The following is a 126,908-nucleotide window of genomic DNA, read 5'->3' as shown; positions in this document are numbered from 1 at the left end:
GGCACCAGCCCTCTATAGCAGAGAAGGCTCAAGACCTTGAGAAACTCCAACTCCCAGGATTCCACAGCCTTGGGCCATGGCAATTCAGGTGCATTCCTCCTCCAGTGGTCTCTCCCCCTCCCCTCCCGGTGTCGCCTGAGCCGGGCGTCGCCCCCAGCGCGGTTTTTTTTTTCTGGGGGGGGGGGGGGACCAGACCCTGTTTTGTTGGCGGTGTTTATTATTGTTCTGGCCGCGACGCCGCCCGCTTATCACCCGCACAGAGAAAGGGAGGATTCCTCCAATGATAACAACCGCGGGTGGGGTGGCGTCGGAAACGGCGCGGCTTCGGGGGTTGAAAGAAAGATTTTTTTAAAAAGAGAGGATAAAATAAATAAACTAAAAGAGAGAGACCCCCAGCCGGCGAGAGGAGTGGCGTCTCCGAGCAAACAGGTGATCCCGACTCTCTCCGTTGGGGCGCTTGACAGAGTTATGGGCAGAGAAGCAATTTGGAAATACTTTTAATTCCACTCATCTGACAAAACGCCCGAGCAGAGCTCTTGAGTCTGTATCCCTCGAGGGCAAAGCCAGAGCTGTTTACTACGTGAAGAAGGCACATTCCTCCACACCAGGGCCTTATGAAACGGCAGGTTCCCCTCTCCCTCCCCGCCCTTGGCTTCTCTGGGAGGCCTAGTTCGACACACAGGCTGCCTCTTCTGCACTGTGGAATGAATGCAGTTTGACACCGCTTTCACTGCCAAGGCTCAATGCTATGGGCTCGTGCGAGTTGGAGGTGGACTCTGCCAAAACAAAAACAAAAAAAGGGTAAAGGTTGTCCCCTGACATTAAGTCCAATCATGTCTGACTCTGGGGTGTGGTGCTCATCTCCATTTCTAAGTCGAAGAGCCCGCGTTGTCCATAGACACCTCCAAGGTCATGTGGCCGGCATGACTGCATGGACTCTGCCAAAGAGTCACCAAAGGGCTACTGGTTCAGTTCAGGGACAACCCCTTTTAGCAGAAGGTAAAGGTTTTCCCTTGACATTAAGTCTAGTCCTGTCGGACTCTGAGGGCTGGTGCTCATCCCCATTTCTAAGACCCCGGCATTCTCCATAGACGCCTCCAAGGTCTTATGGCCAGCATGCCTGCATGGAGCACTGTAACCTTCCCGCCAAAGCACTACCTATTGATCTACTCACATCTGCATGTTTTTGAACTGCTAGTTTGACAGAAGCTGGGGCTAACAGTGGGAGCTCACCCCACTCCCCAGATTCAAACCACCAATCTTTTGGTCAGCAAGTTCAGCAGTTCAGCGGTTTAATCTGCTGTGTCACCAGGGCCTCCCTTTTAGCAGAACAACACTAAAAAAACAGGAATTCCAGACAAGTAATAATCAAGGCCAGCTAATCACCTCCCAACAAAGGATTCCCCCAGGCAGGAAGCAGCCTGACCTTGAAGCTGAAAGGCTTTTCAATGCTAATCATGGTGATCAATTGCAGCATTCAATCAGATGAGAGTTCTTTCTCCCACCCTGGTAGTTCCACAGATATATAAACCCCACTTGCCTTGTTTCCAACAGACCTCACAACCTCTGAGGATGCCTGCTATAGATGTGAGTGGAACATCAAGAGAGAATGCATCTGGAACATACAGACCTGAAAACTCACAGCACATCAGGTCAAATCACATGGAGCCCTGACAGTTAAAGTGGTGGAAAGGGGAAACAAGTGGGAAAAGTTTTAAGAAGTCTTGCACTACACTATAATTTCAAGCACTCCATAACATGGAGCCATGGCATTTAAAGTGGTGTCAAACTGCATTCAGAAACCTCTCAACCTCTGAGGACGCTTGCCATAGATGTGGGCGAAACATCAGGAGGGAATGCTTCTGGAACATGGCCATACAGACCTGAAAACTCACAGCAACCCTGTTAGCAGAGTTTGCAGCAATATGTGCAGAGCATCTTGTCTGTCTCTCTCTTTCTCTCATTAGCTTAGGAAAAATCACATGAAGCCCTGACAGTTAAAGCGGTGTCAAAGCACATTCATTCTACAGTGTAGATGCTCCCATACAGGGACAGTTATGATTGGGCCATGCTTCTGGGGTGCATCTGTGTGTGTGTGTTGACTTGTTCAACTTTTTTTCAACTTGGAAACAAAACTTCAAAAACTTTTAAATCTTTAAGTAATTCTACGTGAACATGATTCCAGTGTTGGATTATGACCCTGGACACCAGGATTCAAATCCCCTCCCAGCCATGGAAATTGAAGATACATCTACACTGTAGAATGAAGGCAGTTTGACTCCATTTTGACTGACATGGCTCATTGCTATAGAATTATTGGAGTTATGGTTTTCCTGCCAAAGAGAGCTGGCTGCCTCACCAAACCCCAACTCGAAGGATTCCCTAGCATTGAGCCAGGGGCAGTTGAAGTGGTGCTAAACCACAGTGCGAATGCCCTTGTGGGCAAGTCACTCTCTCTCAGCCTCAAAGGAAGGCCAAGGCAAACTCTCTCTGAACCAGTCTTGACAAGGCAACCCTGTCATAAGACAAGCTTACTGTTGCCATAGTTTAGAAATGACTCCAATGCGCACAACAACTATTTACTGATGGAGTGTGTATTTATTTTCTTCATATACATCCCAGAATTACAACCTTATTTCAGTATAGTCAAGACATCACTTTTCGTTGGAATTTGAGAGGCAAAACACTATGCTGCCTATTGTCTTTTTTATCATACCTGGAGCTAAAGACAAGGTAGTCAAAGAAGGACAGAGATTGCCCATCATAATAATAATAAGCGTGATCTGACACCCTGAAGAAATTGGTTTTCTTTGTCAATGCGCCATCTAGTGGAATGAAAGAGCTTTGGCAGCAGGTGGGGATTACAGCCAGCCCTCAGTATCCACGGACGCAACCCTCCAGGGCTTAAAAATATTCCCCAATCCACCAGAAGAAATTATGAAATGCACCCCATTGCTTTTGACATTATATATAAGGGACTCCATTGTACTACACCATTGTATATAATGGGACTGGAGCATCCATGGATTTGGGTATCTATGGGAGTCCTGAGACTCTTGTATTTGTTTTCATGGAAATTGATTTTGAGTAACATACACCAATACAAAAGGTTTTCCATTACTGCTCTATATTACTAAATTTAAATACTTCAAACCTACAAATTTTCCCATTTTTGATAAACGTTGTAAATGCACAATTGTCTATTCTCAGTCATGATGGTTAATAAACCGAAATGTGAACTCCTGGTTGTTGTTGCAGCTTGGAAAAGTTCTCGTATTGAACATTTTTGGACTACAATTCCCAGAACTTTTCCTGGGTAGTAGCCGTATTGTCTGGGGTCGCACTGGATAACCTACTGTTGTACTGGACAATCCAGAGATTTCTAGAGAGACAATATGAATTAAATGTGTGCATAATCAAATTCACACAAGTTAAATCTTATGAACCATCTCAGGCGCTAAGATCTTTTGGGTGGGGGGGGGTGCTGTTCTCGGTACCACTTTCTTCACAGGTGCTGTTGGCAGGAGCAAGGGACAGGGCCTTCTCAATGGTGGCCCCTCAGCTGTGGAACTCCCTTCCCAGTTAAATTAGGCACCCTCTTAGCCAAGTTAAAACCTGGCTATGGAACCAAGTGTTTGGAGGGTAGCACAGGGCCATATATAGCTATGAAGTGAATGGCAATGTGATTGGAACAGCTTTTGGGTTATGATTTTTAGTCTATGTTTAATCTTTTAACAGCTATTTTTGTATTTATATGTTAGTGTTTATGATTTTCATGATTTAATGCACAATGTGTATTGTATTTTGTTTGTCTTATGTTAATGTGGCATTGAATTATTGCCAAATTGGAAGCCGCTCTGAGTCCCCTTCGGGGTTGAGATAGAACAGGGTAAAAGTACAGTAAATAAATAAATAAACCTGGAAATATGGAAAGCCAACTGTACAACCTTCTAGCCATTTGTACCCATTTCAGAGGGGCTTATGTCAAAGACTAGAATCCAAATTATGAGATGTATATGGAATTTGTTAGAAAATACTGCTCCAGTCAAGCATTCTCTTCACACCAACTCTAAGAGAAATTAGATGACCTAGAAATTCCCAAATGTCCCTGGCTGATGCTATATAAAGACTCCTTCCTCTCTTTTCCACCTCATCCTTCATTAAGTTGGTTGATTTTTTTCTCTCTACCTTTCTTTCAGTTTGTTGGGACTCAGGCAACATGTATATATGTGTCCAGCATATATGCTTCAATGTAATAATATTCAGCCCTCTGTATCTATGGATTTGCATCTGCAGATTCAACCATCCACAGCTCAAAAATATCCCCCAAAATTCCAAAAAGCAAAGCTTGGTTTTGCCTTTTTAGATAAAGGACACGATTGTATATAATGGGACTAAAGCATCCACAGATTTTGGTATCTACACAGTATAAAATACTAGTGGATACCAAGAACCCACTGTAGCAATCTTTTAAGCTATACAGGTTGAATTATTCATTTTACCTAAGTGAGAAAGAGAGAGAGAGAGAGAGAGAGAGAGAGATGTTCATTTTGCTGCAAAATGGGTTGTCCCTGAACTGAACCATCTTCATTTCTACCCCAAAGTGGCTAATATCCCAGAAAAGAACCTCATATCTAACATAACTCTTGGGGTCATACATATGCCCAATGTGGAATATATCTCACCATGTTAAAACAGTGGATGTGACTCTTAATGAGACAGGCCACATTATCACAGGATGTCTATGCCCCACACCACTGGAGAAACTATACTGTTTAGCTAGTATTGCAACTCTTGACTTCCATCAGGAAGTGGCAGCCAGTAATGAAAGGACCAAGGCATTGACATCAATGGCCCATCCTCTGTTCAGATATCAGCCAGCTAAGGAAGCTAAATCAAGAAATAGCTTCCTTAGATCTACAGAGACACTCACAGGAACACCTCAGAAAGCGAGAGTCCAAAGCTGGCAAGCTAAAACCCAGCACATCAATCAGTAGCTGATACCGGATGAGAAAATCCCCCCTGAGCACACAGAAAACTGGGTGACTTGGAAGATGCTGAACAGATTATGCTCTAGCACCAAGAGATGCAGAGCCAATCTTAAGAAATGGGGCTACAAAGTGGAGTCCACGACATGTGAGTGTGGAGAAGAACAAACTACAGACCACTTACTCAATGCAGTCTGAGCCCTGCCACGTGCACAATAGAGGACCTTCTCACAGCTACACCAGAGGTACTTGAAATGGCCAGCTGCTGGACAAAGGAAATTTAGAATAATGCCAAGTTCTTACCTTTGTTTGTACATTATAACTGTATTCTCAATTCTCTTCGGACATAATGTAAATAAATAAATCATAAGTTAATAGGCAACATGAAGGCACATACTTTAAAATACTTTGCAGGCCACCTGAATGTCAAAATCCAAAACATTTCCATGCTAAAGACCACCCTTACACCAGTCTTCAGGCTGTTGCAAATCTCTTCCGGCATATTCATATCCAAACCGGACACTTTAAAGAACCATTGATTTCATCAGAGGATCATCCATTAATATAACCACCCATTAATTTAGTAGGAGTTGAAAGAATTTTGTTGCTACTTTATTGTGTCTAATTGTTCCTGAGGGACATTTACTGCGGCAAGATTTCAGCCAGGCCTTTGAACATTACGCATCACTCATTACTTGTTCCCTTTTTAACAAGATACCCCGTTTTTGTCCATTGCTCATTATTAAACATATCAGATATCACACTATAACATATTTTGTGGTTCAAAATTAAGAAAATGGCTCCCAATCTCCTGAAATCATATGGAAATGTCCCATGTAACCCTTTAAACTAAAAAGTAAATACTACTCATTGCAGCAAAAATGGAACAATGTTACAGGTTCTAATGTTACTTTTTAAAAGAATTGTTGCAAGTTATGAAAAAAGAAAAGAAAGGAAAAGTATTATCTGTGTCATGCCTTCAAGTTGCCTGTTGACTTATGGCAACTCCATGAATTTCATAGGGTTTTCTTAGGTAAGTAATACTGAGAGGTGGATTTGCCAGATCCTTCCTGTGAAATCCTACTTATGGCATCTGATATTATTTGACAGTCTCCCATCCAAAGTGGACACTTTAAAAAACCAAGAACAGCCAGCCCTGAGTTACAAACATTTGACTTACAGATGACTCATAGTTACAGATGGAGGTGAGACAACAGGAAGTCAGAGAAATCTACTCCAAAGGGAAATTCACTCCTGGAAGACTTATCATGGGAATGGTTCAAAAGTCATTACAAAATTGGGGGGCACTTGCATTTCATTTCTAAAGTGCTTCTAAAGCATAGTTAGTGAAAATTCATTACTATAACAAGAGTAAAAAAAAATCATTACTATTTAATTACAGTAATTGTACAGAAATTACTATAATTGGGGAAACTTCAGAGGCTCCTTTCTCCCTCATTTTTAAAGCTATTTGAGTGAAACTTGCTACAATGGTAGAAAACATTTACTACTACTACCCCCACCAAATTTCACTAATTTTTGGGGAACTTTCTTTTTTTTCTTTTTTTTACAAGAGCTACAAGAGCAATCTACTTGAATTTTATAGACCATGCATAAGATAACCAGGGCATCAATCCACAGAAGTTTCAGAAAGATTCACACATCTACAGATCTGGGGGATTTTAAAAAGTTTAGACAAAAACTATTTATCTCAAAAAAGCAACAACAGCAATCACTTGTCTATCTTTGTGACACACAATCACATAACTTCAATTTAGCACAGATTTATGCTATTACATTAGTCCTCTTTACAGATTCAATAATTTTAATTATTATTGTTAGACTGACTAAACGACTGGCGCAACCCATTGGGGCTTTCTGATGCTGAGAATTGCATTCTGGGAAATGTAATTTAGGGCAGGGCCTTTTGCATTCTCTGCCACAGGGGGCCTCGCCTTCCCAAACTACATTTTTAAGCTTTCTATGCTCTCAGTCTCCTGCCCATAAACTTTGCTAGTCCCGCTCCCAGCGCCTTTGCATATGGCAATCAGGCCAAAGAAAAAGGGTTGGTTTTTAAGATATTTAATGTTCTCTTGCCTTTGCCAAAGCTGCTTAATGTTTATACTTGAAATTAAACTGACCTTGGGAGGCATCCGAACGTTACAGAATCTCAATGAAAATGATTGGTGAGTGTTTCAATTTCTAAATTCTGCCCCCTCCCCCCCCCCCCCCACCTTTCCTGCATGTTTCTCATATCGATTTGTATGTACAAATTTAATTAATGTGATTAAAAAAAACATTAAAAATGAACATTTGCTGTGCACACCCCATCTATATAAATAAAAATGTAATGTTCGTTTGTGGGATTAACATAACTCAAACCCCAATTGACAAATTGACACCAAATTTGGACACAAGACACCTCTCAGGCCAATAAGTGACCATCACTCATAAAAACTCTGAAAAACACAGCAGAAGAGACTTAAAAAGCCAAAAAAATATTACAGTGCAAAACAATATGTATATACGCCACACATATCTACACATATGCACAAATTTATACACACACAAAACACATATACACAGACTGGGCCACAGCAACGTGTGGCAAGGGACAGCTAGTATACACACACACACACATGTGTGTGGGGGGAGGGGTTATATTTTTTTAAAGTACCTTGTACTCCAACTTACATACAAATTCAACTGAAGAACAAACCTACAGAACCTATCTTGTTCGTAACTTGGAGACTGTCTATACTCTAGTTATATGCATTGAATCAGTATATGCATTGAATCAATTTTCAGTTTTCAATGCATATACTCTAGTTGGTCTACATAGGTAAATTAGTGGTTCTAGCCTAGTTAAGATTATCAATTGGATTTTTCCCATTAATGGTGTATCAACCCTGTAGAAATAATGCAGTTTGATAGAAAAAGAAAGATTTCATAAAACTACAGCTTCTATAATTCCATATAATTGTGCCATGGCAGTTAAAGATGAACCCTGAGTTCCACTTCCAATTTATTACAAAAATCTAGTTCCTAGTGAGGGGCTATTATGTAAAATGTTAGGGGGAAAATGACATTTTCAACCAGCTGTGTTCTTTAAAAACCCTCTTGTTTTGCTTGTCCACCCTGAAAGATATTTATTTTTCAAAAAAAAAAGCAAACATTCTTCAGGGGCAACAGCTTTCATCCTATGCAATCTGTTCCTTCTCATTAGATACTATGCTGAGACTGCCTTTCCATCGCTTTATTTAGCAGCAACAATCTTCTCCCAAACAAAGATAGCAGGGTGAAGCTACACCCAAAACCCATTTATCATGTGTTTCCACATTTGTATCCCTATTGTTAATTGTCTATCGGGGCTGCCTTTGGGGTGAGGCTATGTAACCACCTAATATATTGTTGGGTCAGCATCATGTGCTCCAATAGAAAAGGGGGTGATGCCAGCAGTCACAAAAAGCTTGTTCTAGCTCAGCAATGACCATCTAAAAACAGGGAAAACCAACTAACAAGTTGAAGGCTGTTTTACCTTAGTTGTGCTTTAAGCAGCAAGACTGAAAATCATTGGCCAGAGTAACTAAGGAAACTTGCACAATGACTCCTTACACAATGGCTGGCTCTGGTCAGGGTTATTAATATCTCATTTTTCATACATTGTATATAAAGAGTTAGTCAAGCAGCAGCAATGACAGAAAGAGAGAAAGCTATTGAGGGGATTTAGGAAGGTTGGTTTTTCACAGTTTGAATCCAAGAAAGAATATAGTTAAAAGCCCATTGTAGAATAAGACCCTAGGCATGAATCCTCTCAATAGGCTTCCCTTTTATTGAGCTAAAATCATAGATGCTTGCTTTTGTTGTCAGAACACCTTCTTAGCACTGAAACTCTTTTGAGTGACAGGTTCTGGTAAATGGTCACAGCCATTGCCTTGTGTTGAAATGACCTCTGTTTCTCATTTTCAAAAACCCTAAAGAAATACCAGCAAGTGAACCGGCCTCATTGACATATTAAGTCATACAACATATAAATTCTGATCTTAGAAATGTTACTTTTTTTGGACTTCACACCCCCCCCCCCCCCAAATTCCCCAACAAAGCCAATAACCATGTTGTCTCATGAATTCTGGCAGCTGTAGTTCAGAACCAGACATTTTCTAAGCTTTGGAAAATGCTAAAAAAACATGGAAAACATGCTGTGGACTACTATAACTTAAGCATTAAAACCAGAAATTGGACTTGTGTGACCGTTCAGATATTGTACTCCAACCTCCAGCATTCCTGACCTTTGGCTATACTAGCTAAGACTACTGGGAGTTGAGCAATGTCTATCTTGCCACACAATTCCAACTTTTGATTTAGAAGAGGAATCTCTTTCTAGTTTGCAATCTTGGAAAGGTAAAATGAGAAGAACAAATCTTACCAGTCAGGGTACCCAGGGGCTGAGACTTGACCTCAACCACACTGGGACAATATATATGGATTTTATTTCATTCCTCACAGGATTGGATCATATGGGTCTGTTTGCTCTTTCTGTCTCTGGAAAGGAAGCTCTTTCTCTGGACAGCAGCCTGAAGATTCAGTTGTTTTTCCCAGCTAGGGTTCAGAGCCGTCACAGGTAGGTACTTCCAGCTCCCATCTAATTAATGCTACTGAGTGTACTGATAGACTCTGAGCCTTGGAGGAGTTGGGTTACCCCTCAGGGGAGAGAGAGGCAGGCAGTTCTGCTGGTTGCCCGCCAAGGAGGAAAAAATACTTGCTTTCAGTTTAGAGCCTTGACTGGAAGAAACACTCCCTTCATTTGACAAAGTGTGTCTACTCTAAACTCCAGGTGATCTTTGTAGAGGATTACCACTTAAGTCAACATTCTCTGATTTCATCCTAGAAGATACAGATTGCATTTAATGCTAAATGTCCACCTGTCCTTTTTAGAAAAATTTTACCAGTTTTACTGTTTCAATTCATGTTTTTGCAATTGTAACTCAATTCCATGTTTAGCAAAACTATCCCTTTTCTTCTCCTCCTTCTCCTCATCCTGGCCAAGGCAGCTTACAGTAGTTTGAAAAAAATCACATAGTTAAAATAACACAAAATAGAAATTTGTAAAAAGTAATTAATCTATAAAAATACTGCACTGTATCTCAAAAAAGCATAGTTATAATGGGTTGCTGTAAGTTTTACAGGGTGTATGGCCATGTAACAGAAGCAGTCTCTCCTGATGTTTCACCTACATCTATGGCAGGCATCCTAAGAGATTGTGAGGGATCCTCAAAGGTTATGAGACCTCACAGCCTCTGAGGATGCCTGCCATAGATGCAGGTGAAACATCAGGAGATAATGCTTCTGGAACATGGCCATACAGCCCGAAAAACTTACAGCAATCCAGTGATTCCAGCCATGAAATCCTTCAACAATACATACCATATTTTCCAGCATATAAGATGACTGGGGATATAAGATGACCTTTAACTTTTCCAGTTAAAACATAGAGATTGGGATATACCCCTCTTCCAACGCACACCAAATAAAAATTAAAATCAGATTTGATTTCAATATGATAATTTTCCTATTACCCTACCTCCTTCTCTGCCTCTCTGCCTCTCAGATCTCGCACATGCGTGCCTGTGCCACTTCACTGCAGTCCTCAGGAGCGAGATCTAAGAGGCAGAGAAGTAGGTACGATAATAGGATACAAGGGCAGGCTGGACAGGTGAAAGAGGCATGTTTTTTCTGAGCACAGCACTGCTCTATCTCCTTTGTCCATACCTGAGGCATCCAGGATGCCTGCAGCTTGCTCTACCCTTCACTTACACCTTCACCTCATCATTGGGACCATGTTGTCACTTCTTTCCATGAATCCTGTTGAATGGATTTTCTTCTAATGTACTTGTACAGCACCGCCCTTGCTGCTTTCATATGGTCACCGCATGCGATAGAGATGCAGCTGTTGCCATTTTTTAGCTCTCCCCACCATATGCGGTGATTTCAGATTCTCCAGTCCAGCACAGAAGTTTCAGCACCCACCCTATAAAATGACACCCAGTGTATAAGATGACCCCCCCCCCAACTTTTGAGAAGATTTTCCTGGGTTAAAAAGTAGTCTTATACGCCAGAAAATACAGTAGTTATAAAGGTTATAATATTTGTGGTTTAAATTTCAGCATATCCACTTTTTTTATAAGCACCAGCATTTTTCTTCATGATTTAGACATGTCAAAGCAGGACATAAATCTTGAACTGAAAAAAGTGCAAAAACCAATGCAGCTGCATTCCAATATGTTTGCCCCATAATCTGAATAACTCGTCTTTCATTTAGAGGGAGAGAGAATTGCTCTGCTGCAGTATTCTGAGTCTAGGGTTCCTTGCTAATACAAATACCTTTGGAATTAGAAAGTTGCTGATGTAAAACAAAGAATAAAAACTAAAAAAATATGTTTAAAACAGACCAGCAATGGATAGGAATATGGCTTTGATTCAAGATAAGCCAGCAGGTTAAACTGTCATTAGAATACTTGTTACAGTATTCTTTTGTTTTAAGAACTTTTATCTAATTGTCGCATAGAAGCATGGCTTTTTGCAGTGGTTGCTCATCTTTCTCTAACTCAATCAATAAAGATTCAGCCACTCCTACAGTGTGGACATCATCATGTATCTAAATGCCTGCCTCTTGGCTGTTTATGGATAATGTGGTGCATCTTGCTGTCAATTGTATATGACTTGCTGTCAGTAGAGACAAAAGTACCCTTGGCCCTCTGTGTTTCCCTTGCACTAAAATGAATGATCAAGTCAGTGGGGCAGTGAATTTGCTCAGAGTTTTAATATGTACAGTACTTTATAGGAGATATCCAAAGTGTTGAACCTTTTTTTTTGGGGGGGGGGGGGGAGCTGAGCAATTTAATAGCTTCTTTAAAGACTGAACTCACACCTAGAAGGGGCTTAAATTTCAACTGACAGAGAAGCCAATAGCTCCTATTAATATATACCCACATGAACATTGATTCTTTCTCATTTACTTGGGCTAGATCTACACTGCCATATAATCCAGTTTCAGAATGCAGATTAATGGCATTGAGCTGGATTATATGAGTCTACACTGCCATATAATCCATTTCAATGCAGTTAATCTGCATTTTGGAACTGGATTATATGGCAGTGTAGATCCAGCCCTGATCTTCAAGATTTCTATCTATTCTGTTTCTCCTGTGAAGATGCAAGCCTTCTCCAGAGTTTCTGGATATATTATTCATGATCTATCCAGAAGTCAATTGTTTTGGCATTTTTTTCTGAAAAAGGTTTTTCCTCTTTCTCATAAAATTGCTCTATATTTACAGTGTTCACTTGATATCTGTTGGTGTTTTGTTCTAGGGAGTTGTAGTTTGGTGAGGAACTATCACCCTTTGGCAGAGAAGACTAAAGACCTTGTAAAGCTAGAGCTCCCATGATTCCGAAGCAGAAATTAAAATGGCATTGGACTGCATTAATTCTACAGTGTAGACATACCCACAGTCATTGCAGATTTACACATTTGGATAATTTTCACATAATGCTGAATTATTGGTGTTTTGTGCTGTTTTTTTATCAATGGCATTGAATTGTTGCTAACACTGTGAACTGCCCTGAGTCCCCTTCGAAGTTGAGAAGGGTGGTATACAAATACCACAAATAAATAATTATTTAACACAGATGAAGTAAAAAAATCAACATTTGATCTAATTCCCTTTTCAAAATATTTTGGTACAAATATCTGAAACAATACAGTTCTAGAGGTTTTTAACATCCACCAAATCCTGTCAACATAATTTTGTATAAGTGTGTCTTATATAAAGAGAGCATTTGATATTTTTGTATACTTGAAAGTGTGCGATCTCATGTTGAGTAAATAAGCTGCTTGGTTTAATGGGGGCAGACAAACGTGCTGAGTCATCAAAGCATGTGTTTCGTGGAAAAGCTGAGCCAAACCACGAAGCTAATTTTTGTTTATGCCAAGTGTGACTTAGGTAGACACTGAGTTTGCATATGTTTGCAAGAGCCATATTTCTAGACAATAATTTAGGAGTAAATGAAAGGAAGGCATCACACCTATCATTGTGAATTCTGTCAACCTAATGCCATATTTAGAAGAGGAAAACAGAAGACCAAGTACTGACATGTCCCTTTGTACTTCAGAGAACGCTCAAGTTCAGAGAAAGAAAAGATGATTATGTCAATATTTTCAAATTGAAAACTGCTGGCATATACTGTATCTACTGACATCAGCACTGGAGAGGTTTTATGGATGTCATGTTTTCTTCCACTGCAACAATGTCCAAGAAGACAGGTATATTACATGATAATAGATGGTGTTTCCTTATCTTTTGGAACAAACTCTCAAATAGAAATTCAAAGGAATCACTTCTCAAAATAACTCATGCTGATCATTCCAAGCATCCTTTCTCCCTGTCCTCCACACGTCTGCCTGGGAACCTCCATCTTGTGAGAAAAAGTGAGGATGGCATTGAGAGAAAGAATGAGAAAGGGATGAATGAAGCACAACAAAGGCCAGTGCTGTTGAGAACCGGAAGACATTGGTTTTATAGATTTATATAGTTTTTATTGCTTCTATGGTTTTTATATGTATTTATGATGTAATTTAATTGCTTCTAACTGAGATATGTATGTATATATATACAGCATCTAATTGTGCCGGTTCTGTACGCTGCCCTGAGTTGCCTTCGGGCTGAAATAGGTGGGATAAAAATGTCATAAATAAATAAATAAATAAACCATCCTCATTCTTTTACCAATTTACTGAAAAAAACATAAAAATATGTGCAATAATAGCACACGTCTGTATTACTACTTTGCTCTTGGGTGCTTCATTGTACCCAAGTAGTTGCTGTCACACAAGCTCTTCAAAGAAAGCTTCACGGGACTTCAGTCATGGATGTGAATGCATTATGTGCCTACACGACTGTGTTGGATCTTGCCACTTTATAATATATGTTTCTGGAACATACCCAGATGATTTACCACCAGGGTATCACTGGACCAGTGGAAAAAGGGGTAGCAATGGGTGCAGTATCTTGCTGGGTCTCCTTCACTAGAGTCTGAGGGGGTCCTTTCTCATGGACAATGTTGTTGCATGCTCCATTAACCTGCCTGTTGAGCTAGACAACCTCCAAGTTCCAGTTTTATGAGGACCACATTTCTCTTCCAGCATAGCATTGTGGTTTTGAGCATTGTATTATGACTCTGGAGATCAGGGTTCAATTCCCCTCACCCCCACCATGGAAACCCATTAGCCAAACTTGGGCAAGTCACACACTCTCAGCTCAGAAACCCCCGTGATAGTGTTAGGGTTGACATGGCAGAAATATCTTCAAAGTACACAACATTCCTCTTCAATCATAAATCCCATTTTCAGACTAAAAGTTGCCTAGCCTCAAAGGAATCCGCCCACAGTGTTTCAGCATGAATCAACTCTAGGTATGTCTCCCTCCAGGACAGGTAGGTCTACAGAATCATCTTCACCACAAGGAACTGAGTGATCCAGTCATGTCACACCTGACACAGTCACATCGCAAGATGACTCATCCCAGAGTAGTTGACTGGGAAAAAAAACAAGACCAGAGCAGTGAGTCATCCTAAAGACCAGCCTCGGGTGCAAGCTCCCAAGAGCTACTGTTTATTTAATTTCTCTTGGCACTGTTTGGGCATATAAGCACACACCTTGGAAATAATGACATTAAGGCTAGAAAAATGCCCACAGCCCACTAGTGTTTTGCATTAAAAGGGAGCAGTTGTTGAAGGAACAAACAATGCTTACCTTCCATATAATTCTGCCTTAGCTGCTATGTCGATTCTTTCATCTTAGCAGCTAAAGCAGAAAATGGACTGGGAGAGCCCATTCAAATATATCTATGCCTCTCCTAAAAAAACCCCCAAAGATTTCCAGAAGCACAATGGTCATATTTCAAATCCTCCAATATTTTACAGATGAAAACCAGGACATGTGTGATCCAAAGAATGGTGGTGCCTCACCAAAATTCTTCTGCCTCTTCTCTCTTATTTGCTAAGCACAATTAAGTGCAAACTACTTTTGCATTTGCACTCAGTTTGTTGCAGCTGGAGAATGCTGAGGACAAAAAGGGTAGCATGAGGAGATCAGAGAAACGAGAACATATAAGAGGTAGCTGAAAAAACTGAGATAAAAGATGGCTTGTATTGATTTAGCTAGGACCACAATTAGAGAGTCTATCCCTAGTGAGCATAAGCTAAACCGGATAGGCCAGGACAGAGAAATAAACTCACTAGGTTAAAGACAAGCCACAGAGGTTTACTACAATTTGGCCAAAAAGGATGCAAAGTGAAGCAACTTGCTTCAAAAGGTACAAGTAAAAAACATACAGAGAAATGCAAGACATCTTATACAGTTTTGACAGCTATTCAGACTTTCCACTCCCTCTCCTTATTGGCTGAGAAAGAGACCTTGGCTAGGGATTCCCTTGATATCACAACCTACAGGTAAGGATTCCCATGGCAGGGAGAATGGCAGCCAGGGATTGGTCTATGCAAGAAGCCAATCCACTGCAGTGTCTTTGCATCCACACAATGATTATGATATCTGACTGGGAAATAACGGGAAGGATTTAGCCAATGTTCCAATTCCCAAGAGATTATGCAAACAGGATTACAGGGAGGTGGCTGCCTTCAAGTTACATTTTGATATATGTAAGAGACAGTGTATACACTACATATAAGAAATTGATACAATACACAGAGAGATACAACTTACACAGAAATCATTAAACTGATAAAATGTATTAAAAGGTTAAGACACAATAGAGTTTGAGGGGTACAGCCGCTGCTAGGTCCTGATTCTCCAAATCTTTGGAATTTTGCAACTTTAGACCTCCAGAAAAGGTTTTTAATATAAAGGAAAAACTCCTATATTATTTGTAGTCTCTTACTGAACTATGAATCCTCAAAGGGGGGTGGGGGTGGGGGGGGGGGGTTACCATGGCTAGATAACAGATTCATTAGGAGTATCATGCCAAATTAGGATACTTGAAATAATATTGTTGGTATGCATTGCTTATATTCTGACAATTTACAAGCCTGACTCCTAATTCCTGAAGATTATAGCCTAAAAGAAACTTTTTTTGGCTCTATAACAACAAATTGCAACTCAAGTGCTTAGGGGGCAGGAGAAGAAGGAGAGAGAGGAGTCCTTCTTGGGATTTCACCTTATCTAAGGCCATCATGCACATTTAGGAATTCTCAAGTGCTTTGCTTTGCCAAAAGTTAAATACTTGTAATAGCTTATTTCCTGCCATTCTAACAAGTGCTTTCCTTTTTATTTATTTTCACTTCATGGAGGGTCCTAAAAATAGTTCCAAACATTCTTTTTTAGCTCACTGTATATAGCATTCCAAACTCTAATCACCTCATGATGACTTTATTATAAATTATCATGGTTTGCCTAGCATCACTCTCCCTAATTTATTTTTTTAAGACAAATACTCTCCCTTGAATATCTTAGGTAGCACACTTGCGTTTTTGGCTTGCCAAGAGTTGTGGGGAGTTGACAGATCATGGTGTTACCTTGTAAGGGCACTTATCACCATAAATCCACCCAGAAAGGTTTTTCCTCAGGATAATGGCTGTTTTGGTGATTCATCTTACAGACCCTGCCCTTCCTTATTTGCACAAAATATCCTACACCCTGCAATAATTTCTGGGTCAGGCTCCTGCCCCACATGCGATTTCCTTTTGGACACAAGAGACAAGAAAAGATTAAGTTAAAGGTTAGCCCTCCCTAGGTCAGCCAACCCACTTCAACTTCTAGGTCATTTCAAGGACTACTAATAGGATGCTATCAGACCAGTGAGTATTCCCAAGAGTCTAGGCGATTGTTTGCATGAAGCAGAGTTCGTGAAGTAGAGTTTACTGTTGTCTCACTGAGGGAGGAGAGAGGAAAATAGTACTTCTGTTGTGCTGGAAAATTTCACTGTTTCTGGCTCTAGTGGAAAACAGTTATCACCAACACATCCTGGCATATAATTTCCTTCATTTATTACTGTCTAGCATTGGCTCAGAAATGCACAATAAGCACTAAATTGCTTAGAGAGGGCTGTGGTTCCTGAAGGAAACATTATGCAGAGATGCCAAGAACTGTCAGCTTCCTCCCCAAAACTGAGATGCATCTTCAAATATCAATCAGATTAACCTTAAACTGGGGGACATGAGAGAAGCCTCCCCGCAAGATCGTAACAACATCTTCATAGATGGCTGATTCTATCACACAAGAAGCGACTTGCAACACGTACCCAAACAAACAAACCTTTTCATAAAATGTTGTTTGTGTTTTTAAATGAGTTTTAACTGTACCCTCAACTTGTTTCTGACACAATAAATAAATAAATAAATAACCTTGAACTGAAAAAAGGGGAATGATAAAGGCAATAATAGGGACAATAAAAATTAACAAGTTTGGATTTCTTTGCAGTTATTCTTTGCACAGAAATCTGTACAAATGATGATGATGATGATGATGATGATGATGCAAGTATCTCTGCTTTGAGAATGATGTGTTCAAAAACAATGCAAGCTTCCTAGTCAGTGTATTGGTACTGTAGCTTTTTTCAACAAACAGATACAGTGAATTATATTTTTGATAACTGCTGTTTGGTCCACTGTGAAAACTATGATCCATGTCTAGCAATCTGGCTATGGGAGCAACAATGCAAGCTTCCAGTATGGAACAGGCCCCATTAACAATGAGAAACAGGTTGAGGACACTATTGCATGCAAATGTTTACTTTCTTTAAGAACATAGAAAGTTGTAAGACTTTGTTCTTAACATATAGTTGCCACTTTCATTATTGTTATTGCTGTGCCCCTTCATTTCCAATTTATGTTGACCCTAAAGCCACTCCAAGTCCCTTCAGGGAGATGGGGCAGGATACAAATAAAGATTATTATTATTATTATTATTATTATTATTATTATTAACACAACAAGATGAGTCCACAGCAAATGAGATCACTCTGCTGGCTGTTGTATTGGATCACATGTCGGACACTTCCCAAGTGTTTAGGACTGTGTGATGTATCAGCGAATAATGCGTGCAGATCCCAGTAAGGTGGCCTTTTGCAGCTGGCAGATGATAATTTTGTCAGCACCGATTGTGTTTAAGTACAGGCCAAGGTCTTCAGGCACTGCACTCAGTGTGCCGATCACCACTGGGACCACCTTTGCTGGTTTGTGCCAGAGTCTTTGCAGTTCGATCTTTAAATCTTCATATCGTGTCAGCTTTTCCAGTTGTTTCTCTTTAATCCTGCTGCCACCTGGGATTGCAACATTGATGATCCACACTCTGTTTCTTAACATGATTGTGAGGTCAGAAGTATTGTGTTCTAAACCTCTGTCAGTCTGAATTCGGAAGTCCCAGAGTAGTTTGATGTGTTCATTCTCTGTAACCTTTTCCGGCTTGTGATCCCACCAGTTCTTTGTCACAGGCAGATGGTACTTGTGGCACAAGTTCCAATGAATCACCTGAGCAATGGTGTTATGCCTCTGCTTGTAGTCTGTCTGCACGATCTTCTTGTAGCAGCTGAGGATGTGATCTATTGTTTCATCTGCTTCCTTGCAGAGTCTACACTTGGGATCTCTTGTCGACTTTTCAATTCTGGCTCTGATGGCATTTGTTCTATTATTATTATTATTATTATTATTATTATTGTTGTTGTTCATTCGTTCAGTCGTCTCCGACTCTTCGTGACCTCATGGACCAGCCTACGCCAGAGCTCCCTGTCGGCCGTTACCACCCCCAGCTCCCTCAAGGTCAGTCCAGTCACTTCAAGGATGCTATCCATCCATCTTGCCCTTGGTCGGCCCCTCTTCCTTTTGCCTTCCACTTTCCCCAGCATAATTGTCTTCTCTAGGCTTTCCTGTCTCCTCATGATGTGGCCAAAGTACTTCAACTTTGTCTCTAGTATCTTTCCCTCCAGTGAGCAGTCGGGCTTTATTTCCTGGAGGATGGACTGGTTGGATCTTCTCGCAGTCCAAGGCACTCTCAGCACTTTCCTCCAACACCACAGCTCAAAAGCATCGATCTTCCTTCGCTCAGCCTTCCCTAAGGTCCAGCTCTCACATCCGTAGGTGACTGCAGGGAATACCATGGCTTTGACTAGGCGGATCTTTGTTGCCAGTCTGATGTCTCTACTCTTCGCTATTTTATCGAGACTGGACATTGCTCTCCTCCCAAGAAGTAAGCGTCTTCTGATTTCCTGGCTACAGTCTGCATCTGCAGTAATCTTTGCACCTAGAAATACAAAGTCTGTCACGGCCTCCACGGTTTCTCCCTCTATTTTCCAGTTGTCAATCATTCTTGTTGCCATAATCTTGGTTTTTTTGACGTTTAGCTGCAACCCGGCTTTTGCGCTTTCTTCTTTCACCTTGATTAGAAGGCTCCTCAGCTCCTCCTCGCTTTCGGCCATCAGAGTGGTGTCATCTGCATATCTGAGGTTGTTAATGTTTCTTCCAGCAATTTTCACCCCAGCTTTGCATTCATCCAGCCCCGCACATCGCATGATGTGTTCTGCATACAAGTTAAAAAGGTTGGGTGAGAGGATGCAGCCTTGCCGTACGCCTTTCCCAATCTTGAACCAGTCTGTTGTTCCGTGGTCAGTTCTGACTGTTGCTACTTGGTCCTTGTACAGATTCCTCAGGAGAGAGACAAGGTGGCTTGGGATGCCCATCCCACTAAGGACTTGCCACAATTTATTATGATCCACACAATAAATTATTATTATTATATGTTTATTCCTGGTATATTATTATTATATGTTTATTCCTGGTATATGGAGCCCCCAGTGGCACAGTGGGGTAAACTGCTGAGCTGCTGAACTTGGTGACCAAAAGGTCACTGGGTTGAATCTGGGGAGCAAGGTAATCTCCCGCTGTTAGTCCCAGCTTCTGCCAAACTAATAGTTCAAAAACATGCTAATGTGAGTAGATCAATAGGTACCGCTCTGGCGGGAAGGTAACGGCACTCCATGCAGTCATGTTGGCCATAAGACCTTGGAGGTGTCTATGGACAACGCCAGCTCTTTGGCTTAGAAATGGAGATGAGCACCAACCTCCAGAGTCAGACTACACTTAATGTCAGGGGAAAACTTTTACCTACCTATTCCTGGTATTAAAAGTGTTAGGGTTTTTTAAAGTATTTTGTTGTTTTATTGTTGTTGTCTTAATTTTTGTAGTCTTAAAAGGAAGGAAGGAAGGAAGCTGGAAGCAGCTTTAGTACTTTTAATGTTTTTGGAGAAGAGGGAAGATTAGCAAGTGTGGTTTGTCATGTCACCAGGTAACAAACCATACCTGTTGAAATCCCCTCTTCTCTACAAGAGCACATAATCCCTCTCCATCTTTCAAGCTGGCAAACCTCCCTTAAGTACACAAACAGTGGGACTCTGGGCAGTAGGGTTACTGATAAAACGATCGATGCCCAGCTCTGACAGCGAAGAGGAAAGACTGGTGAATGCCAATGCTAGAGGCGCCCACCCACCCAAACAATATCCAAAGCTCTCAAGCCTTCGAGGTCTCGCTCCAGATTGGTCGATCGCGAGGCAAGAACTACGCTTCCCCGAATGCTTCGCGCCCACGAAGGAGGCCGTGAAAACCCACGGTTCTCCAGGGGAAGGGGTGGGACTTCGAGGAGAATCAGAGAGCCTCGTTGTCAATGTTTACATAGGAGAACTTCCTGTTGCAAAAGGGAGATGCTTCCGTAGGGTGGCTTGGCATGGGTTACATGCATTCAAAGACGAGAGGTTTGAAACGTTAAAGGTTTCGCAACGATTTCCAAACCCTTGCCGTCCAGGCATATTGGATGTCAACTCCCAGAAGCATCAGCTGGCTTGGCCAATAATAATTAAGGGCTCTGGGGGTTGAAGTCCCAACACCTGGAAAACCAGCGTTTGGGACCCCTTCTACACTGCCATAGAATTCATGATCTACATTGATCTGGATTGTATGAGTCTACACTGCCATATAATCCAGCTCAAAGCAGATAATCTGGAATGTATATGGCAGCATAGAAGGGGCCTGGGAGACATTGCCCTTGCATTGTCTGGTGTTTTTTCCCCCATTGAATCATAGAATCAGAGTTGGAAGAGACCTCATGGGCCACCTAGTCCAACCCCCTGCCAAGAAGCAGGAAAACTGCTTTCAAAGAACCCCCGACAGATGGCCATCCAGCCTCTGTTTAAAAGCCTCCAAAGAAGGAGCATCCACCACAATCCAGGGCAGAGAGTTCCACTGCTGAACAGCTCTCACAGTCAGGAAGTTCTTCCTAATGTTCAGATGGAATCTCCTCTCACAGATGTTCTGAATCCAGGTAATATAAAGTCCCATTCTATCTACATTTTTGTTGGTTTCCTAACATCATAACCTATGATTTTTTGAAAGTTATCATCTGGAGATGTTCACACAAATTGATAGTTTCTGTAAAGATATACAAAAAAAAACCCAATAGAGCTAGCAATCTTGCCATCCTATCCAGCTTTAAGCAGGGGGAGATCAATGGAATTGGAGAGTATATCACCATGAAAACCATGATGGCATTAACATATTTTAATGTAACCTTTTGAAAAACCAAAATCTCCATAACCTTTGGGAGAAAATTGGATTTCACAACCATTTGAAGATCATAAACTTCTGTAAAAGTATGATGTTCCAGAGAAGAGCCAAAAACTCATATATCCACATGTACTTATGTCAGGCAATTTGGCTTTCAGTTGTTAGACCTATAATTCGGAAAGCCTCCGGTAGCGCAGGCTAAACCACTAAGCTACTAAACTGGTTGACCAAAAGGTCACAGGTTCGAATCCCGGGAGCAGTGTGAGCTTCCGCTGTTAGCCCCAGCTTCTGCCAACCTAGTAGTTCAGAAACATACAAATGTAAGTAGATCAATAGGTACCTCCTGTGGGAAGGTAATGGCACCCCATGCAGTCATGCTGGCCACATGGCCTTGGAGGTGTCTACAAACAATGCCGGCTCTTCAGCTTAGAAATGGAGATGAGCACTAACCTCCAGATACGACTGGACTTAATGTCAGGGGAAAACCTTTACCTTACCTATTTAGAATTCACAACATGGGAGTTCCAGTTCTTCACCAAACTGGAATGAAACTATGACAACTATAGTGGAATAATAGTGTTATAATGGTGCAATATAAAATGGTCCCCAGACCAAGGGATGTATTAATGCCATTTTATCATTCCAGCCCTCATTCTGAAAATATTATGTGATTTCTGAGCATAACATCTCAAGGAGGAGATCAGTAGTCTGGAACATATTCAGAGAAGGGTGACCAAGGTGCTGAGAGGTCTGGAAACTAGGTCCTATGAAGAATGGGTATAGTATGGTGTAGTTAGCTTTGAGCAGAGGTGACTGAGAGATTATATGAGAGTTGCCTTTAAACATTTTGAAGGGATGTCAAGCGGAAGATGGAGAAGATTGTTTTTTGATGTTCGAGAGACTAGAATATGAAGCAATTGATTCAAATTATAAGACAATAGTTTTGCCAAAATGGGATCCCCCCTCTTTGATAGTGACAGGCGTGTTGGACTAAATAGCCCTTGAGATCCAACTAGGCCTAGGAGAAACCTAATCTTTGAAAACAGAACATCAGCGAAGAAGATTAGCACTTTCATTTTCCAGGGATGATGACACAGGCGGCTTTCGGGATTTGCTGTCGCAAAAAATTGATTTTGGGAGTCCCATCCCAAATCAAAATCTATGGATGATCAAGTTCTATTATATATAATGTTGCAAAAAAAAGTATCCCTTATTTAAAAGGATCACCCTTCAAGGTTTGTTCTTCTGAATTTGGTACTGTTCCATTATCCCAGTGAAGGCCACAAGGGGGCACAAGACAAGGAAGGAAAGTTCATTTTACTGGAGGGGGTGGGGTGGGGTTTGAACCATTTTATGATTTGGATCCTGCCTATCTTTGGCCTATCTTTAAGATCTGCTGGAGAGGCCTTACTCTCGCTCCTGCCATTATAACAAGCCCGGTTTGTGGGGATGAGAGAAAGGGCCTTCTTGGTGGTGGCCCCCCACCTCTGGAACTCCCTCTCCTGGGAAATTAGACTAGCCCCCATTCTGTCCACCTTTTTCAGGGATTTGAAAACCTATATATATCAGTGTGCATCTGAATGATGATTAGTCCCTGTTCATGAATGTCCAGCCCTAATTTACTGATAAGGTTGTATTCAGCAGTTTACCCCCAGCCCCTGCCCTATAGTTTGCTTTTTGTATAAGCCCATGCCCTGCCCTCTCTAATTTGATCATGCCCACCATATTCCTGGTTACTGGTTGTTGAGGTTGGTTTGATACACATTTACAATGTTTTTATACTTTGCCATTCTTAATTGTTTTAATCAGATTATGTTACATTATATGTTATTATGATTTTAACTGTGTACCTTTGGGGAAATGGTGGTGGGGTATTAAGAATAAAGTTGTTGTTGTTGTTGTTGTTGTTGTTGTTATTATTATTATTGGAGCCCACGGTGGCGCAGTGGATTAAACCCTTGTGCCGGCAGGACTGAAAACCAACAGGTTGGAGGTTTGAATCCAGGGAAAGCGTGGATGAGCTCTCTCTGTCAGCTCCAGCACCCCATGCAGGGACATGAAAGAAGCCTTCCACAAAGATGGTAACACATCAAAACATCTGGACGTCCCCTGGGCAACATCCTTGTAGACTGTCAATTCTCCCACACCAGAAGCAACTGCTGACATGAAAAAAATTATTACTGAATGAGTTAACCCACCCCCTCCCCAGTTTTCCTGTTATTCCCCCCACCCATGTCATTGTGGAAACAACCATCCTTTATGACAGAGGTCCTCAAACTAAGACCCAGGGGCCAGATACGGCCCTCCAAGGTCATTTACCTGGCCCTCGCTCAGGGTCAACCTAAGCCTGAAATGACTTGAAAGCACACAACATCAGCACCAATCCTATCTCATCAGCTAAAAGTAGGCCCATGCTTCCAGTTGAAATACTAATAAGATTACATTTGTTAAGATTGTTCTTCATTTTAATTATTGTATTTTTAAAGTGTTTTTGCACTACAAATAAGATACGTGCAGTGTGCATAGGGATTCATTCATGTTTTCTTTTCAAATTATAATCCGGCCCTCCAACAGTTTGAGGTACTGTGACCTGGCCCTCTGTTTAAAAACTTTGAGGATCCCTGCTTTATGATATTGGTAAGGGGGGGGGGGGGGTGACCAGGAAAAATGGGGAAAATGGTTTTCTTCTTCCAAATGCTCCCCCCACCCCATAAAGTGGACTATCCTTCTCTCTTTAGGCTCTCTTTTGGAGTCCGCTGGGATAATGGAGCAGTATTGTGAATTTCTTTTGCGGGAAGGATATTTCCCAAGCCCTAAATCAGAAGTCCTCAGACTTTTTAAACAAAGGGCCAGATCACAGTCCCTCAAACTGTTGGAGGACCAGATTATAATTTGAAAAAAATCATGAATGAATTCCTATGCACACTGCACATATCTTATTTGTAGTGCAACACCCCCCCCCTTTAAAACAATACAATAATTAACACGAAGAACAATTTTAGCAAATATAAGCTTAATAGTATTTCAATGGGAAGTGTGGGCCTGCTTTTGGCTGATGAGATAGGATTGTTGTTGCTGTTGTTGTGGTGTGCTTTCAAGTCATTTCAGACTTAGGTTGACCCTGAGCGAGGGCCAGGTAAATGACTTTGGAGGGCCGTATTCGGCCCCGGGGCCTTAGTTTGAGGACCCCTGCCCTAAATGGTTGAATCCATGTATACAGAATCCGTGGATGGGGAGGGCTGGCTGTACTCAGGATCAGGCATGCAGGCGAGGTCCTGCTTCTACCTGGCAAGTAGCACCTGAGCAGTGGGCACCGACTGAGATGCCCTGGCTGTGCCATTCCTATGCAATGGAATCACGTTAATTAGTTGCAGTTTCCCCAGGTCTTTATGGCCTTCTGCGCCAAAGGGTGTCGGTGCCTCACCAAACTACAACTCCCAGGATGCCGTAGCATTGAGCCATGGCAGTGAAAGTGGTGTCCAAGGGCGTTAATTCCACCCCCTTTTGTCTCCGGGCTCCCAAACGCGAAAGTCCTGGCTGGCGGGCTTGACGTAGTCCCGCCTGCTTCGGCTCCTGACGAGCAGCCGAGAAAGAGGAGGAGGAGGGGGAGGGAAAGGACGGCAGCGCCGCCTCGACAGGGAGGGAAGGAGGGGTGGCAACCAGAGGGACCATCGCGGGGTGTCCTCTCCGCCGAGCCCTGGGCCAAAGGGCCTCTTCCTGGAGCGGAAGATGAGTGCGGACGCTCTGCCGCTGGACTGCCTCCTCCACCTCTTCGCCTGCCTGGAGGTGCCCGACCTGCTCCGGGCCGCCCAAGTCAGCAAGGTACCACTAGCTCCCTCCCCGGAAGCCCCCTCCGCTGCGCCTGGGTGTTGTTTACCCCCAAACAATGGAGCCGCGAGTCGTTGCTGCCGCTTTCTGGTCACTGTCAAGGGCCAGACTCCCTTTCTCTCTGTGTGTGCGGATCACTTCCTCCTCCTCCTCTTCCCTTTGTATTACCATGGTGGCTTTTCTGAGTCAGCTTGGCCTCTGGACACTGGAGAATGAATGCAGTTTGGCTCAATGCTATGGAATCACTGGAGCTGCAGTTTTGCAAAGGCTTGAGCCATCTCTTGAGCCACACTAGGACTCCCCTAATTGGACAGCATTGAGTCAAGGTGGTGTTTTGTGTGTGTGTGTGTCAGGAGCTACTTGAGAAACTGCAAGTCGCTTCTGCTGTGAGAGAATTGGCGTCTGCAAGGACGTTGTCCAGGGGACACCCAGATGTTTGATGTTTTACCATCCTTATGGGAGGCTTCTTTCATGTCCCTGCATGATGAGCTGGAGCTGATAGAGAGAGCTCATCCACACTCTCCCCAGATTTGAACCTAGGACCTGTCAGTCTTCAGTCCTGCCAGCACAGGGGTTTAATCCACTGCGCCACCGGGAGGGCCTAAGTTTGTTCAGGCCTGCTGTAGAATAAATGCCACTTTAAGGTGGCGTTAAAATAGCATTTATTCTATGACAGGCCTGAGCAAACTTGGGCCCTCCAGGTGTTTTGGACGTCAACTCCCACCTTTCCTAACAGCCTCAGGCCCTTTCCTTTTCCCCCTCAGGGAAGGACCCAAGTTTGCACAGGTCTGCCCTACAGTGTATAGCCAGCCTGTGTATGCATGTTTTGGTCTTCAAGCCGCTGGTCCAAGGGTGCATTTACACTGTAGAATCAATGCAGTTTTACACCACTCTAACTTCCATGGCTCGATGCTATGGAATCTGTAGTTTGGTGAGCTTCAGAGATATCTATTAGAGAAGGCTAGACACCTTGAAAAACTACAGTCTCCAAGATTTGATAGCATTGAGTCAGGGCAATTAAAGTGGCTTCAAACTACATTCCTTCTTCTGTATGGATGCACCCTAAGAGCTAGGACAAACATGTATATAGAACATTGTTGTTTTATCCTTGTCTTAAAGGGATCAGCATTTCTGAGACATGCAGTGTTAAAAAGAAAACAGAATTAGTATCGAATTGGTGGCAGAATATGTGGTATGTGCCTTAAAATCTCATCAGTGTATGGCACCCCCATGAATTTGAGAGGATTTTTCTTCTAAATTAGTATTTATCTAGGTTTTTATTTGAGAATAAATATAAAGAAGTTATTATTTGTTGCAACTGTATGCTATGCTGCCTTTCTTCCCAAAGTGGGACCAAAGGCAGTTTCCAGCAGTTACAAATTTTCATAATTGAAACAAAGTTGCCAGATACATTAAACAAAAAAAGAAACATTTCTAATACTTGCAATGTTGATGATCATTGAATGTTTCCATTTTCAAAACTGGTAGTAGTCAAACAATGTCTGTTTGGGAGGAGACAGTCAATAACTGGGAACCTGACAGGTCAACAAAGCTTAAGCTTTAAGAGTCAAAGAAAACACCCTTGGCTCAGTGTGAGATCATATTTGGCATTTGTTTCACCTTAGCCTTGCTTGGATGCTATCAGGTAAGCATTCTTCTAGAGGGAGGCACAGCTTGAACTTCTGCCCCTGCCAGCAATATGAGGGCTTTCTCTTGTGCAGAAGTTGGTGAAATATGAAAGTGAAGCTTCTTGGGCCGTAAGAACAAAACCCTTGAACAGTAGTTCTCAATCTGTGGGTCCCGGGGTGTTTTGGCCTACAACTTCCAGAAATCCCAGCCAGTTTACCGGCTGATAGGATTTCTGGAACTTGAAGGCCATAACATCTGGGGACCCACAGGTTGAGAACCACTGCCATAGAAGATGAGTGGGTGATACCCGGCCCTTATGTATAGTTGGATGATAGCACTTCCTTGCCACAGGCTAGGCTGCTGGGGGGACTACCATTCCACCGACATTTACCTAGAAATGTTTACTTTTTGAACAGAAGCTGGGCTTAGAACCAAATCCTTTGAAGAAACAAGATAGGTCCAAACTATTAATTCTGAATGCATTTCTGGGAGTAATCTCCATTCTCTTGTGGTGCTTACTTCTGTATAGACTTGTATAGGGTTCCACTGCTGAGGCCCGGGGAAGCCCTGAGAATGCTCAGACATTGCATGTTTGCAGTCAGGGCCTGCTTCTCAAACCTGTTGTTGTTTTTCCTTTTAGACATGGAACGAAGCATCAGAGACCACTTCTCTTTGGAGGTGAGTGCCTTATTATCACAGTGTAGATTGCTACATGGGGGCATTTATAAAGAAATTATTCCTGGGTGTCCTTGCTCCTATTCAAACAGTTCACAAGTAAAAGCTTCTCCACTGGATAGCAAACCTAATATTCTCACTGTGTAAGAAGAGGTTGCTGTTATTAAAAAGAAGTGGATCAACAGAGGTGGAAATGTACACACATCAATGTTCTAACCATTTTTATTAATCCTGCCCACCACCAGAAAATACCAGAACTAAAAAGAACACCTTGGTTTCAAGGTCCTTTCACTGGGCAATGTTCAGTGCTAAATATTCATACATGGTCTATGAATGTATTGCATGTTCAGTGACAAACATCTTTACTCAACATACACCTCTTCTTTGGTAAGTAGCATTTACAACTCTGTGCGATGTTTCTTAGTGTTTAATGACTCATCTCTTTGTGTTTCAGTGACTCATCACTAATGGATATTAGTATTTTCATAAATTCTTACAGCGCAAGTTTAGGATTCAAAAATCTCCAAACAAAGGAGAACTAAAAAAACAACAACATTTTACATCCAATACAACTAATCATCTATCTGTTTTTCATCTAATGAAAGCCTCTGAGAATAAAGGGTTGTTGTCAGGAGTTCCCAATGAACAATTCATTGAAGCAGCTATGGAGAAAACACCTTACATTTGAAGATAAGGCTGTGATTGTTTACATTTATAGAAATTTGTGTCTAAGACGATGGGCCTTCTGCAATATCTCTGTGATCCCAGGAATGCAGACCTGGAAAAAGTACTACCTCCACCGATCAAACCTTGAGCATAAGATGGAATCAGGACGGCCTTCAGTTGACTATACATGCAAAGCTATTAGAGGACATAAAGGTATGTGAACTATAACCAAAAACTGTGTCATTTATACAACAGAAAATACCTATACATTCCTACCCCAAATTATACATTCTGGCCTGCAGAACCCATCAGAATAAACCAGAGTAAAATATAAGCTACACAAATCAGATTTTGTTTATTGGGACATCTGGATCTGTAAACAAATCCCCACCACATTTGTGATTCACTGAAATGCTGCATATTTTTCTATCAAAGTTCAAATTAACTAGGTCTTTAGGCCCAAACATATTTTTACTTCAAAGAAAATTCTGTTATTTCATTATAGGAGTAATAAATGCCATGGCTTATCTATCAGAGAATGAACACACCTTTGCAACAGGAAAGGTGAAGTCTATTGTGTGTACTGCATCTTCTGATGGCACTATCAGAGCATGGGATGTCCAAGAGGTAGGACAAAAGTGTATGTAGAAAATGATTGTTATATCCTTGTCTTAGATGGCCCAGCATTTCTGATACACGCAGGATTAAAAAGCAAACAAAATTAATGTCCAATTGCTGGCAAAATGTGCAGTGTGGATGACTGTGCCTTCTAACTGCTTGTCAACTTATGGAACCTGCATTAATATCATGGGGTTTTTAAGGCAAGGAATACTCAGAGGTGCTTTTACCAATTCTTTCCTCTGAATATTCATTGAATACTCAGTATTCCTTTGAAATATAGCCTGCAGCACTTATTAATTGGTGATCTTCCATCCAGAATTAACCTGCTTAGCTTCCAAGATCAGACATGATCCAGTGCCTCTGTACCTATATTACTAGCTGTCCCCTCCCACGTGTTGCTGTGGCCCAGTCTGTGTATGTGTTTTGTGTATGTGTGTATATATGTATATATGTGTTTGCGTTTATATATGTGGTTTTGCACATGGGTTGTAATGTTTTGTTTTGTTTTTTGCTTTTTAAGTCTCTTCCACTGTGTTTTTCAGTGTTTTTTATGAATGTTGGTCACTTTTTGGCCTGATATGTGTATTGTGTCTAAATTTGGTGTCAATTTGTCCAGTGGTTTTTGAGTTATGTTAATCCCACAAACAAACATTACATTTTTATTTATCTAGATTAGTATCATTTTGAATAAGAGACAAGGCAAGAAGGTTGGTCAAGTTCCATAGTGACTTTTCAATAATGTGTGCTACATCTTTTGTCCTTTCTGGCTTTTATAAAAGCCAGTTGTATAGAAACAGTATCTTTATTGCAAAGTGATTCTGTGTGGCTAAAGGTGTGGAGAGACCTTTCATTTGTGCTTTTTTAAAACTTACAAACCCCAATTTATAGCTCGTTTTTGTATAAATATACAAAATATAAATATGTGCGGGGGAGTCATAGGGAAGAGGGAGCAAGCTTCTTTTCTGCTGCCCTGGAGACTAGGACATGGAACAATAGCTTCAAATTACAGGAAAGGAGATTCCACCTGAACATTAGGAAGAACTTCCTGCCCCAGAGTGTGGTGGAGGCTCCTTCTTTGGAGGCTTTTAAGCAGAGGCTTGATGGCCAACTGTCGGGGGTGCTTTGAATGCAATTTTCCTGCTTCTTGGCAGTAGGTTGGACTGGATGGCCCACGAGGTGCCTTCCAACTCTATGATTTTGAAACAATGTGGAGAGACAGTGTCATTTTAGCCAAAGAGATTCCTGAACAAGACTGAATATAAAGATCCTCTTCAGTCTACCTTCATGGCTCTTTATGGATCAGACTACTTTTGATTGGCTTTTATATTCTAACCAATATTTTCCTTTAAGTATGATTTGAGCATTGTTTGCCCCTCATGCATCTCTTCTCATTGAAAAGGCAAGGCATACATTAAATGAAGAAAGTGTCAACAAGGAAATAATTAAGGAAATAATTAGGTGACTTTTCATATACCAAAAAAATTATTTTTCCTTTTACGCAAAGTTGCCTGATAAAAATGGTACCAGAACATGTACTGTCATGGAACTGTTTCAATGTGTAATAAAACAGTACTGACAGGAAATAAATGTCTTTTTAAAAGTACTAATCAGCTAACACAATTATTATTATTATTAATCAGGGCACACAGATCTGGTCAAGTCCACAACAGGAAGCTCCACTACTAAATATTATCACATTTCCTCTGCATAAATTGGCAGCTACCACAGACTCTCGGGGGACAGTGAAACTCTGGCATGGAGACACAGGGGAAGAGCTTGCAGCATTTTCAGTGTCATCTTCCTCGTGCTCTGTGGTTGGCTACACAATAAACAATAAGCCATTCCTAACGGTAAGTGCAGCCCTAATGGAATTTATTAACAACTCTTTCTGCCAGCTTCCTGTTGCCTGGACAAATGCCTACTGAAAATACATTTTGAAACTGTAGAAACAGAAGACTGGATCAAACCAAGGCCTACCTAGTCTAGCCTTATCTCCTAAGAAATGCAGCACCAAATATACAATATACAATGATGGAGTACAGTGGTAAATCCTTTGTCTGCCTCCATAAAGTATGGTAGTTTTTAAAAGCTTTAGCCCTTTGAAAGTGGTGAACCGTTAATCCTATTTTGACTATTTCCCTCTTTGGTTTAGGTAGGCACTGGAGAAGGTGTACTGTACCAATTGGCAGCTGCTGACCTAAGCCAGGTTTTACGCACAAAAGTGTTTCACGCTGGTGGCATAGAGTTGTCACTCTGCTCACCAGATGGGCAATGGATAATTGTTTGTCCTACTGATCCTGCTTATTCGCCAAAGGTACAATCATGCTGCTGTTTAACATATTAATACTTGATTTTTAAGGCAATGACAACTTGGGATGGGGCAAATGAATTTATATGGGGGTATCGGTTGCCTTCCAGTTGTGCTGCTGCGAGCTTGATTTCTGCTCAACCTCATCTGATCCCCACAGTACCCAGGCTGAACAAGACATAGGGTTCAGCCTGTGTTGGATGGGGTTACACTCCCCCTGAAGACGCAGGTTCATAGCGTGGATGTGATCCTGGATTGATCATTGAGCCTGGAACCCCAGGTCTCAGCAGTGACCAGGGGAGCATTTGCAGTTAAAGCTTGTGCACCAGCTGCGCCTGTACCTTGGGAAGTCTGACTTGGCCATGGTAGTCCACTGGTTACATCCTGTATAGACTACTGCAACACGCTCTATGTGGGGTTGCCTTTGAAGACTGTTTGGAAGCTTCAAATGGTCCAGCAGCCAGGCTGCTAATGGGAGCAGCACTCAGGGAGCACACAACTCCTCTGTTGCGCCAGCTCCACTGGCTGCCAGTTTGCTACCGGGCACAATTCAAAGTCCTAGTTTTAGTCTATAAAGCCCTAAACGGTTCCGGCCCAGCCTACCTGTCTGAATGTATCTCTCCTTATGAACCAGTCAGGAATTTAAGATCTTCTGGGGAGGCCCAGCTCTTGATCCTGCCTTTGTCACAGGCGCACCTGGCAGGGACAAGAGACAGGGCCTTCTCAGTGGTGGCTCCTCAGCCATGGAACTCCCTCCCTAGGGATATTACATCAGGCCCCTCCCTACTGACATTCCAAAACAAAAGAAAAAATCTGGCTCTTTGAACAAGCCTCTGGAAAAACAGCGTAATGGATGAATATGGAACCCAGGAAAGAATGAACATGGAACAGCTTAGACAATGTTTTTGGGAAAAGAGCTAATAGGAAGGCACTGGTGATGATGTTTTTAATGATTTTTACATGGTTTTTATAATGTGCGCTAAATGTTTTTAATTGTGTTTTATGACCATTGTGGCATTGAATTGCACCAGTTGTAAGCCGCATTGCGTCGCCTCAGAGTTGAGAAAGGCGGCATAGAAATGCCATAAATAAATACATAAACAAACAACTTCTGAAACTGAGGCAAGTTTTACATAGGGTGGCTTGTTACTCAAACAAGCTTAGGATAGTGCTTTGCATGTACAAAGTTTTAAGTTTCATACTTAATATCTGTGTTATGCTGGTAAAGACCATCTGAAATTCTTCTTGTGTTACTGCCAGTCTCATGTAGCAGGTATGGGTAACTAGACATATAGAAGAGAAAAATCAAAACTGGAAATGACCAGGCATCTACTTCCAGGTTTGATTATCCTGGAGTGGCCTTTGTGGGTGGTGCTTTAAACTGATCTATTTAAATGTAAAGTAGCTGCTCCAGGTCTGTTTTAATATAAAACACAAGCTAAGGCTACATTTTGTGGGGAGAGATTACAATTATATTGGAGATTGTGGAAGGCCATGCAGTTCATGAACAGCACATTGCTCACAATAGATGTTCCAATAGTGTGACTTGGTCCAAATCAGTTTGGTGTGTCCAAAGCTTGATTTAAACTGAAAAGCCTACTTGAGAAGGCATAAGTGTACCCAAAATAGATTTTGGGCCTCAGTCTATTGTGATTCTTGTTTTTGTATACTAGGTATTCTACACACATTGTGTAACTCACCCAGATGATGATGAACTGATGTTGTCTAGCCCCTTACCAGTCACAGACCATCGTCTTGTTACCTGCTGGTTACCAGCAGAACCAGCAAGAATAGCCATAATGCATAATGATGAGATTAATTTTCGCATTGTTTGCTTTGATATAGCCATTGAGAAGAAGTCCAGATACAAAAGAAACATTACAGGTATAATTCTTTAAGTTGTTAACTAGTTATGGAAGCTATTTTACTTGTTATCCTTTTAAATAAATAAGTTTGCAATAGTGTACTTGGTGTCGTTGTTACATTTTCTAGAAAGTCCCCTAACATTGTGTTTTTATTTAGAGATAGCCTAAGTGAAAGACTATTGTTCTGTGCAAGACATGAAAACAGCAACAATTCACTTCACATTTGCATTTTTAACACACAATATTTTAAAAATTTGCTGTGCAATAATGCACGTTTGTCATATACATCAGACTATCTCATGCAAACCTACTTCTTTATATGACAGGATACTTTCACTACCTTTGGGAAACTCACTGTAAAGCCCCCAATGAACCACTAATTCAAATTATAAAACACTTTTCAAAGTGGCTAATACACTGGAAGGTAGTTTGGGGAAACACCATAGAAAAAGCTAGAACAGTATTGGTAGAAGAGTGACCTAATTTTTATATTTTTATTTTTTGCAAAAGCTCAACAAGTTGCAAGCTTCACGTTACCAACACAAGAACCATGGATGACTGAGAAGATCATGAAAGGATTTGGCAAACAAACTATTCTTATAGCAGCTGGATTGGAGCTGAAATTATACTCTCTGATGGGGACTGAATTAATGGCTTTCAAGGATCACTATAAAATTATTACATCAATCTGGGTGGTACAGTCACAACTACTACTGCTACTACTATTTTGTGTTTTGTCCTTTACACATTCTTTCTCTTAAGGCTGTCTTACTCTCCCTTCCACTGTCTGTAGGATCCTTTTCATGTTGTCACGTCGTCCATGGACCTCTCACTCCGCGTGTACTCCTGGAAAAATGACAAGAAATCCTCCTTGTTGATTAGTTGCTATCATTTACTAGGTGGTTCTCACAGATGGTCAAGGTAGGTTTTACCTCTATCACTTTAGTGTCGAAGTTCAGTTCCTTAGGTGGCAAAGATTTCTTGAATATCAGTTGATTAAACTGTTCTTCATACATGAACAATTTTTGAATACCCATGAACACATTTAGTTAGAGTTCGACATTTCTTAAGGAAAGTTCAACTTTGGATCTGCCAGCTTTTTAAGATTTTAAAAGGCATTCTGGTCACACTTCCAAGCTGGAGTGGAAATCTATGACTGGTCTCTGGAAAAAAAATTACAAGTAAAAACAGATAACAATATTGTTTAATGTTTGGTACTTTGGTGTATCAATACAATGGATTGACTGACTACTTGGGACATTTTCTTTTTAATGAAAAATTGAGTCATTTATATTTTTATAAGTGTTGTAAGATTGTAAGACATATGGTGTCTATTAAGTAGAGGCAAATCTCCAAATATAATTGAACATTGTGCTTCCAAATATTAATCTGAATTCTATTTCTTTTCTTGAGAATGTAAGTAACATGTAGGATTCAGGACTTAGTATTAAATCATGCCATATGTCGGTAGCAATAGGTAGCAAGATATTCTCATGCACATATATCTGGAGAGTTTTCCTCCAAGCTGTGGAAGTAAGAACACTGACTCAAAAGTTATAGTACGTTTATACTGTTTCAGTACATGATCATTTACTTGTCAAGCCCTGGTGTCTCTTTTCCTCACAACCAGAAATAAAGGAGTAGAAATGAGGGTCCCACAGAAAGTAGTACCATTTACATCACAACATATCTATCCTGCTCCAAGTAAGACAAAACTAACTACTGAATTGTGGTAAATTTTTCCCCAGAATGCCACAAAAATAAAAATTCTTGAAAGATGTGGAGGAGTTTGTAATTTAGATTTTAGTTAAGGAACAGGATGAATCAATAATTATTTAACCTATTAAATATCTGTGTTTTCTCTCTGCTAGTGGCTTCAGAAATGTGGCTTGTGACGATGTGAGCATTGTTGGCGTTGTGGCTGGAACTGATGGCACCGACATTTTAAGAGCATACTCCTTTAATCTTTGAGATACTTCTTTTATGTTCCCATGTTATCTTTCTTCTTTTGTAAATAAAGCGAATCCCTGGGATCTGCATGTTTCAGTGGTATGCATCTATGTTCATATCTTATAAAACATTTCATATCAGCTAAAAATAAGAGCATGCACAGAAACTCAAGCTTTGTAATCATTTGCACTGATACTGGCAATAAACCTTATATGATGGTCACCTGCCCTTTTCTGGTCTATAAATATAAGTTCCATATCTAAGCCGGAAAGAAACAGAATGGTTTCATTTAGTTGTACATAGTATGCCTACTGAAGTTCCAATAAACTGGAAAATGGCAATTATTGTCCATATCCTCAAAAAAAAAAAAAAAAAGGGGGGGGGGGGGGAGGTCAGAACAAAATTACCACCAAGCCAGGCTGACATCAATATCAGAACAGAAACTAGAGATCATTAGAGTCTGTAAGTACGTAAATGCTGTGATCACCAAAAGTCAACTCGAATTTCTCAAAAACAAGCCATACCATACTAGTATAATTTTTAACAATAAAGTTACAAGTTTGTTAGATGAAGAGAATGCAGTTAATGTAGCTTATCTTCAGTTCAGTATAGTCAATAATGTCTCCCCCTGATATTCTTGCAAACAAGCTAGTAAAATGTGGGCTAGAAAATGCTATTGTTAGATGAATTTGTAGTTAGTTGATTAGCCAAACCCAAAGAGTTCTCACGAATGGCTTCTCCCCATCCTGAGGAAAGGGGTGCCATAGGGTTCTGTCCTGGACCATCTTTATTAACAGCTTGTATGATGGGAAAGAGGACAAACTTATCAAATTTGTGAATGATACCAAATTAGGAGATATAGCTAATGTCACAGAAGAGATCAGAATTCAAAATGATCTTAACAAATTAGAGCGGAGCCAAAGCTAACAAATATGTAGATTAAGGGAAGTTGAAGTACCCTTTTTATTGGTCATATGACACCTGGAATAGTGTCCAGTTTTGTCCACCACAATACAAGCGCACAAGGATATGTGTAAGCTGAAAAATGTCAAGAGAAGGGTGACCTAAATGGTTAAAGGTCTGGAAGCCAAACAACTTTGGGTGCTGGGAATGTTTAGCTTGGAGAATAGTTGAGGTGATATGATGGCCATATTTAAATATTGGAAATATTTGAGGAGGCAAGCTTGTTTTCTGCTGCTCTAGAGACTAGAACATGGAACAATGAATTCAAACCACATGAAAAGGGATTCCAGCTAAACAGTAGGAAGAATTTTCTGATGAGAGCTGTTTGACATTTGAATATACTGACTCAGTGTAGTGGCGCCTTATTCTCTGGAGATATTTAAAGTGAAGCCAAATGACCAACTGTCAGGAATGCTTTAATTGTGTATTCCTGCAGTGGAGTGGACTGAATGGCTCTTGCGTTCTCTTCCTACTCAATAGATCTAGTCAATTGACTTAAAAATAAGGAAATCTTACACAAATACTCCATTTAGATATAATAAGAACTAGAATAATATCTGCATTAACACATTTTAAGCATGAGTATTGACTGCTCCACCCCCCCCCCCCCCCAAATGTACTGAACCTTGCAAATTATTGTGCTGGTGCATGCATAAAAAATCTGTTTTTAATCTGTGTTTTAAATTTTTGATTGTTTAATCTTGTTTTAACTTTTGTATCTTATGGATTTAACAATAGTTTTAAAATTCATTGCAAACATCTTTAAATTCCAATTTGGGAAAGAAGTAGGACATGAATTATTGTTATTTTTAAACCATCTTTACAAGTATGAGTTCTAGTGTCACCAGAGAAGACAACACACACAAACCGGAATGAACTACTGCAAAGAAATGAATTGGTCAACTCAATCTGAATCTTTTATTATGCACAAATATACAAGTCAGTTATCATTTTTGCCAAACCATACCTACCTAGCATCCACTGTTTTTATAATACTTTGTATCACAGAACTATTTTAGTCCTCTTGCTGTGGATACATTTTGTTTACTACCAAAAACTTTAAGATGTTATTATTTGGCCTAACTGGGCTCATGGATAAAGATATCTCACTAAATCCTGCAAACCTTATGTAATAAACCGTCTGAAGATGATTTAGATTGAGCCAAAATTATTTTGTTGTAATATTAAAGCCCTAAGAAAGGCAGCAGGTTGTATAGTTAACTCCTTTTGGGCAAAACCACTGCCCTAAAACTATGCAACCTACTACCTCTTCCTAGGAGCCCACAATCTCTTCTGTAGTTCTTCCAAAAATAAACTAGCATCTGTAGCGCACAATGAAATTGAAAAATAAATCCAAGGAAGGAAGATGTAGTACAAAATGCACATGTTAATTTAAGCATAGAGGTATTCCACAATTGCTTTGCATCTTAATCAAGAGATAAAAGTGGGATATAAATAGAAAAACGAAATATAACACAGTTGTAAACTGTGTATGACCAGTATACAAAATTAAGCATTCTCTATGCACCAACTAAGAAACCAAGCAATGGTTACTTTTTATTCAACACAGCTCAAGCCAAATGACATGTATTTTCAAAAGGTATACATGTGCAAAGTTCTTGAACTAATACGTAAACCTATTAATACTCATCCATGTGCCACTGGAGAAAGTATCTCCTTCAGTGGGAGTGAGATTACATCCATGAACATTTTCCTCATGAAAGAGTAGGCTTGGTGCCCTTGATATACAGGTGCCAGAAGATGAAAATTATGGAGGTCAGGAGAGAATTGCGCCTGTTTTAAGTGCAACATATATCATACTAAAAATAAAGAAACATCTCATCACCACTCTTTTCAAATCAATGACTATTTCATTAATCAAAGTTCAGTCAAGGTTGTTATTAACACAGTAAGTAGAATATTGCAGAAATGTTACTCCTCAGGGAAGGCAATAGATTGTATAGTTATCTCCTGAAGAGGGCAAAATAACTGCCCTACAACTATACAATCTACTACCTCAACCTGATAAAGAGAACTTTATGTATAAAACGGGACTATCTACATTACCAGTTAGATATGATCTCACTAACATTCCTAACGAATATACAGTGGAAGTGAAGAACAGATTTGAAGGACTAGATTTAGTAAACAGAGTCCCAGAAGAACTATGGACAGAAGTCCGAGACATTGTTCAGGAGGCAGCAACAAAGTACGTCCCAAAGAAAAAGAAAACCAAGAAGGCAAAATGGTTGTCTGCTGAGACACTGGAAGTAGCCCAAGAAAGGAGGAAAGCAAAAGGAAACAGTGAAAAGGGGAGATATGCCCAGTTAAATGCGCAATTCCAGAGGTTAGCCAGAAGAGATAAGGAACTATTTTTAAATAAGCAATGCATGGAAGTGGAAGAAGACAACAGAATAGGAAGGACAAGAGACCTCTTCCAGAAAATTAGAAACATTGGAGGTAAATTTCAGGCAAAAATTGGTATGATAAGAAACAAAGATGGCAGGGACCTAACAGAAGCTGAAGAGATCAAGAGAAGGTGGCGAGACTATACAGAAGATCTGTATAGGAAGGATAACAATATCGAGGATAGCTTTGACGGTGTGGTGAATGAATTAGAACCAGACATCCTGAGGAGTGAGGTTGAATGGGCCTTAAGAAGCATTGCTAACAACAAGGCAGCAGGAGACGACGGGATCCCAGCTGAACTGTTTAAAATCTTAAAAGATGATGCTGTCAAGGTGATGCATGCCATTTGCCAGCAAATATGGAAAACACAAGAATGGCCATCAGACTGGAAAAAATCAACTTATATCCCCATACCAAAAAAGGGAAATGCGAAAGACTGCTCCAACTTCCGTACAGTGGCCCTTATTTCTCATGCCAGTAAGGTAATGCTCAAGATCCTGCAAGGAAGACTCCAGCAATACATGGAGCGAGAGCTGCCAGATGTTCAGGCTGGGTTTAGAAAAGGCAGAGGAACCAGAGACCAGATTGCCAATATCCGCTGGATAATGGAGAAAGGCAGGGAGTTTCAGAAAAACATCTACTTCTGCTTCATTGACTATTCTAAAGCCTTTGACTGTGTGGATCATAATAAATTGTGGCAAGTTCTTGGTGGGATGGGCATACCAAGCCACCTTGTCTCTCTCCTGAGGAATCTGTACAAGGACCAAGTAGCAACAGTCAGAACTGACCACGGAACAACAGACTGGTTCAAGATTGGGAAAGGCGTACGGCAAGGCTGCATCCTCTCACCCAACCTTTTTAACTTGTATGCAGAACACATCATGCGATGTGCGGGGCTGGATGAATGCAAAGCTGGGGTGAAAATTGCTGGAAGAAACATTAACAACCTCAGATATGCAGATGACACCACTCTGATGGCCGAAAGCGAGGAGGAGCTGAGGAGCCTTCTAATCAAGGTGAAAGAAGAAAGCGCAAAAGCCGGGTTGCAGCTAAATGTCAAAAAAACCAAGATTATGGCAACAAGAATGATTGACAACTGGAAAATAGAGGGAGAAACCGTGGAGGCCGTGACAGACTTTGTATTTCTAGGTGCAAAGATTACTGCAGATGCAGACTGTAGCCAGGAAATCAGAAGACGCTTACTTCTTGGGAGGAGAGCAATGTCCAGTCTCGATAAAATAGTGAAGAGTAGAGACATCAGACTTGCAACAAAGATCCGCCTAGTCAAAGCCATGGTCTTCCCTGTAGTCACCTACGGATGTGAGAGCTGGACCTTAGGGAAGGCTGAGCGAAGGAAGATCGATGCTTTTGAGCTGTGGTGTTGGAGGAAAGTGCTGAGAGTGCCTTGGACTGCGAGAAGATCCAACCAGTCCATCCTCCAGGAAATAAAGCCCGACTGCTCACTGGAGGGAAAGATACTAGAGACAAAGCTGAAGTACTTTGGCCACATCATGAGGAGACAGGAAAGCCTAGAGAAGACAATTATGCTGGGGAAAGTGGAAGGCAAAAGGAAGAGGGGCCGACCAAGGGCAAGATGGATGGATGGCATCCTTGAAGTGACTGGACTGACCTTGAGGGAGCTGGGGGTGGTAACGGCCGACAGGGAGCTCTGGCGTAGGCTGGTCCATGAGGTCACGAAGAGTCGGAGACGACTGAACGAATGAACAACAACAATCTACATTTAATTTGCTCTCCGAGTTTCTGCTTGCCCTTGGGATGAACTCTGAAACAATTCACAAAACTCTTGAATGATGTTTGATAGGTCACTTGTTATAGGCATCTTGTGCAAGCAAAGCTTATTTCCACAAGGTAATGTCCACAATTTGGGGGAATTCCCTCTTCCCACTGAAGTTCTCAGCACCACGACCCAAATTATTCAAGACACTTCAAGTAAGTATTTGTGGGAAGGCTGGAAGGGGAGAGGGGATGACAAAGATCTTTACCCATAAGCTCCCTCTTCTGATCAGACTGCTCAATATCCCACATTTGAGTCCACACCTCTTGCCAAGAATGATCCAAAAAGTGTTGGATAGTCTGCAACTAGCACAAATCCTCTTATTTAGCCAGTAACTCCAGTAACAAAATAGATGACAATGATGGTTTTCTGCCTCTTTAGGAAAGACAGTAGACTGTATAGTTATCTCCCAGTGGTGGGTATGACCCTAAAACTATACAACCTACTACCTCATCCCACAGTGCAGTATCTTCAGTTAAGAGATGGAATATTTTAGAAGGACAGGTATCTCTTTAAGTATGAGCATTCAAAGACTTGTTTTGAAAGCTTTTTTTCTTTTAAATAGATAAAACAACTAGTTAGCCTTAGTGACTTTGTTTGCATAGGAAAATTCAACTGACTGGAAATGCTCACACAAAGGAACTTCAATAAAATATTCTTCATCTTGTTTCATGCTCAAATCTGAAAGGAAAAAGAAACATTAATGAATATATTTCTAAATAAGCCATAAACAGAAAGTAAGTCTTGGGATACTCTATAATCAGTACAGGTTGAGTATATCCAAAATGTTTGGGACCAAAAGTGTTTTGGACTTCAGATATTTGAATATTTTATGTTCATATGTGTACATAATAAGGTATCTTGGAAATGAAATTCATTTCTGTTTTATATACAACTTCTACAAAGCCCAAAGGTAGTTTTATTTCTTTATTTCATTTCTATACTGTTTTCTAACCCCTAGGGGGACTCAAAGTGTTTTACAACACAATAAATGGCAAAAATTCAATGCCAGACATATATAAAAGCAATGCACAACGTATCTAAAACATAACATGACTATGAATTAAAACCATTAAAACTATACAAACACATCAATATCAACATAAAACATATTAGACATATTGGAGATTATACCAATCTTGTGGTTTAGCTGCTTCAGTAGTGCTATTATTCGCCAAATGGCTGCTTGAATAGCCAAGTTTTGTTTTCTGAACATCAGGAGGGGGGCCCAATCTAATCTAGTTGGGGAGGGAGTTCCACAGTTGAAGGGCCACCTCTGAGAAGACCCTGTCTCTCGTATCCACCAATCACGCTTGTGACAGCAGTGGGACCAAGAGCAGGACCTCCCACCCGATCTTAATACTCAAGCTGGTTCATGAAGGATATTTGTTTTAGTGTTTTATTATAATACACTGAATTAACCAAGCTTCACTTGCTCTTCTACAAGCAACTAGGAGCCTCAGTGATGCATACAATATTTAAATGATAAAAATAAGTTCCTTGCTGATCTATTTAGTTCTCCATTACAAGATTACGGTGGGCCCCAAGTGTTTTCTCCTCTCATGCTCAAAGAAACCAAGAATAAATTAGCCCAGCTCTTTCGAATTGGTAATTTTGGATCAAAATGAAACAAAAAAAGACCAAAAACCTGACAGCCTAATACGTCTTAGCTCCCACCACTAAGGAAGGAATAATGTTGCTCGCTTTGTTGAGTGGCTTTTCATACTTTTGTTTGAATTCTTTTTGGAAACCAGTGTCCTCAACGTGAGAAAACTGATATACATTTCTAATGATGTCTAGTTGTAACAACATCAGCACACATCAATACTGCAGTAACTCCTTGTAGGAAAGAGCATATCTTTAATAAGAGAAATAACTATGCAATTAAGAAGCTATTTATTATAACCACACTTCCCTACTAAACAGTTAGACCTTGCTGAACATCTACGTGTTTAACAGCGAACAGGATATAACAGTGTGTGTCAACTAGTCAAATACTCTTCCCTCTTCTCCAGCCCCATAATCAACTCCAAAGGAATGGCCTATCCTCTGAAGCAGAACTAAAAAAAGGCACAGAGTTGTGGTGAAGAGGGTAGTGGGGAGAAGAAAGATCTACTTATGAGACAATGGATGGCACTCTATGGTTTCAATTCTAAAAGTGATCTAAAATTGAATTGCTTCTTGGAACCAAAATGGCAAAAATATCAGTAAAATGTATGTATATGCCAATATTACATTTAGCAATTGATTTAACAAGGCTGCTCTGAATTTAAGACAACTGTAAGAAACACGTAGCTCACAAGATGCACTAGCATAATCAGTGGTGAGGTACACTGAAAGCAGCAGTCCAACTTCAACTGGAATAGCATGATTCCCACATTTGAAGGGGGTAGATCTCTTGACTTGTAGCTAATTAAGTTAAAATTAGAATTATTTTTTCATGAAGGAATAGATATCTTTGAGATGGAAAGATGATCAATCTTTTATACTAAATGCATATAAATAAGAAAGCTTAACACTGTAAGGAAAATATATTGTATTATTAGTGTCCAATTATCTTTTTTTACAAGTAATGTGCCATTCCATATTACTGCCTGACATGACCTGTCAATTTACTCAAAAGTGATACAGGTCTAAATTAGGACAAGCTCCAGCTCAAAGACAGAGAGTGTTGTCTAGTGCAAGATTAGCAACTATAAAGCACCCCATTGAGGCTTTCCTGCACTGCTGTAGTATAATGCTCTGGTACTTACAAAAACCCATCCTGTAACATAAAGGAAGTAATCTGAGAAAAGTAAGGGTTTTGCCAATGCATAGCAGGTGCCAGCTCCCACAGGTCCTGAAACCTGGGCTGTATCTGAACTGGCAAATTTATATAGTCTAATTAAAACGTAACAGTAACCACTTGAGACTTAGCTGGTCTGGTCTCCACCCACGACCCACGAAGTATTGTAATATTTAATGACCTAGCTGCAGTTCAGAAAATACTAAATTCAACTTTTTCTCATTTCAAGAATCTCATAATGGCACTGACATATTTTCCATATTCTTAGAGTAAGAGATGGGAGTGCCAAAATGGCCATATTCAACATTCTGAAGAGATTTTTAAAAATCTGGTAGAGCACTCAGGGATTAAGTACAATACAATTACCCTACTTGTGCAGGATATGTTCCCAGACTTACTGTGGAAAACCGAAACTGCGGAGAATAACATACCCTATTAAAATTGATGACTTACTGAGGAAGAATATTATAGAATCATTCTGGAGGACCCAGAAAGTAACTAGAGTGGACAGTTCTCATGAATACAAAGATAATATTTTACACTGCGACAGATTGATTACAAATCAACTTTACCAAGATATCTTTTTTGTTGTGACGTAGCACTATAGAATTCAGCCAACAAATACTAAGTATCTGGCAACGATTCTGTTGTCTATCAATACCATCCATCCATTCATTTTTTTTAACTTAACATCAAGTCTATTTATCTTTCAGTTGATATGCCTAACATAATACCTTGTCAACAAAATGGGTCAGGCTTAACCAAAGCAATTTAGATTGCTTTGGCAAAAATAGGACTGCCTGTGTATTTAAGTTAAAAGCATTACCTTTCATTTTCCTTTCAACTGTCTCTCAACATTACAAACTAAAGTTCTACTTTCTCACAAATTAGACAACTTAAGAAACTTGGAGAGCTCGTTAACTATTTCCAAGGATCACAGACATTTAAATATATACAAAAGCTATTTTCCAAGTACTTCCCTTTATCATCTTCAAAGCCAAGAATGCCCAGCACATCAGCAGCTACGGTTTCTCCACTATCTGCTGCAAAGAAACAGATATTATCATAGTCTGTAAATCTTCACATATATAACCATTCTTTCTCTGTAGTAAGGCATATTTCACCATAGAAATTATTTGTTTGCTGTATTTGTATACCGCCGTTCTCAGCCCGCAGGTGACTCAAGGCGGTTTACATGGCAAAATTCAATGCCCAATTATCATACCATAAAAACCATAAGATAATCAATAACAACATAAATCATTAGCATCTCTTTGTTAAAATCATTGTCCGGTCCCATCATCTAGTCATTCAATTTTCCTATGTCAGTTATATACTCAGATTTCAAAACAGCACAAAGACCAACAACTGACAAATCAGAAATTGCACAGGTCAGATCAAGGATATTATTTTCAAACTATGAAGTGAATAGTTCTAAACTCCTGCTGCAACAAATCCAACCCGTTTCTGGGACCAATTCAAAGTGCTAATTTTGATTGATAAAGTCCTATACAGGTTAGGGCCTGGTTATTTGAAGGACCATATCGCCCTTTCTGAATGTAATAGAACACTAAGATCATGTAGATTGACTCTGGATTGAATCACACTTTACCCCAGCACAAACTCATGCCCTAGCCCTCTCTAATTTTGATCTGCCCACAATCGTCCTGGCTATTGAGATGGCCTTTGATTTTTTTTCTAATGATATGTTTATATTTTACTGTTTTAATTGTGTAATTTGATTGTTTATTGTGTTTTTAATGTGTTTTTACTTGTCTAACTTTGTTATTGGACTTGGTCCCACTTGTAAGCCATCCCGAGTCCCTCTGGGGAGATAGTGGCAGGAAATAAAAATAAAGTTGTTGTTATTATTATTATTAGGAGTCCCAATGGTGCAATGGGTGTTTAACCTGTGCCAGCAGGACTGAAGACCGACAGGTCAGAGGTTCGAATCCAGGGAGAGTGCAGACGGGCTCCCTCTGTCAGCTCCAGCTCCCCATGTGGGGACATGAGAGAAGCCTCCCACAAGGATAGTAAAACATCAAAGCGTCAGGTCATCCCTTGGGCAACAACCTTGCAGACAGTCAATTCTCTCACATCAGAAGTGACTTGCAGTTTCTCAAGTTGTTCCTGACACAAACATTTATAAACACCAATATTTCAGACTTGTTTGATGTGAACAAGGGGCCTTTCTGGATAGCCCTATCCCTGCTTGCCTTTCACAAGCAGGTTAAAATGAGGCATTTAGGGAATGATGTAGGCTGCAGGGAATGGTGTGAGTGGGATATGAAGGCGGATGTGTAGTTATTACATTTTAATACTTTTATGCTCCATGAGGGGAACAATTGAATTGGTTTTCTTTTCTTTTTATAGCCATACTTTAATGCATTGGCCCTGCTTTGATTGTTTTGTGCCGCACTTGCTATTATGGAGAAAGGAGGGATAATAATAATAATAATCTTTATTTATATTCTGCTCTATCTCCCCAAAGAGACTCAGGGCGGATTCGGATTTTACTGTTGAGGCGTTATTGTTATACTGAAGTTAGTGATTATGTTATAATTGTTTTAATTGCCTGATACTGTTTTGTAATGCTGTATATTGATGCTGAGTCGCCTGAGGGCTGAGAAAAGCGGTATAGAAATAAAGTAAATAAATAAATAAAAATAAAGGAATAAATACGAATCTGAAACCAGTCAGAATTTTTGGATCTGAAGGGTGAAACTCTCCACATTCCCAACAAGATCCTCCCAGTCTTCATTTTGACGCTTCCAATAAACCAGAACCTGCTTCCCGGCTAAAGAAAGGCAAAGGAAACCTTTTCCCTCTTCCCCCGCCCAATCTTCCAGGAAAGCCTGGCAGGAACTCTTTAAATAAGTAGTTCAAACCCGCTCCTGCCAGGCTCAGGAGAGGAACTAAACGCCCCCTTTCAAAAGTGAGAGGTCTTATAACCCTACCCCCCTCCCAAAAAAAAAAAGGCCCTGAGGGTTATTTACTCACAAGGAAGCCCCATGGAGGCCCAAGGGGGGAGGGGCTAAGGCCTTGGCCTGCGACCAGCCAAAAGAGAGCGCGCGGGAAGGAGAGAAGGCGGCGCGCCTCGTGGTGAGGGCGCCTCTTGCCAAGAAGGTGTCCGCCTCCTTTCTCATCCCTCCCTCCCTCTCCTTCCTTCCCTCGCCGGCCTCTGAAGGGCCCGAACCGGGAAGGGAAGAAGCAAGAAGGGGCGCGAGGGAAGGAAGCGGGCGGGAAGGCGAGGAAGAAGGGGCGCGAGCATGGGAGCGTGCCCCCGCGCATGCGCGCCACGGGGGGCGTCTGGGAGGAATGGGCGGGGCCTTCCTTCCTTCCTCTGTCTCTCTCTCCCTCGGGAGTCCCCCATCGCCGCCGCCTCAGCAGCACCTCGCGCCCCAACACCGCCCTGGCCTCGCTTCCCTCCTTTGCCAAGGTCTCCTCTTTCTCTCCTCACCCCCTCCCCTCCCCTTTAATCTTGCCCATAGCGAACATGCTACGGGAAATGACGCACCGCCGGCGAGCAGCCTATGCTGAGAGAGAATGAAGCCAGCCAGCCAATCAGACGCCGCCAAGTGGGCGGGGTTATCGCGGGGCCTCCAGGTTGGTCAGGGAAGGCGCGGCGAAAAAGCGAAAAGAGGGGGGTGGGCGAAAGTGACCAAATGGGAGGAAGAAAGGGCGCCGGAGGAAAGGGGGGGGAGGAGAGGAGGAAGATGGGAAAAGCCAGAAGGAAAAAGGCGGGAGTCCATGAGAAGATTAGTATTTCCTAATTCCCCCAAGGAGCCACTTCGCCGCTATCGAGAGGCCGTTTTTCCTGCCCTCAGTTCCCTCCTTTCTCCCCGACTCCCTCCCCTCCCCCCCTTCTCGTCGCCATGGAATCTCCCTCCCGTCTCGAGACGATCCGGCCGTTACCTGAGCGCGTGGGGAGCCCTAGCCTCTCTCGCGCGCCGCTCGAAAGGACCCGGATGGAGACGTCTCTGGCGGCATCAGGAGAGGCTGAGGATGGAGATGCTGCTCCTGCAGCAGCGCTACCGCCTTTCGCCGCATTGGATCACGGGAAGGATGAGGAGGGAGGGGGGGAGGAACCGCTCTCGCTCCCAAGCCCCTCCCTCCCCATCTTCCTGAAAGGAGAAAGCGGGGAAACCCCGCCTTCCCGCCGCCTGGCGAGGGCCGTGACCTGTCCGTCACCTACACTTCCCGGCAGTCATTGGAGCAGACTGGCAACAGCCCCGCCTCCATGATAGAGCCTCTTTTGTGATTGGGCGGCTTGCCATGTCCTCCTGGCAAGTCCCCGCCTCCAATTGTATGGACTCAGCGTTTGTCCTGGCTGTTCCTCTTTCCTTTCAAGCCTTGGAGTAATGCAGTTTCGAACAGTATTATCCAGTTCAATGCAATTCAGTAAAGTCTCTGAGTGAGAAATGTGGATGGATGCTCTCAGTGGTTTGACATTAACACAATTTTGACACCTCTTAACTGGGTTGCTGTGAGTTTTCTGGGCTGTCTGGCCATGTTCCAAAAGTATTCCCTCCTGACGTTTCACCCACATCTATGGCAGGCACCCTCAGAGGCTGAGGGATCTGTTGGAAACTAGGCAAGTGAGGTTTATACGAGGGTTGAATGAAAAGTAATGCCTACACCTTCGTTACTTGGGTTTAGATGGGAATATTTTAATACATCAAACGCAGATATAATCCTTAGAATGTGCTCTTTAACTACCACTATTCAGTTGTCCACATAATCAGACAATTTGATACATTTCTGCCAACAATGAACAAGTTTTCTGAAGCTGTCAGGGAAGAAGTCAACACTCTGTTTCCGCAACCCATTGTGCACAGATCTTCCAATAGCCAAGCAAAGCAATAATGTGACCCACACGTTCTTGTGAAATACCAATTATGCTTTAAATTTCTCTCTTGAGTGATACAACGATCATCCTGAATCAATCTGTCAACCTTCTGCTTGTGAAACTCGGTGGTTTATTTATTTATTTATTTATTTGCTTTTCTTCTATACCGCATATATCAGCCTTACGGCGACTCTGTCACAGGACATCCAATTCTTTGTCACACAAGTCAGATGTTCCCACCTCAATATCTTTAAAGTTTCTCTCCCCCCCCCCACCCCATGACGCACAGTACTCACATCAACACAATCACCATAAACAGCTTGCATTCTCTGAGGAATTTCCTTTGGGTGACACCTTCTGCTGTCAAGAATTCAATGGCTGCACGTTGCTTAAGTCGCATTGACTGACCATCTGTGCAGGGTTCCATACTTCGCACTTTAGCAACACAATCGTTCGATGCTAAGGCTTCCCGTCAAAATGGAACTGTAGAGGAGAGTCTACTGAACAAGCCAGTACCTGCCGCATACCAGTACTACCACCTGTTGAGGAGTTACGAAGGTGGAGGCATTACTTTTCATTCAACCCTTGTATATCTGTGGAGTGTCCAGTACGGGAGAAAGAACTCCTGTCTGTTTGAGGCAAATGTGAATGTTGCAAATGGCCACCTTGATTAGCATTGAATGGCCTTGCAGCATCAATCTCTAGCTGATTGCTGCCAGGAGGAGCCTTCGACATCCATTTTAACTGCCAGGACTCAATGCCTTGGAATTCTGGGAGCTGTAATTTGGTGAGGTGCCAGGACTTTTTGGGAAAGGAGGCTAAAGGCCTTGTAAAATTAAACCCCTTTTATTCCATTGCATCAAACTGCATTCATTCTTCAGTGTAGCTCAGGCATGGGCCTCCAGGTGTTTTTGACTTGCAACTCCCACCATTCCTAACAGCCTCATGCTCTTTCCTTTTCCTTTTGTTTCGCTTAAGCGGCTGAAGGGGGGGGGGGGGGGAGGAAGACTGTTAGAATGGTGGGAGTTGAAGTCCAAAACACCTGGAGGGCCTAAGTTGGTCCATGCATGGTGTAGCTGTAAACCCTTGGGCATTGCTGCAACATTGATGGGAAAGGTATGATCCAGTGCAACTTTGTTGTAACTTCTGTCTCAAATGCTGTAAATTTACAATGGTGTTAATTTCCCCCCACATAATTCTAGGTTTTAGGTAGAGCATGAAACACGTGTACCCTTCAGCATTTGACAGGTAAAAATGGGAAATACATGGCCAAACAATATCAGAATGTGTTCAAGATGGCAAAAGTAATTAAGAAGGAATAACAGGCAAGCTAGAAGAGGCTTCAGTACTTTGTCCCCCCCCCCCCCCCCCACACACACACACACACTAGGGGTGGCAAACTCATTTTCATTGAGGGCTGCTGTAGCATAGTGGTTAAAGCCACTAGCTGCAGGAAAGGCTGCTGACCAGAAGATTATCAGTCTGAAGCTGTGAGTTGGATGAGCTTCGGCCTACCTAGGTAAAGGTAAAGGTTTCCCCTGACGTTAAGTCTAATGGTGTCCCACTCTGGGGGTTGGTGCTCATCTCCATTTCTAAGCTGAAGAACCAGCGTTGTCCGAAGACTCCTCCAAAGTCAAGTGGCCAGCAAGACTGCACGGAGCACCATTATCTGCCCACAGAAGTGGTACCTGTTGATCTACTCATATTTGCATGTTTTTTAACTCATGGGTTGGCAGAATCTGGGGCTAACAGTGGGAGTTCACTCTGCTCCCTGGATTCAAACTGCCAACCTTTTGGTCAGCAAGTTCAGCAGCTCAGCGGTTTAACCCCCTGCACCTCCAGGGGACCCAAATAAAGTTTAGTATTATTATTATCAGCTTTATGGTTGCCTTCTATCATAGACGGAGAATCTACAGAGACAGTGTTCCAACTATAACTTTTTAAAATAATGGTCAGCTCTCTTTTATTCTTTACCCAATTTGGTACCCTGGATGTTACTGAAAGACAACTTTGATTATCTGCCATGGAGATAATGGGAATTGGAACTCAATAGAACTTGTGGCTCTGAGGTTGGGGAAAAGTTAAAAGGACATTTTAGATTGGAAAATAAAATTAGTCTAATATATCCAGATGGCCGAGCTCTCCAACAGTTTGGGAAGGAACAATGATGAGTTTGTTAAAAAAACTAAGTCTTGCCTTTTGGTATTTAACAAATAAGACAAAAATAGATTTTGAAATAGTTGCCTGAGAAAGTTATTAATGTAATTATAAGGTTTTATTAGATACTAGTTCCATAGGGTGTGGTGTCGAGTGGGATTGGGAAATAATGTGTTCATTTTGATTGAAGAAATTTGGAAAATTGTATGGGTTTTTTCTTTCTTTTCTTTGTCTTAACACAATAAACATTTTATACCAACAATAATTGGTCAGACATCATATCTAGAAGCCTAGTATCTAAATTCCAATGACACTGACTAAACAGAACAAACTGCAGCCTCCCAGATGTTACCGTCTCATGATCCTCATCAGCTCTAGTCAGATCTAATAATGAGGAATACAAGAGTTGTAGTCCAGCATCTGAAGGGCCTTGAGTTTGACACATGTAGTGTGCAGGGAAGGGTAAGATACGCACCCACCTTTCCCCTCCCACCAACTGAGTTGAGTGCGATAACATTTGCATTGAGGTGGGAACACTGAGGGTAGTGAGAGGAGGCAGGAACAACTGGAATATTTTAACTAGGAGACACAATGTTTCACATCCACATTTGGCGAGTGTGTACCTAAATTGTAAATTTGGTGTTTCTGTTTGCATTCCAAAAGCTTACTTTCCTTAGGCAATCCCTCTTTGTCAGAATTTGATGGCCTTCCAAGTTCTTGGAAAACGCCTGTGTGAGAGTTTTCTTAATGTGTGGAGATCAGTTAGGGTATACAGCCGATTAACACACAGTCTTCATAGAGTGAGGGTCCCAACCAGTGGCGTGGTTAATACGATGGCTTCTCAATCTGTTGCAGCCTTCTTCCACCTTCACAGTTATTATAACCATGTTATCTTTCACCTTATCCATTGTTGAGGTTTTCGGATTGTGCTTGGTCAGGAACCTCCCCTGTGGCCCCCCGGGAGTGCATGACGGTTACGCCTGCAGGTTCATTGGAACACGCAAGCCCCCTCACCATGACAAGGTGACAATCCATCAAGGGGGAGTCCAAAAGCATATGAACTTTAATAGAGCCAATGCTTTATTTCATGCTGGAGTTCAGCAGGTGGGGGTAGGAATGGTGACCATAATGTGAACCCATCAGAGTTTTTGTGATAAGATTTGTTCCAAAGAAGTTTCCCCTTGTTTTCCTCTGAAACTAGGAGAGTGTGACTTTATAATAACTTCTCAGGGCCCTTCCACACAGCCCTATCTCCCAGGTTATCTGCTTTGAACTGGGTTATCTGAGTCCACACTGACATATATTCCAGTTCAAAGCAGAAAATGTGGGATTTTATTCAGCTGTGTGGAAAGGATGAGGTCGAGTGCAGAGGTCCCTGCCTTCAAACTGATCTGACCACAGCAGGGAGTTCCACAGTTCCTGAAAGCGTGAACTTTCAAAGTGACAAAGGGATTGTGGCTCCAGCAACAGCTCCAACAAAGAGTCCCCTTTCCCATCCTGCCAAACTTCCCTCTGCTTCCTTGTAACAATCCCCTAATAAAAAGTATAATTTTCTTCAACTTTTTCTCTCTGGAGTGATACATTGTGTCCTTTACTGACTCCAACTATGAACTTTCCTTTTTCCAAGCCACAGAACGCCTCTGGCTCACCCGGGATGCTTCTGCAGCGTCACGGAGAGGTTGAAACTGTGCTCCTTCAAATCACAGATACGGAAAGTGGACCAGTCCCAGTATCTGTGGATTGACCTATCAGCTTCAAATCGGTGCCATCTTTTCCCCAGGTTAATGCTAAGACTAACTGCTGTCTTACTTTCTGCTGAACGGACCCCTGCACGCTAATAATCCATCTTCTTGGTCAGAACTTCCTGTGGGAACCAAAGATTTTTCCCATGGTTCCACATCACAATGATGTTCATGTTTGCTCTTTTCATGCACGTCACCTCCAACCTGGAGACTGCTGATCTTGGGAAGTCTCTTGTGGTCACCCCCTGGGACCCCGATCTGCAGCAGGCTAATCTGGCCACTTATGAATTGGAATCCCCATTTTTATGAATGAATCTCGTGTTTATGAATGGACTTTGGCTACTCTATACTCCTGTGAACTTTTATGGACTCTGAGTAACTTTTATGAACTTTGATGGACTTTGGGTGACTAAGATGAATCTTCCCCTGATCCTGCCTGGTTCCCCTTTCCCATATGAATTCTGTACATGCCCCCATATCCCCATTCATGATGGGTATGTATGTCTATGTAAAATATGAAGTAAGGAAACCTTTTCATGAACTGTACCAGCAACTCATGGCTCCAGGGACTTCAGAGTTTCCTGAGCCAGTAATCCCTTAACAAAAGGACTTGGCAGGAATCCATTTGCATAGACAATAAATAAATGTCCCCTCTCCTGGACTTCAGAGGGTCTTATTGACCAGACCATCCAGGATAATGTGGCCCAGGGACATATAACAACTTTCAACAAAAGTCACTTCCCAAAATGCAAGCAGCCAGGGATGTGTCACTGCCTCTCCCATTGTGCCATTTCCCCATCCCTAAAAAGGTGTCTCAACTCCCATCATCAAGCCAATATTGAAGGACTATAAGACAATGTAACTGGCACTTCGGTGCTAGACAGAAGAAGTTGTTTCAAAACTCAAGACAATACCTGAAGCTTGAGGGCTAAAGCCATTGCTTTGGCCCCTTATCAATACAGGGGCAGAAAGGGACATTCATAATCCCATCACTGTACTCCTTCATTCATTGTTTTCCCCTTGGTCTGCCTCCTCTCTGCCCATTGGCTGAGCAGCCAAAGCGGGGCTCGCGCCCTGATTGGATAAGGCACAGCCTCCCTTGGCCATTCACCCGGTCTGCTGATACTCCAACCAATCAGCATAAATCTGGCCACAGGAGGCCTGCATGGGAAATTTGAATCTGACAGCTCTATAAATATTGTATTTCTCTGCCCAGCCAGTATGTTGGGCAGAGAAACTGCAGTCGTCATCCATTCCAGCTGGAATTGAAATAAAACCTTGGTGGCTTTGCTTCAACATTTGGGAAACACTGAAGGAAACATCCTTGTTTTGGGTCTGGCCGGTCTCTGCCTAGGCCTCCCAAATTTGTGTTCGACATCAAGGACCTGCATCCACACTGCCATATATTCCAGTTCAAAGCAGATGATGTGGGATTTTCTGCCTTGATATTCTGGGATATAAAGCTGTGTTGAAAGGTCCTAAAACATTTGGCACTGCTGATTATGGGATGTTGGATCGCTTCTGCAGAAGTATTCAGGACTAAAATGTTGCATTTTGTAATTACTTTAATTTTTGTTAGCCACCTCTCTATCCTGTAAAAAGGTTTGGATATAAATAAAAAGACAATTATAAAATGAATTTTAATCCAGAAACATAGATTCAGGGTAGAAATTTTTGGAATGAGACCAGAATTCAGAGTGATTTTAAAACTTGATTTGGCTCAGGATCTGATGATCTGGGATGGAAGAACTTTCTGTGTCATGGGCTGATTACTACCCGATGGGTTTTAGATTCACTGAGACTAGCATATGCAAATGTAGTGGGCCTATTAAGTCCCAAGATGCTTAGGGTCCTTCCACACAGCCATATATCCCAGAATATCAAGGCAGAAAATCCCATAATATCTGCTTTAAACTGGGTTACCTGAGTCCACATTCAGATAATGTAGCATTTTCAGCCTTGATATTCTAGGATATAGGGCTGTGTGGAAGGACCCTTACAGATCCAGATGGATTCCTGATGGCTGTTGGGGAATTTTCTGTTGTCTTGGTAGGTAATCCTGTTGAAGCCCTGGCTGATCTCTGGAATACAAAAATGTCCAAGCACATGATTGCCCCTATGTGTCCCCTCCTTAGCTTTCACAAAATGGAGCTAGTAAGCAGGCCTCCTGGTTTGCTAGGGATGAAATGGATGGAGAGAAGACTAGATCGACTGCCATGGCCAGCAGTTTGTCTGGCCTGCCTCAGCTACTGCTGGGGACAGATTTCCAGCAGAAGCAGACACTTCCCAGTATTTTCAGCAAGCTCACAAGGAGTTAATCTTACTTCATCCTTTGGAACAGAGTTTCTCAAACTACTCCAGATGTTCTGGATTTCAGTTCCCGCAAGTCGTAACAGCTGGAAATCTAGTTGGGATTTCTGGAAGCTGAAGTCCAAAACACCTAGAAGAGCACAGTTTGAGAAACACTGCTTTGGAACAAGAAAGTATTGCAGGCCTCGGAGATTAGAGTCTTGATGAGACGAACACTAGCTAAGACTTCTAAATAAAGAAGCTTCTGTGGAATAGTTCTGGGTAGCAGACAACTTTGTATTCTTGCTCTGCTGCTCTTTCATTTATATTCCTGAATTCCTGGCTTTTGACTTCTGGGCTCTGAATTTGGCTTTATTTTCAATAATTCCTGGTATTTGACCTTGGCTACCATTGTTTTATTCTTGCACTGAACCCTGACTGTGGTTCTTTTTGGACACTTGGCATTTCAGGCCCTGGATTGTGAGCTTGGTTATGGTTTGTGTTTGACTCTATATATCTTTGCTTGATTTCACTAATTAGACTCTGAACTCAGCTTAGCTCACTCTTATCAGTTTGTATTTGTACCGTATATACTCAAGTATAAGCCGACCCAAATATAAGCCGAGGCACCTAATTTTATCACAAATAACTGGGAAAACATATTGACTCGAGTATAAGCCGAGGGTGAGAAATGCAGCAGGTACTGGTAAAATTCAAAATAAAAATAGATACCAATACAATTACGTTAATTGAGGCATCAGTGGGTTAAATGTTTTTGAATATTTACATAAAACTGTAATTTAAGATAAGACCACCCAACTCTGATTAGCCCAGTATTCTAAACTTCTTCAATGTAAATGTGCTTACATATCCTTCCAATAATAATAGAGTAAAATAATGAAAATGTAATAACAGTAAAAATAGAATAGTAAATGTAATAATAACAGTAATAAATAGAGTAAAATAATGGAAATGTTATAACAACAGTAATAATAAAATAATAAATGTAATAGTACTAATAACAATAATAGAGTAAAATAATAAATGTAATAAAATAATAATAACAGAGTAAAATAATAAATAACCTTGACTCGAATATAAGCTGGGGGGGACTTTTTCAGCCTTAAAAAAGGGCTGAAAAACTAGGCTTATACTCGAATATATACAGTATTTTTAAGGACTTAGGAATTTGGGTTTCTTCATTAATGAACTCTGGTCCTTAGCCTATTCTCTTATTATTTATTTGGTTGGTTCTGTTGACCTCTCTGCAGCTTTTGATACCATCGACCAAAGTATCATTCTGGAATGGGACTTAAGGTTACTGTTGTGTGTTGGTTTCGGTCTTTCTTGGAAGGGTGAACTCAGAACATGGTGCTGGAGGAGTATTGTTTAATATCTTGACCATTGGCTGGTAGAGTCCCTCAGGGTTCTGTCCGGTCCTCCGTGTTGTTTAACATGTACCTGAAACTGTGCGGAGATGTCATCTGAAGACTTGGAGTGTACATTGTTTGTTGTTGTTATTGTTGTTTCTGTGTCAGGAGAAACTTGAGAAACTGCAAGTTGCTACTGGTGTGATAGAATTGGCCATCTGCAAGGAGGTTGCCCAGTGGACGCCAGGATGTTTTGATGTTTTACCATCCTTTGTGGAAGGCTTCTCTCATGTCCCCGTATGGGGAGCCGGAGCTGACAGAGGTAGCTCATCTGTGCTCTCCACAGATTCGAACCTGGAACCTGTCGGTCTTTAGCCCTGCCGGCACAGGCACAAGGGTTTAGCCCACTGTGCCATTGGGGGCTCCTGAGTACATAGTGATACTCAACTCTATTTCACTTTACCATCTGATTCCATCTGTACTGAACCAATGTCAGGAATGAAATAGATGGGGACAAACGAACACAAACTTAATTCAGACAAGACAGCAGTATTTCAGATCAGTAGAAAGGCAGACAAGGGAACAGGGACTATGCCTGTGCTGGGTGGGGTTACACTCCTTCTGAAATCTCGGGCCCACAGCTTAACTGTTTTCCTGGAGTCAGCTCTGAGTCTGGATGCCCAGGATTCACTAATGGCTAGGAGCGTATTTGCATAGCTACAACATGTGCCAGCTAGACTTAATCCTTGAAATGCCAGATCTGGTAATGGTGACACATGCTTTATTCAACCCTGTATTCTACATGGGGTTGCCTTTGGAAACTATTTGGAAACTTTAGCAGGTTCGAAAAGCTGCAAGCAGTAGGTTGACCAATTATCTTGCTAAAACAGCTTCACCGGATACCAGTTTGTTTCCAGGCATAATATAATTTGGGTCCTGTAAATACTGTATCTCCTAATATGAATCTGCCAGAGTGTTCAGGTCTTCAGGAGGAGGCTTTTTCTTGGTCCTGCCACCATCACAGACTTGTTCAATGAGGACAGAAGAGAAAGCTGCCACTGGCTATTCACACACTCTGGAATGCCCTTCAACAGGAGGATAGGTTGAATCTCCTCCCTGCTTTTCGTTTGCTGGAAGGCAAATCCGTTTTTGTTTAAGTAGGCTTTTAATATGTAATCACTTCCAGTGGGGGCTTGTATTGGATGTATGCTTTGTATCCTTTTAAAATAATTTTATACTGTTTTAAATAAGGTATTTAAATCATTATAGATAGATAGATTTAGGTTTTAACCTTAGGTCCCATTCTGAGAGAAAGGCAGTGTATAAATTCTTTTTAAAAATATTTAAATGAGGAATGAGCCGATCACAGAATGACAAGCTCAACTGTGTAAACATAGGGTTTACTGTTCAGAACACCTGTAAAATATATTTAAAGGACAAATCCATTCTCAATAATATGTAATAATGAAGCAGAATGAATATCTCCATTAATTCCAAGGACTATTACTGCAAACAGGACTCATTTTATATGAAGATTATATGATAAGTCTACCTCTTGCATTTCAAAATGTTTTTAATTAATCAATATAAGATACCAGGTAATGTTTTGCAGCAATAAAATAACAACACAACATGTCACGGGGCCCTTTTGTTTTTGTGCTTTTAAATCTATATGGCCATGAATTCTTCTTTGATGAAAATCCCAGCCTTACAATATTGTTGCTTAGGTACTAACTACAGCCAATGATGAATGGCTGATAGTATTTGCTGATGTAAGGTTACAACCCTGGCCCAAATGTGTGCAACTATTACTACAAACTTGGTTGTGCCATTGGAAGACTGGGTCAGAAACTACTCCCAATGTTTGACAAAGAAAAAATATTGCAATTTCACTTCTGTTTTCTGTCACAAGAGGGAGCATGAGTTTCACATTATAGAAGATGTGTGCGTGCAAACACACCACATGTATAGCAGATAGTATATGCATCAAAAATCCTGCCTTGGGCTAGATATTGTGAGCCCTTTTCTGTTCCATTTCTGTAATTCTGTGAATTATAGACTAAACCGCACTTGAATATGAAGTTTGCTCTAGAAGACATATTTACCCTAGATTTTGGATGTAATAATCTTTATATAAGCCATAGGAAAAATAATGAATTACAACATACCCTTCAAAGGTTTCTTACCAGAGTGAGAAGAGATTACCATTTGTGTTTAGCACTGACATTATACTTTCAGTTTTTCTTTGTAGGTAATTTATAATGCAACCCTTGGAATGGCTACTCTGGAGCAACACCCATTGCACTCTGTCTGTTTGTTTCTCAGTAAACTATACTATTTTAGCCATAGGCAATATTGCTTGCTGTATTTTGTCTCTAAAATTTTGGCAACTGTGACAAATTGTTACAGCAGTGATGGTTTCCTGATGCCATATTTCACCAGGGTTGAGAAATTAATTATTAATTAAAAAGCCACAGGTAACAGATATATTTTTGAAATAGAACATTTTTGTTCACTGATTTCATTTCTTTGAGCCTGTCAGTTTGATTAATAAAAGCTGACTCAGTGAAGAGTGACAATTAGTCACTGCCCAATAATAGGAATGCTATTTCTGTTATTCTGCACATTACTTAATAAAAAAGTAATCTGAGAGAAAAATGCTTTTCTTTAAAACAACAATTATTAAAAATTACCCCAATACCCACATGCATATGGGATATATTGAGCATGGTGATAAGATCATGATACGAATAAACACAACAGTTTAAATAATGTACCAGTAAGGCCTTCTCGCAGACCACCATGAGAATTTCGGGAGGGGGGGTGAATACCCCCCCCCCCCCCGGCTACATGCCTGCCTTCAATTTGTTTCAGCCCCCGGGTGACCCTTAGTGTAATGTTTAGGGTGGAGACTGAGTAAATGACCTTGGAGGGTCTCAGCTGGCCTTTGTTTGGGGACTCTGACTCTTGTAGGACATGGTCACGCCCACCTAAGGAACACACTACATCCACCCCATTAAGCTGGTCATTGCTGTTGCATTTTCCTCCTTCAGGACAATGAGATCCCCAGGAAAGGCCCTTCTTTCAGTCCCACCAATATTTGAAGCACAGGTAGTGGGGACACAAGTGAGAGCCTTCTTTGTGACTACCTCTGGGCTCTGGCACTCCTTTCTGCAATTGTTCCCCCTTGTTCTTTTGTGTGCAGGCTGCAATCCTTTTATTCCAACAGGTTTTAAAAACAAAGTTTTAAAGATAAGGTTAAAGAGTTCTGAGTTGTTTTAACTAAACTGTATTTAATAATGTTTATCTTTTAAAAAAATTAAACTTCAGTTTTGAATTGTTTTTATACTGTGAATAATGTAATTCTGTGTTATGCTCCCCTATTGTTTTGAATTGTATTGTTCTTTTAAATTGTGAGTTAGTTGGAGACCCAATTATGGGGGGAAGCTATATACAAATAAATATAACAACAACAAATCTTGCAATTATATGAACGTAATTATACTAAAACTGTTCTTGTTCTCCCCCTCCCCCCAATCGCTTTTTTCCTTTTATGCCCTTTTCCCCATGAGTCAATGAATATCTTGCCATGTTTTATTGACAAGATATCAGCTTAAGAGTTGTTTCATTGTAGAGGAGGGTATAAATCCTATCATATAATAACATCCCATATGTTTTTTTAAATAATTACACTAATGCTGTTTAACTTTTATAGTGACCTTTCCTATGTTGTCATCCATTGTGCACTTATGTTTTACTCCTGCCTTTCAATTAATTTTCTAACTTGTTGGGTTATAATTAATTAACAAGTTCTTGCACAGTATGTGTCAAATGCCATAGCATATAGTTGCATTCATAAATAATTTATTTAACAGTAGTAAGCACCTGTTACAACGGCATTTGTTTTGGTTTTTAATTACTTTTAACTTGGATATAAGTGCAAAGTACCCATTTCTAAGGCTCACATTAGGCCACGTTTTGCCTTGATTTCGATTCTCCTTCCAGTGAGATATCCATTGTTCTTGGTGTATTATTGCCATCAAAATTATTTTCCGCAGAATCTTGGTTTGTTTCATTTGCTTTCTGAAAAAAGTCCAGTAATTTTTGGCAAAGAGATTCATTAGAAATTCCACTGGATAAAGAATGTCCCGGACATTCTGCTTTAAATGCTTCAAGAATCTCATTGGCACTTGCAATTAATTCATCAGTATTAGAGACAATGTAATTGGTGATATGAATACCTTTCGTCAAGTCTGTAAAATATTGCCTAGTACAAATATAATAATCTTTCATGTCTTGGAGTAAATAATTTTCTTCTACAAGTTTCTCTATCTTGCTTCTTAGTATTTTATACTCTTGTAAAAAATGCACCGAATTGGAATGCTGTTCCAAAAGAGTTTTCATTTGATGATAAAGGTGTTTGGGCGTTTGAAGTTCATTTGCCATTAGCTGCAGCTTTTCTACTTTTGTAGAATAGTCTTTGCTTAATTTTGCTTTCAGTTCAGCCATTCTCCATTGGATCCCTTTCAGTAGGCTAGTCCCAACACTTTCGATCATATCTTTGCTATCAGCAGTGGTGTATGTAAGTTCATTGATAACCTTGTCAATTTCCTGTGGAAGTGTGACATAGAATTGTTTAGTAATATCCAGGATACTACTGAGAACAGTTTAAAGGAACATTCTTGCCCTAGATCAGGCCTGCAAAACCTGTGGCCCTCCAGGTGTTTTGGACTTCAGACCCCAGAATTCCTGGCCCTTAAACAAACTGATTAAGGCTTTGGGAAGTTGGAGGGTCACCGGTTGTGCAGATCTGCCTGATAAGCTTGCTACTCAAAGCAATTATTGGTAAAAAAAAAATGTTGAGCATAACTATGCTATTAAAGGAACTCTGATACTGGAAAAATATTACCAGAGTCTTCTCTGAAATCTTTGAGTGACTATTACTCTGCTGCTAATGAAAAGGAAATATGCTGTTCTTCAATGAAAATTTCATGTTAGCTCAGAGAGATATGAAATTAGTATCTTTAGTTGTCCACTTCCAACAGGGACTTTGTATGTTCTACACATGGGTTACAGCTATATAGAAAAGAGCTAAGGGAATGGTATATGTAAAATGAAAATGTTTTCATGCATAAATCACTTGAGGAGAGCTTGTGGGAGGATATCCACCATGAAACCAGTTAATATTAGTAAACCCATAAGTGTCTGCTCTTTTCCTTACAGTAGGAAGAAGCACTCTGCTACATCCCAAGAAGAAACTAGACCAGGGGTCCTCAAACTTAAAGCAGAGGGCCAGTTCACGGTACCGAAAACCATTGGGGCGGGGGGAACTATACTTCGGGGGGAAATGAACCAATTCCTATGCATAGTGCAAACATCTTATTTGTAGTACAAAAATGTGGAAGAACAATACAATATTTTAAATGAAGAACAACTGTAACCAACAAAAACTTTCCAGTATTTCAAGGGAAAGTGTGGCCCTGTTTTTGGCTGAGGAGATAGTCAAGTTAATTATAGGATTGTGCCTTCAAGTCATTTCAGACTTATGGTGACCCTAAATGTAAAGTTTAGGGCAGGGCCCAGTTTAGTGACCGTGGGGGGGGGGGGGGGCTCATCCAGCCCATGGGCCTTTGTTTGGGGACCCCTGCTCTTGACTAATGGTGACTGGGACAGTGAAGCAGGGAAGGTGGAGATACCTCTGACACTATACCCTTCATCTTCAGAAAGAGATGTTGGTATAACATCCTCACCTCAACTCTCATCTTGGAATCTTTAAGCTTCTTTCAGCTGTTCAGTTGTACCTTAGCATGGTGAGTAATGGCTTCCATGTCAGTGTGGTGGTAAATCAACTTGTATTTTTAGTCAGAACTTTAATACTACTACTGCTACTACTACTACTACTTCTACTACTACTACTAATAATAATAATAAAAATAACAATAATATGCTTTAGTTATATTCCGCTCTATCTCCCCAAGTGGATTACAGGTACATATATGGCAGACATTCAATGCAGTTATACAACTGCCATGGACAGACAGTACATAAACAGGCAAAGCTTCCCTCTTTTCATCTCCAGCATCCAATTATGCACGACTCGGCCATGGGGAAGTGCCATTGTTTTATTTTCCACACCAAGGAACCTGTCATCCATGGATGCCTTTCCTGGTCAGATTTTTGCTGGCATGTTTTTTTCAGGGTGCCTTTTACCTCCCCACCAAAGCGGTACCTATTTATCTACTTATATTGTTGTTTTAGAACTGCTAGGTTTCACTTTTCTAGAAGCAGAACTGCCTTAAGATAAAGTATCATACTTCTCTGCCTCTTCCAGCATCATTCCTGAACTATTCTATTAAGTGCTGGTAGGATGCTCTTGAATGATTCAGAATATTCCAGTTCTCAACAAAAGGGACAGAGCTTTAGAATTATAGCCCTGATGAGGACAGGCAGATTTATGAAATGTGCTCCCCAGAACCTGGCCTGTGGTGTTTCGACTGTATAACAATGTTTCCAAAGTGGTCTTTCAGGTGTTTTGAACCTCAATTCCCAGAATCACTTATCATTGGCCAACAGCTTCTGGGAGTTGAAGTCCAAAACACCTGGAGGACTACTAGGAATCACTGGTGTAGAATATAAACTACGACTCAGTTTTACAAGTGAGATCAAGGTGCTGCTGGTAGATGTTCTGCAAATACAAAGAGAAATACAAAATCTCTCTTTATCATAGTTAAGAGGAAAATGCAGCAAGAAAATACAAACCAAAGAACAACTGTACCCTAGACTTAAATAATGATTCTGTTTCTCCTATCATCCCTTAGAAGGATAAAGAGAGTTACAGATCTATGTAAGAGTATACTCAACAAATTAAATTAACAAATTCTTCTTCATGGTCCTCTGCTTCAAACAAATGTATTGCTTGCACCAGCGTGAGTGCTTCATCATAATGCTTCTAGGAATCTTACATAAGTATTTGGGAGTTGCCCATATATCATTCCAACACACTTCCCACCTAAACCCTTAGTTTCTTTCTGTCCACTGCAGCAGCAGCACCAGCATCTTAGTAACACTTCAGATCTCTATTCTCTTAACAGTTAGGATTTCTAATAAATTAAATCTTTCTGTTGTCCCTCACTTTTGGTATTGGCTCCCTTATCTTTCTGGCTTGTCTTCAGACTGATTGATAATAATTTTGCCTCATGTTTTTCAAACTTGGTCTTCATCTAAACTAGTATTTTTTTAATGTAATGAGTGTGCCAGTAAAATGTCTGAAAAAGACAGTCACTCTCAGCACTTGCTGTCTCCAGATTCATTTACTGCTTCCCGTTTTCAACTTAGAATGTGGTTTTTTAATTTATACTTTTATTGACTTTGGATTATTTTGAACTTGCATTGTTTTGATATATTATTAGCCACCTTGAGTCTCATATCCGGAGAAAGGAGGGATATAAATGAATAAAATCATTCTTTTATATATTCATCTTTTAATTTTTTTTATTTAAAACATTTATACCCCATCCTTTTCAACCTCCTCGGAGGGACTCAGAATGGCTTCCAAATAGGCAACAATTCAGTGCCAAACATAATATAAAACACATAATAAATACATCCATACAATCTAATTTTCTGTTTGTATTATTAAAAACATTTCATTGTATGACACTTTGTGGGTTTTTTTCTTCAAAAATTTAAATGCTATTTATTTTATTTTATTACCCTATTTATACCTCACCTTTTTCAACCTTGTAGGGGACTCCAGGCAGCTTACATATATAGACAACAATTTGATGCCATGTAAACATACATAGTTTGTATGCAATACTAAATTATGAAATTTTGACATTAATAGTACATATCAAAGTAGAGATACACTAGAGAAATGTGTTTTATGAAAACTGTAGGAAATCAGGATTGTAATAAGGTAAGATGGCTCTATGTGTTGTACATTCTGTAAGACTTTCTTCTTAACCTTTCTAAATGATTGTGGCTGTTCCTCTAACCATGCTAAAATTAATTAATTAATCTGGAGCCTGTGATGAGGAATAACTCAGAAGTATCAAATATGTGACCTTTAGGAAAATAACATGTAGCATAATCTAAAATGAACCTATTACTCAGGCATGAGGCATAAAGATGATTAAACTGTTCGTTTCTTGTTGACATACTGCAGAATGATTGCTTATTCAAATATAATGTTATGTTTTTGTTAATACTTTAGAAGTGAAGGAGTCAAACCCTCTCATACTGTACCTTCCTTGCTTGTTCAGCACGCTCAGAGTGTTCAGACACCCAGTCTAAATCTTTGGTTAATCTTTCTTTCCTCTCTGCATAGACCTCAGATATTTTAGCTACATTGTGGGCCTCATGGTCTCCAAAAAGCTTGCAGATGGCACAAATTGGTTTATCATCCGTTAGACACATCTAAGTAAGAGCGAAATATATATCACATTGGTATCTAGTAAAATTTAGATTTGACAGCAATTCCTAAATACCTAAAGCATGGGCTTAAGGAGCTGTGAGTTCTGACAGCTAAGGGTTTTTTTCCCCCTACACTATTTACAAAGCACTAATCTAGTGCTAATAACATGATATTCCTCCCCCTCATAATACACAGAAGGAGATTGGGCTTGCTGCAGGGAAGTAGCTGTTCAACATCCTTTAAAATAGTGATACATCATATGTTCCACAATCTGGATATGGGAGCATAGAAAAGTTCAATAACCAAAGTATTATTTTTCAGTGAATAGTGACTAAAAGATTGTACTTGCTGCAAAAGAAGTGAAGAGATAAATGTTGCCACAAAGGTGGATGAACATCTTGTCTTATGCCTGGGTGGTATAAGAGACCCTTGGTTTCTAAAATAATAAAATCATCATGCAATTGTGCGGGTCAAAGCAGGTGATATAAAATACAGTGCTTCCATAACATCTAAACACTAGCCATACTAACTATAGATGCACACTGGTGTTGAGATGGGGTGCATCCACATTGTAGAATTAATACAAATCAACACAATTTTAACTGCCATGTCTCAATGCTGTGGAATCATGAGAGTTGTAGTTTTACAAGGCCCTATATCTGCCAAAGTGTTGGTGCCTCAGCAAACTACCGCTCCAAGGATTTCATAGCACTGAACCATGGCAATTTAAGAGGTGTCAAACTGCATTAATTCTACAGTGTAGATGAAGCTTTAGTCCTCCAGTGCAACTCTGTGGTCAATTTCTGCTGTAGTTGTGTTTTAAATTCACATTTTCCCAGTTTTGTAGGAGTTCTGATCCCCTAATCTAGTGAATGTGGAGGGCTGACTGCATAGTGATGTCTCATATTGAGCCACAATATGAGGGAGGCTTGAAATACAGAGCAAGCATGCATTCTCCTTATAAATACTATATAGTTACTTTAGTAGTTAACTAACTAAACCGAAAAATAAAAGGAGTTCATACCAAATTCATACTTTCTCCATGTTCTTCACATATTTGAGACAATTGGTCTTGTTCTTTGGCATGCAGATTTTCCAGCTCATACTTAAATTTTTCCAGGATACTCTCCACCAGAATATTTCTTGGCAAGCCTCCAATTCCTCTCCCTCTCAAGTATATAATCTGAAAATGAAATAAAATCTTAAACTCTCCACAGGCTGCCTTCGTTTGTGCCTATTATCTTAAGACAGATGATGATGATGATCATAATGATAATGATAATGTATCGATGATTTTGAGAATATTGCTGTGCTACAAAGCCCTGGCCTTTGCTCCCTTGCTGTTTTTATTTCCCAATAATACCTCTATACTAAAGCTCTCCAGGCATTTCATGTTGGTGACACACTTTTTAGACATGCATTATTTTGTGACACAGTAATTCAGTGTTACTGGCAAATTGGGGGACAATCCAATTCCTTATAAGAGACAGATACATAAATTGTAAAAGTGAAACGTATGGGGATGTAACATATCTCATGAAAACCTTTCATTTATATGTTTTAAAATATATGATTTGGAAGATAATTGCATACATTTCCAAGATTTTTGTCATATATCATTACGTTTGTGTGGCACACATACACACTGCAGCTGACACAGTAGTGTCACAACACAGTTTGGAAAGCTGTGCTCTATACCCAGAGGCATTGTGTACATCAAATTGGCAGGCAGCAGAGAATTGTCTTGTAGAGTAGACTGCATTACAATAAGCCTGTGTATTCCAGGAGGGATCCTTCACATAATATGATTTTCATGTAATCTGGAACCCTGTTTTCTATGCAAAGATTTTTGAATGTCATAGAGTCAATCTGGAGGACCTAAACTGCCTAGACAAATGTTCTTTCTTTCCAGGCCTCCAAAATAATTCTTTGGTCAACTTCTGGTGGAATTTCTGTGGATATTGTCCATAAAATCCTACTGGAGGCCTAGAGACAACACTTCTCTAGGCAGTTTCTAGTTCTGTTGGAGTGATTCTATGGTATTCAAAGCTCTTTGCAAATGCATAAAACTATTTGCATAATAAGCACGCCAACTGCAGTTGAATAGGAAATGGTTTGGGTCATGAACTTAGAAGAAATTTATTTGATGGAAACAATTTATAGAGATGATGTGAGGAAATTGTCTTTCCTCCTGTGAAACTGATATTTGGTTGCAGAAGAAACCTGGAGGCTTGAAAAAGAATGGTTTTGTGTTTTGGAATCAGCTCCCAACTCTTGAGTTCAAGGTCTTGGAGTAAGTCAGTAGTTTTGCAAAATCAATAGTATAGCTTCTGTGAAATAGTCCCCGCCCCCCAAGCACTGGATGACAATTCCTACAATGGCCAACCATCTCAAAAGATTTGAAAATATTTGTAACATGTTGCTAGCTTCCAAAATGCAATGTTGGAATGGGATATAAATGTCTGAGTTTTTGTTAACTGGCATGTTTTGAAAATAAATTATATACTGAGGGTATGTCATATGTGTAGCAATTCCTTTTTATTATAATTTTATCTTTCAAGGATGCAAATTCTTGGTTTAATCATTGCATTAAATCATTGCATTGCACTCCATTAAATCATTGGAAAGGCAAATTCAGAAATAGTGGTAAATTCCGAAGTAGCATAATCGTGGCAACAAGTATGCCTATCACAAAAGTAATGGATATCATATTGCATCTTCACAGGAGTAGCTACTCTTAGTGAATTACAAGACAATGACGATAACTCCTTGCTTTGGTGTTCAAAGCCCTGCACAACCTAGCTTCTCCCATCTTTTAGCTTTTATTTATTACTTACCTCATGAAAATTTACATTCTAGGAATTCTAGGCTTCTTGTCGTCAAGGGTTTCCTCTTCCTTGGCTCAATTTTGCCCCTTTTCACTTGCTGCTCCCTATTCTTGGAATCGTCTCCCTGAACATTTGTGGTCTACTCATTCCCTTGTTATTTTTAAATCTCAATTTAGAATCCACTTGTTTTTCCAAAGCTTTTAGAATTTCAGCTTAATATTATCCTATAAACTTGTATATTTTACTTATGTGCATCTGTCAGTTTATATTATATTGTAGTTTTGTATTTTGTCTGGATAATTTGTTTTGGAATTGTAGTTTTAAATTTTATTCTTCCCTCCCTTGTGTGTGTGTGCAATGATGAGGATGATAATTGTATCCCATAAAACTTTACAGCAGTACCCATTTTGAAATGTTTTACTTGTAAAATGCCATACACATTGATAGTGTTGTAAAAATAAACAACATAAACAACATATTCTTGTTATTATCAACAATAAGCTGGGCAGATGAAATGTACCTTGCATCTTTTTTAAAGCAGTATTTTTCTTCCCTCAACTAGTATTATAATATCTCTATGAGAACTATGTTCTAGAATGCCTTTAAGTAGGTCACAATGGCTCCATAGCAACATAAATCAAGTTTCATTCTAGCTTTCTGAAGCAGGTACTAATAAATTCTGAACCAAAAGAAGCCATTTGTATACTGCATGAGTGTAAATTCAATGATCAAAATTTATTTTTACAAATTAGGCTATTATATAACAATTGCTGTTATATTAGACTTAGCCGAGCTCATTGTGCAGGTACATATAATTATTGTTTTAAAAACAAAATTAAAAATGAATGCAAATTACAATGATCACATAAGTTACAAAGATTAAAACTGAAGAGGGACCTCATCAATTGCTTTTTGTTGGGACAGTATAGTAATTTCAATAATATTTTAGATTTTATTAAAATGTAAAAGTTAAAATTGAAAAATGTTATTAGTGTACATGTGCTGTAGAAAAAAAAAACCTAGTTAAAATGTAGCTTTATTTTGTTCTCAAAGTTACCAGTATTTAAATAGTCTTAAAGGGTCTCTCAAACTTAGTTGCTGTATATCTGTGGTTCCCAACGTTTTTTTGACCAGAGACCACTCTCCAACATAAGTACCAAAGGGGTTACAAATCAGTTTTTGGACTACTTTAGATTTGGTTTGGGGTGCTGATTCAGAAAATTGCATTGGATAGACCACATCAGCTCTGGTTTCTGGTACAGAACATATGCCATGGTGAGCAATAGGGAAGGAGTAGCAGGCAGCGCAAAAGAAGCAGAAATAAAAATAAAGAAGGAGGAGGCTTGCGGACCAGATTTTCATACTCACGACCCATTTGTGGACTGCGGCCCACAGGTCAAGAACCGCTGCTCGCTCTCGCTCTCTCTTTACACACTCACACACAGACATCCCAGACTTCCAATTTGTTTTTCTGCAAAATCTGTATTAATGATTTGGGAGAGTTACATGGTCTCAGGACCGTGTCCTTTCCAGACAAAAATGGCATATCGTTGTTGGGTTTCATTCCTGGACTACACAATTCTCTTGTCATCCAGTCTCCAGTCCTCAATGAGATGCTAGAGTAGCGATAGGATTAGGCTGCTCCTACCCCACATTCCTATCCATGTTTACCAAAAGGGCTTTATCTTTATTCCTCCTATCCACTGTCCCCTCCCCCTTTGAAGATGTAGCAATGGAATCTCTGTGAGGGAACTTCCTTTCCAAAGGTATTTTTATTGCTCTGGGCTGGCCATGTGGCCTTTTCGCCACCATTGTTTCTTCTTCCTTTTACTTCCTTCCAGTGACAATGCACATTTTGCCTCTCTCTTTAGGCAAAATGTAGTTGCATAGATATTTTGACTTTTTACTCTTTTACTTCTTTAGAAGATGAGATTTAGTAAGCAATTAATTAGCTGCAATTAGCTCCAAGACCTTTTCGATCAAGAATGTATTTCGTTTACTTCAATAAATATTTTTGAAGCTGAAGTTCTGACTTTGCAATCCTATGCCATCCTGAGAATAGAAGCTTGTCCCAGCTTCACCACACTATAAGATTCTGCTGATTATGAAGTATACTTCTGGCACTCTTCTATATTTATGGTGGAGTCACCCCAATTGAGGGTTATTTTGAGCTTAACAGCTCAGATTCCCCAACAATTGTAATAGCCTGCTCGGTTCTATAAAAACCAGTTCTTGGAGTTTATTTATTAACAACTTAAAAGGGTTTTTTCAGCTATAGAGGGTGAATGTAAACACAGTTTTGGGACTACTTACTTTTCTGCACATGGGGCAGGAGAATTGTCCATTGACATGACTACAGTTCTGGCGAGCAAGGATTTTTTCCAGACATTTCTTGCAGAAGTTATGAGCACAGGTCAAGAACAGCACCGGAGGTGTGAACAACTCTAAACATATAGGACATGAAAGCACCTGCGCCAAAGCCTCCATAACATTGGTGTGGCCAAAAGATCAAGGCTGTTGTCCCAGCCTAGGATTCAAGCCTATGTTCTAGAATGGCTCTGAATGCCTCTAAATGGTATGTCATAGTAGCTCCATAGCAACATAATCCAAGTTCATTCTAACCTTTGCAATAAATTCCGAACCCAAAGCAACCATTTCTATATCAAATGTATGCAAATTCAACAATAAAAAATCATTCTGCTAATTGAGTTTCATAACGATCAGCCCAAATAATAGGTTGTATCTGGGCTTTGTCATACTTGGAGTAGATTATTGTTGTCATTTATTTATAGTCTATTATTTATACAGTTTTTAACAAATGATTTATTATTGTTAATTTGACGGTTCTCTACCCTCAAGACTTAATATCCAAAACCCAGCATATTAGTTGTTTATATCAACGTCTAATCTCAAGTATGATCAAGTTTGAATACATATATTGCATTTTATGATTAGATTTATAAACCAATGCTAAGTATTGGGAGTGGGACACTCCTGTAAAGAACTGCAAAAGCAATGTAGCTGAGGTTACCCTCAGCTTTATTTCTAACTAGGAACCTAACATGAGAAATGGTTAAAACAAAAGTAACTGACAACTAAGTATATGTCAGCAATGAAATTGTTGCTTACATGCTATCTTTGATTTACAACCAGAAAAATATGGAGATTCACTATATATAGATAATTTGCCCACTATGCTTTCTTTAAGGATAATTTTAGGATCAATCAAAATAAATTGAAAATATTCTGTCAGCCTTAAATGATTGTCACCCAGTGGCAGCTTTATGTTACGGCAGTGGTTCTCAATCTGTGGGTCCCCAGGTGTTTTGGCCTCCACCTCCCAGAAATCCCTGCCAGTTTACCAGCTGTTAGGATTTCTGGGAGTTGAAGGCCAAAACATCTGGGGACCCACAGGTTGACAACCACTGTGTTAGTGGGAAACACTTGCAACTTAGGGCTCAGAGAATCTGATTTTCACTCATTTCCCTTTAATAAATGCCAAACCCTCTCCCCACATCCCTTCCTCCAAAACAAAAAATTCATGAATTTGCAAAAACCTCAGGGAGTGTATGGCTTTCAGAGTTTTATTGGATGGGAGGGGATCTATCAAATTTGGTTGCCCTTTGTTGCAGAACTCTTCCCTAATACAAAGCCATCCTTGGGTACTACCAACATGAGTACTGATGGTCACAAAATTTGCAAATGGTAAGCACGATTTTAAAATAGGATCACCACCCAAATAATGTTTTAATAAATAATGCCTGCTATGATATCTAAACAAAAATGGATGTTTCCTTCAAAAGTATTTTCTCATTTGCATTTTCCTGTGTCTCACCATTGGGAGCAGTGCACTATGGCGAGCGTGGAAGACATTGTCCTATAGTTAGACAGTTACGAAGTATCAAGTGATTGGATACACTTTGGTCTGTCTAAATTATTTTAATTGTTCTTTATTAGTTCAAACTGGTTAATGATTTTACTTTATCTAGCCCTGAAATGGTATGATGTAGAGAATGACAGAAACATTTTAATTAGTAAAAACTAATAAGGTTTATGCAAGTTTAATTGAGCACATCATAGATGGATTTTTCTTCAGCCTTAAGAGAAATGAAAATCAGAGTATATATTCCCAGGGTACTTTGATGTGCCATTGGGCTGAGGTCAGTTTTATTTTAAAGACTCTGCTTCAAGGAGTTAATTTATATCCCTCTTTCTTATAAGTCTGTTTCCAGAGTTTCATTCACCCTGGGCAAGCTTCTCCTGGTGCCAACCAAGATGTGGTGGTTTACTAACGAGCTTTCATGATGAATAGGAGTAACCTTACCATGAAGTGGCAATGAACTGAGGATACAAGGAGGTACCTCTGACTTCTTTCTCCAGATGTCCACAATTGCTCAATTCCTAACCTCACAAGTGAGTAGAGAAAAGCAAGATATTGGCACTGCTGGGCAAAATGTTAACCTTAACTATTCAAATATATATTGTCGAAGGCTTTCATGGCTGGAATCACTCAGTTCTTGTGGGTTTTTTCGGGCTATATGGCCATGTTCTAGAGGCATTTCTCCTGACGTTTCGCCTGCATCTATGGCAGGCATCCTCAGAGAGTGAGGTCTGCTGGAGCTGGGAAAAGAGGGGTTTATATATCTGTGGAATGACCAGGGTGAGACAAAAGGCTTTTGTAAGTGGGCTAGGTGTGAATCTTTTCAATTGACCACCTTGATTAGCATACAATGGGCTGACTGTGCCTGGAGCAAACTCTTCTTGAAAGGTGATTAGATGTCCCTGCCTGTTTTTCTCTCTGCTGTTTTAATTTTAGATTTTTTTAATACTGGTAGCCAGACTTTGTTCATTTTCATGGTTTCTTCCTTTCTGTTGAAATTGTCCACATGTTTGTGGATTTCAATGGCTTCTCTGTGTAGTCTGACATGGTGGTTGTGAGAGTGGTCCAGCATTTTTGTGTTCTCAAATAAAATGCTGTGTCCAGGTTGGTTCATCAGGTGCTCTGCTATGGCTGATTTCTCTGGTTGGAGTAGTCTGCAGTGCCTTTCATGTTCCTGGATTCTTGTTTGGGCGCTGCGTTTGGTGGTCCCTATGTAGACTTGTCCACAGCTGCATGGTACACGGTAGACTCCTGCAGAGGTGAGAGGATCCCTCTTGTCCTTTGCTGAACGTAGACATCACGGCGCTGTTTCACCATTGCCTCACCACCAGCTATTTTCAGTGGGACAATGAATTCTACGAACAGAAAGATGGAGTAGCTATGGGGAGCCCTCTCAGCCCGGTCATAGCTAACTTCTACATGGAACAATTTGAAAAACAAGCTCTTGAAACAGCAACCAAAAAGCCCACTATATGGTTCAGATATGTGGATGACACTTTCACCATTTGGAGCCACGGAGAAGAAGAACTCAACAGGTTCCTGGAACATCTGAACAGCATCCACCCTAACATCCAGTTCACTATGGAAAAAGAAAAGGAAGGAAGACTGCCTTTTCTAGATGTCCTAGTCATCCGCAAACCGGATCAACAATTGGGTCACACCGTTTACAGAAAACCCACACACACAGATAGATATCTACATAAAAACTCCAACCATCACCCAAGTCAAAAAAGAAGCACCATTAAAGCCTTGGCAGACTGTGCAAAAAGAATCTGTGAACCCCACCTCCTCCAAGATGAACTGAACCACCTCAACTGGGCTCTACAGGCCAATGGATACTCCACCTCAGACATCAGAAGAGCTGCAAGACCAAGAACAAGCCACAAGAGTAAAGATGAAGATCCACCCAGAGGAAAAGTGTTCCTGCCATACATCAAGGGAACCACTGACCGCATAGGGAAGCTGATGAGGAAACACAACATACAAACAATCTACAAACCCACCAAGAAAATCCAACAAATGCTACGTTCAGCAAAGGACAAGAGGGATCCTCTCACCTCTGCAGGAGTCTACCGTGTACCATGCAGCTGTGGACAAGTCTACATAGGGACCACCAAACGCAGCGCCCAAACAAGAATCCAGGAACATGAAAGGCACTGCAGACTACTCCAACCAGAGAAATCAGCCATAGCAGAGCACCTGATGAACCAACCTGGACACAGCATTTTATTTGAGAACACAAAAATGCTGGACCACTCTCACAACCACCATGTCAGACTACACAGAGAAGCCATTGAAATCCACAAACATGTGGACAATTTCAACAGAAAGGAAGAAACCATGAAAATGAACAAAGTCTGGCTACCAGTATTAAAAAATTCTAAAATTAAAACAGCAGAGAGAAAAACAGGCAGGGACATCTAATCACCTTTCAAGAAGAGTTTGCTCCAGGCACAGTCAGCCCATTGTATGCTAATCAAGGTGGTCAATTGAAAAGATTCACACCTAGCCCACTTACAAAAGCCTTTTGTCTCACCCTGGTCATTCCACAGATATATAAACCCCTCTTTTCCCAGCTCCAGCAGACCTCACCCTCTGAGGATGCCTGCCATAGATGCAGGCGAAACGTCAGGAGAAATGCCTCTAGAACATGGCCATATAGCCCAAAAAACCCACAAGAACTATTCAAATATATTTGGGCTGGGATTGTTTCCCTTCTCATTTTACCTTTACAGTAATCCTATGACATATGTTAGGTTGAGAAAAATAAGATGTGAGTGTGCTTTCAAGTCGTTTCCAATTATAGCAGCCTTAATGTGACCTGATAACAGGGTTTTCTGGGACTGAAAATGTGTGACTCTTCAAAAGTTACCCAATAGGCTTCCATAGATCAACGGGGAAATTGAACCTTGGTCTCTGGAGCCCACATTCAAACCATTACAACACATCGGCTCCAAGTGGGACATTGTAATTTCCTGAAATGCTAAAAACCAGGACAAGTCACTTCATTGTTTCCAAAGTCCTATAATAATAATTAAAAATAATAAGGAAAGATGTCAGAACTTTCTCTGAATCATAAATCATGGTTTCACACTAAGATTGCTAACTTAGTGTCAGTCTTGTTTTTGGGAAGTCTATTAGAGATAGGGGAAATGTGTTATATAGCAATGTATGTTTGTATTCTTTCATTGCTCCTGTCACTTATTTTGCACACATTCCAACACAACAAAATGTCATTTTATCCCTTTTTTATCTCACAGAAGTACAAGATGCAAATAAACAGCAATCTGGAACCATAAGGGCAGCTAGAGCAGGAACATGCTGAATTAGATTGCATATTGAAGTATCCCTGCCCTAAGGCTCTAAGAAAGCATGAATCACTGGGAACACTCATCATCTTTCCTGGTCTGAGAAGGAAATTAGGAAAGTTTAGTGCATTTCATGTTTCATTTTACTCTTCTGGTCTCGGAGATATTACAATATATGCCTTACACTACTGTTTTTCCAGTAGGTGGGGATTTTTAATCTTACAATATTTTTTAAAGTCAGAAGTTCTCAGTTTCTAGTGAAGAGTCTATTGGCTTGTGATTGTCCATCTCTGTATTATGAATTACGTTTAAATTTTTGCCTACAAATTTAAGTTCGCAATCAGTCCCTTTTTTACTCCTAAGAAAGAGACAAGTATCAATTAGTGTTTATTCATCAAAGTAAAATGCAATATCATTTATGTATACATCAGAATGTATACTTAAAAGTGTTAATACAAAGATACTTAACTGAATAAACCATTTCATGACATGGCACTGAATGTATGGCAGTAGTTAAAAGGAAAAAAATGTCTTGATTCCAGCTGTTATTCTGCCAGCAGGAGCAGCCTGAGAGATGTTCAACCCAGAAATATACCCATAAGCAGGAGGGGAGATTTCTGTGCAATCCTCTCTCTTACTGTAACCCCCAGCACCACCTACCCCACTATTTTTGGAGCATCCCTACAAATTTTCCAGGACAGAAAACAACGGACAAAGATTGTTTCCCTCTGTCTTCAGCAACTGTCAGAAGCATCCTGCGGGCAGAATGAGCCCTTCTGCCTATGGGAGGCTTGTGCTGGATCCAACTCATAGCTTATTAATAAGAAACTTTCAAAAACAACAAAAATATTTTACAACACAAGTCAAATACCAAATGCCACAGTACAAATCCAAAAATGGCAACTTAAATATCAATTTATATACATATGTAGATACAATAACTTAACAGAAACCAGGAGATACAAAATAATTAAATGAACGGTAGCTTTGGAGGGCTCCAGAAATCTATAGCTTAGTACTATAAGCATCATAATGGCTTTTCTGATCCTTCCTTGGAAGATTTTCTTTGGTGTTCCAGGATCTGTCTGAAAACATTCTTCAAAATGTTGTAAATGTATGCTCCATCTTCAGCATCACAACTCACCTGTTGAAATTAAAACCAAACTTAATTACCTTATTAAAAATATGACACCTAACTACAGTAGGGCCAGGTATAAAATGCAAGCACCTACTATTTCAAAACGTTAGGAGAATATAGTTTGAATTGTTTGAATAATTTCTGTATTTGATCTATAATGACTATTAGATGTAGCTAAAAGAATTAAACAGAGCAGCAGGAACAAAATATAAAACATTTCTGAATTAGCAGTTCAAAGCTATTGTCAAGTATGACTCACAATTCCTTCTCTTCCAATTACTTCACCTATTTCACACTACATTAGAAGAAATGCTGAGAGTAATACAATTTACTCTTCTCCCTTCACCCCTGACAGCCAAATAAAAGCACATTAGGACTTCAAGAACAGAGCAGCTATTCTGCATGGGCAGATTGACACTGCATATTATTTAATGTAAAAAGAAAACCAGAAAAATATAAAAGGCTGTATTGCACTACCTTGGATAAACTGATCCTCTTGATGAAGTAAAGTGTGCACAAGAAATCAGATTATTCAAAGCCGATGTTTCAGCAATCCTTTGCAGGATGATACACATGAGTAAGTCTTACCAAACCAATGCTGACTTTAACTGATCTAAGAAAATGAACGCTAGAAAGTGTCTTCTTATTAATAGGTCTTTGTGTAATTCTGCCAGAAGCACCAATGACTAAACAGCATATGCCAAGCTGAGCACAAAACCCAGCCATGTATTACCCCTTATGGCTCAGACTGAAAATACTCCCAGAAAACATGCAATTAATTAAGATGGACTCTTCATATGGGAAGGGATGAGCCTCTTGGTATAGGTTAAAGCTAGCCAGATTCAGTGCTTAAAAGGAGATTCATAACAAGCACTGATTAGTCTTTCATGTTCCTTTTTTATTTGATCATCCAATGTCCGTAGTAATGTAAGCTCTGGCTTAAAGTTGATTCTTGTTTTAAGGTTTTCTTGGATTAGCCCATGAATTTGTCTCCAGATTTGTTTACCCTTTTTATAGGTCCACCACATATGGTAGTGAGAGCCATCATGAACTGAACACTTCCAACACTTTGTTATTTGCACTGCAGGACACGCCAACAGCTGGAAAATCCTGTATGCTCCAAAGTGGAAAATGACAAAGATACCAACTGCAGAAGACTGGACAGTAAAATGTGGGAAATAATAGAAATGGACAAGTTAATGATGCTGTTGAGGGATAAGCCACTGAACACGTTCTTAGAAGAATGGAAACCTTTTTACCAATATAAATCTGAGGGAAAGGCTTTATGTATAAAAGTAAAGGTAAAGATTTCCCCTGACATTAAGCCTAGTTGTGTTCAATTCTGTGGGATGGTGCTCATCTCCATTTCTAAGCCGAAGAGCCGGCATTGTCTGTAGATACCTCCTAGGTCATGTGGCCAGCATAACTAAATGGAGCGCTATTATCTTCCTGCGAAGGCGGTACCTATTGATCTACTCACATTTGCATGTTTTTGAACTGCTAGGTTGACAGAAGCTGGGATTTGAACTGTCAACGCTTCGGTCAGCAAGTTCAGAAGCTCAGTAGTTTAACCCGCTGCACCACTAGGAGTTCATATTTATGTATAGATTTGGAAATATAAAGTGTTAAGATGTTTATTTGTTATTGTTAAAATAAACAGACTTAAACTATTTGTGGAATATAAGGTGAAATAAAACACTAAAGTATAGAAAAACCAAAAAAGAGAAGGAAGAAATCAATTTTAATCAGTGTAAGTACTGTATACAAGTTTTTAGTTTAAACATATGTAATCAGAGTAGAGATGTATGTTGTATAGTTTGATATGCAATTGTTGTTAGGTGTGCCTGTACGTATAAGTGTTGTTGTTTGTTTGTTTTTCCTGTAAAAATATATTTAATTAAAAATATGGGGGGGGGGGGGGAGAATCCTGATTACATATGAAATCTGGATAGCTTTAACTTTATCATATGGTTTTTCACATTAACATTTCTTCAGATAGTTTTGTTCTTGCTTTCTTTAGGTTGAAGGAATAATGGACATTGTGGCAGCCCATTCCCAACATCTAAACTCTGATTTAAAACATTTTGGTACCTTGACCCCAGTATTGGAGAAGCATCTTACTATATCCTCTTGTATTCACCTCCATAGCAAACCTCTCATAGAGCTGGATGCATATGGCTTTCCCAACCCAGTCTGCATGTTACATAAATCACAGGGATTCACAAAGATGGAAATACCTAACCACAAATGGATACCTTAATGCTAACTGCCCCTATCACATGGTCAATTCTCATTCACTGCAAGAAATGTCAATTTAAATAGATTATTATCAAGATGACTAAGGTAAGCCTGCTAGCCTAACCTGCAGCAGCTGATTCTCTCATAACCAAAAGATTGCAATATCTTATGCTACTTACCTTTGTAAATGCTTTAACAGCTCGATCAAGAAACATCTCTTCCACATCAGTTGGTATGGTCTGCAAACCCACCACACAGTTTAAGATGCACAGTATAGTATGATATTTTCCCTGGTGAATCAAAAAGCAGGTTTATAATTAAGAAATGCTTTTAAGGGTTTTATATCAAAGATATGTGAGCCACAATCCAATACCAAGTCCTTCTAAGTCAGCGGATTAGATCCAATTTGGATCAATGAAGTCTAAGTCAAGCTGAAGTACTTTGACCACATCATGAGAAAAAAGTAAAGGTTAGAGAAGACAATTATGCTGGGGAAAATGGAAGGAAAAAGGAAGACCAAGGACAAGATGGATTGATGGCATCCTTGAAGTGACTGGACTGATCTTTAAGGAGCTGAGGGTGGTGACGACCGACAGGGAGCTCTGGCGTGGGCTGGTACATGAGGTCACGAAGAGTCGGAAACGATTGAGCGAATGAACAACAACAACAACAAGTCAAGCTGAAAGAAGGGGTCCTGGAGGATCCCAGATCTGTTGGAAATGGGACTGATGGAAATGGGGTTGATACCTTCGAGAAAACTGGCAACTTCCAATCGGAAGATTTCCTGGGATCCCAGTCCCCTCTACCGGAACCTTTCCAACAATGGGAAAATATCTGTGGAGCCAACTCAATATATTTGACACTATATTTAATACAATATATTTAACTCAATATAACTACACTTATGGATCAGTACAACCAGAGATATGTCGATATACCATCGGAAGATGAGACTTCCAGGTCGAAAGATAGTCAAAATGATACTGGGGAGAAACAGAGGATAAGTTCAGCCCCAGATGTGATGCAGTAAGCTCAAAGCTGAAAGGAAGGCTAACAGCCAACAGTGCTGGAGGTGAACTAGGAATCCAATGTTCTAAAGATCAACACACCATAGGAACCTGGAATGTAAGATCTATGAGCTAGGGCAAATTGGACATAGTTACTGGTGAGATGTCAAGATTAAAGATAGACAGTCTGGGTGTCAGTGAACTGAAATGGACTGGAATGGGCTATTCCACCAACAGATGACCACCAGATCTACTACTGTGGGCAAGAGCAACACCGAAGAAATGGAGTAGCCTTCATGATTAATAATGAAGTTGCTAAAACAGTGCTTGGATACAATCCCAAAAATGACAGAATGATCTCAATTCATTTAACATCACAGTGATCCAAATATATGCCCCAACCACAGCTGCTGAAGAAGCAGAAGTAGATCAGTTCTACGAGGGTCTGCAGCACCTATCAAAAAGAGACATTATTTTCATTACAGGAGACTGGAATGCTAAGGTGGGTAGTCAAATGACATCTGGGATCAACAAAATGAAGCTGGACGTAGGCTGATGGAATTTTGCCAGGAAAACTCACTGTGTATAACAAACCCTCTCTTTCAACAACCTAAAAGACGGCTTTGTACATGGACTTCACCAGTTGGTCAACACCGAAATCAGACTGACTACATCCTTTGCAGCCAAAGGTGGCGGACATTCATCCACTCAGTGAAAACAAGACCTGGGGCTGACTGCCGTCCAGATCACAAACTTCTTATTGCACAATTTAGAATCAGACTAAAGAAATCAGGGAAAACACACAGATCAGTTAGATATGAGCACACTAACATAGCTGGACCATAAGGAAGGCTGAGCGAAGGAAGATAGACGCTTTTGAACCGTGGTGTTGGAGAAAAATTTTGCGAGTGCCTTGGACAGCAAGATCAAACCAGCCCATATTCCATACTCCAGGAAATAATGTCCGACTGCTCACTGGAGGGAAGGATATTAGAGGCAAAGACTAAGTACTAAGAGAAGTCTAACTTGGGCAGGGTATAAATATAGGAAATAAATAAATAAATAAATAAATAAATACTTTGGCTTTATACTGAGAAGGCAGGAAAGCTTGGAGAAGATAATAATGCTGGGGAAAATGGAAAGAAAAAGGAAGAGGGGCCAACCAAGGGCAAGATGGATGGATGTTATCCTTGAAGTGACTGGCTTGACCTTGAAGGAGCTGGGGGTGGCCACGGCTGACAGGGAGCTCTGGCGTGGGCTGGTCTATGAGGTCACGAAGACTCTGAAGCAACTGAATGAATAAACAACAAACTTACAGTATGTATATAAGAACCATGCTATGACCTATGAACAGAAAGTGGTCCCATTAAAAATTTCAAATCCAACAAAAACTAGCAAGAGCTGGCTGATTAAAGTAATTAAAATTTCAAATTTGTTTATATAGCCACAAATGTAAAGATATTTCATATCACATATAACTAGCATAAATGGGGAAATAATATTTTAATACCGTACCACTAAAACTGGCCACCTAACACAGGACAAGAGCTTCTCCCTTGTTTTAATGGCTTCTAAATATGTAATTGCAAAATTATTAACACCCTGTTTCCCTGAAAATAAGACAGGGTCTTATACTAATTTTTGTTCCAAAAGATTTATTATGGTCTATGTATAGTTGCCTGGACACTATTTAAATTAATTTTTTTATGAGCTAACTAGGGCTTATTATTTGAAGTAAAGCTTATATTTGGAGCATCCTCAAAAATCCTGAAAGATCATGCTAGGGCTTATTTTCAGGGTAGGTCCTATTTTCAGGGAAACTGGGCACCATCATGCTCTCCGATCTAGCTATTTTATGAGACCAGGGAAAAAACAAAGGACAGCCAATAGCAAAAAGAGATCATAAACAGAATTTAATTTAGGAGCAAGACACAGCAAAGAAGGAAATACATCTCTCAAATAATATATAGACATAAATTTCATGTGGTTTTACATACACAGAAAAAAGATTTGTTTATGAAAAACTGAAGACTGAAATAAATGAAGTGGAACAAGAACACTGAATATGAAATAGAAGGCCTTTTCATACACAATTGTAAAACGCAAATGTAGTAAATGCATTTAATCAGGTGCTTATACTTCCCACTGTGCATGCACTTACCAATATAATGGACAATTGCTCCATTTCACCTTCCCTTTCTAAAAGTCAAATGGCACAGGCAATGAGATGTATGCCTTTTTGTCCAATTCGAATTTCAAATTGCATGTGATGCATTTGTACATGTTGGTCCTTTACTAGCGATGCACTGTGATGATGTACATAGATGTACAAATGCAACAACAAAATACACATTTCCTTATATATGCCAGTAGGCTAAAACAGCAAGTAGAATAAAAAACCAAGGACAAAAATGTGTGCAAGACTTACCTTATCTAGTAATGTAAGTGCTTCTTGTGAGTCTACATTTTCTTTTGCTAACACCTCAACATCATGCTTGTTTAGGAGAGGTTCTTTAAGTTGCTCGATCCATGACCACATCAAACTACTAAGGATAAAAGGATCTCTCTCAGCACATATCTTATCCCAGGCTCCATTCTGAGAATTTAATTCTTTCTAACAGAAGAAAAACATCTGAGTCAGTTCTCTATAAATTGTCTTTGTCTAATGTTATGACAGATCACTGAAGTGCCTTAACAAAAATAAAAGCCCATTCTCAGCTTTATCTTCCACAGGATCATGATTCTATGTATGTAGCTAGTCAGCCAAATTTTATTCAGGCCACAGGTCAGTCATAAAACCAAGGTGAAGCAGCTCACAAATAAGAAAAATCCTCTATACATGCACATGGACACACACATATCAGTTCAGCAGCTAAAATTTAAATATCTCATAGTATTCAAAGGCACAAATCAAGAGATCTTTAGTTGCATCAAGCTTACATGTTTACTGATAACTACATATTACAATAGCCTCCAACAGAATATCTAATGCACTGTGAAAGATGGCATAGTCTTCATTATTTCTGAATGGCTCTTTCCCACTTTAACAAGTACATGAATGAAGTTAATGAAAATACCTGCCATATTTCCACTCTCTGCTTCACTTCTTCAGCTTCCATAAATTCATTTACATCTGCAAGGGCTTTGGCTGCCAACTCTCGTCGTCCCTCCAGAGTGAGCTCAGACTGTACAATAATATGGGGAATTTCAGAGGGGTCTCTATTATTATACAAGTCATGCTCTGCTTTACAGCTGTCTGAGTCTTCTTCTGAGGACCACATTCTTTTACCATAAAAATTACCTATTCTTGAACAATTATAGTTTAATGCTTTCAGTTCCTCATCATCTTCCTCTTCCTCTTCCTTCCGATGACATGTAAGGCCTGAAGAATAGGTTTTACTACGCTGTACTTCTTTGGGAAAGCTACCTTTGCGGCAAGATTGAGAATTACGATCTTTTCTATTTAAATTAAATTTACCCTGACTTGCGAAAGTAAATGTATTTCGAATTAAAACTTCTCTGTTTAAGTCTGCCATGTTTGTCTGATTGTTCTCATCACTACCTTGCTGGTTTTCCTTGTTGCGGAGTGGCATTTGCACAGGCACTGACCAGGGTGTCTCTCCTTGCTCAGAAACAAACACAGCCCTTCTTAAATCTGAGTCACTGTAGCTCATACGTCTTTTTGAACGACTGAGAGGCTGTAGGTAATCAACGTTCCTCCTCCTCCAAAGGGAATCACATTCATTGTCACTGGGATTCACAGGATTTGATCCTGAGAGGGAGAATGGCTCTGAAGCACTGCTGTCTTGCCTTGTTAGCTCTTTTTCAAGCTCTGTGGAATCTAGCTGGGAAACAGTCTCCTGAATTTCAGCTGAGAGATCTGGTAGATCCATAAGTTCCTGTTCTATCATCTGCCGGTTTTCAGCCAAATCCAAGAGCAGTTTGCAAACCAGATGAATAAGTTTTGGCACATGTTTAAGATGTCGACTTTCATAACCATGGAGCAAATGCCGCTGCCGGATCAGGTACTGGGAAAGAGTCACTGCATGTGCTTTGGGCTCACAGGATGCAAACACGTTTCTTAGTGGAATTAAAAACTGTGAAAACTCTCTCACACATAGTAGTTGCCCCCTAGTTTGAATAGAATTAGGCCTTTTTGCCCTAACATAAAGAATTGCTTGGTCAGCAGTCATTCTTGTTGCAAAAACCAAGTAACAAGCTATTAAAACGCCTGGAAAAGAAAAAGACAAAAATGGGTAAACTTAATAGGAGAAAACTAATGTAAACAATAAAAGTAACTCAAGAGTGCATATGGAAACTCATAACTATAGCACAGAAGATGTCTCTCTTTTTCTCCCCCTACTTGTCATAGCAAAAACCTCCATAACATAAACAGAGAAAATCAGATAAACTCTATATGTTTATTAATATAATCATACTCTTATAAATATATTTATGTATACAAAGATATATTCATAGACTTTCCATAAAATATGTACACAATAACCTTCAGGGCAAAATATTTTTAAAAGCACAAGTGTAGCATCCAAAAAGTCAAGGACAAAATTATTTTTAGAAAGCACCATCAACAAAATGGGGATTAAAAAAAATAAAAATGGAAGAAATATTTTGAAGCAATGAGATTGGTACTTGTGACCTCATCACACTACAGCATCGATCCACTTTAAATCCGGCTTCTGCCTCCTGCAGAATTCTGGAGTTTGTAGTTTAGTGAGACCCAGAATGCCCCCTTTCTAACTACAAACTCTAGAATTCTGCAGGAAGCAGAAATTGTAATTAAAGTGGATACATATTCTAGTGTGATGAGGTAGTTGCTCAGGAATTGAAATCAGTGTAGGAACACGGTAAGCTTTTGTAATGGTTCCAAATAATATTTTTGAAGTAAAGGGTGTGCAAAGTAGTAACATAGCAATACCTATGGGAAAATGGGGAGCAACCATGTTAATGTTTATCACTTTTTAAAAATGCTAGATGAATGCTTCCATGCCTTAAATGATACTTTGGTAAATAACTCTATACCTTTTGTTGTTGTTTGTTTAAAGGTAAGCATGAGAACAGGGCAGAATTGAAAATGAAAACAAAATTTGATATGAAAACATCATCACAAGTAATTCAACAGGTATCTCTAGTAATGTTTTCTGTCCCACCAAACCCTCTTCACTTTACGATAGCTCTCATGCCAAATTCTCAACCTGCTAACTGAAATCAAAGAACATCTTGAGTGTTTTGTGGCACATATTCCATAAAGAACATTGGAATATAAATGTAGGCATGCAAGCAGCAGTTAAAAATGTGTACTTTGTGCTTGCTTTCTGTCAGAATACACATTATACATATGTACAGAGTGTTGAACAATCTAGTAAGGCTCATACATTGTGTACACTACTTTGAATTTCAGAAAAACAGGTTTCCATTGATGTTGTAGTTTAGTATCTTTACCTGTTCTGCCAAGTCCTGCATGACAATGAACAGCTACTCTCCCTTCCTGTAAGGCAAAAGTCATCACTTTTACCATATCGAGGATAGTTGTGAGAGAGGCCACGCCATAATCCTTCCATCCAAAGTTATAAAAATAAACTAGAAAGAAAATATTGTAGAACAATAGTGTTATCACCATCAGAAGACCCTAAACAGTGTAATGTATTGTATTATAACACAAATAGTGTTAAGATTTGTATTCAAAAAGAGATCTGAGCAGATTTAAGAACAACATTTTTGTTTCCTGCATTTTGGAATTTCTCTTTGAACTCTAAATTCCACTTGTAAATCAGACAATGTATTTCCCAGAAATCTTGATTTAGAAGACCTATGATAAAACAAAATGAGTTGAGCACACATGTGTATGCAACCTCTCCAAACAGAATACACTTAAATAGGAACAATATAACATTTTGCCTAAAAATAACAACATCCCTAATTCAATGACATCTTTCTCAAACAATTGAAAGTCTTCTCAATTTGAAAAATGTGGCATTTTCTGTGGGACAGGGAAGGAAGCCTTCCTGAAGAAGCAAAAGACAATGGAATCTGCATGCAATTGTGATCTTGTCAGTATACAATACTATCACAGATTCAGCATCACTACTAAGCACTGATACCCACCTACTGCAGGCAGTTTACTAATTTACTATCATGCTTCCACACTGGATCAATGCATGCTTTACTTCCCATTCTCTACAAGTTGTCTTTTTAAGCAAATATTCATCAACTCGCTGCTTTTAACCTAGGAAGTAGGTGGCAGTAACAGCCTGCAGCACCATGCTTTATAATTATAAGGAACAACAGCAGGAACAAACTTACTTCCCGCCTCCATGAAAGCCTCAGGAAGGTAGGTGAAACCGCTCTCTTGTTCCAGTGGATTCCCGCAGCTAGCATGTTCCCCAGGACGTTGGAGGTTAATTACTGTTTTTATACCACATCTTAGGCAAAGAACAAGATGAGGCATTACTGAACTAGGCACACATTCAGTCTCTCCCCCAACCCTCCAATGTTCCTTCTTAACTTCAAATAAAATGTCACAAACAATCCAAACAAAGCCAGGAAAGGAACAATACACTTGCTTTACAAACAGAAAAATATAGCAATTTATTCCAATATAGTCATTTTACCTTTGGAACTGTTCAATAATATTATACTTTTCAATAAGTTCTGTTGAGGGTCGAGACATGGCTAAAATATTATCTGTAACCCTGAGAATGTGGGGAAAGAAGTGAAAAGTTAGGGGTTAAAATATTTCAGATTCGGTATTCGTAGGTAATTTTCTAGCTAATAAGCCATGACAATTTAGCTAACTATGTGCTTTCAAGCCATTAAACGCCTTTTATCCCTATGTAGCTGGAACACTTTACATAACAAAATGCCATTAGGGTGCCAAAAGCTTGTGATATTTAGAATGTGCGTAACACAGGATATGCATACATTTCTATATCCATCATAGCAAATAATTACACATTCTTTTAAAGTGTTCTTTTAACAGCTTTATAAAATGGTTTATACAATTTAAGCTCCTGGTTGAATGTTTCTATAAGAAAAGCCATGCACTGAACTGTAGCCAGGAGCTGGATCCAGTCTGTTTTTTGAAGATTCCTTTTGAAATCGATATGACAGGTTTACTGTGATTGACATCCTATTGAAATAAATAATAGTCTAGACATCACACACCATTTTTCACAATTTAAGCATGAACCCAAGACCTAGAGCTTTCCTAACCATATTTATATGGTTCATGCATGGTTACTTGTTAGTCACGCTTCATTTAGCTGGTTTACGTATATGAAAGATGACTAACCCAAATCTGTATATAATTTTTTTCTGAAAGTAGGCTCTTGCTTGATCTTGGAAGCTAAGTGGGGTCAATCCTGATTAGTGTTTGGATGGGAGACTGTCAAGGAATACTAGGTGTTGTAGTCTATATTTCAGAGAAAGAACTGACAAAACAACCTCTGAGTATTCCTTGCCTTAAAAACCCCTATAAAATTCATGGGGTCACCATGAGTGGACAGGCAATTTGAAAGTACATACACATACACACAATCTAATCTGAAACTTATTTACTGAGAAGTCAGTTCGACAGGACTTAAAACTGAGGTGTAAAAGAGCAGAGATTTAGATATTCACATGATTTTTTTAAAAGTCTAGCAGAAGCAAATACTGCACACTACCAGGAAGAATAGAGCCCTTTAACAGCCTGTTCTTGGTCACTCCATCGAGTTGGGTTTTCATATTTGCAAGCACGGCCACCACATGCCATAGAGCATTGCATATGACCAGGGATGACATGGCGAAGACGCTCTCCAACTTTTGTGTATTTTGCCGTAGGACGCCTAGACCTTCCTGCAACAAAATTCAAGACCAAACAAAATCTTTCAAGAAGATATAACTCCTACATTTTTTCTTTTTCTTTACAAAATGACAGTTGCAAAGTATTACCCAAAAATGCTTGAAAAAAAATAAATTAACCTTTTTAATGATATAAAGTGACTCAAACATTCATCTCTGCTTAGTTATAGCAAAAAGACCACAGATACATTGACACAGAGCAATAAAAGTCCAAGCATAATTCATACAAAGGAAATTGCCAATACTTTACTTTTTCTCTCATAGAAAGCAGCATTTAATTCCTCTGGGTTTACGGAGGAAATTGCCACCATAACTCTGTGTGTAGAAGTTGAGAGGACCTCTACCACTGAACTCCGTCGCCTATGAAGTACGCGGAGAAGAGGATCGGAGGAAGAATGTCTCCGACCCTGAAAAAAGTTGCTGAAAATATTCACTGTCAGGCGTCTCCTGGGTGAGCCTTGCATGATCGGTAGCCACTACTTGCAGCAGCTTGGATATGCTGGAGGAAGTCAAGCCGAGCGAGGAATCTGACTTGCTCAGTACTGAACTTACAAAGAGACATGCATCTTTCTGTATGATCTAATGGCTGCTCCCGATAGGCTGGCTAGTCTCCATGGAAACCAACAATGAACTCACTGAAAAATCCTATATCAATTGATTCTGTGTGGGACACACAATGTTTCCTGCTGGATTACAATCGCTCAAAGCAGATTATTCCCAATGGGTCAAGAACTCCCAAATAGTTTCATATGAAAAGGGAAAAGTTAAAGAGTCTTGAATAAATGCTCTTCTTGGATAAGAGGCAGCTTCTCTATAGCACATACTTTGAAACTAATAGTGTTCAAGAAATCTCAACTGAAGTGTCATGAATAAAATCTGAACTATGTGGAGTATTTTACAGGAGAAAATAGCCTTTCTCTGGAAAATGCCACATGATCATTTTCTAACACAGTACATTTATGTATCATACTGAAATAAAAAGTTTTTTTTAAAAAAGATTGTAAAGTATCCAGTTCATTTGCATTATATAAGTAGCAAGAAAAGGCACAATGAAACATGTTAAGAAAATGTATAGAAACAATTTCAAAAGTGAAACAGAAAAATGCACGAATAGGGAAATTAGTCCTCCTCACTTGAACAGAAAAACAAAGGGAGCTCTTATTAGCAAAACAATAGTTCAGTAATCCAAACATGGATTTACATATCTGCTGACTTCAGCTTCAGCAGTAACCTCTACATAGGTAGTCAGAGCAAACAAACCAAAAAAGAAAAGAAAAACCCAAAAGTGAGAAAACTTCACTGATAAATAGGGCTATCAGATAAAACACCGAATAGAAGTTCTTTGAGGACAGATTTTTGTTGGAAACCACTAGAAGTCACTCGAGGACTTTCCAAAACAAACAAAAAAGGCTGAAATTCATAGATATGATTTTACAGCAAAACAAGCCAAATAGTCTAGCCTATCATAAATGCTAAATTACAGCATATGGAGAAACAAATGATTTACTAAACTTTATTAGCCAAACTAATAGTCAGTTACATTCTGAACCTCCTCTTTGGTGTAAGCTTCAACATTTTCCATGATTTGCAGGCCCGAATGTGGAAGAAGACATAAATGAATTGGGCAGTCTTGCTGATGTTATAACCTGACATGTCTTTCCTCTTCCTAATCCTTGCTAAAGGACAAAAATAAGTTAAGTTTTGCTTCTGAAAGATCAGATATTTATATGGATGTCACAATTCATACTTGATTCTCCTGGCATGTTTTAAAATTTTTAGATAATAAGAACTAACAAAAGCTAGAGTGGGAAGTTTGGGTTAATCAGTACAGAGAAAGATTATTTTAGAACACAGAAAAACTGAACATGTATCATGTCTTTGTAACATTCATTCACAAATGTACCTGTGGAGGAGGCACTGGGGAAACAGCAAAGTACAGTAATCAATGCTCTGTCAATTTAGTCACCCAAAATAGAGATCTGTATAACAAAATTTTAAAAAGCTTCTTTTTTAACTTTCATGATAGGTAGGCATAATTACTTTCAACCCCACTCTTGATTCAGGAAAGGCTGGTACAGCTTTTAGACAGGGATGAAACAAAAGCCTGTCAGATTTAGATGTATTATTACAGAGAATAAATTATCAAGTTTATTATTTACAGTTTGATGGCCAAAATGCTTGACTTTTGGATTTTGTATATCAAGCAGCAAAGTTTTTTTTTATTATGGGTACATTCAAACTTTTAGAATGTTTAAAACAAAGGGATTTGTAGTTTTGCTGAATGTCAAACAAGGTTGGCTTTTTTCAGCCTTGTTTGCTATTAATTAACATATGTTAATAGCAATTAACTAGCACAGGGATAAAATGTATTTTAATATCCACATATACATCAGCCTCATGTATAAGTCAAGGGAAAGATTTGGGGACAAAATTATGGATTTTGATATATTTTCCCCCATGTGAGATGCCATTTCATTCTCAGCATTTGAGGTATTTTATTGATATAGCAATCTTATTTCAAAATGGCATTATTACAAAATGTAAAAATCCAGCTAAACCAGAAAATTTGAGACTTTTTTTCCTGGGCCCTCAGTCATTGGTCCTGCCCTCCAATTCTTTTTATCACAATCACAATCCCTATTGCCAGCCTGATTACACAGGTGCAAAGTGGGCCAGAATGGCCTGGTATAGATAAATACATCAAGAAAGGCAAAAGCTGTAAAGCTAAATGCAAGCAACAGGTTCTACCAGGAAAAAACCCTCAAATAACCGCAAGTGAGATCTAAAGAGAACTGCAGAGGGAAGAGTTCTATTTTAGTCATCTTTGTCTTTTGCTCCATGTTTAAGGATGCGTGTGAACTCAATGTAGCTGAAATTGCCCTTTTTATCAATTGGTGCCTCTCTGAACAGCTCATCTACTTCTTCATCTGTAAATCTGTCTCCCATTGTCATCAACAATTCTCTCAGATAATCTTCTTGAATGAAGCCTGTTGCTTCTTCATCAAAGCAAGCAAAGGCATTCCTGATTACAACTTCCTGATCAGTGCCATTTAATTTCTCTCCAAACATTGTGAGAAACATAGTAAAATTTATGGGTCCGGGAGCTTCATTCATCATGGCATCTAGATATTCATCAGTTGGATTCTTCCCAAGTGAAGCAAGCATATCATGCAGGTCTTCTTTGTCAATGAAGCCATCTCTGTTTTAATCAATCATGTTAAATGCTTCTTTGAATTCTTGAATTTGGGACTGATCAAACATAGCAAATACATTGGAAGTAGCCCGCTGAGGGTGCTTCTTTGTGGTCTTGGTCTTTGCCCTTTTGCTTGACATGGTGGCTGTTGGATTCTGAGTGGCAACGAAGAAGCTTCAGCTGTAGAAGAAGCCAAGAGAAAGACCAGTGGCTCTGGAGTACAGGAACCCAACAGCCGCAGCACTTCCGGAAGAGCCAGTTCATTCTCATTTCCAAAATATACCAATTCCTCTTTGTGATTCTGTTTGGGTTATCTTTTGACAAGATATAACATAATCAGTTTGTCTACAATGTATGTAACATATGGAGTTCACTGAAATCGGGATGTTATTTTAACACCTATGTTGTACACTGTACATTTAATGAAACTGGCACAGGGATAAATCTGGTACCAGCCCCTGGCACAGTGGAAAAGAAATGTTAGTCAGCCACATCAGATATTTAGGAAGCAATGTTTACTGTCTGGAGCAGGGGTTCTCAAACTGTGCTCTGTGGAGTCCTTGGGGCTCCAGGAGTGATTTCCTCCTCCTGAGAAATGCAGAGAAATTAAAGTTTTGAGCTGCTGGAAATAGCAGCAACGTCCTCCAGGGCACAGACTCTTTCTCCTCTGCCTCCCTTGCTGCACAAGCTCTTTTCCTCAACATCCTTCTACCTCTTCTTTGCTTCCAAACCCCTATTTTCCTCCCACCTCTCAGGGGGTGCTTTGATTGTGCTTTTCCTGCATGGCAAAAGGGAGTTGGACTGGATGCCCCCTGGGGTCTTCCATGTTGGTGAAAATTGTTCTTCCTTTTAAATATTGTATTTTTCTTTCTTTCTTTTTGCACAACAAACGAGATATGTGCAATGTGCATAGGAATCTGTGTCCCTCTGCCCCCCAATTACTTCACACAAACACTCTCCATCCATCTGCCACTGGCCCTGCCCATCTGTCAAATTTTAAAACGCATGACAGCCCCCTGTGTCCAAAGGTTTGCCCATGCCTGATATATATATTATGCATAATATATTAGATAATATAGTAGATAATATATAAATGTTTCTTAGGTCTCCACAATAAACTTTTGTTTCAAAAAAGGCTCCACAGCTGAAATAGTTTGAGAACCCTTGTTCTGGAGAGACAAAAAGACCAAGAATTACCAATTTGTGCAACTTTTGGGCAGGGTCTACCGTTAAAGCATTTTGTTCAAACTATGACTTAAAAGAAGTTATGATAGTGATAATCTGTCATTCTGTTAATTTTGTTTTCCACTTGCACAATGTTATCATTTCATTAATGATTCTGCTACAGCTGCCCATTTCCTACCCAACCCCCTTTGTAAAAGTGCCTCTAGAAAGTCACAGAAGAACTTTTTCTGAAGATGGAAGCCATACTAGATCTAAATTCTGTTACAACTACACGTCCACAGTAAGATGGTGAATGAAGTCGGACTGGTCTACTGCTAGGCTATTTATGCAGCTGCCCAGCTGAGATAAAGGTTTGGTGCTACAGCAGTAAGACACAGCTTTCCTACATATGATTCCATACATGTTTTCAATCCTCAAGAACAGTGCATAAAAATAAATAGGATCCTGAAACTGTCAAGGTAACATAGGATCACAGATAAAAAATAAATTGTATGTAAGATATGTGCTGCGCTTATGACTAGACATGAAGAATGGATAGGTAACTGGCACAACATGTTGACTAAGGGAGACAAGTTCACAGTGCAATTCTATGCTGTTTATTCAAAATTAATAAGCATCAAGGTCAACAAAACTTCCTTCCTGGTACAGCTGTATAGGACTGCTTTCAAAAACACTCACATTTCAGCTGAAGGAAAGTATAAGCTATTCTTCCAGGAACATACTTTTATTTATATCAAAAGAACACTATATTTTCTAAGACAGTATTTCTCAAACAGTGCTTCTCTGGGTGTTTTGGACTTCAGCTTCCAGAAATCCCAGTCAGTTTACCAGCGGTTAGGAATTGGTGTCCAGAACATCTGGTGTCCAGAACATCTGGAAGAGTACAGTTTGAAAAACTCTGATCTAAGATACCAGTGGGTACAAGAAAGAAAGGGGGGCATATTTCTTGTACCCATTGGTATCTTAGAACAGATAAGGGAAACTTAAGATAAAGGAGACTCAAAATCATGTTTCGGCTCTGCCATAGCTATGACTTGAAAGTTATACCCTATTTGCTTCCAGTTCTCATCTGTAAAATGGGAGTAAAGTAAAACTCTCATAACCACATGGATATGTTCCAAAACCACAGATAATCACAAATACTATTCAAATGAAGTACTTCTGGCCCAGGAATAGCACAGAGTCATGCTGGAGGACCTAGAAATGCCTAGGGACACTATATTTTGTTGAATGTGGATAAATTAAAGAGCAAATACTGGTTCCATGAAAACTGGGGTTGTACTGAAATAGCTTATTATATTCCGCTGCAGTAACACAAGAATAAAAACAAAAACATTCTCACTACTCTATTTAAAATTAAAGTGGTCCCTCTTGCCTTGAAAACTATACAGCTTCTTCAAATCTTCAAAATCTTGTAACAGCTTAGGTGTCATCTCTTAGTTTTTCAGTTCTGTACAGGAATTCTTTCAAATTTTCATCCATGAGATATGTAGTATTAAAAAATGATTACCTGAATTCATGTCTGCAAGATATGCACTGCTTGTTACCAGAGAACAATAAGGTAATTCATTTTGCAGTAGGACTCCTGCAGCCATTGCAGTACCTGTTGAAACAGAACATTTAACACTGATTATGTTTTCTACATCTGTTGTATGTTGGCTGTAGGGTCTTGAAAGGTAAGCAGAAGAAAAACAATAGGATAGAACATATTGACTTATGTCTACAAGTTAATCCAAACCAGAGGAAGCCAAAGATTAACATTTTTGGTACCGTTTTCCTGAAAATAAGCCTTACCCTGAAAATAATCCCTAGAATGATTTTTCAGGATTTTTGAGGATGTTCAAAATATAAGCCCTACTTCAAAAATAAGCCTGTTGCAGTTAATTTAAAAAGTAAATGTAAATAGTTCAGACAGCTATACATATAAAAAAAGTAAAAGCAATTGGTAATAGAATGCAGCAGAGCATAATAAACCCTTCACCACAGAAACAGACACCCCCAAAAGAATCACACTCAAAAGACCCCAAGAAACCCAAAACGCCTATCACAATTTATCCGCATTCAACAAAATATGGGTTCTCTGGGCATTTCTAGGTCCTCCAGCAAAACCCCTGTCAAGACCCTTGGTGTTCCAGCTGCTTTCTTCCATGTCCCATCACAACCAAGTGTAGTGGTTGGCTCTCCCAGTAACTGGAAGCAGCCACAACACTCTAATAGAATGGGTTTGGGAGGGGAGTGACACCAGTGGAACTACCTGATCTGTGTGAGAGCACAGAACTTGCCAGCCCTTATTGTTTTAGGTTTCTTGGGGTCTTTTGAGTGTGATTATTTTGGGGATGTCTGCTTTACTTGGTAAAGGATTTATCCATCATTTACTGTGGTAGAGTACCATATGTAGAAACATGACATGATTATATTTGAATAAATGTTGAGCTTTTTGTTCAAGAATACATATAGATTGTTGTTCATTGAAAAATAAGACATCTCCTGAAAATAAGCCCTAACACATATTTTGGAGCAAATAAGACCCCTGTCTTGTTTTCAGGGAAACAGGGTAGTATGTTTGCATACACTTAAATAAAATAAAATAAAATGTATTCAGTGTGGGAATCCTGTGACACTGGTTCCCCTAGAAATCTTTCAAGGGAGCCATGGCCTAAATACATTGCAGAGTGAGGCATGCTTAAGGCCATTTATTTCAGTGACTTTAAGCATGCCTCAGTCTGCACTAGAATTAGGCCAACATCTGCTGAGTGATAATACTGTGAACCACCACCTGTGCTCATGTGGCTTAGTTCATTGATTGTGATTTAAAGGGCCAGTTCTATGACTGAATGAGAGCAAAGAACCATGCTGGTCTGCATTTGGTTTTGTACTCCAAAATGTTCTATATGCTTTTTGCCTATGTAATTGTGTACAGCAATTATGCAATTGTTCAATTCCTGATTTTAGTTCTTGTGGAAAATCTGATCCTGAACTGTACATGGACATGGTGTGGAGAATGTTCAGCAATTATTTTGTTTTGTAAGAGAAACTGAAATGTTTGGGAAGATTATTCCCCAATAAGTTGATATGATCATTACATATCTTACAATTTGTTAGTTGCCTTGCACATTTTACATGGAATGGCAGGTTAGGTTTGTGATGAAAAAAATATATACACAGGTTTTCTTTAAATTTCTTCATTCTGAATAACTAACAAAGCGTTAATTAAAACAAAAAAAAGCACAGATGAAAATCAGTTACTTATTCAAAGTTCTGTACTATGAGTAATATTCAGCCTCTGCATTTTCAGCTTCTGCATTTATTTAAGATGACTAATTTCAGGGGAAAACAAGAGCTCTTGAAAATTTCACTTGCACATCCACATCACAAAGTGACAGGAAACACAACCCCCTCATATTCCACACAGCTCCAAATACCTTTTGTTATTTCTATATAAAGGTCTTTCATCCTCACTCATATAACAAAACTGCTAATCACAATCTAATACACAAACATCCTGATGGGTATGAATGTTTGGAAATGGGGGAAGACATTTCTTCTGATATTAAGAACATGAACCTCAGGGCTGGTTCTGTAATCCACAAAGACAAGACAATCAAATTTAGCAGGGATAGTAAGGGAGAGACAGAAACAACAATAGTTGTTTCATTGCCCTGCTAAAACTTTTTAAAGTGTTAGCCATAGGGGAAGAGAATGTATTTCGGGAGGTTTGTGTCAGTGAGCAAAAGTATCTTGTGGTGAAACTCTTCTGTTAGCAGCAATAGCCACTGCACCCTATATTTAATACCAAGTTAAAACTTGAAGTGCAGAGGCCAGTTAAATCAGTGTTAAGCACAGGTTATGTTTTTGCATGTATATACTATGAAATGGTCAGGGTGTAAATGAAGGAAAAGCCTCTCTGCTTTGGGTGCTCTCATTGCTGCTGTGAGAATGCAAAATACTGGAAGAGAAAGCCTATCAATGTAGATACTTGATGGAAAACTATGGAACTAGACTAAACCAGCTTTCAAATACTGTGGAACCTCAACTTAAGAGTGTCCCAACTTCAGTGTTTTGAGTTATGAGCAGTCACTTGACTCAGCCTTTATTTTGACTTACGAGCAGCATTTTGAGTTAAGAGCTACTGCCAGAGGGAATGCTAGTATGAGAGTACAGAGCCTTAGGGCAACAAGGAAGCAGCCTCTGTACCTCGTGCTCTTGTCCATTTCGGGAGACTGCTGGCCACTTTGAAGGTTTGGGTTAGTTGATTTTAGGTGCTTTTTTTTTAGTCCTAGTATGTTTATCATTATTACTTCATTTATACCCCGAAGGGAACTCAGAGCAGCTTTATAAACTACTAGCTGTGCCCTGCCACGCGTTGCTGTGGCCCATAGTAAAACTTATCAAAGTTGAGGTAGATATCTGGACTATTATGAAAGAGAGGTCCCTACCTATTCCTTCCCCCTTTTCCTCCCCCTTTCTCTACTTTCTTCCTTCTCTACCTCTTTCTTTCTTCCTTCTTTCACTACTTGGTTTCATCCTTCTCTCTTTCCTTCATTCCCTCCCCCTTTCTTCCCTCCCTGTTTGCTTCCTTCTTTCACTTTTTATTTCCTTTTATTTCACCACCATCATAACAATAACAATAATGCAATGCATTGCCTCCGGGACCTGACACCTCTCCCATTCCTCTTAAAAGGGTCTCATAGGAACAATAGCATAATAATAATAATAGAAATAACAAGCTTTACCCGCCACGTGTTGCTGTGGCCAATCTTCCCTCTTTCCCTCCTTCTTTCCCTCCCTCCCTCCCTCCCTCCCTCCCTCCCTCCCTCCTTCCTTCCTTCCTTCCTTCCTTCCTTCCTTCCTTCCTTCCTTCCTTCCCTCCCTCCCTCCCTCCCTCCTTCCTTCCCATCTTTCCTTCTCCTCTTCTTTCTCTATCTCTTTCCTTCCTTCCCCCTTTTTCGTTCTCTTCTGCTGTCTCTCTTTTCTTTCCTTCCATCTTTCCTTTTCTTTCCTTTTCTTCTTTCTCTAACTTTCCTTCCCCCTTTTTCTTTACCTCCCTTTCTCTTTCTTCCTTCTTTCCTTCCTTCCTGTCTTTTCTAGATTTTGACAGGGCGGGAAGGGGCGGGGTGGGGTTTGGAGGTGGCGTGAAGTAAAAGAAGGTAAAATTGGGGCAGGGGAGTGGTGGAGCGTGGGGTTGCGTGTGTGTGTGCGGCAGCGAGAGGAGTTATGGAGCGTGGGGTTGCGTGTGTGTGTGCGGCGGCGGGGGGAGTGGGGTTGCGTGTGTGTGTGCGGCGGCGGGGGGAGTGGGGTTGCGTGTGTGTGCGGCGGTGGGGGGAGTGATGGAGCGTGGAGTTGCGTGTGTGTGTGTGGCGGCGGGGGGAGTGGGGTTGCGTGTGTGCGTGCGGCGGCGGGGGGAGTGATGGAGCGTGGGGTTGCGTGTGTGTGTGCGGCAGGGTGTGTGTGTGTGTGTGCGGGAAGCGGCGCGGCGGGGCTTGGAGTGGGCATGGTTTCCACAGAGGGAACGTTGGCCGGAAGGCCATGTGCACGCGCCAGGGAACTTGCGGCTGGGCGCCAATTCGCATGCTCAGTTGTTTTGCCGTTTTGTGAGTGTGTTGTTGTGTTGTTTTTCATTTTGAGTAGATATGTTTGTACCTTGTGGGTTGTGTTATGGGCATGGGAATTTTGGTTAAGTTTCGTTGGGTTTTTTTTTAGTTTTGTTCTTTTGCCGTTTTGTGAGTGTGTTGTTGTGTTGTTTTTCATTTTGAGTAGATATGTTTGTACCTTGTGGGTTGTGTTATGGGCACGGGGATTTTAGTTAAGTTTCGTTGGGGGATTTTTGAGTTTTGTTGTTTTGCCGTTTTGTGAGTGTGTTGTTGTGTTGTTTTTCATTTTGAGTAGATATGTTTGTACCTTGTGGGTTGTGTTATGGGCACGGGAATTTTGGTTAAGTTTCGTTGGGGGATTTTTGAGTTTTGTTGTTTTGCCGTTTTGTGAGTGTGTTGTTGTGTTGTTTTTCATTTTGAGTAGATATGTTTGTACCTTGTGGGTTGTGTTATGGGCATGGGAATTTTGGTTAAATTTCGTTGGGGTTTTTTTGAGTTTTGTTTCCTCGTTGGATGCCCCTAACAAATTTATATATATAGATGGTGAAAAGTTAATGCCGCATCATGTATGTTTGGCTTCATGAAGACAGAGGGAGAGAGAGCAAGAGAGAGAGGGAGGCTGGAATGAGTACAGTATGAAGAAAATGATGATTCTGTCTCTTCACTTTGTGCTTTCTTGCCACAACTGTGTGCTCCTAGCATTTTAAAGTGAATCTTTCTTTTAATTGTTCCATGTGACTGTGTTTTTATATGTTTTTATGGATGTAATCACATTTTTTTAAATACTAATGATGTTTAACACTGTTTTAATGTTTATTTGAAATTGTATTGTACTTCTTTTGGTGTTAGCCACTTTGAATCTCCTTATGGAGAGAGAAAGCAAGGTTTTGCCTTGCTGTTACACTGGCCAACACACTGTTGCTCAAATATGCTTCCTTGCCACAGCTTTGTGCTTCTACTATTTTAAAGTTGTTCTTTCTTTCTTTTTATTGTTCCATGTAAATGTGCAGTTATACATTATTTGTTATTTATAAAGTACATTTTCTTATTTAAAAAATACATAACAAAAATTGAGGGGGCGTTCAGGGGTGGAATGGATTAATAGCATTTCAATGCATTTAAATGGGAAAATTCACCTTGAGAAAAGAGAAATTCGAGTTAAGAGCTCTGTTGTGGAACAAACTAACTCTTAACTCAAAATATCACTGTAGATAAGAAATTGGTTTCTAGGTAACATTGAGTTATATATTTATGCCTGTAGAAACTGTGAAAAAAAGTTTTGCAATCCAGCAAATGCTATATTATGTCATCATATAAAGATGTTTCTAAATGAAGGACTTATATCTCTATGGTTAACATTTATTAAGACAATGATAACATTACGTAACAAATTTTGAAAAAAAAATGTTCCTGGTTTGAAAGTGTTATTTCCTGTTTAATTATGTGGTACTTTACTTTGAAAGTAGTTGTTATACTCCAGAAACTTCATTTTTGTGGCTGCCACAAACTGTGTTGAATTGGTTGAGACTATGGAAGATATTCATTGAAAAACTATAGCAAAATGTGCTGCAGGATGTTCCACAAAAACAAAGGTTTTGCAGTTTAATAAACACAAAGCAGTCTATGTAAGGAAAATATATAATAACCAAAGAGCATATAGTATACACTTTTACCAAAATCCCCAGTACAAAGCTCAATTCAGTGGCATAAAGCAAAATGAAAAGGAGCAGCCGCTTTCAAACGTAAGAGTTCTGATATAGATCCCATATAGCCTCATGGCTCATCATCTGCTTACTTCGTCTGAAAGATTTCATTGAACATGTATCCCTGAAGCCTATATACATTGGGATATCAGACTTAGAACAGTTTTGTTTGAGAGCAGCTGCTCCTTTTCATTTTGCTTTATGCCACTGAATTGAGCTGTGTACTGGAGATTTTGGTAAAAGTGTATACTATATGTTCTTTGAATATTATACCTTTTCCTTACATAGATTTCTTTGTGTTTGTTTAGATAGCCAAAAAGTATTCTGGGATATTGTATAGTAGTATAGCCATTTAATAAACCATTTCCATGTTTTTAATGATACAACCAATTAACAAATGACATTTATAACGCTGGAACAAAAAAAATGTGTTACCTAGTGTTAATTGGATCATTACATTTTTGTACACAATTTGCACATGTACTCAATAATCGCACAAAAACGTTGTGTTATCTCAGGCCATGCTCCTAATTCTGCAACAGAGCTAATAAAACCCCATGCCTCTGGATGGCCAGGATATTGGCCTAATCAGATCAGCAATGTTTATCCGTGTAACATGCACCTCCATTGCCATGACAGCAAAGAAATACATCTGTAATCTTGAATGCATCGTTAAATGGAACTGTGTCACAGCAACGTTTCATTACCCCACAATGAACTACAGCCACCCCTAATTTGCTAATTTAACGCGTACAAAGGAACATAAATGTGTTACTTATTACCTCATGAAAGCAAATATTTATTATGTGTGTTGTTTTGTCCTCTCTCTGGAAAGTGGCTGAAGAGAAATACAATGCTATCAAAAGCTTTTATTAGAAAATAAGTAATTATATAGCTCATGTCCAGCTGCCATTTAGCAGATATTTTATTTAAATGTTGCTTTCTGATAGAACTAATAGGGCATGATGTCAGGTTTATTAGAGAATAATGTATCCTCCCTCCCAAAATCTGTTATTTCTCAACAGTTCACAAACAGATCAATTCAATAATATTCTACTATTTCAAGATAACCAGTAAATTTCAGCCAAGATAGGATGCAACAAATTCCTTTCACCTACTTCTTGTTTGTTTTCAAACCACTTGGTCCAAATTTCATTGCTTATACAGAGTTTCCAAATATTACATAGCTTGTTGGCCTAAGAACATAATTCTCACATAGCGGTTAGTAGGTTACAGGTTAAATCCCGTATTAGCACTTGCTTCCATGACGAATGATGCCAGGAGATCCCTAAACACTAGTCTTCAAGTAGAGGCACAAGTGGCCAAAAATACTAATCTTTGCTAACTGTGTTTCCTTCTTTATCCTCGTCTCTTTAGTGAATATTGAGTTTACTCTTGAAAATGAGTGAATGATAAGCATAATACACAAAGCAGAAAATAAAATCAGCTCAGGGTTGCTTTTCCTTGCCCCACAGAGATGGTAAAGTAGTATGTAAATTAATTATTGCATTTCATTGAATTTAAGACCATATTTTTCTAAGCATGCAACTGAAGACACAGCCAATAATGTCAATTCTCTGCAGTCTCATTTGACCACAAAACTTTAGAGAATAGCAGCAAAAAGCGATGAGCCATATCAGTGTAATCAATAAATGCAGCTTTCCCCTGGACCTTACTCACAAATGTGCTTTCTTAAAATCACAAAACAATTTCTGTAAAATGTTTGCTTTAAAACACCACACTTCTGAAAATGTAAAGGTCCACAAAGAAAACTAGGGCAAGTCATCAAAGAGTGTCTCTATGTTGTTTATGGTATAAGTCAATATACACTATACATGTAATATAATGAGGCCAGAAACCTAGGGTGGATAAAGTTAATGGGAGCATTATGGGTGTGAGGAATGTGGAAAGGAACAGTAAGTCAGTGGAGGATTTTAAGTAAAAATAGAATGATCAAAAAGGTAAAAGATCTGAAATGACCCAAAAGAATCAAAATAGTAGAGCTGCATTATTCAATATTTTTATATTGCAACTGGGGACATTTTTGTCTTTTAATATTTTTTACAGTACCTAATGTCCACGCATGATTTAATTTAGGAATCAGAGAAGAGGGAGAAGCAACAAGGTATGATATACATGTTGACTATGCAGAGAACTGGAGATTAAGGGCCCAAGGAAGCAATATAACAAGTCATTAAATTGTAGTAGATGAGTACCAAAATTACAGTTACTGCTGTAATTATTGATAATCACTAATATGAATGTTTGGGAGGAAAAAGTAGCAATTTAGACCTTAGTTATGCCAATTTAATTGCCAGCTCATGAATTTCTCCCATAGGAATGTTCACATGCTCTGAATTCTGGAATACAGAACATGAAAATACCACCAAGCTTATGTATTACATTACTGAACTACTGAAATCTGGTATCAGTTTGAATTAGCTGCTACTTAGATTTCTAGATCTGTAAATAGGAATATTAGCTCTGCATGTAAAAATGCCAAATATCTGCAAACATTTAACTCTCAATGGAATTACTGAAATTGGGAAATATGCAGGGAGGGGTGGGGAAGAGAGATTACCTGGAAAGTAATCACTTTCTGGTCAATATGCGAACATGACAGGGTATTGCTGGAATAAAATGTTTCTAAGTTAAATTTGTTAGCCACAGTTAAAGCAGGTGCATTATATCAATGGTAACCTCGAGCCGTGAGGAGAGGAGGGCAAGAAATAAAAATTATTATAATTATTACTATTATGCCAAAAATAAGCCTATTGATTTAATGGGTCTATTCTCATCAGGACAAAAAAATTAAAGGGTGCTTTAAAGAAAATACAAATTGAGTCTGCTTTTTTATTTATTAAAAAAAGCTACTTGGTTTTGAAATGCAGAAACTTCTAAACTATAAGAAACTTCTTTGTTTTTTTCCAAGTGGTAAAAATGATAATAATAAACATCAACATTAGTATGTGTGTGTGTGTGTGTGTGTGTATTTCCCTACAGTGTCAAACAGACAAAAGAAAACCCCACAAAATGAACTATGAAAAATAAAACCAAGACCAAGAATTTCAGTAATGTGGAGTACTATAGTCTATATAAATAAAAATGTAATGTTCGTTTGTGGGATTAACGTAACTCAAAAACCACTGGACAAACTGACCCCAAATTTGAACACAATACAGGCCAACAAGTGACCATCACTCATAAAGCACTGAAAAACACAGCAGAAGAGACTTAAAAAGCTTTAAAAAACACCCAAAAATTACATTACAATGCATGCACAAAACCACATATATATACGCAAACACATATACACAAATATATACACACACATACACACAGAAAGCACATATACACAGGGGGATGGCTAGTTTTACATAAATGTTTACATGCTACATAGCTTGTACAAATAATGTAGGAGGAGGAGGAGCAATGTAGGAGGAATGATGTACAACATGCTATCTTAAATATTTTATTTTTCATTCTAAAAGTAAATATTCTGTAACCATTTTTTCAATTTTTCCCCAAAAAGTGATCCAAGGGGAAAAAAATATAGTACACGTTTTCCTTTATTAATTTTTTCCCACATTTTCACTTGGAAATGAAAGCAAGGGAATAAAGTTAAAATGTGATTATAAAGTGAACTAAAGAGCTTTTAAAGGAATGTATGAAACACTGAGCTTTAAAATGCACTTAAAAGCAAGAACTCTTTCTAAATGCATAACTCTCCATAAATGTTTTTCAAAACAGAAAGTGATAAATAATAAGCAAGCATTACCAGTTACACACACACACAAGTAATGGAATTATTCTCCAAAAAGTAATAATAGTAATACCATTATTTTTAAGATGCTCACGTCGGACTTGAGTTAAGAGATTTTACATTGGTTTTCAATTGCCAGAAAAGATTAGCTAAAAAGTCTCAAAGCAGAACACTACACAGAGTACTTCTGAGTTGATTGATCCCATAAATCAATACATGTGCCACTGATGGAAAGAACTGACAATGATAAACCAGTTGCACATAAGCCAAAGGAGAAGTTCTATTCTGCAATGCTGCCTGACTTTCATTGAAGCTAGTTTAAATTTATTGCTGGGTCAACACTTGCCAGTTCATGTGCTCACTAGGTCAGCACGTAAATGGGACTTGGAACTTCCTGCTCCCTTTTCTGAGTGCCACATTTGTATGATGACATATTTGTCAGAGAACACAATGTCTTCAATAGAAACATTGATACACAGAAGTAACTCAAAAGCCTTTGCACTCTGTTCTATATACATGAAATTGCTAGAAACCAACACAGAAACAAATTGAATGTACACAAATTGCAATTTCTGAAAACTATGTATTAAATTAAAAAGAATTACACCTACATTATCCCATCAGTCTTACAATGCAAGAATCTAAAAAAATATGTGAGGAACAAAAATAACAGAAAAAGGATTCCTCAGTGTGAGAACTAAAGAAAACCTGAAATACTGTTTTTTTCCTTGTTGAAAAGCACTTGCCACCTGTTTAACCATAACTGGTTTTCTCTTCATTATCAAGTATCCTCTTTACACAATGATGGCTGTTTATGATTAAGCTAATTTATACAAAATGCATACATTTGAGCAGACCTAGGAAGACACCAAATTTTATGGAAGTTAGCATTTCAAACTACAACGAAGAACAGAAACCTACATGCTAAACAACAAATTAATTAGCAATTAGTACACCACTGTCACAATGTCATTACGGCAGGGCCTCGAGAAAAAAAAAATTATCAGGCATTATATACCTATCTTGAGCAGCCTTCCAGCCAGCAATTAACATAGCTGTAACAGAACAGTGGAAAGCTAAACGCCTTAATTGACTCAAAAACAAAAAAAGTTAACACTCATTTTTTTTCCATTTTACATGGGATATAAGATCACTAGTTTCTAAAATTCTATGGTTTAAATAGTTATGCCAATAAACCTGATTTACAATGAAATGTATCTATCAAATTTAAAATGCCCAGAATTTACTGACTTTCTCACTTTCAATGAGCTTAACAAGCAATTTACAGTAGTTTAAGTTTGCTATTCTTACCTGTAACCCAGCAAAAAGAGCTGGCAATAGCCGATCCTTTCATTATTACCAGTTCTAGTCAGTCACATCAACTGTGTAGAAATACTTGCTCAAAGAACTAGGTTCAAAACTGTGCTGCTACAGTTTTTGCTGTGGCTAATTGGATTTGTAAAAGGTAATCTGGGAGGAGCCATCACCAGCATTTTTTTCTCTTCAAGCTACTTTTAAAATTCAGAATAGACTGAACAGCTATCTGTTTTAACTCTGAGCTGGTATCAGTTTTCTGTTCTTTTGCTGTATTTATGCTGTTTTTGATGTTAGAAGTTCATGTCTTATTTTATAAACTATTGTTGTAATTTATTTATTGCAGAAAAATCTGTTTAGATAGCATATAAATGCCATAAATGCCATAAATATGCCAAATTAATTTTGTATGACTGCTCTATAGTTTAAATTAAATTAAATTAAAAAAAAACAACTACATAACACAAACAAATGCAAGCAATATTCTTTTTTGCTTTTTAAAATCCAGCTCGTTTAAAATAACCAGTTAAAACACATACCTCATTTCAGTAATTTTAGCTAACAACCATTCTTCACAAATCTGTGTCAGATCGAAGCTCAAAGAGCAATCCTGTGGATGTTACAAATCAATGAGACACATCAATCAATATGACCTTAACACGACTCACTTAGTCCTGATCTAGCTCCTTTTATATACAATTAAATATCAATTTAAAAATCTACTCTGTAAAACACTTGAAACAGTAGCTACAATTTCACACTCATGTCTAATAGGTTACTTCCTTGGTTACTTTCTTAGTAGAAGACACTGGCAGATACAGCTAATTTTAATTAACCAGGTCAAGCAATTTAAGAACTAGGTCAATCACAGAAAGGTTAAAATAAATGTGGCTGCTGGCATACACAGAATTATAATACCGGTAAGTCATTTTCAATAGTTCAGCGAAAGAAGAAATAGCATATGGAGCAGTTCAGATAAGGAGGAAATACCATATGGAACAGCTTGCCGTGTTCTAAAGTAAAAATTTAATAACATTGCAAATCTAGAAATGAACTTTTCTATCCTTTTGACTTTTTGACTATACCTGTATGCTTCTAATTCCACATATGTTTATAATTTATGATGGTATTATCCCATTTGAATATAGTGACCTAAATTCACAGGATATTAGTTAGAAGTATCTCTTCTATTTATGCAAACAAGAAGGTTCTAGAGGGAAGTGTGCCAAAGACCTAAGCCTGCAACCTAATTAAGCCTGGAACACATTGTGTCAGCTAAGGACTTGCATTTGATTATCCAGCAAAGATAGTGAGCTTGAAACAAGGCGGACTGTTGGGTCCCTCTAGCATTTTGCATGGAGCTGTATTAAGACATGCCTGAAATGTCTTTCACCGTAAGAATGCTACTTCATTTCTGTCATGGGAGGTTTACTCCCTTGTTTGTTTCCAATTCCAGATAGCATAGTGTTGCTAATTCTTTTAAAGATGATTTCTTATGTGAATATCCGCATAACAAGTATAGCATGGCTTCTCTTAGGTAACAAAACAGCTTTTTTAAATTCATAGATTTTTCACTTTAATGTAGGGTTCTGTACCCCAACCCATGAAAATGGAGTGCCTACAATAAGGACATTAATAATAATATGTAGCAACAAATGTAACAAAATTAAAGAAACTCCTCTCCTGCCTTGTGCTCAGCAAATGACCTACCTGCACATAGGTGGTCCACAGAAGAAGAAAAAACTCAACATCACAACTGAACATATTCATCCAGGGGAACCACTTCATAATTCCACATTAGTCTCACCATGAGTAATTAATTGCCAGAAATCTTATTAGACTATACCACTGGCTTATTACACATTGCTATAGTTATATTCATGGTGGAAGTGCTAAAATATTTCTTACTGATGTGAAAATGGACTCAGTGGACACTGCCAGCTGGGACTTTAGGGTTTTAAACTTTATGCAGCACTGGGCTACAATCCTGTGAAAACCCTGTTGCCCAAGGGCATGACCAGTAGCCATAAAAACTGACTGTTCCTTCTATTGGTGCTGCTAATAAAATGCTAAGCAGCACCAACCTCCAGCAAGGAGAACAGCATGATGCTAGTCTGTGCTGCTAGAAGGGGGTAGTAATGGGATAGTTGATGGTCAACCATCTATTAGCCTTCCTACTGCAACAATAGCCACCCAAATATTTAAGTAAACAAAGACAGGGTTACAACAAACAAAGTAAACAAAGACAGGGTTACTACTTACAACATTTGAAGAAGTTGTGCAGATCAAAAATACCCACTTAATGTGAAACATTGCCTTTTCCTTGAAATGGTGGCACATATGAAAAATCATATTGTTTCATTCATTAACAAAGTCTTCCTGCAGGAAGTTTTTCCCATCATTATTGGATATACAACTCCACTTAAGAGTCTATACACACTCAACAATGGCAACACACATTTCCAATGGAAAATGTTTATTTGAATATTCAAATACATGGAACACTGGGATTTGCTATTCTCCCTAAAGGAGAAGCAGTAACTTGTAATCACAGGCAAGGCACACTTTAGGTTATAATGTTTATTTTTACACTTGTCCCTGCAAACAACAGAAGTGTGGGGAAAGCCACATCACCCTCCTCCCAATTGCAGTGAATGCACAATGCAAGGGGAAACCCACAAGGCAACTCCCACCACACAACAAAACAAGAGAAAACATCTCCATAACTCCGTCTCCATCAGCGAAGGCAAATGTGATGGGGGAGTACCTCAGTCTACATCCTTATAGTCCAAAAATATTTGACCAATGCATTTTGAACATTCTTTAGTTGATTTTACTCGCTCCTTCTCATTGACAACTGGCATTCCCAGAGTATTCAGCACAGATTCTTATACATGTCCTGGAATATTTTTGAGAACCTGCCCCTCATCCTACAGATGTTATGCAAGATGGCACAAGCAGTTATTATAAAGGGGGCATTCTCTTATTCAGGCTCCAACATCAGCATCACCACTGGGCTTTCAAATGCCCTTTTTACTACGTTCTTCACACGATTTAGGCAGTGACTGAGTGTTTCCTTATGGTCTATCAGGGCATCCAGAAAAGGCTTCATCAGTCATTTTTTGTGTATGTCCAATCAAGTAGTAGTGGGCCAACCTGCTCCCCATCTCAAGTTATCACTGGGTTGCCAGGAACAAAACCCAACACCTGCATGATCTCATATGTTGCAGACTTCCTGATCACTTGGGTATCATGATTTTTCCCGATCTAACCAACATCCATGTCCATAAAGATCCCTGCATGATCCACAGTCCCCTGTGCTTCCTGCTAATGCATTCTCTGCCTTCTTTGATCAGAGAAAATTTCGGGCAATGGCACCCATCAACTTCCACTCGCTGCGGAAATGCTAATGCACAAAAGTCATCCACTATCTGCAAGAGAAAAAGAAGGTAGGGAAGAAAAATGGTAACTTAATACAGCACAGATTTTCATACAGCAATTGGCTGTACTTCACAGAGAAAAGTGGGAGGAAGCAAAAAGGCAACTTATGCGAATATTCAATTATTGGGTACATCTCACAGAGAAATGGGGAAAGGGATAGAAAACTTATGTAAATATTCAAATTTCTGTAAATCTCGCAAATAATATATGAATCTATGGCAATGTTGCCATTAAAATACACACCTCTCAAGCGTTTCCCAGGAAAATGGTCCGAGGTAGAAGCATTCCATAGACAGGCAGCTGTTGAGCAACCACAGCCAAACTGGAGGACTGTAAACTGATATACACAATGGGTTGCAAACATCTATACGACTTTTTTTTTCCATGGGGATGGCCCTCCTCATGACGGTGTCATTCTTCTTCATGTTTGAGCAATGTACATCCATAATGGCAAAGAACATGGATTGAAGCATACAAAATTGTCAACCTGTTTCTCATCTGACCAGACCAATATGATTAAAACCTCCCATTGCTCCCCATAATGTGGATAAACCCACCAGCTCCAAGAATGGCTACTTACCTGACTTCCACTCCAAGTGCCATTTCAACCCCATCCCCACCCCATGAAGCAAAAGACAGTGTTGCTGAAGACTTTTTGCACAAGCTCTTGCTCATCTGCAAAGAGCCCGTATCCAAGCACTCACATGCCATTTCCAGAAATGTAAACACTTCCAGGAGACAATGCATATCTGCAGAGATTATCAGAATGGCAGAGGGAGTACATGTGAGGGCTAAGGCAATTACCCATGTACCTTCGCAGGGACACATGCTATCCAACAGGAGTATAGATGGCCAGCATAAGAAAGGCTATTTGTTTAACTGAATTTAGGAGGATACACATATATCCACATGCAGGCTGAGAAAAAAATAATGCAGTTATTATGCTCATGAGATCTAAGTTATACATCTACACATGTTTGTTGCCAGGCTTAAATCAAAGTGTTGCTTTTTACAATTTCTGAAAAATCATCTCTTCTTACATGTGTCTATCTGCGCCATATGATCATCAAATATTCTGCATAATAATTTCTTTTAATCCTGTACCCACTACTTTTAATCCTGTACCCACTACTCTGGCTGGCCCAGTTTTAATAATTGTCTGATGTATTGTTATTGTTTTGTTTACTTGCTTAACTGTTTTAACTTGCTTTTGTATTGTATTGCTGTATTGTTGTTCTGTGGCTTCGGCCTGTTGTAAGCTGCATCGAGTCCCTTGGGAGATGCTAGCGGGGTACAAATAAAAGTAATAATAATAATTATAATTATAATTTCTGGTAGACTGCTACTCTTTAGGTCTTTTCAGTAGATTATGGAACACTATTCATAAACTGGTCTGCTGGATTCCTATTTTATTGACTTATCCACCTGTGACAAAACACCCTGTGCTCTCAGACTTTTAAATTTACTGTATGCCTAAAAATTGTGTTACTACAGCTCTTCTCTTTCCTTGTATACGATTTTTAGAAATTGTGCCCTTGATTCTCCATTTTTGTAAGTTTTATTTTGCTTCTGCTTTTTCAGCCCTTAGATTTAATTGGATTGTATTGCTTTTATGTTACATTCTACTATCATTATGTACATCACATGACAACTTTGTGTACCATGCAGTTCATAAACTGAATAAAATAAAAGGACCCATAGTTGGACAAGATAGGGCCAATAATTTTAACTGCTGAACAATTTAGATAAACTGTTTTGTATGAAAATATGGTGCATCTGGAGCAGTAACTGAAAGAGAAAAATAGCCATTCCTTTTGAAGCAGCTACACAAATTTTAAATGGAGACAAAAAATGAACAAGTGCAGCTTTTTAAACCTGAAAAAAATTGCTGACAGTGTACTTCAGAAATAAGCTGTACATACATTCATGGTGACAGTCTCTTCTGACAACTAAGTATTGCCTCATTTATATATTCCCCTGCTACTCAACACATAGGATTACCACAGAGGACTTTACAGAAACTATTGATGACAAAATAATGTAAAGAAAATTGCCTCAAAAGCAATTCTAAGCACTTGGTTTAGTTGTATATACTATCTTGGGATTAATTACTCCACAGGCCTGGCGCCTATTTTTATTAGCTGGACTGTAAACCTCCTAGAAACAAGTTACTCATTCTAAGTACTAAGAGTCAAGGGAACGGTGCAAAAGAAAAAAAAAGTTCACATCATCAGCATGTGAGCTAATCATTTTTGTTATTTTTTTAATTAAAATAGAAAATGTTGTTGTGATCATAAAAGTGGGAAATTGAAGCAGAGACCAAAAGCGGAGATGCATAAATCTTTCAAATTAACCAATTATACAGACACTTATTTTAAAGAAATCTCTAAATTAACATATTATTATGCACTGTAATTCTCTAATTTAAATCTCTCTCTCTCTCTCTCTCTCTCACACACACACACACACACACAAATACTTAAAATACTCTGTGAAAGAAAACTGGATTAAAAAAAACAAGAAGAACAGTATTCACTGCTCAAAACTCACATATGTATATCTACATATGTATATATGTGCAAAACAAGGATGGGGCATAAAAAGTGATTAAACAAAGTCATACCTGCTTATTCAAGAGATTGTATTTCAAGTCACAACTCCTCATTTTGCATAAAAACAATATTTCTGTGATTCTTAATCAGAACAATGCAGCCACTAAACTATTGGAGAATCACTCTTAACTCTTAACTAATCAATGGAAACACCAAACATAGTATAATTAAATCCACATTAGATACAATCAAGTCTAATACTTCTCAAAAAGAGGGTGAAGTGCATGTTTAATTCTCTCACTGAAATGAGACTTAATCTTAGCAGAATCACTATTGAAGTTACAAGGTTTTATTGCCAGGGGAAAATGACATAACTAGTTAGCATCTTTTAAAGTGTTTAGGAAGGCAAACTCTAACACATAAAGCTTAGAGTTATGAAACATTTAGAACTGATAAGTAATCCAACTTGAATCTTTCGTTTCTTTATAAAAGCGGTTTTCCTTTCAAAAATCACTTTTAACTTTTCTTTTAGAAACTCTAATATTTTCAGAAATTTCAGCACCTTAATTCTGCATCCAATTAGGCCCAAAACACAGACACCAAACCTATGGCTATAGATAATATTTTAGAATGCATATGTGTTCCCAAGCCATCCAAACAGCCTCGGACCAAGCTTATTAAAGGACTACTTTTCTTTGTAAAAACCTGCCCAAACTGGAGAGAGACCTTTTTCTTTTGCCCACCACTGATGTACACTGGCAGGCCTATGGGTTTTTTCCTCAATGGACTTGCCCAGATATTAATACTACTAAGGTCTTTCTTCCAAAAGGTACAAGCTGTTTTTTAAAAACATGCAAAACTTTCTGAGCCAATTTATCTTGCTCTGCATTTTGATTTGTATATTGTTTTTAATTAGTTTTCTATCTGGTTGCTGTTGTCTAAATGTTTTACCTGGCATGTTTTCACTATGCTCATTATGCTTGATCTTAAACTAATCGGTTATTTCCATGTATTCTATTTTTAGTTACCTTGAATATTTTGTAAGGAAAGATAGAATTTGTAGTTAATATACAATGTTAAATTGTAATAGCAATATTTTTCTTATCATTTCTATAACTATATGGATTGTAAAGGTTAAATAAATGGCAACGATTACAGTTATTTTCCACAATACCTCTGGCAATATGTGCTAGACTAGCTAATCAACCTTTTTCCTTAACCCCCCCTCCCCCCATTTTGAACATTGGAGATCCAGATTCAAGCCTTAACTTGGTCATGAAAGTCACTAGGTGATCTTGGCCAAATCACACTCTCTTAGCCTAATCTATCTCACAAGATTACATAAAGTTGGGAAGAGCTGTTCTCAATTCACTGGAGAAAAGACAGAGTGTAAATCTAACTAATAAAACAGAATATCTGAATACATGACTTTGATATTTCTGGTGTCATGTGCCTTCAGCACAGCATGAGTGTTTTCATGGCTAGATTTATTCACAGAAGAGTTATACAGACAGTCCCCGGTTTACAAACATCCAAATTACATATGACTCCAAGTTACAAATAGAGGTGATAGAACAGAAAGTGAGAGGAAATCCACTCCTAAGAAAGGAAATTCACTCCTGTGTTATCATGGAGAAAACATATCTCCACTGAAGCTTTATCACCAATCCTTATTTCTATGACAAGCAAAAACATTTTGCTCCCAACCTCTGGTCCTCCAGGTGTTTTGGACTTCCACTCCCACAATTCTGAACAGCTTGTAAGCTCTGGTCTTTCTGGGAGTTGAAGTTCAAAACAACTGGAGGACCAAACATTGGGAGCCACTGCTCTAAAGGCACTTTGATTTTGTGAGTGCAAGGGGAAAGAGGAAAACCCACATTAATGGTGGATACCCAATCTAGGAAACCACAACTCTGACTTTGTAAGATCTGAGTAAGCCTATTGATAACAGAATACCTCAGGAGTTGTTTTATTCAGTGATCCATGTTTTGTGCTTTCATGTTGTCTCTAACCTATCAACAGGATTTGTTTGCAAGATTATTCAGAAGAGATTTCCCACTCCTCTGAGTTCATTCACAGAGCTGCATTAAATAAAAGTTAGCTTCATGGACATTTACTCCCAGAGTAAAGTACTAGTTTAACCAACTATACCACGCTAACTCATGGTGAGTATTTTAGATGTTTAGAAGACTACATTAACAAATTTTACTCCTACATGATATTTTCTAAATCCTTGGAATAATAATAACAACAACAACAACAACAATAACATAATAAAAATTGAATTTCATACCAACTTCGCCTCATGGCGGGTTACAAAACAACTAAAACACATAAGCACAGCAAAAACACTACAAACACGCACACTAAAATGTATCTCCATAAAAGTTACACACCAAAATGTATCTCTACAAAATACATACCAAAACATAATAAACAGAGATCAAATAAAGGATACTTAAAATTAATGTTTAAAGATTATCTGGGTAGGCCTGCTGGAAGAGACAGGTCTTTACATGGTTTTTAAATTCCTACAGCTCATTTAACCGTCAGAGTTCTGTCAGCAGGCTTTTCCCCAGTTGTAGGGTGGCCGATGAAAAGGTCCTCTGGCTGGTAGTTGCCAGTCAGGTTCTGGCTGGTTGGAGCAAATACCCTCCAGAAGACCAAAGTGTGTGGGGTGGATTGTATAGGAGAAGGCGCTTCTTTAGGTAACCTGGACCCAATTAGCACACATAATGGGGAATATCTCAAACAAATGTTGGCACAACTGTGGGGAGATAGGTTCATTCTCCCACAAGTGGTGGGATTGTAGAAATATTCAGAACAATTATGGTAAAATAAGATCTGTAATGGAAGATATAATAGGGAAAGAATTAATGTGGGATAAAGCCAGATTTATGTCCCTCACAATCAAGGTAAAGGATGATAACAATACTTGGACAGAAATCCTAAAATACATGACAGCTGCAACACAGGCCACGATAGCCCGGAGATGGAGAGATGATACAAAATGGGATTTGGAAACCTGGTGGACTTATCTATCAGAATATATAATTAATGATTTTATCAATCAAAGGAAAAACAAGTTCATAAATAGTCAAATAGAACAAGACTGGCTCAAGAAATGGTCTGTGCTAATTGACAAAATAGACGGAGATGACAGATATAGCATTTTGAACCAGGCTTTCCACACGGTTAAATTGATGCAATGACATCATTTAGAATTGCTGTTCCAGGGGTGTGTGTGGGGGGTGGGAAATGAGGGGAGGGCAGGGGTGATGGGCGATACATAACTAAGAAATGTATAAAATGTCATTTAAGGAGTATTCACTTTTGGAATAATGTATACTGAAATAAGTCCTGTATGGCATAATTTTGTTAATTGTTGGGATGTATCAAATAAAGGAAAAAGAAAAGAAAAGAAAAAGGTAACCTGGACCTAAACCATGTAGGGCTTTAAAGGTACAAACCAACACCTTGTACTTTGCCTAGAAACTAACTCGCAGCCAGTGGAGTGACTTAAGGATAGGTGTGATATGCTCACTCCTAGATGTTCCTGTAACCAAGCTAGCTGATGTATTTTGAACCAGCTGGAGTTTTGGAACTTGGTACATGGGTAGTTCAGTGTTAAAGCGCATTGCAGAAGTCCAACCTTGAGGTTTCCAGTGCATGCACTACTATCTTCAGGCCCTCCAAATCTAGGAAGGGGCATGGCTGGCTTATCAGCCAAAGCTGGTAATGAGAACTCATGGCCCTCGCATCTACCTGGGCCGACATTTGGAGAGGGGGAGCCAGGAGCACTCCCAATCTGCAAACACAGTCTTTCAGGGGGAGTGTAGCCCCTTCCAGAACTGGTTGACACACCTCCATCCTCAGAGGAGGACCCTTGGTGGCAAGCACCCCTGCATCCAACACTTAATCATCCTGGTTAAGATCAACCCTTGCATATTAATAAAAGGAGATGGAATTTAAGTTGAGAGAAGAACCATGAACCCCATTGTAGAGTTTTCTTGGCTATATTTATTCAGATGGATGTTGTATTATTATTATTATTATTATTATTATTATTATCCTGCTTTCCTCTCCTAAAGGGGACTCAAAATGTTAAACGTTTTCCTCTAAGGCTGTGGTTCACAACCTGTGGGTCCCCAGATGCAATGGTGGTAAAATTGTTTCTGCAATTGGTAACTGTATGAAAAAAAATCTTGCACCTTTCATCAAAGGAGTATGCTCTTACCTCAGTGGTTCTCAACCTGTGGGTTCCCAGATGTTTTGGCCTTCAACTCCCAGAAATCCTAACAGCTGGCGAACTGGTTGAGGTTTCTGGAAGTTGTGGGCCAAAACACCTGGGGACCCACAGGTTGAGAACCACTGCTTTAAGGGCACTTGGGGTTTAATGGCTGAGGGATAGAAGCAGTTTTCCGAAAAGCTGGAAATAAGTCAGAAGAGGCTCCCTTCTCCACATACTTGGATTTTGAGTTCACTTTCACCCATGTAAGTTTTGCAAACAATACAAAGAACCCACACCTCTTCTCCATAAACATGCACAGAACTCTCTGATGTGAAATAAACAAGCCCTTCTTCTCTGCCTGCCCAGATGTTCTTTCCTCGTTCAGCAATTCGTTGCAGGGCAGGACCTGAAGCAGCCTCACTCCCTCCTAAGTGGGGAATTAGCCTAAGTGTTAATTATCCCGCAATTAGGAGACTTCGACTTCTGTCCAGTGGGGGAGGGGCTGAAAGAGGAGTGCCCACAGATGCCCCGTTGGGCGAGTAACTGAAGCCATCGCATCCCTCAGAGCAGGGGCGCGTCAAAGAAGTACAGGGGAGGGAGGCTGCCTTTTGGTGGGAACGGCGGGCGGGCGGTTGTCATGGAGACGCGGAGGGCCGTGTTTGGAGGCCTCGTGAGGGGCGCGAGCGGGAAGGAGAGGAGGGGCTCGTGAGCCTGCGCGCGAGAGAGAGAGAGCGAGTGAGCGAGGCGGGAAGATGGCGAGGCAGGGCTACTTCGAGGGGGGGGGGGGCAGGAAAGGCAGCCGAGGAGGAGCCAGCTCTTGGGAGAGGGGAGGCGACGGGAAGGCACCCACCTCGTCACCGCCGGCTCCTGGGCAAACCCATCTGACGCCGCAGCGGCTCCTGAGCCTCCTCTCGAAGCCGGGCCGGCCGGCATTGGGGAAGGCCCCGCGGGAGGCGGAGCGGGCCCGCCTTCCAGGAGGGAACTGGGCGGGGGGAGCGCCGCGAGAGAGGAGGCGGTACTGCGCCTGCGCCAACCAACCGCCCGCCCGGCTTTGAACTGCGGCCGTTGGGCGGGAAAAAGGAAAGCGGCCAAGGGCGGAGGCGCGCGCTTCTGCGGGTGCTGTAGGAGCCCAGAGTGGGAAGGGGCCCCGAGGGTCACCCAGTCCAGCCAAGGAGCACATGCCACGGTTAAACAGCTCTTACTGTCCTAATGTTTAGGACTCAGTGGTTCTCAACCTGGGGTCCCCAGATGTTTTTGGCCTTCAACTCCCAGAAATCCTAACAGCTGGTAAACTGGCTGGGATTTCTGGGAGTTGTAGGCCAAAAACATCTGGGGACCCCAGATTGAGAACCACTGGGTGGTGTCTCTTCTATGTCAGGCATGGGCAAGCTTAGGCCCTCCAGGTGTTTTGAACTTTAACTCCCACAATTCCTAAGTGCCGGTAGGCAGTTAGGAATTGTGGGAGTTGAAGTCCAAAACACCTGGAGGGCCCAAGCTTGCCCATGCCTACTCTATGTTCTGTTAAGTATCAGAAAACAACCCCCCCCCCCCCCAATGTCACATCCTTTCAAATATTTAAACCTGGCTTTCATTGTCTCCCTTCTCTCAGCCTCCTTTTCTCCAAAGCTAAACATACCCAGCTCCCTAAGCCACTCCTCATAGGGCTTGGCTTCTGCCCAAATATGTAAACATAGTTGTCATTCCACCTCTTAACTTCTTCCTCTATAGACTAAACATACCCAGCTCCCTAAGCTGCTCTTCACACTGTATGGTTTTCAGACATGTTTATCCTTTTGGTCATCCTCCAACACTACCGGATTCTTTCACTCAGTTTCAGGGGTGCCACAAGAATCATAGACTTGGAAGAGACCTCGTGGGCCATCCAGTCCATCCCCCTGCCAAGAAGCAGGAAAATCGCATTCAAAGCACCCCTGACAGATGGCCATCCAGTCGCTGTTTAAAAGCCTCCAAAGAAGGAGCCTCCACCACAGATCCCTTTGGATTCTGAGCCAGACTAACACCTCTCAGTGTAAGTCATTTTTGTTTCTGTGACTACAAGTAGTGGACAACTCCCCTGTTGCAGCAGCTCCACTGGCTGCCAGGCTGTTTCCAGGCACCAGGTATGTAGCCGAAAATCTCATGGTGGTTCGCGAAAAGGCCTTACTGGTGCATTATTTAAACTGTTATGTTTATTCATATCATGATCTGATCACCATACTCAATATATCCCATATGCATGGGGGTATTGGGGTAATTATACAAAAGGTTTGCTAGGCTAGACCCTCTTTCACTCAGACTCAGCCCCCCCCCCCCAAAACTCAGCCCCCCCTGAAACCCCCCCTGAAAAAAATTTAGCGCCCCCCCCCCCGAAACAAAATCCTGGCTACGGGCCTGCCAGGCACAATTCAAAGTGCTGGTTATGACCTTTAAAGTCCCAGACAAGGGGCTCTCAACCTGTGGGTCCCCAGATTTGTTGGCTTTCAACTCCCAGAAATCCTAACAGCTGGTAAACTGGCTGGGATTTCTGGGAGTTGTAGGCCAAAACACCTGGGGACTCACAGGCTGAGAATCACTCCCCTAGATGGTTCATGTCGAGGCTATTTGGCTGACTGCATCCCCTTGTACAAACCAACCCAGGCCCTGATATCTTCAGGAGAGGCCCTTCTCTTGGTCCCACCTCCTTCCCAAGCTCAGTTAGTGGAAATAAGAGAAGAGGGCCTTCTTGGTGGCTGCCCCTCGACTCTGGAACTTCCTTCTTCATGTCCCCTCCCCGCTGTCGTTCCGGCAGCAGGCTAAAACCTTTCTATTCAGGCAGGCTTTTAAAAATAAGGGTGTTTGAAACCAACAAGGCCTGCTGTGCTTATGGTGATGTGGTTTTATATGCTTCTGTGGTTTTAACCTAGTATGTTTTAATATTAATGTTGTTTATTACTGTTTTAATATTAGTATATTTTAAGTTGTACTGAAATGCTTTTAGTTGTGAGCTGCTTTGAGTCCATATAGAGAGAAAAGGTGGGATATAAATAAATATAATAAAAATACTTTAGATCCAATTATTTGTCTTTTGGCCAGTCTGAGGTATCTGCAGAACTCTTCTCCAGCACCATGTTTAAAATAAGTAGATGAACGCAAAGCTTTGCGAACATTTCATGTTAGTGACACGCTTTTTAGATATGCATCATTTCACGACACAGTAATTCTGTTTTACTAGCAAACTGGAGGTTAAACCAACTTCTTATAAGAGATACAAATACATACACGTTGTATGAGGGCACAACATAACTCCTGAAAATCTTTCATTTATATTTTTAAATTAAATGATTTATTGCTTTTTTCACATAGAATCAGAGGTTTCTCATGACATTTGCACAACATGTCTACACATTGCAGCTGACACATTATTCAGTGTGTTCCGATACATAGTGTGGAAAGCTCTGGATTATCTTCCTGTCAGCTTTCTTCATTGTCCAGCCTTTACCACCATATGTAGAAAGTGGAAGTACAATGGTATGGAAAATCCTAATTTTGATATCCAATGATGCACGTTTACACATGAAGTGAAAGTGCTCCATGTTTAAATACAACCTCCCCATAAGTTAGGAGAGAGGGCCAGATGTCACTACCACCACAATCATGAGTTGATGTAATATCACCATGACTTTGGAAGGCTTTCCAAAAATATTAGAGAAACTCATTATGGAAGCTGTGAGCTCCATAGTTTTGACATCACGAGAATGAAATCAATTCTTTGAATTTTTAAAAAATGTATGCAGGAAAAAATATTTATTTTATTTATCGTGTCAGGGGCAACCAGACCATTGTATTACATTTCTAACAGAACAAAACAAACAAACAGAAAAAATGAGTAACTCTTAAGGTGCTGCTAGACTGCTTCTTTCTTTCTATAAGGAAAAGGACTAATTGACATATCTCTTGAAAATTGCCAGTAGAAAGCAGTTATGCCAAAAATGGGGACTGAGAGCCCTCAAATATTATTGGACTACAACAGGAAATAGGCATTGTAAGTAGAAAGCATCAGGACAAGGGCCACAAGTTCTGCAGATTTGGTTTATGCCAAGTGCAGGCAATTGTGGCCCTCCATATACTTTTCTGGTCTACAGCTTTCATTAGCCCTATTCGGCATATTCAGGTTTATTAGATTTGCAGCCCCAACACATTGGAAAGTCACAGCTATCCACTCTTGCTTTATGGCCTCCTTATGGATTTACAATAGTGTTAGTTTGTCCATTTCTGAGTGGTGGAGGACTTTGATAGAACAAAATTAACTGGATTAAATTAACTTAGTCTGATTTGGCAGATCTGTTGTGGGTTTGTTTTTGTTTTGTTTAATTTTAACATTTTATGGCTGTGTGGCTGTCATCAATATCTGCTTTGAACTGGATTATATGAGTCTACACTGCCATATAATCCGGTTCAAAGCAGATTATCTGGATTTTATATTGAGTCTAAGATGTTTATATGAGCAAAAGGTATGTCTTAGAATTGAAGAAATACAGTAAATATAATGGTCAGCTCTTATGAGCCAAGAACATTATGATTCAGGAACATATAGGAATGTACCCAACACTCCTGAGTATGAAAAGAATGGCAAACCTTTTTTCTGCCTCCTCTTCTCTCCAGCAGAATTTATTCTTGTACTTGGCCCAAGCAGGTCAAAACAGAGAGAGGGAGTAGATTTCCATTGTGCCACATTATGCTTTAAGGCCTTCTAAGGACAGAAAACAGGAACAGTGAATAACTCGATTGTTCCACTGCAATGCCATGTCAATGCAAGACATAAAGAACGAACACTGCTTTCTTTATTGCATCAATTACAATTAAGATCACTGGTTCAATTCATGCTTTCACTACACAGTACATGCTGACAAGACCCAAGTGGGATGAATTATTACACTTTACTGGGACCCCAAAATCCATGAAGTCCCATCCACACGATCAAGAAAAAGAGGAGAAGAATAATGGACATTATTTCCCTCCGTGCTTTTATTTACATTATCCTTATCTTATGTTTTACTGCAGAGCAAGCAACAGAACAAACAAGTCTTTCTCAGCATCTTAAATGATGTGCTTCCAATCAGAATAGTGTAACATGCTGTTTACCTGTCATGGTGATTTCTTGGCAACATTGGTTCAGAGGGTGGTTGCCATTGCCTTTCTCTAAGGCTAGGAAAATGTGATTTGTCTAAGTTACCCAGTAGTTTTCCATGTCCAAGTGGGGATTTGAATCCTGGTCTCTTGGGCTGGATCTACAATCTCATATAATGAAATTTGGAACTGCATTATATTCAGTGTAGACACATACAATGCAGTTAAAGTGCATTATATGAGGCCCCATTTACACTGCCATATAATGCAGTTCCAAATTTCATTATGTAACATTGTAGATCCAGCCAGATCCAGAATTTGCTTTCAGAATGAGTGATGCTTAAGAGACCAATGCGTTATGGTATTATCACTGCTTTAGAAACAACTACTGTCACTACCTGATAAATAAGGCACACAGAATCTACATATTCTTTTTCTATGCTAAAAAATAACGTCAACCAAATTTTATAATTAATTCTAGAGCTATATATGAAAATAGTGCAACCCCTTCCAACTGTTTTCCTTTACCTTGCCACAAGAGATAATTATATCTTTACACTTTACCTACTTGAATTCAGTTTTCCCAGAGATAGCATTGTTTCTCACTAGAAGCTTTTCACTTACCATGTTTACATAGGTACATAACACATTTATACAATAGCTGTCTTGTTTATGATTAAACTGAGAATGGAACTAAACAGGAAGGCTAGTCAGCAGCCTATAACAAGACAACAGAAATGACTTGTGATCTCCAATTTAATTGCAGCTCTCTAATAAATTTACAATATATTTGGCCTATGCTTTTTCACAAAAGATTGATCTATGAATTAAAGATCCTGATGTAGCTGTACCTTTTCACCCTCTTCTGTTCTCTTTTCAGAAGAAGGCAGGTAACTAACCTAAATATATAGGTTAATCATAATTCATTATTCTGTAGCTTTGGGTCCTGTATATAGGAGAATGGCAAGATATAAATCAAATATATAGATAAACTATGTTCATTTTATGAGTCACATTTCCTAAAATTACAACTTTGGCACTTCATAACTTTTGAATCCAACACCAAAAGCTTTGATGACTCTTCCAAAATCCATTGTGCTTTCAACAAGACTTCTTATGAATTATCGTTATCCAAATGCAGCAGTGCTTTGTTAACTAAGGTTGAAGCTAATTGGTAACAAGTCGTCCATATTTTAATATTTTTAATAACATTGTTATACTGCTATAGTCCAGTTTTCAGAGTTTGGAGAATGGCAGAAGACTGAGCATACACCCAGTTATTTTATTTTCCTTTCATTGAAGTATCTGAAGACTTAATTAACACTATGTTATGTTGCGTTTATTTTTTAAATATATAGATTAATCATAGTTCACAGTAGGGCAAAACTTGAATATTTACCTGTGGTTTCAGAGCCAGATAAGTAATAAAGACAGGATGATCTTTGGCAAGTTAAGCTTGGCTTGGTGTATTTCAAATTGAGCGTGTTTGTCCCAGGTTTCTGGAAATGGTGAGAGAGGTTGGAAACATTGCTTTCTTTTACTACAGCTATACTTCCCAGTAGCCATAATGGCTATAGCATTCCTTGAACTGTAGTCAAAGAAAGTATTTTTTCCAAGGACAACATCAGGATGGGTAACATTCAGAATGAACTTGCCAGCCATTTAAGATAGATTGCAAAAATAGGTGGGGGGGCCCATTACCTTTCAGATATTTTCCGTTTCCATGAGCTCCATCCACCATTACAATTGATAAGGAATTGTAGTTATTGTAACTCATAACATCTGGAGAAGACTTGTCCCACACACTTTCCCTAGAACATATTCTGTGGGAGGGACAGCTAGCACCGATGTAAAATTACAGATAAAGAGTGTACAGAGCAGTCATATTTTATGATCTAAAATGCCTAATTTCTCCTGCTTTGTTCTACCAAAGGTGTGTATTAAATCAGCCTACCACTTTATGTTTGCTGCATTTCATTCCTGCTTCGTGTTGCAAGGCAACACTGTCAACAGTTAATTATGTGATCACTCAGCATGCTTTACAGAGGTGGGCAGCTGTAGAAAGCCATTGTCTCTCTGCATGTTAGCTTAAATGTCATCTCAAATAGGTTTTAAACAAAATCAGTACCGAATGTTGTTTACAGTTCATGTACAGCAGTAACCATATGCTTTAAACTGCAGTTTTCATGGTGTTTAAAGTACAGCCCTGTTCTTCCAAAGACTAATCTCACATTTTCCTGAACGTCTTGTGGTGCCAGTTTCAAATGTTCTCAGACATTCTTAAACTAAGATGGTTATTATGATATATTATATATATATTTTAAATTAAGCACTAGATTTCTAGAGATAAAAGCAGTTGTGCACTCTTGATCCAGTGGCAACAAGTGATTTCCATGTCATTCGGGCACTATATATATATATATATATATATATATATATATTCCATATTTCTCCAAATATAGGTTTTGATAATCAAATCAAGTTTGAGAGTGAACTTCAAAAAGAGCTAAACTAGCCACTAATCTCCTTTAGAGGATGTGATTCAGCACCATGGATAGTATTATTTTTGAAGTTCTGGCCTCATATACCATATAATGCAGTTTAGAACTACATTATATGGCAGTATAGAGAGGAGATTCAAACTACAAGAGAGGAGATTCCATCTGAACATGAAGAACTTCCTGACTGTGAGAGCCGTTCAGCAGTGGAACTCTCTGCCCCGGAGTGTGGTGGAGGCTCCTTCTTTGGATGCTTTTAAACAGAGGCTGGATGGCCATCTGTCAGGGGTGATTTGAATGCAATATTCCTGCTTCTTGGCAGGGGGTTGGACTGGATGGCCCATGAGGTCCCTTCCAACTCTTTGATTCTATGATTCTATGATTCTGAAATCATCACTTTACTGACATGGAGGCCACTAGTGAGTGGATTCATCACTTGACTGACATGGTGGCCACTAGTCACAATTGTCTGTTTTTCAAAAGTGAGGAAAAATAGGGTGCAACAAGTATGTTGTGATTCTTTAGTACAGCTTCTAGTTTGTTGTTTGGGAGGGCTGACTCTCATCAAAATTAGTGGTTTGGTTCTTTTAGGTAAGCGATAGGCAATTTGTCATCCTACAGATGTTGTTGACTACAACTCTCATCTCTTTCAAACATAGCCAATGGTGAGAAATGATGGGAGTTCTGGTTGACCAGCTTCTGGAAAAGGCACAGATTGCTAAATCCTGCTTTATTTCATAAATTAATTTTATATGCCACCTTTGTCCTTGTATTGGGACCCTAGATGGCTTATCACATGATTAAAAAGACGTCCTCTGGCGACCATGTCTCATGAGAAGCGACTTAGGGAGCTGAGCATGTGTAGCCTGCAGAAGAGAAGGTTGAGAGAAGACATGGTCGCCATGTATAAATATCTAAAAGGATGTCATAAGGAAGAGGGACCAGGCTTGTTTTCTGCTGCCTTAGAAACTAGGACTCAATGGGTTAAAATTACAGGAAAGGAGATTCCACCTGAACATTAGGAAGAACTTCCAAACTATAAGAACTGTTCAACAGTGGAACTCTCTGCCTTGGAGTATGGTTGGAGCTTTTTCCTTGGAATCTTTTAAACAGAGGTTGGATGGCCATCTGTCATGGGTACAGATTGTACGTTTCCTGCATGGGTAGGGGTTGGATTAGATGGTCCATGTAATCTCTTCCAACTCTATGAGTCTATGAATCTGCAACTAAAATCACAATTATTATATGAAAACACATTCTTTAAAAGTGTCATGCTAGAAAAGGGACTTCTAGCTTACAAGGGACAGCAGCTGCACCAGTCCCCTTCTGCATAGTACTCTGGAGGGCCACGCACTTACTGTTTTGTCCAAGTCATCAATAACACCAGATGCTTTTAGGGCAGTTTACAGTTCTACAAACAGCTACTCAAAGCCATTTCTGTTTTTATATCTAAACTGCTTTTATCTCTTGAAATTCTGTAGTGTGTCTTGTCACTGTACAATCGACACTGAATGTTAGCCATATATGTGTTCTGTGATTCGCCCTGAGTCCCCTTCGAGGTGAGAAGGGTGGAATATAAATACTGTAAATAAATACTTTTTTGTGACCCTTGGCTCTCTGGAGTTTTCCTATTGTTCCTTAAGTTTCTTATGTTCCAGAAACCTCCACAGCAGCTACTTTGTTTCTAAAATGAGTAGAGAACTCTCCAAGACCCTAATATATCCCTTCTTTTCTTGTTTAAGAAAGGCAATTTAAAGTTAATTTTTTACATTTGTTCTGTGGCATTTCCAAGCCTGGTACGATCCATGCATAGTCCTGGGGGTTTAAAATAACTCAACCACCCCTGCATTTTCTAAAATTGTCTACCTCCGGTCTTGGGGCTACGATCCCCTTGTGTCTGCTTTAGACATGAAGAAAACATTTTTTCCAAAAGAGGAAACCAGAAATGGGTCTAGAACTATAGAGAAAGGTTCTTCAGTCTGAAGAGACCTTCTCCCATACCCTCACTGTATGTGTCTGTGAAGATGAGAGGGTTGAGGGGAAGACCTCCCCTTAAAATCTTAAAACCTGGATAGACTTAGATAAAGATACGTGGTTACTTGAATCTTCTGTCTTCAAATTATGTTATAGATCATTATAACCAGCTGTACTTTGAATTGTACCTGGTAACGGTATGGTTGTTATTGATGTTGGCATAATATGGACTTTGTGTTTTCTCTATAAGTGGTTCCAGATAACTGTCTGGCTGCAGCACTTCAGAGCATTGAAGATTTCATACTTTTTACAAAGGCAGCTCCATGCAACTGTAACTAATGCATGCATTATTGTGGCCAGATCAGAATCGCCAGGACTTGGCAATGTGACTACTTTCTGACAGAGAAAGACATGGCATTTCTAGTTTACAGAACATATTTGACTTGTATTGTACAGTACTCTAGATCTAGTTAGAGACTAAAAAGAAAAATCCAGATTCAAGACTCTGTTCAGCACTGAACCTAATTTAGCAAATTCTGCCATTCACTGACATGTTGGGTAATGCTATTTTCATCACAGTTTTATATGTGTGTTGGAGAGACTATTCTTAGGCTTTTGGAAAGGATTAAAATAGAGCAGGATATAACAATACTATGAACAGATGTTAATGGGAAAGGACTAGAAATAGATGGCTTTCTTGCCAAGGTTTTGCTGTTCCATTGTATTCTGTAGCCCTCTTCTGGCCTCAGCTGTTATTTTTCTAATGCAGCTTGAAAGGTTTATTGGGTGTCCTTTGGCCTTTCCTTGTGTAACTGCAACTGAGTGGTCCTGAGCAGCTAAAGAAGACTAATCATGTTCCACACGATACTTGCTATGGCATTGTAAATAGAAACTGTAAAGCTAATACAATATGTTTTCTACAGAATGGTGCATGTGTGTGGGTGCCACAGTATGCTAAATAAAAGCAGCACATTTATTGAGATGCTTTCAAGATTCATATGAGAATTGTTATTTTTTCTCTCTGTAGCTATTAGCAGCCCAACTGCTCATTGGAGGGAAAAATATTAGAAGCAAAGATGAAGTACTTTGGCCATATCATGAGAAGACAGGAAAGCTTAGAGGACAATTATGCTGGGGGAAATGGAAGGAAAAAGGAAGAGGGGCCAACCAAGGGCAAGATGGATGGATGGTATCCTTGAAGTAACTGGCTTGACGTTGAAGGATCTGGGCGTTGAAGGATCTGGGCGTGGTGATAGCCGACAGGGAGCTCTGGCATGGGCTGGTCAATGAGGTCACGAACAGTCAGAAGTGACTGAATGAATGAACAACAACAAAAGCTATTAGCATTTGGCAAAAACTTCTGTTAGAAAAAAGGAAGTTTATTTTCCTCAGTACTCTTCATTTCAGCAATAATCACAGGCGTGATTCATGTTCTGTTTGTTCATGTAAATCAGCCTTCATTACAGTTATTGAGTCATTTGCATTTGATGCCAGCTATTTTGTCTCAAAATGAAGACTTCACTCCCTTTTCCTCCCTGTCAGTGCATTGAACCCTGCCTTTAAAAAGGACAGAATGGTCCTGCTGATGAGTAGGAGATAGGGAGGTAACAGAACGGTCTTATCAATAGTTCTACTAGGCTTTAAGTTCTCAGCCGCCCCTTTAAAAATAAACCTATTTTGAAACAACTGATAATATGCTGGATTTGTTAGGATTCTTCCATTGAGATTCTTAAGGAACATGGTATGTGTACTCCTTAAGGGTGCTGAGTGTGTTTAGCTTGGGGGGGGGGGAGAAGTTTAAGAGGGGACATGTTGACATGCTTCATCATACTACTCTCTCCAGAGCCCTGATACATGAGATTTCTATCTTGCTGCACATCAAAATTCCAGATCAATGCAGAAGTTGTTGTTTATTCATTCAGTCGCTTCCAGCTCTAAGTGATCTCATGGACCAGCTTACGCCAGAGCTCCCTATCGGCCGTCGCCACCCCCAGCTCCTTCAAGGTCAAGCCAGTCACTTCAAGGATACCATCCATCCATCTTACCTTAGGTCGCCCCCTGTTCTGTTTTCCTTCCATTTTCCCCAGCATCATTGTCTTCTCATTATGTGGCCAAAGTACTTCATCTTTGCCTCTACTATCCTCCCCTTCAATGAGCAGTCAGGCTCTATTTCCTGAAGTATGGACTGGTTGGATCTTCTCGCGGTCCAAGGCACTCTCAGAACTTTCCTCCAATACCACAGTTCAAAAGCATCTATCTTCCTTCGCTCAGCCTTCCCTATAGTCCAGCTCTCACATCCGTATGTTACTACGGGGAATACCATTGCTTTAACTATGCAGATCTTCGTTGCCAGTGTGATGTCTCTACTTTTCACTAGTTTATCGAGATTGGTCATTGCTGTCCTTCCAAGAAATAAACGTCTTCTGATTTCCTGACTGCAGGCTGTGTCTGCAGTAATCTTTGCACCTATAAATACAAAGTCTGTCACTGCCTCCGCGTTTTTCTATTTGCCAGTTATCAATCAGTCTTGTTGCCATAATCTTGGTTTTTTTAATGTTTAACTGCAACTCAGTTTTTGCACTTTCTTCTTTCACCTTGATTAGAAGGCTCCTCAGTTCCTCCTCACTTTCGGCCATCAAAGTGGTATCATCTGCATATCTAAGGTTGTTAATGTTCTTCCAGCAAGGAGGGACTTTTCCAGGTACTTTCTGGCTCTGTAAAAGGAAGGTGGACTTCATCCAGTTCTGGATCTGAATTGTGTCAATTGGTACATAAGACCAATAAAATTAAAAATTATGGCACTGCATTTGATTCTACAATCTTCATATTGTTACTAAAATTAATTCAGTAATGGATTGTTGTAAGTTTTTCAGGCTGTATGGGCATGTTCAAGAAGCATTCTCTCCTAATGTTTCACCTGCATCTATGACAGGCATCCTCAGAGGTTCTGAGATCTGGAACATGAACATACAACAGCCCAAAAAACTTACAATAACCCAGTGATTCCGGCCAGGAATACATTAATTCAGTAATGTTAGTGCTATAGCTTTTCAAGGCCAGCAGAGGGTACTCTTGTCTATAAAAAGATTCACATGCAACCTTTGGTCATCTTGTAATTGCTTGAGGTGCTCAGAGTTGGTATTAGGAAACAGCCAGGATACAAAGGGGAATTTGAAGTTTTTGTTCTACTCTTTTATACATCTGCCATCTGCATCATCAAATATGTTTTCTGTACTTATTCAGAGGGACTTTTATAAAATCACTTTTACATCTATACACCAAAGTGTAAATGTCATTAGTTCCTACAATGAGCACTAGATGTATGACTACAGTATACTCATACATGCATGCCATGTATTTATATATGAAATGTTATGTTTCAGAAACAGTATTTAGATACGCAGTGTTGTGTTTCAGAAACTCAAATCACTTTGGCGTACACATGAAAATTAACCTGTGACCACACTCTGAAGTAAAGAAAATATATTTAGTTGTTCAGTAGCATAACACAAAATGAGCAGCAACTTAGAAAAACTGACCCATCTTTTTGTTGTTTCTATTATAAGAAACCTCTTAGGAACAATTTGAACACCTAGAATTTTTAACAAAGCATGAATTATACAGACAAAGATGTGTTTATACAGGAGCTGGGATAATTTCCAAATGTAAACTGAATGTTGTGACTTTGGCGAGAAGACTTAATTACTGCTCCCTCCCGGAACAGAGTAGTAATCATGTTGGCCCTCCAGGCATTGCCAGATTTCAGTTCTCCTCATTCCATGCCATTGGTCTGTTGGACTGGCAGGCCAAACAACATCTGGAGGATTGCATGATTCACCTCTATTCCTCTGGAAGGAATGTTCACTGTCCAGGTTCTAGCCAGCCACACTCTTTAGGAAACTGTAAGTCAGAGGTAGGGACCATAAAGCTCTCCAGATGTTGTTGGGTTGCATGTCATAAACAGCATGGCCAGTTGGTAAGGAATGCTGGGAATTACAATTAATATTATCCAGATGGATACATATTTCCCATTCCTGACCTAAAAGGAAGGCTGCCCCCCATACTTTCATCAGTTTGCTTTGTTTTATATTTTTACAAACATTGGGTTTCCCTCTGAATGCTGATATTTTCTGTTTCTATCTCATTATCCTCACTTGTATTCCATTACTATTA

At 39.7% G+C, this 126,908-nt stretch overlaps 3 protein-coding genes and 1 pseudogene across 6 annotated transcripts; 1 reads left to right on the top strand and 3 right to left on the bottom strand.

The window, feature by feature from the left end:
• The first annotated feature begins 25,088 nt into the window (after positions 1–25,088).
• Positions 25,089–35,372, top strand: FBXW12 (F-box and WD repeat domain containing 12). Its single transcript, XM_060765997.2, has 10 exons — positions 25,089–25,430; positions 27,706–27,743; positions 28,459–28,619; positions 28,912–29,033; positions 30,668–30,877; positions 31,180–31,341; positions 33,009–33,219; positions 33,711–33,895; positions 33,994–34,121; positions 35,072–35,372. The coding sequence occupies exons 1-10, from the start codon at positions 25,338–25,340 to the stop codon at positions 35,169–35,171; spliced, it is 1,410 nt and encodes a 469-aa protein (XP_060621980.2). The 5' UTR covers positions 25,089–25,337; the 3' UTR covers positions 35,172–35,372.
• Positions 35,373–59,475: 24,103 nt separating this feature from the next.
• On the bottom strand, positions 59,476–69,500 carry LOC137096177 (tripartite motif-containing protein 54-like). Its single transcript, XM_067464787.1, has 4 exons — positions 69,067–69,500; positions 64,950–65,108; positions 63,757–63,927; positions 59,476–60,120 (listed from the first exon to the last, which is right to left on the bottom strand). The coding sequence occupies exons 1-4, from the start codon at positions 69,238–69,240 to the stop codon at positions 59,476–59,478; spliced, it is 1,149 nt and encodes a 382-aa protein (XP_067320888.1). The 5' UTR covers positions 69,241–69,500.
• Positions 69,501–74,311: 4,811 nt separating this feature from the next.
• Positions 74,312–114,145, bottom strand: PTPDC1 (protein tyrosine phosphatase domain containing 1). Of its 4 annotated transcripts, none has more exons than XM_060766000.2 (10): positions 114,008–114,145; positions 92,073–92,165; positions 86,007–86,178; positions 84,954–85,034; positions 84,646–84,764; positions 83,785–83,922; positions 81,402–82,555; positions 80,753–80,938; positions 77,497–77,607; positions 74,312–75,085 (listed from the first exon to the last, which is right to left on the bottom strand). In XM_060766000.2, exons 2-10 carry the CDS (start codon positions 92,155–92,157, stop codon positions 74,969–74,971), a joined length of 2,163 nt encoding a protein of 720 aa, XP_060621983.2. In that variant the 5' UTR covers positions 92,158–92,165; positions 114,008–114,145; the 3' UTR covers positions 74,312–74,968. The 4 variants fall into 4 exon arrangements, with proteins under 4 accessions (XP_060621983.2, XP_060621982.2, XP_060621981.2 ...); XM_060765999.2 differs by lacking the exon at positions 114,008–114,145 and adding an exon at positions 102,931–103,055; XM_060765998.2 differs by lacking the exons at positions 92,073–92,165; positions 114,008–114,145 and adding an exon at positions 86,435–87,129.
• LOC132769253 (myosin regulatory light chain 2, smooth muscle minor isoform pseudogene) lies at positions 88,655–89,597 on the bottom strand (annotated as a pseudogene).
• Positions 114,146–126,908: the final 12,763 nt, after the last annotated feature.

The sequence above is a fragment of the Anolis sagrei genome, chromosome 2 (assembly GCF_037176765.1).
Source record: "Anolis sagrei isolate rAnoSag1 chromosome 2, rAnoSag1.mat, whole genome shotgun sequence".
In the NCBI taxonomy this organism is placed as follows: Eukaryota; Metazoa; Chordata; class Lepidosauria; order Squamata; family Dactyloidae; genus Anolis; species Anolis sagrei.
Note: the sequence above shows the minus strand (reverse complement) of the source record. Positions and strands in the feature narration are given on the sequence as shown.

What these genes read in the sequence shown, in the direction of transcription:
- FBXW12 (XM_060765997.2), top strand. Translation starts at nt 25,338, where the DNA reads ATGAGTGCGGACGCTCTGCCGCTGGACTGCCTCCTCCACCTCTTCGCC. An exon ending in ATCCTGCTTATTCGCCAAAG is followed by an intron (nt 31,342 to 33,008) that starts GTACAATCATGC and finishes TTTGTATACTAG; the next exon opens with GTATTCTACACACATTGTGT. An exon ending in GGTTCTCACAGATGGTCAAG is followed by an intron (nt 34,122 to 35,071) that starts GTAGGTTTTACC and finishes TCTCTCTGCTAG; the next exon opens with TGGCTTCAGAAATGTGGCTT.
- LOC137096177 (XM_067464787.1), bottom strand. Translation starts at nt 69,240, where the DNA reads ATGGAGGCTTTGGCGCAGGTGCTTTCATGTCCTATATGTTTAGAGTTG. An exon ending in ATGGAGAAAGTATGAATTTG is followed by an intron (nt 63,928 to 64,949) that starts GTATGAACTCCT and finishes GCTCTTACTTAG; the next exon opens with ATGTGTCTAACGGATGATAA. An exon ending in GTGCTGAACAAGCAAGGAAG is followed by an intron (nt 60,121 to 63,756) that starts GTACAGTATGAG and finishes ACACTTCCACAG; the next exon opens with GAAATTGACAAGGTTATCAA.
- PTPDC1 (XM_060765998.2), bottom strand. Translation starts at nt 86,648, where the DNA reads ATGCAAGGCTCACCCAGGAGACGCCTGACAGTGAATATTTTCAGCAAC. An exon ending in AAAGGGCTCTATTCTTCCTG is followed by an intron (nt 85,035 to 86,006) that starts GTAGTGTGCAGT and finishes CCACATTCTCAG; the next exon opens with GGTTACAGATAATATTTTAG. An exon ending in ATTATTGAACAGTTCCAAAG is followed by an intron (nt 84,765 to 84,953) that starts GTAAAATGACTA and finishes TCTTTGCCTAAG; the next exon opens with ATGTGGTATAAAAACAGTAA.